The sequence below is a fragment of the Lepeophtheirus salmonis genome, chromosome 13 (genome assembly GCF_016086655.4).
Source record: "Lepeophtheirus salmonis chromosome 13, UVic_Lsal_1.4, whole genome shotgun sequence".
Taxonomy (NCBI): Eukaryota; Metazoa; Arthropoda; class Copepoda; order Siphonostomatoida; family Caligidae; genus Lepeophtheirus; species Lepeophtheirus salmonis.
This window is the reverse complement of record NC_052143.2, coordinates 47,129,138-47,273,316: the sequence shown is the minus strand read 5'-3', so window position 1 is coordinate 47,273,316 and position 144,179 is coordinate 47,129,138. Positions and strand designations below refer to the sequence as shown.

General features: G+C 31.5%; 6 protein-coding genes and 1 long non-coding RNA gene across 10 annotated transcripts; 3 read left to right on the top strand and 4 right to left on the bottom strand.

The window, feature by feature from the left end:
• Nucleotides 1–13,191: 13,191 nt before the first annotated feature.
• wake (wide awake) lies at nt 13,192–16,859 on the top strand. The gene has a single exon (XM_040722953.2). It carries the CDS (start codon nt 13,320–13,322, stop codon nt 16,536–16,538), a length of 3,219 nt encoding a protein of 1,072 aa, XP_040578887.1. The 5' UTR covers nt 13,192–13,319; the 3' UTR covers nt 16,539–16,859.
• On the bottom strand, nt 16,728–17,817 carry LOC121127551 (prefoldin subunit 3). The gene is made up of 2 exons (XM_040722962.2): nt 17,607–17,817; nt 16,728–17,479 (listed from the first exon to the last, which is right to left on the bottom strand). The coding sequence occupies exons 1-2, from the start codon at nt 17,730–17,732 to the stop codon at nt 17,054–17,056; spliced, it is 552 nt and encodes a 183-aa protein (XP_040578896.1). The 5' UTR covers nt 17,733–17,817; the 3' UTR covers nt 16,728–17,053.
• Nucleotides 17,818–18,902: 1,085 nt separating this feature from the next.
• LOC121127550 (uncharacterized) lies at nt 18,903–19,924 on the top strand. Its single transcript, XM_040722961.2, has 4 exons — nt 18,903–19,039; nt 19,108–19,292; nt 19,354–19,486; nt 19,546–19,924. Exons 1-4 carry the CDS (start codon nt 19,016–19,018, stop codon nt 19,837–19,839), a joined length of 636 nt encoding a protein of 211 aa, XP_040578895.1. The 5' UTR covers nt 18,903–19,015; the 3' UTR covers nt 19,840–19,924.
• Nucleotides 19,916–22,454, bottom strand: LOC121127549 (mitochondrial genome maintenance exonuclease 1). Its single transcript, XM_040722958.2, has 3 exons — nt 22,202–22,454; nt 21,419–22,134; nt 19,916–20,806 (listed from the first exon to the last, which is right to left on the bottom strand). Exons 2-3 carry the CDS (start codon nt 21,773–21,775, stop codon nt 20,069–20,071), a joined length of 1,095 nt encoding a protein of 364 aa, XP_040578892.1. The 5' UTR covers nt 21,776–22,134; nt 22,202–22,454; the 3' UTR covers nt 19,916–20,068.
• A 1,372-nt stretch (nt 22,455–23,826) lies between these two features.
• Nucleotides 23,827–27,153, top strand: LOC121127548 (uncharacterized). Of its 2 annotated transcripts, none has more exons than XM_040722956.2 (2): nt 23,827–24,425; nt 24,926–27,153. In XM_040722956.2, exons 1-2 carry the CDS (start codon nt 24,091–24,093, stop codon nt 26,979–26,981), a joined length of 2,391 nt encoding a protein of 796 aa, XP_040578890.1. In that variant the 5' UTR covers nt 23,827–24,090; the 3' UTR covers nt 26,982–27,153. The 2 variants fall into 2 exon arrangements, with proteins under 2 accessions (XP_040578890.1, XP_040578891.1); XM_040722957.2 differs by having other exon boundaries at nt 23,827–24,857.
• Nucleotides 27,154–34,831: 7,678 nt separating this feature from the next.
• On the bottom strand, nt 34,832–112,423 carry Gfrl (Glial cell line-derived neurotrophic family receptor-like). 3 transcript variants are annotated; one of them, XM_040722955.2, is made up of 15 exons: nt 111,983–112,423; nt 80,431–80,710; nt 51,074–51,202; nt 40,758–40,928; nt 40,100–40,247; nt 39,855–39,985; nt 39,439–39,642; nt 38,875–39,112; nt 38,453–38,799; nt 38,052–38,390; nt 37,141–37,205; nt 36,872–37,079; nt 36,647–36,801; nt 35,585–35,710; nt 34,832–35,530 (listed from the first exon to the last, which is right to left on the bottom strand). In XM_040722955.2, the coding sequence occupies exons 2-15, from the start codon at nt 80,468–80,470 to the stop codon at nt 35,198–35,200; spliced, it is 2,634 nt and encodes an 877-aa protein (XP_040578889.1). In that variant the 5' UTR covers nt 80,471–80,710; nt 111,983–112,423; the 3' UTR covers nt 34,832–35,197. The 3 variants fall into 3 exon arrangements, with proteins under 3 accessions (XP_040578889.1, XP_071748954.1, XP_040578888.1); XM_071892853.1 differs by lacking the exon at nt 111,983–112,423 and adding an exon at nt 82,038–84,898; XM_040722954.2 differs by lacking the exons at nt 80,431–80,710; nt 111,983–112,423 and adding an exon at nt 58,168–62,593.
• Nucleotides 112,424–129,241: 16,818 nt separating this feature from the next.
• Nucleotides 129,242–130,623, bottom strand: LOC121128668 (uncharacterized). Its single transcript, XR_005868240.2, has 3 exons — nt 130,553–130,623; nt 129,981–130,073; nt 129,242–129,756 (listed from the first exon to the last, which is right to left on the bottom strand). It is a non-coding gene; the product is annotated as an uncharacterized lncRNA (long non-coding RNA).
• Between the last annotated feature and the right edge of the window lie 13,556 nt (nt 130,624–144,179).

Here is a 144,179-nt window from a genome sequence, read left to right as displayed (position 1 = left end):
ATTTTAATTTTGTTTCCAAAAGTTTAATATTTGAAATATTTTCCCAAAAAATTAAATTTATTCTAAATAGCTGTGGATTTCTCATTTTTTTTTAAATTTTAATATTAGAATTATTTTTAAAAAAATAAAATTTTTTGTGAACACTGAATTTTTGAATTTTTTTCCAAAAAAAAAGTTTTGTTAATAGCTATGGATTTTTTAAATAATTTTTCAAAAAAATGTAATATTTGAAATTTCATTTTTCAAATTTTTAACATTTGAAATTTCATTTTTCAAATTTTTAACATTTGAAATTTCATTTTTCAAATTTCTCACACAAAAATTGAACATTTGAAATTTCAGTTTTGAAATTTTTCTCAAAAAAGATTTAATTTTTGGCATTTCAGTTTTGAAATTTTTCTCAAAAAAATTGTATTTTTCGAAAAAAAATTCCAAAACAATTAATTTTTGAAATTTTTTGTGAATACCTATGGATTTGTTTTCTTTCAAAAAATTCTTAGCCAAGCCCCCAAAAATATATAATCCTGCGGACCCCTCTGCCATAATTCCATTCGGAATCTTAGAACAAATTTGCATTCATCAACATATATATATTTTTAGTCCAACAAATGAGATTCTGCAGAAATTAACTTCCCTCCATCTTTTGTTTAGATCAATATGCTAATGAAGTTTATTTCTACAAAAACACATGTATGTATGTATGCATAGATAAGCATCTTTGGAACATGTATGTATTTATTTTCAATGAATCCGACATTTTAATTGTTTATTTATATACATAAGTGCCCTATCAACACACAAATAAGCATAAATGAGACTAAATTACCTTTGTATTCTTCAACTAATTAGTATCATCTATTTTTATTGATAGTCTACATTGATTAATTCTTTAAAAGCACCGCAAATTGTAATTAAAGATTGTTTGGCTCAGAGCCGTGACTAATGTTGTGTCGTTCCTTAATTATTCGGTCATGTCCATTCTTAGATAAAATGTCTGATAAAATTAAAAGGACACGTTTAGCGTATTTAGGAATAATATAACAATAGTCATTGACAAATTTTTTTAATTTTTTTAATTTCAATAGTTTACTCCATTATATAACCGAATAATTAATCCTTCACAGTCTTTTATATTTTTATATTATAGGTTCGAACTTAACTATTCGTTTTTGCGGTTGAAGCATTCCTTAATTTATATACATGGAGTTTCTAACATTTCTTCAAGCATTTACTAAGATAATGACTATGAGTAAGGAATCACTAGTCAATTAGTCCTTTCAAAATAGTCTCTGATCGATGATATGGGACTCCCTTGTCTTTATAAATACAATTACTTCTTTATTTCCTCAATTTCTCCTTCTTTTTCTTCTTTAGATACATAGCCAAAAGATCTAATAGTAATTGAATAAAGTTAAAGTTCGAATCTATCTTAAAAAAGCATAGAAAGGCGGGAAATTTGTCGTCCAGCAAAATATCCAAGGGGGAAATTACCCGAGGCGAAAATGTCCAGGGCAAAATTACCGGTCACGAATTAACTAAATTGCAAGTACATGTAAATTACTTAAATGCCTAATAAAATTAAGTAATTTACTTGTACTTAAAATTTCAATTAAGTACTTATACTCGACTTAAGTATATTTTGACTGAAGGGGCTGTAGTACCCTCGCCCCCCAAAAAAAAAAAAAGCAAAAATTAAGAATTTTTGCTTTTAACTAGAAAATTTATTACAAATAATTGAATTTTTGGTAAACAGTGATTGATTTTTGAAATTTTTTCCAATGAATATAATTTTTGGTAAACTGGTGTGGTTTTTGGTAATTTTTTTTTTTTTTTTTTTTCAATTCTAACCCCCCCCCCCCCAATATAATCCTTCGGACACCCCTGTAATTTCAGATATTTTTGTTGTCTCTATTTTTAATTTCATACAAGGTTAAAGGGTCATAGCTCATGTCATGGAGTCACTAAATGAATAAACATACATATGAGAGATAAATATTAAATGCAAAAAAAAAATATGAACAAACTCTTCTCAGCATTATAATTGTCGACACCTATCGTGCACACTAAGAAGAGTGAAACTTCGTTCAGCCACTATTTATAGTCGTATAATACCAAAATGAACTTGAGACCAAACATTCGAAAATGAAGTACATAACAATGTCAAGGTACTCATATCGTCCCCGAATACCTGGAGTTCTCAATTCCCATAGTTAGACTAAATACTTGATTTTGAAGTTCAAGTCGTCGGCCTCAGTATTAAAGTTCAAGTCGGACTAGGTCTCAAAGTTCAAATCGGACTTAGGACTAGTCCACGCCTCTGTTAACTATACAATCCCCAGAAAAATATACCATCGTCAACTAATGTTTATAGCAATTCGATGACGAGACTTAGACAAACGAAGCAATCTTATAGAAGTTTTGTCTTATTGAAACATTTTTTTTTTTACTTCCAGGAGAAATAAAGCAAGTCTAAATGCTACCAAGACGGATCGAAATTTAATAAACGAAATGTGACAAAAAATGACCAAATCATTACTGCAGCCAAGCATATGACTAACAGTGTTATCTCTCTTAAAACGGACATTCCTCATAGACTACTTGGATAAATACACCTATATTTCATGTACCTTCATACATACGTGAGCTGGGAGAGTTACAGTTCTACCTACCTATAGTACATAGATAGGTACGTGGATTTGTAACATGTCAAAAACCGAATGAATTTTTCAATAATTTTTAAACAGTCCATTTGTCATTTTGTCTGAAAAAAAATAATTGCAAGCTAATTATTTTTAATATACATACTTAGGAAGGATCTTAAAGAATGAAATATATCACTTTTAAATTATTAATTAATCCATTTGCAATATAAAAACACCGCTTTACCAAAGGAGGCGGTTCAGTTATACATACCTACAATGTGGACCGTAGACCAGAATTTAATCCTTTTCTAATCGTAGACAGATTTCTTGGTCTCCATTCAACAACTGATTTTGTCCTCTTACATGCCCTGCTCCAGAATTTTGGGGGAGCGACCGATAGAGATGAATTTTAGGACACTATTTTGGGAAAGAGGAATTCCTTTCAAAAAAACAATTTTTTGATATTCCTCGGTTATTTTATCTTTATTTTGTTTTTTGATTTTTCTTATTCGTTTCATTGTTTTTAACCTGATTTTTTTATATTTCGGTGAACCTTTTATTTTTTGTTTGTTTCTTAGTGTGAAAAATCTGAGTTGGGTGGTGTACTAAGCTTTTTGCTTTGGAGTCTGTATAGATGTTTAATTTTTTAGGAAATTAAGTTACGCCAGCTGGTCGAAAAAAAGGATAAATTATTTCAGTCCACTGAAACTCATAACCGTCTTAGATTAGTCTAGGATGACCAAAATTCAACAAAACTGTCTAGTGTCGTGTCACGCTTACAACAGGTGGCCGTTTGATTTTCGTCAAAGTTTAAATAATTTAAATAGAAATGTATCAAAGCGGTAGCTCAGTATATGTATTCAAGGCGTCCAGAAGATTGTATTTGAAAAAAAATCAAAAAATAATAATTTTTCGCAAAAAAAAATCAAAAATCAAATATTACATGTTTCCAAAAAAAAATCAAAAATCCATAGTTATTCACAGAAAGTTACATTTTTTGAAGAAAAAAAATCAAAAATTAAATTTCAAATAAAAAGTTCCAAAATGAAATTACAAATATTAAATTTTTTTTAAACAAATTTCAAAAATCCATACCTTTTCACAAGAAAATATATTTTTTTGGAAAAAAAATTCCAAAATTCATAGCTATTATCAAAAAGTTTTAGTTGCATAATTGGTCCGAATAAATCTTTAAAAAAAATGCCTATTTGTGCGTTAATTTTTTTTTGCTTAATCGTTTGAGTTTCACAAATACTATATGTAGCACAGACGACGTACCGCAGCTCTGACATTAGGGACATCACAGCCTTTTTTAAGCCTGACGGCCATTTAAGCCCGATTATACATATACCAGGTGATTTAAAAAAACTAGTTTTTAATCACCCAGTATATTTGTGTGAGGTATGTGTTCATATTACAAAAAGAACAACTCAGTGGGCGTCCACATAATTATATTATTATTTTATTTAGTTATTTTTTGGGGGAAAAAAAACAACAAAAATTAACATTTTTTGAACAAAAAGTTCAAAAATTCATAGCCATTCAAAAACAACTAATTTTTTTGGAACAAAATTTAAAAATTAAATTTCAAATATTGAAAAATTTCAAAAATTCATAGCTATTTACAGAAAATAAAGTTTTTTTCTTACATTTATCGCTATTGAAAAAAATTAGAAATATTAAATTTTTTGGGAAAAAACTCAAGTAAAAAGCAAAAATTCCTTAATTAGAGTGGAGCTCTACCAGCTAATTGGCGCAACCTGCTGTCGTAAAAAAAATTATTTATGATGAGAAATCCCTATTGGTAAACTCCTTTGGGTTTTTCACAATGATAGAACTGTAACATGCAGTCGTAGTTTTCATATTATGGCAACCAGCCAATATGTCCTGTCATTTTAATCAATCCTTCCATTTTGGGGCAATATTTAGAATCTTCAAAAAAAAGTTATTGAGTAAAAAATGATGAACTCACTGCATATTTAAGATTTAAAATCTACTTTGATATTTGTTAAAAGGTTTTCTTCAATAAATATTCAAAAAGTATTGAATGATTTATTTAAACTAATGAATTTGCTCTTCAAAAATAAAATATCCACTTTAGCTCGTGTCTATAAAAGATTATGTTATAATTTTTATTAGAATAATATAAAATATTCCACTATAGATCTATCAATAATAATTTAATTAATTTATTGGAGGAACAAGTGTTTTAATTTACCTTCATTAAAACTACATCCGTTTCCCATATCCCCAATTCAAGTGCTTTAAAGGAAGAAAGTAATGTAATTTTAAGTAATTTCTCGGATTAGATTAATTATATAGTTGGGAAAGGAAAAAAAAAGGACAATGATGAGGAAATAATTAATAAATATGGTTCTGGGAGGACTAGGCTTGAACATTTTTGTCTAGTACATATTTTCCTTGTACGTTTTCTCCCTGTAACACTTTCGCCATGTGACCCTTTGCCTTGACACGTTTTCTCCTTCTACTGTTTTGCCTTATGACGTTCTCACCCTGAAACCTTCTTGCCTTGGATAATAATAGAGGGAATGCTTGGATACTTGGCTCAATGAACCTTTTAAAGTCATAAAAATAATAAATTTAGCAAAATGGGCATGGTCACTTATATAAAATGATTTTTTTTAGTTAATTGCAGGTTTAGTTTATTGGCCTTTTTCTTGCAAATAAAGTAGGAGATTAGTTGAGACTTAGGATTTATTTAATGGTAAGGCCATATGCTTAAACTATTTAAGCACTTAATAAATAAGAAATTAATTATGAAGTATGTTGATATATTATATAAATATTAAATATATACGATATTCACAAATACATGTAGACTTTAATGGATGAGGTCTCCCATATTGATCTATAACTCTTGTATAATCGTTGATGTCAGTAGATATTTCAATATCTTTTCATGTCATTTTGGTGAAGAAATGGACTGCATATGAATGCCAATTATTCTTTCCAACGGAGCGTAGCAGTAGCATTTCGTGAATCCTTAACAATGCATTGAAACCTGCGTATCATAATTAAGGTTTGAATCATTCTGAATACAACGGTAAAAATTCCACAAACAAACATATGAAGAAATAGTATTCCTTCTATTATTATCCAAGGCAAAAACATCGTAGGGCATACCAGTACAAGGCGAAAACGTCTCAAGGGGTGTGCGTAATAGATGAATACGTACAAGGCAAAGATGTTCAAGGTGAATCCTCCTGACACGGCGAAAAATACCATTTTTGATGATAAATTCCTGTTGGTCAACTCAAATGAACTTTGTACAATTATAAAGCTATAATGTTTGTCGTAGTTGTTATTTTATATCAACATCACTTGTTATTTTAAGAAACTCGTCTATTTTGGGAACATTGATATCCTAAAAAATGAAGGATCGTCTGAATATATACATACAGGTCAAAATCAAAGACTGAATAAAACTTTAAACAAAGTAGCGAAACAAGGACCCACGTAATCAATAGCTGAAAAATGTATTGGTGCACAAAAACTTTTTTTGTACTCTAGAGGCACGAACACGCTATCTTAAAGATAGCCAATGAAAAATTAAAAGATGTTTTTTTAATTTAGTTTTTTATGTTAAAATTCTAAACTAAAAAGATCTACTATAAACTATAATTAAAATATAGGTAAATTTCTATTGTAAAACCTCATTGTTTACAACATTTTTATTTTTTTCTGTCCATTTGAAAATCCTTCTTGAAGATGAAACATTTAAATGACCATGTGAAAATACTGATTTTGGTAATTATAAAGCATTTTTTTTAAATGTTTGACACTGTGATTTATTTATTGTCATTGCCATTGAGGACTAGTTATGTTCCTTCTTCAACCATAATAAAGATTGAAGATACATACTAAGATTAACTCGCTAATCCACGTCGTGTTCCCTTTTTTTATACATATTTTATATACGATCAAAAAAAACTTTGAGACACGGATAATCAATCTAGTTTTTTGAAAAAATATCAACTAAATAGCAAAAAACAAACTTGCCCCTCCAGAGCCCAGGAATCTGGTCTGATCAGAACTAAACATAGCCTTACGTACGTAACATACAATTCCAAACATTTTTTATTTTAAGAATGTTTGGATAGGAGAGCAGCTTTGCTAAAGCCTAAAGTCTGTTTCTTTTTCCGTTTTTGAAATAAATGCGTTTTTATTATTGTTTTTCGTACATCACACAAAAGTTAATTATATTAATACAATGTAGAATAATTCAAAATATAATGGGAGACTAGAATAGATTAATCGAATAATGTCCTTGGTAAAATAACATTAGTTGAAGAGTAAAGATTCGTAGCATAGGAGTAGGAAACAAGGGGCGTATTCCGGAAAACTATAAATGTGCAGAACCTTTTTTTAATTTCTTTTAACTTTTTTTAGAAAATAAAATGAAATGCGGGGCTTTTTTTTTTATTGAGAAAAAAATAATAAATTAAGGGTATTTCTTATTTTATTGTTAGAATAACCATGTTTTAGACAAGGCAATACCTCAAGGAATGAAGAAGAAGACCAAGGGATCAATGATGGAGAGTTTTGATGAAAATTGAATGCTGAATTAAAAAAAAATATATGACAATATTTCATTGTTTGGGGGTTCTCATTTTTAATCGACTTTTTCTATAAAAAAAAGTCTTCATTGCTTTTTATATTTACCTCTGCCGACGGAGTTGAACAGATGTTATGTTTTTGACTCTGTTTGGCTGTTTATTTGTTAGTCGGCGGGATTACGGCAAAATTTACAGATATATTTTTATCAAACTTGGCACTAAGATTACATAGGGTTACAGTAAGAGACCATTAAATTTTGAGAGGTCAATGTTAAAGGTCAAGGTAACACAAAGCGTATAAAAATGCATAATCGACCATCACTATGGAACAAATTGAGATACATAACTCAATTTGATTTTAGGTGGAAGTTTTACACTCACAGAGTGGCTATTTAGTTCTTCTTAGTATATATATTTGCAAATTCTATGAGGAATGGGACCTGGGGTAAGTTATCGCCGTCTAAAAACGGCCCTTGGTGTTATTGAGAAGTGCGCCTTCTTTTATTTTTTTCTAATTTATAATTTTCACGACTAAAAATTACATCCTATGGTCTTAGTAAAGACCTCAATTTCGAGGTAAAACAAATATAGCTTATTATATATTATTTCCTCATATACAGGTGGTTGTACATATATTAGGATAATCGTAAATTAGTCATGAAAACAAATTTTCACCGACATTTCCGTGAATGAAAACCAGCAGAAAGTGATCGTTCAGATAATTCGAGCCGTATAATCCCATTGTGCTATTTCCAAGAGCGTTAAAGAAGATTCTAAAGACAGGAAGATTCAAAAATGTCTCTAGAAAGGACGCTAAAGGCTGTGATGTGTCAAGGTAAATGCCAAGAACTACCTAGAGAACGTTTTTGAAGCTTATGTCAATCATTTGGCCGAGCACAAGTTTGAGGAACAAGATTTGGAGCTTAAAGCAAGTTAAATCTCCCACACACACAAAACAACATCATGAAAGACTGGCTGAAAGAAATTTTTCCACGTATTTAAATCTTATGAACTACATCTTTGGGGTCCATTCTTTAGGCAAATGCATTTGCAAAGCCTCATAGGAATTTTGAGAGTCTTAAGGCTTTGCTGGTTAAAACATGGAGTCAAATAGGTCATGAAGTTATCCGTGCTACCGTCAAGGACTTTCGTAACCCATCAGACGCCAATTGTGAAGGCTGTAAATTGCCATTTTGAATGAAATTTCTATATGTTACAGGACATTAAAATTAAAATGATATGTACGAAGTTTAAATGTCCTAGTTTCAAAAATAAACTTGTCATTGAGGTTTTTCTGTATTACCCTAATGTAGGTTAGGACGTCACATAAAATCCGTCTTTTATTTCCGCTCAATTAACACACAACTTGGAGTTGTATTGGGATATCCCCACTTCCATTCATCAGTACATACCTCTATACTAATGCATTTGAAATCACTTAAACGTAACAATATGATCCGAGTAGGTAAATTAAAGAAATGCTACAAAAAATACAATAATAGAACTGTACAAAATATGTATAACTTATTAATATTGTAGGTAAGTGTTTGTTACCTTATTTCCTGGATCCATTTCCAATCGCAAAACTGTTATTTTTGTGTGTGTGTGTTTTATTCCAAAGGGGGAGCCATTTTAGGATATGTTTGTTTTAATTTCATACATACATACGTAGCATACAGATACTCACATAATCAATCAATTAATTATCAACGAATACTTAGTTGGAAAACCAAAGAAAAAATCACTTTAATGGTCAGTTACTCAAGGCTCAAGAGCCATTTACTAAAATACTTCAAAAAAAGATTTTTATGGGCGATGCTTGGTGTAGAAATTAAATTTTATAGCTGTTTAACATACATTAGACTGCCTACCTAGGTCCTACAGAAAAAAATATAATTTAGAATTAAAAAGAGCCCTACTCACAGAAAACTGGCCCAAGACTAGACTAAATCACTATAAATATAGAATGAAGGAAGGGCCGGAGGTTTTTAGTTTTTACCCACCAAAGGGATATTCGAGTTGACTTGTTATACTAAAATAAACCTACAATTGACGAGGGCTCAATTTCCACCTCTTGTTAAATTAATTTGAATTCAACGAATATACGTTTAAAACACTAATAAGGACCATTATGACGAGTAAAAATATCATGCTATGTACAAGGGAACAGGATTTTTTTTCGTACTTAAATGCAACTATATTTGAATTTAGTCTATTATGTAGAATTATATCAAAGGAATAGGTAAACTTAGACCTAAAGCGCAACAGAAAATGCAAATAATTAATTTCTTATCAAAATCATTTTATACATTTATCAATAGTTTGGACATAATTATGAGGCAATGGAGTTCTAGTGAACCTTAATTTGTTTAAAATCATCTTAACTTTAATGCTAATTCGAGTAGATCTGCCTGGTGTTGCTGGGTCATTAAGAAATTAAAATTTAATTTGAACTCTTCTCCTTTAATTAAAAGAAAAATTAAAGAATTATCCTCGTTGCATGTCGTTATGTATCTTTGCACACTTTAAAGAAAAAAAATATATATTATAAGGCTTAGAGAAGAAAATGATCAAGTTGAACTGTCGTTTGCTCAACTTTCATATTATTGTCGAAAATCCTTTGTCTTATTCTCTCTTCGTTTTCTTCTTCTCTAATCCTTCTAATCTCATATAAAAAAAGTGTGCAAAGATACAAACCAACACATGCAGCGAGAATCATTCCAAGAATTTTACATTCTTTATTTAAAAAAAAATGAAATACTCGTTTGTTATTCAAAAAATTCATTCTTACAAAAATGCTATTTCAAGAGTGCCATGTCCTTAAAGTCCAAAAAAGTTGGTAACAGAACCCTCACTTGAAGCGTTTGTTTGCAGGGGTGGGCTGTAAGGGCTTTACTCCCCCAAATTAACAAATTGTTTTTTTTTAACTATAATTTCTCTTCGTCATTTGGGAAATTATTGCAGCATAGTTATTTACAAAAAAATTAATTTAAAAAAAAAAAAAATTTTTGGGAATAACTACGGATTTTTTAATTTTCTGTGAGTAGCTATAGTTTTTTTTTTTTTTTAAATATTTGCAATTTTATTTTATAAATCTTTCTTTCCTAAAAATTTAATATTTCAAAAAAAAATTCTTTATTTTATTTATTTATTTGTAAATAGTTATAGATTTTTGAAAAAAAAATTGAATCTTTGGTTTAAAAAAAAATCCAAACCCTCCGTAACATATAATGCTGTGGACGCTCCTAGACTCTGTTTGATTTTTGAAATAGTGGTACATGTGTATACTGACATATGTGTCAATCTCTCTATTTTGCCTTAAAAAAATCATCGTTTTCTCTCGTGAATTTTAAGAAGTTAACGTTTTTTTATCTCCATAGGCTTTTTTTTTTTTTTTTTTTTTTTTTTTGTAACGTATAAGTCCATGTCAGATGATAGTATGATGAACTATTTTGATATACAGGCTTATAGAGGCTTGATTCTATTCACCTTTCGTACAATTAGTATACATTATGTAAAACAAAAATCCGAGAGATGTGAATCTATGGGTAAAATGTAAAATCATGTCTTCTAAGCTCGTAGCTTATACAATGTAGAACTTATATTTTGTATTTGATGACGAATTAGATAGAATTAGTTTGTAATATCATAGTTGTAGTCTATAATAATAACTATATGTAGGTATATATTTTTTTTTATGAAATTATTTGATAAAATTAAATTTGCATTTTTATATATAGATCGTTTTTGTGTGACGTCAAGAGTGTTCATGTCGGCCATTTTAGGGGCCTACACAGCCAAGTTGTAGAACAATGAAACTCTCTTTTTCATTAATATTAAGGAAAATAGTAAAATATTGAATTTTAAAAAGAGGCCACCAAATAAAATGACTTAAATATTTATGTCTATTAAAATGTTATCCCTCTATTGCTTAGCTTTATTATATATATGACCCTAATGCCCATTAAATATATGATTATATCATCGTTATACAATAAACACTAACAATTAGAGTAGAAAAGGTTCAATATTTTTCTCTAATAATTCTAATTTTCGTATACTTAACCGTTCAAAAAAAAAAGTACAAATTAAGCATTTTTAGGGATTTTCAGTACAAATTACTTTCGTTTAATTTAAATAACAGTGTTTATCATTAGAAACCAGTAGTATTCAATGCTGGTGTTAAGTCTTTGTTTATTATTCATAAAGCCTTTTGATGGCGTTTAATCAAGATTTATTGGTAATTTGTTCATTTTATGTAGTAAAAATATCCACTTTGAGCCCCCAAGATGACGTCTCCTTCAATTATGATGCAATTTATGAGGTCGGTGAAAACGTTCTATAGGTAATTAAGGTGTCTACCCATATCATGAAAAATATCCTAAACTTTAACTGATTTATTTACTCTTCAACGATCAAATACTTGCATACACGATCATTTAAATTGACCATAGCGAATCATACAACACTTTGCTTACTCCTGAAAATCGTGGTTAATGAGTTATTTTTTAGCAACTTGTTGGTCGCAATTCTTTTTAGATATTATTATTATATATGTACATATTTTATGTTTTTGCAGCAACAAAAGGCGCTTGAAAATATATAATTATAAACCAACTCTAGCATTTGCACTAAATAACATACGTGAGCATATTTTTACAACAGTTTAGTACAATATTAGCATGTTTATAACACAGAAAAGTGTTTTGTTTTTGTTTTACTTTTGCGTGATAAATCCATCATGCAATTCACAAAGTAATAAATAATATATCAAACATATTTTCGTGTATTTAAATGCTTTAGTGAGATGATTTATATGCATTTTTCATTGAATTTAGTATACATTTTTGATTACTGATGAACTATATACAAGGAATAATAAAGGAGTTGTCATTGAAATATAAACCTAATCGACATTGTATTTATTAATACAATTTCTAACAAGATATTATAAAGGAGATTTCATACTCTTTATGAGCCACCAAGGAACGTTTTCTCGATCCCAAACAAACCATACTTTCTTAGGAATCATAAAACGATTCGCAATGATTGATCATTTTTTGTTAAAGTGGATTTATAATGGACCGTTTAAAACCATTTATAAGATGGAGTCAATCATTCCATTCATTTGAACATCCAATAAAACCCTCTAATAAATCACCATGATCCGGTTATGATGCTACTGATTATTTATACAAAAGATTTATGATGCAAATGCTCCTTTTCCGTGAAATAATTGATTCATCATCTTCAATATATAGTCAGATCCCTTCATTTTGCTTCAATCTATAATAATTAATCTATATCTGCCTATAGAACTCGTTTTATTTTTAGTATATTAGTAATAAATTATTTTGTTGCAAACAGTTATTTAAAAGAGGGATCGGAGATTGATTCCAGAATTAAAAGGACACGAGGAGAGTATACAGAATTCATTTCATTATTATGGTACATCAGCATGGACATGTACTCTTAAATAATAGTATGGAATGAATGATATGCAGTGTACAATTATGTACAAAGGTCAAAGATTCCCGGAAGTTTTAATGCCGGTTGAGGTGACATTTTGATCCATCCTTTGATTTATTTATTTTTTCAGCGAGAGATATCACGATTAGGTATCATATTGACTGTACGGAGTTTTTTGAAAGAGACGACTTTTATTGGCTTCTCTTCCAGAGATTTTTTTTTGTCGAAGGATTAAAAAGTTGATGGGATGTGTGTTATTAAAATATTATGATTTTAAGAAATGCGTCAAGCTGCGTTGAGTTCTATATTTTGCGCACTCCTCTTCCTTTAACATCTTTGAAAAAGTTTGTAATTTACAGAAATATAAATATGTACTTATACATATATATTTAATATTGGTACATCACTGTACTTGTTGAATAAAAAAACGAATTCCTTGGGTATGTGAAGAAACACACACACGGACGGTACAGGTAGATGTAGGGTAAGGGGGCGTCCGCTTCTACCTGAACCAAAATAGCAATTTTGTGAAAGAAGAAAAAATATATACACACATTTAGTAGAAGTAGTATATTACTGTATCCTACACCCTCAAGTACGGTTCTTTTTTCCCTTTACCATGTAGTAAAGGATGCTGACAACCTCAACAACCACTACCAACAACAACAACACCCCAACTACAGATCCAGCAACGACAAACATGAAAAAAGAGCCCTGGATTCATTTCCAGGCACTCTGTAACGCCGTGGAACACGAAAAAAATGAAAAGCTCAAAACACTTATTGAGTCCCTTCCAGATAATGCAGATTTGGATGAAACAAATCGAGATGGATTTACTCCTTTGGATTTGGCCTTCCTCACCAACAACTCTAATGTTTGGTCCATTCTCTTAGAAAAAGGTGCATCTGAAGGGAAAGGATTTTCGAATCCTGTTGCTTTGACCTCGCATCTCTCCGCTCTTATTGCTGAAAGTCAAAAGCAAGTGGATAAATTTGGACAATTGATTGGCTCAGCAGCCGCAGGAAACACATCGGGTACTCCTCCTCACCATCCTCATCTGAGTAGTGCTCAACTCAAGGAATGTGAAAAGCAGCAAGTACTTTGGACTAAGCGTTTAGTTGCTCTAAAAAAAATGAAAATAAATTCAGAGTCCCTCGGAACTCCACACCCTCCTGCTTCTCTTCAGGTATCAGCAATCGCTGAGGATGCTCTGGAAATCAAACTCAGCCCACCTCCTAATCCATATACAAAGTACAAAGTTCAATTAGGCTCATCCGCCTCTTTTCGTCGGATACGTAAGGAAGTTGTTGTGTCTGAAAAACTGGGTAGGGGTCCCTATCGTGTTGTTATACAAGATCTAAGGCCTGGAACTCGGTATTATATAAGAGCTGCGTTTGGAAATCTTTTGGGGTACGGGCCATACTCTGCTTCTAGACCTGTCTATGTTATTCCTTCAAGTTGGCGAACGGGTACACCAGAATTAGACTCTCAGGCTGATTCAATAGCATTAGTCAAAACTTGCTCTCATATCATTGACCTGGTTGATGGGGAAAAAAAGGACATGTCCGGAGAAAAGAAGTCATCCAGTAAAAAAACGAATGGCCTCTTATCTCAATTTTTTTCCAACAATACCTCGACTCAACATTCATCGTCAGAACATAATTCCTTCAGTGATATTCATTATAAATTTCAAAAATCTTTAACTCGAAAACTATACCTCGGAATTGTTATATTTTGTGAAGACAAGATTCTCATGACATCTGAGGAAGTACTTCCTATTTTAGAGGTTGACGACGATGTATTTCGTTGTCAACAAGAGTTCCATTGGTTTGGAAGGCTCTCTCATGTTTGGGAAGATTTACCTAACCTAAAATCGAAATTTAACAATCGAAACGAAACAGATCGCTCAAAGTTTAAATTGATATCTGCAGCTCTTGCAATGCAATCATCACTTAATATTACTGACTTGGGACTTCCCTACTATAAACCCTTCAAGAATCATTATGACGGCTCAGTTGTTTTTACAGTTGTAAACCGTGTTAAATCCACTAAAGGATTCCCTCCTGGACTGAAGTGGATGGCTTTGTCAAAAACTCAGAGACGATATTCCGTCGATTTAGAAGAGGATGGAAGAAAACGTAAATCCATAGAAAAACTTCGCTCTTCCATACATCAGCAAGTTCTTTTTCATCAAGTTTCTAGTATTCCTTTAGAAAACGGACTATATCTCGTCTATGTTCAATGTCGTAGTTCCTTAGATGATGTTGATGTAATTGTCTCAAATGCAAGTCCAAGCGTACTTCCTTACTATAAGATACGTGACAATCCTCATGTTACCAAAGAAGAATGGGATTGGATTCGATATCTGGGTGAACGGTCTGATGCTTCTATTTCTCCAACTACAAATTTTCTAACTGGAGAAGGAGAAGAGGGCTCTGAACTCAGAAAAAACAAAGTCATCTTTACACCGAATGAATATCAGTACAATTTTGGATTATCCATACTTGAAGCTTGTGATAGACTTTTTACCTACCTAGAAGTTGTAAATGATGAAAGAAGACCTCGCCACAGAATTTATGACTCTAAAGTGGTTGAAATATCATCTGGCGTATCTCTAATACTTGTTCTACCTCCACCGGATTCAATTTGTGCATTATCCACACCAACAATTGCGGAAACTAATAATAACATAAATAAGTCTGTAGCCTGTATCAATTTAGACAGAAATGATTTACTCTCCGTTCCCTTAAGAATATTTGAATTACTCCACATGTCCACTTACAAGAAGGAAATTCTGGGCATTCAATCTAAATCTGCCCTACTACTTGAAGGTGAAATGGGATTTGCCAAACGCGCCCTAAGAGAGGCATTTAGCTCAGAAGAAACAGAGAGAGCCAAAAATAGGTTGGAAGAACTCAATTCGATCTCTAAAAAATATGAAGATTCCTGGAAGAAAACACGTTGGATTGTCGACATAATTTCTGAAGCAAGGAATAAATCCTTCGGTTGTGGCTTAAAGTATCGGGAACTCATTGAATGGTATACGGAAAATCCTTCAGTTCCTCTTGAAGATTTTGGTGACATCAGTGAGGATGAAGACCTTATGATTCATAATTATAATTTCAACAATAATAATCACAAATTAAATAGAACTCCAACTGTGAGTTCGGACCCTACTATGGATGCCTCAAGAAAGTTTAAAGTGGGTGATATCAATGATGGTAAAGTACTCAATTTTCCGGAAGTTCGTCTACCCTATCAGATACCTCCACCCCCTGGAAGTTCTCAAAGTACCCCTGGCCAAAGTGGACTTTTCCCCATTGACGGAAGCAATCAACATAGTATTCATCCTAACCATCAGCACCTAAGGCCTCATCTTGCCGCAGTATCTCATTCTAGTTTAAGTTCCCCCGAAATGGAGGACGAATTCGACGAAGGTTCACCCCGGTTATCCTCATCAAGTGAGCATTTAGATCGAAAGAGTTCCTCCTTACTTCTGCCCAATATTCTCCAAGTGTATGCAGCTTATGACACCGGCCTGGCTTCAGGTACTTCAGTTAAAATTCAAATGACTTCACAAACAACAACTAGGGAAGTTATAGACCTCGTAGTGCGACAACTTAACATGGCCGTACTCCTCAAAGGAAAAGAAGGGCCGGTCTATGACACAGATTCCCTAAATAACTTTTGTCTCGTTGCTGTTATAGGATCAAGGGAAAGGTGCCTCCGAGACGATTTTCATCCTCTCAAGCTGCAGAATCCATGGAAAAAAGGGAGACTCTTTATAAGAATGAAAAATGATTTATTAGCAGCTATTGAACACATTTCTAGACATAGTACTATGCTATAAGACTTAAAAGTTATATCTATTAATTGTTGACCACAAAAAAAGTCACATTTGTATTGTTGTTTCTGTTGAACTATGTTTTTTTACAAACCAAAACCAATATCTGCTGTATCTGTACTATATGTATTACCATGTTATTCAATAGTCATAAAAGTTACTATAAATTAATGTATTAAATGACTTTTCGATGCGTAGAGTAATCGTGTAGTTATTAAGCCAAAACATGACAAGATGAATATATATTTATATATAAACCATAACAATATTGATTTAAATAAATAAATATATACTTATATATCAATGAAAATAAATGTGTCAAGTTAATGGATATTTAATTAATTGCAGATCTAGTATCATATTAATCGGTAGTAGTATTATATTTATTGTTTGAGTGAGAGAGAGAGGAAGAATTTAGAGGCTATGCTTGGTGATACAGTTATGATGAAGGCGATTAAATTACTCAACGAATGACAAAAAGGAGATCTTGCATAAAAAGGGGACAAATGAGGCGGAACTCTCTACTTCTTCTGTTCTTGTCGCCTTTTGACATCCCAGTTGTAGAGTCGAGCAATTGTGACTTCCGTAATCGTCATTTGATCACGAAGAAAATCTAAATCAAACGAAATCTCTTTAAGAGTTTTCTCAGCAGACATTTTATTCTTTTTGAGCAAAGACTCCGCATCATCTAAAGTATACTCCAACATAACGTTGGCTCCTAACCAAAGACAAACTTTCTCAGTGGGAGGAATGCGAGCTTTTGCATAGACTTGATCCGAAAAAAGGAACCTCGTCTCAGTTTCTTCCTTGGACTCATTCTTGGCCCGTAATTCCTTAATGAGCACTAAAGAACTAGCGATATCCGGAATTTGACTCTTAAGACGCTTTCTTCTAGTCACCAAATTGGATTCCATGAACTTGTACTTGCGCAAATTCTCATCAAGGACCTGCAGAATAAAGTCGGTACATTATGAGGCACGAGGAAGCTATCAGAACGTCACTGAGTCACGTGATTTACATCTCTCATCAATGATTAACAATGTAGAAATATGACGTCATCTTTAACAGACTCACCTCTAACTTAGCTTCCGCTGAGGATTCGCCCTTCATATGCGTATTAACATCCTCCAAAAACTCTGCTGAAGGGATTCCGGAGAAGCTAGTTTTACCGTCCACTGGAACAAGGTCTAAAGTTGCCATTTCATGCGAGATATTCCTCTTGAACAAGAACGGGGCGAGTAAAAATAAACAAACCTTTTTCCTTTTTCTTTTTTTAGATGGAATATGAAGGTAATAAATAAGATGTTGCCAACTGAAGGTTTGACTCCCACTCGGTACTCGGAAACCATTCGTTTTCGAGCTTCTTTTATATAATGGTTAATGAATGCACTAGCCTTTATTTAATTCAATGCATTTTGTGGATACAAATTTGAAACATGAATAAAGCGATCAAAATCAATTAATTATAATAAGATCATATATTGAGTTCGAATCTATTCAAGGCAATGCAATAATTTTCATGTTTTTGTTCATTCACATTACAGATTGTTCTAGAAAAATGTAATATTCTCATTATTCCTTCACAAATCTAAGGAATTAGGATATGAAGTCCATATGATGGACCTTGATACAAAATTACATATAAAACAAGATTATGTTAAGATATGTTAAATATCTTATGTAATATGAAGGCTTGGAGATTGATTCGAAAAATGAACGGCATTCATTTTCTTATTGTTTCTAAGGGGTCATTTTATGACTATTTTTTTTTACAGAGATTACTCCAATTTCATATTTGCTGCGGAAGGAAAACTGAAAAAGCGACCACATATTACATGTGACCTCTTAAACCAGGTTTCCATATTTATAACAATTATAAATTTGAAAATACATATGACCGCTTAGTGCGGGACACACTTTATACGGGTGGGCGTTATACCAGGTTTGATTTATATTTTTTCTTAGGAAATACCTATAACAAGAGTTAAATTATGGGAGAAAAATAATACTATACATATAATTGACAAGTTTCGAATTTACTAGATTTCTTGCCATTTGTTTGTTCATTTTCTAAAAAGTTTCCGTTTGTAGTTCACTTTTCCCTCGTTCATTTGGAACTAAGGAAAAAAACATGAAAAACGAGGGGAACATTAATTGTTACCGTTCCCACAATTTTATCTTTTTCATGTTTATTTTTCCAGAATTCAAAATGAACAAATGAACGGAAAAAAGTTAATGACAAACGGTAACTTTTCAGAAAATAAACGGGAAAAGGGTGAGCGGGTTCAAGCATGAATATATATGTAATAGCTATCAGCACAACTATGCCTCATATTTAAATGTTACATCGTAAACAATTTTATTTTAATATGAAAAAGTAGCTGTATTGATTAAATATAAGAAACTTTGTTTTGTTAATCTATACTTATTCTATATAATTCTATTTACATTTCAATTCTATAAATTTAAAACCATTAATCTTTATGGCAATAAACGTTCAATACAAGGTATTCAATGATATTATTCAACCTATTTTTATGTAATACACCCATTAAAACTAACTAGTGCTTCCAAGGATTTAGGTTCAACAATAAGCACTCTAGAGCTACATCGAGCAATTCAAGATGGGAAAAAAGATATAGTTGAGGATCTCATTCTTCATAAGAGAGTTTCTTTGGAGATAAAAAATGATTATGGACTGAGTCCATTGCATGTTGCATGTACAGTCAAGGATTTTGAAACCATTAAATTGCTATTAAAGTAAAATAAAATTTATCTTTCAACATATTCTACAGTATCATTCTCGTATTAATTATTCCAGAATGGGAGTCGACATAAATGGACGATCCTCACATGAAAAAACACCGCTTCATTTGACTGCATTCTCTGGAGATGTTCAAATATTCAATTACCTAATAAAATTTGGAGCAAATATTAAAGCACAAGACTCACAGGTAGATAATACAAAAAATATTAAATCACATTTTAACAACTTATGTCACAATTAATATAGGGAGTTAACGTACTTCATGAAGCAGTTCTCGGAGGAGGCCTGGAGGTGATCGACTACATAATGAAGCACAAACCGAACCTTACTAAAAAACAAGACAAACATGGTCAAAGTCCTATCCACTTGGCTGCGTTCATCAATTTGGAACAAGATGGTATAAAATTACTTTTAAAAACAGACCAAGATCTTCATTTAGAAGATATTAATGGTCACACACCCCTTCAAATGTCGGAAATTTACTCTGACTGGTCTAATATTGATTTAAGCTTGAAAAAAACTAACATGTTTGGAAAATAATCAATCAGTTGTAATCTAGATAATACTAAATACTTCTGTAAATAGTGATATTATTATAAATGATATAAAAGGGGTATTTAATTAACTGAATTTATTCATACATTGCACATATATTGTCGGATGTTGAATCAATCAAATCAGGGTCAAATATATATATTTTTTTCAATGTTATATATAAATCTAGAATATTCACCATAATAATGATGATATTATTTGAATAATGTGTATTTTAAGAAATCATCTTGCGGTGAATGTGTAAACGGATCTTCCACTCTCTCCAGTAGTACTCTAATGCGTTGTTGGACATCTTTAAAATATTAGCAGGAGTTCCATCATTATATGCAATCACAATTAATCCAGAATGAGGCTTAACAGTATAGTTGGAATCATAGTTAATAGCACCGAAATAAGCAGCGACTTGAACCGGATTATCAAATGTTTTTTGAAGTGTATCTTTTTTCTTATCAGATGTTTTCCAATCCACAACAACATACTCTCCAGTTGGATTGAAACGACCAAAAAAGTCAATTATCCCCATGTAGTTTTCTAAGCTGTGATAAACAGCACTCTCTAGAGCAATTGGAGAGTCAAATTGTCCAATAACATGCTGTACACTTTGAATTTGATTAACTACAATGGGATCTTCAGTGCCTTGAAAAGGTATCTCACCTTCCAAATTTCTGACCCCCCGAAAATGTTCATAAATTAAAGTATGAAAACGGGATCCTCGCTGTAGAAGGGCAGTTTTGTATTTTGAAAATCCTGCAATACCTAGTTCTTGTATCATTTTTTGCTCCCAAAAGAATAGTGCAGTTCTTTTATCGGCTGACATGCTCGAATCCAGGATCTTTGTCACGCTTGGGGATCCTAATTTTCTTCTACATTTAATAACATCTTTGTCGTAGTTGCTTGGAGGAAAGTCTTTTTTATAATTATATAGCGTAGCATTATCTCCTTCCAAAACTCCCTGCAAAAATCAATAAATGAAGTCAATTAACTCGTATCAAACTCGAATGACAAGTAAACATGTAAATTAACTTGTCAAAAATAAAAGTCGGCATCTTAAATTTAGGATTTTTTAAACTTAATATGCTAAATACACAATCTAAATATGAAGTATGAGTTAAGCTACTTCTTTCTAGTTTTTGACATTGTACTCGTGAAAATTTCAATTAATATTAATCTAATAATCGAAATAATATGAAAATACGTTCATTGTTGGTATAATAAGCACATTCAATTGCTCATAGGTTCGACAAAAAAAGATTGTAGAGACCATTTTTCGTCACTCAATATTGAGTATATAACCTATCCATCATAAATAAAAATTGTGAAAGAAAAAGTATTTTCACGTATTCTGCTTCTTATTCATTCAATCACTCCAGAACAACTGTTAAACTTCTATATAAATGGAAATTAAGATGCCTACTTCCTTTGACATGTCCAAATAAATATTTGTATGAAGTTCTTTAGTTGGAGTGAACAAATTACAAAATCTCGTTATTTTAAAATAATGCAAATTTCGAATTGGTGAGTACAATAAGACTATACAGCATTGAATGATATACAAATATATTACGTTTGACTCTGTACTAGACAACTCTATTGATGAATTATTATCTTTGTCTTGAATAACGGGTCCAAATGTATCATCCCATAATGTTTGACTACTTGTTGAACATGTTTGAAGTTCAGTATAATATTTTTCAGAATTGGGTTTTTCCATTGTTTTAGCTATTCTTGTTTTAGATTTAACTCTTCGTGCAGGCCCATAAAGTAATTTGTTTGTGACATTATTATAATAATTCGACGAGTTTTTCCAGTTACACCACAAACCAGGACTCGAATTGAAATTTCGAGATTGATGGCTAAAGAGTGAGAGGAGATTCATTTTATTGATGGCATGTTTTTTGAACATGTTTCTTAAAGTATTCATTCAGTGTTTCGTCCTTTGTGTGAATGGAGGCACCCAGTGAAATGATCTGAGCTTCTAGTTTGGAAACGTCCCTTGATAAAGAGTCTGTACTAATGTTCTCAACAGCCTTCCCATAAATTTCCACATCCGAGGAGAGGAGGTCTTCTGAAGGATTCCCTGATGGCCTCCAAGAACACTGGTAGTCGGCCTTTTCAATCAAGGCGTCCAAACTTTGAAGACTCTTAATCAATCCGCACTCTTCCACATCGGATTCCACGGACTGTCGAATATCTTTTTCGAGCCTGCTAAGTGATTTAAGCTGAAGTGACTCCAAAAGAAACTCGTCACATCCCTCCAGTGGCAGTTTCACTTCCTTCAAACTACAAAACAGACAGACATTAGACATAAAACAAGATCAAACAAAATTAGCAGAAAATAATTCTATACTTGAGCTTGGGTTTCAGATCCGATATAAAGGATTGAATGGCCTCGTTGAATAGAACTTCACGACTTTTTTGACTACCCGACTCCATGGACGAGGTATCTCGAGGAAGATCCTTAAAAGCCAAATAAGGAAACTAAATATTTGAAAGGCGCGCAAATTTATTTGTTCTCAGACACTAGCACATGGAACACTGAGGAAAATATGTCAAAATGAATAAATATGTAACTATATCTATTATTAGCGTGCACTTATGTTGACGGTAGTGCAAAAATATCTTTCTTCCAAAGTTACTGCAGTAAATTGAAACTTTAACAGCTCATATTTTATCAATTTTCTACAACAATCTATTTTTTTTTAAATATAAAGTTTAAAGATTAATCAATGATCATTTCAATTATATAGCTGAATATGTTTTTAACTTAATTCAACTTTATAATGAGGCCCATGGACCATGTATAATAATATACACCTCAATACCGAAGAAGCTACGTAACAACAGTATCCTAATTTTAGAAAAGTATTCGGAGTTGAATAATTTTTTTAAATACATTTACTTGTTAAATTTAGACTATTTGCTTAAGACATACAATTTGTAAGAAAATATAGAGGATAATTTCGATTCAATTTGATTGAAATCAGAGTTTAAAAGATGACATTGATACATGTTTTCATTAAAAAATTGATTAAATTAAGTATATATAGTACAAATTCAATATGTTTGAAATGATGATTGTTTAATTATTAAAATTTATAGTTAAAAAATTAAAAAAACACGAAAAATGGGCAAGATATGAGCTGCTAAAGATAATTTTACGGCATTTACTTTATAAATATTATAAACTTTTTTGCACTACCGTCAAAAAAAAGAAAAAAAAGAGCGCCATCTATATTCATTTCAGTGTTACTTGTAATGTATAAACAGTTAACATGTTCCATTTAGGTGCGAGGGTACCATTATTCCATGTATTCTATTTAAAATATTCCACACATTGTATGCTCATATATTTGAAATAAGGTGATATATTAAAATATCAGTATTTATTACATTTAATGTTCAATCAATGGAGGATATTTGTTAATTAATATTAATAAATACTGAATAATAAAAAACAGTTAGGATTAGATAGGTTGCGCGATGAGGTTGAATATATCCCTTTTTTAGTTAGACAGTTTTCAATAGTGAGCTAAAAAAGCGGCTAAATTGAAATGTAACAGCTAGAAGAAGAAAAATGCGTAGTTGTTCTATCTCTGTTTGTAACATAGAAATATAATTTATATTAATAATATGCACAGTCGGCTGCTTTAAATCATACAATTAAAAGTCAATTCATGATCGAAAATTTATGAACAAACTGATTCGAAAATACAGCGTATACACTGTTTATATCAAAAAGCGAGTTGCGTGTAAGAAGAAAATTATTAAACTTAATTAAAAAAGGGTTTTTATTCCTATTTTGGGGGTATTTGGGTCCCCAAAAAAGCCGACATCAACATTGCTGACGTCACGTATAAGTTTCTTCATGTGAGAAAATTCTTTTATGCGCAGAGCTTGAGTCAAAATAAGCGCACGCCAAAAAAAGATATCGTTGATCGCGCTAGTGTTCGGTGAATGAAATAGCTAGTATTTAGTTGAGAGGAGTGGCGATAGAGGGAGGAGTGGATCTGCGGCAGCATCAGCTATCGTAGTGTTAGCGTCTTCTCATCTCGAATTAGCGGAGTTAGTAAAGGAAGACAGAAAGATGGAGAGAGAGAAAGAGTAGTAAGGAAATGTTGAAATGAATGAAGATTGTGGCTGTAGCCTGATGTGGGGTCTGTGGAGTTGTAGTTGGTTGTTTATGATTATTATTGTTATTGATGTGTCAACTCTGAGGTCATTTCTGTGCGAAGAGAGATGAATCCGGGGGATGACTATGCTGGAGCAGTGTCCCGCCTTGTGCTGGGTCGTATTTGCCTTACGTTGGGCTGGCATGGCATTCACAAGATTCCGCTGGACATAATGACGGACATGCTGAAGCTGTACATTCAGAAGTTGGGGAAGGAGTCCCTGCGAATCGCTGAGCTACGGAGCCGATCCCATGTGAATCTCTCGGATGTGGAATGCACAATTAAAAAGAATTGGGGTAGTAATGGCGGCGGCGGGAGCGAGGGATGGGGACCTGAGGATTGCCCCAACTTCTTGGAGGACTATCTCGCAGTGGACTTCAATGCGGGATCCTCTCCTCTTCGGTGCTGCATCCATCATTTACATTATTTCTCATTTACCTCTTTCTTCTACTTTCTTTCATCGGGAACACATATTCATTTAAGGTCTCAAGACCTCCTCTTTGAGCCCATTTAGATCCAAAATGCATTTAGAGTTTTTTATATTAGTAGTGGAATATCTCGAGTAAAAAGGGGAATCATGCAATATCCTACTTCTGTAACGTCTAATTCAAGCCTTTTTCTTTGGGTTGTAGCGAGGAAAGGCTCAAAATGATTAGCTATGTAACTAATCAAATATTATAAGTAGTTGAAACTCTGCGACAGTAATGGGGTCTAATAGTAAGTTATGTAGACGTTTTGGTATTTAGGATTTGTGTTGTTGCAGCAACAATGGATATAAATGGGCTGATATGTATATGCAAAGTAAATCTAAATGAGTCCCTTTCGAAAAACAATGTAATTTAAAAATAAAAAAAACCAAGAAATTTGAGAAATAATAGCTAATTTGCCTTTTTTCATTTAAGTGTTCCACTGTTTCCTAAACCAGCAGAGACTGACCTTAACTTTCTCAAACCCGGATCAAGAGAAGTCCTTCGTCGGGCGGTTTATATTAATGACTATTTCCCACCTATGTATCCTGAAGAAGAAGAGGGTGATGAAGCAGGAGATATTTTAATTGATCCTGCCACAGATACCCAATCACCAGAATCTTCTCATCATGGAAGAGATTTGAGAGAAATTTCAAGTGTCATCATGACGTCTGCTGGGTTTATATCACCCGCCCGTCAAGGGAAACTCCCTGACGCTCGTCACCCACCACCGCCTCCGGTTATTCAGCAAGAAAAAGAAGTGATTAAATCAGAGCCTGCACCTGTCAAAACCCCTGAGCCTCCACCCGTGATTAAAAAAGAAAAGATCCATTCTGATGTGAGCAACTCTAAGAAGTTAGCTATATTCCAAAAGAGAACTAAGCCTAAGCCACCTGAAGAGCCGCTTAAACCCCCTCCCCCACCTCCAGCGCATGTACCTCCACCACCCATTCCGGCGGTTACAGTAAAGACTGAGCCTCTTCTTACTCCTAAAAAAGAGGATCACATAGATGAAGTCATGAATTCCGTTATCGAGAAGGGAATAGCGGAGTCCAAGTCTTTATCAAAAAAGAAACGCAAGCGACAGAGTGCACATATATTTGAAGAAAAACCTCTTTTTTCCTCGCCTTCGTCTACTAAAAGCGTACAATCCTCTCCTGCTCCGTCAACGACTCCGACCAAAGCTAAGAAGGCGAAAAATATGGTCACTGCACCATTGACTGTGCTACCTGAACCTCCTAAGACTTCCCTCAAACCCCCTCCTCCTAAATTACCCTCCCCACCACCATCGCCTCCTACACCAATTGTGAAGCCTCCACCTCCCACACTATTACCTCCACCTCCCCCAATAATCGCCTCCTCTAATCCAGTCTTATTCCCAGAAACTCCTCCCTCAAAGCCTTCTAAAAAGAAAGACTCTCAACCCAAATTGGTTCTACCTCCCCCAGATCTTTTGCAAATGGCAAAGCACGAAGATCGTCCATTCAGCAATTCTCTTATTCCTAGAGGTCAGCTCTATGGGTTTGGACCACCTGTGCCAGAGGTGAAGGAGAAAAAGAAGGACAAGGAAAAGAAAAAGCACAAGAAAGAAAAGAACAAGGACAAGGACGAGAAGAAAGAAAAAAAGAAGAATAAAAAGGATAAGGAAAAGAAATTGCTCCTGGAAAGCAGTTCGAACCTTCTCATGCCCGATAAAGTCATACCCTCACATCACCCTCCCAAAACAGCAACAGACTCATCTTCCGCTTCCTCAAACTCATCACACCCAAAAATCAAAATTAAGGAGATTAAACATGAAAAAAACATTCCATCATCATCTTCTTCACTATCATCATCTGTTGCTGCTGCACCCCCATCTTCCTCTTCTCTTCGCCTTTCTCCCATTCCTCCGTCGATAAAAGAAAGCATTAGCAGTGTGGGTGTTAATAGTAGTAGTAAATCATCTTCAAAGTCGTCCTTATCTACTGTTAAGCCTCCTAAATTGATATTAAAACCGCCTAAAGACAACTATGACATATCCTCGTCAAGTTCAGCGACGACGACGACGACGGCTTCGAAAAAACCTAAATTAGATAAAAAAGACTTTATGACCACATCCTCCTCTTCTTTAAGTGGTGTTGCGGCTGGTGTTGGGAGTCTCCCCTCCTCCAAAGCTGAGAAAAAGGCCAAGAAAAGTACAAAGATACCCAAAGAGGAAATCAACTTAACACCCATTCCTGATGCAACAACAAGTAGTAGCATTGGTATGATAACTACGCAGACGGTTGGACACTATGTGGATGCTGAAGGTAATCAGATTTGGATTTGCCCTGCTTGTGGAAAACAGGATGATGGCTCTCCGATGATTGGATGTGATAAATGTGATGATTGGTATCATTGGGCCTGCGTTGGCATTTCAGCTGAGCCTGCTGAAAATCAGGATTGGTTCTGTACGCGCTGTATGGCCAAAAAGACTAACTTTTTAGATAAAAAGGGGAAAAAGAAATACTGATTCATTAGCAACCTCATCATGGTCCAACCAACACCATCCCCCCCCCCCTCTCTCTCTCTTTCACCTTAATAACACTGCTATTATCGTTGATCTTATCTAAATAACACATTTATTTATTACACTATTTAAATTCTATTCAATATATTCATTCGTGATGTGTATTTCAGTAGAATTCATTCATTGTTGTCTTCATTCAAACATGAGTCACTTGATAGTGATGAGCTAACATTCATCAAACATTTGTAATATTTTGCATTTCAAATAATATAATTTGTACATATACACCCAATTTGCAAGGGTCCTTGTGCTTTGAAAGTTAACATTTAACATGTCGCTATCCATACTGGGGTTGAACTTTAGGGTTCCACTGCATACGTAAACACTATACCTATAGTTGAATTAAACTAGTTTAATTCTTTTAAAATTGCCAATTAGACCTGAAAAGTTGGTTCACTGATCAGAGCAGAAATTCCCCATTTGCTCCTTTTTTGCTATTACAAGGGACATACCATTAAAAAATCGGGACTTTTTGCTCCAACCAATAAACCGACCTATGAGATCATTGACAGTGTAAATGTACTTTGCTACAAAAAATTATAACTAAGAAATAAGTAGTACGTAGTCGATAAAATTGCACCTTATTTTGCTCTTGGATTGAGATTGTATGGCCAGGATTGTTTTTATTTCGTCAATCATGAAAATGATTTTATCATCAGAAATTTTTGCTTTTATGTTCTACATTGTGCTTCTTGAAAATTAATCTTTTTAAACATCTAACACATGAGCTGAAAAGTCCCAGGATTAATGAAGAAAAAACACTTTTCAGCAATTGCTTGGCTTGAACGATATTTTTTCCTATACAATTAAAAATCGAAATTTTTTAATCCATTATTTTGGAAATAACAAAAGTAGCGTCACACTGAGCACAATAACTCAGAAACTTGGGACCAATAGAACAGATGCCCATTAAATTTCGACAGGTGTCTTTTAAAGGTTGGCACACACCAATGTAACTAAAATGTTAAAGTAACATTGGGTACACACTGAAAAGGAGGTAAAAGGACCATCTATTAGTGAAGCCCGGGCCATTTCAACCCATGGGTTACATGATTCACTGTAATTTTTCGCCTTGGAGAATCTTAGTAAAGTATGAAATAATCACATATAGCTTGTTGATACATGTTTCAGATTAAAAAATATTGTAAGTACAAAAAAATAAAGTTATTTTATTGAGGATTTGTGTTTTGAAAAAATATTAAACTATCATCGAGGTTAATTGTGCTCTGTAGGGCACAAAAGCAAAAATTTCGAGCTATAAAGAGTATTTTTATTTTTCTCATGGTAAAAGTAATTAGGAAAGCACTCTCTCAATTCAAGAGCAAACATTTGTTGACAAGTTTAATTCAATTTGTGTCCTTCTGATTGATTTTTATATCAAATTCAGACACTCATTCAGATTACTTCATCATGTTAAGTTACTAATTCATGTTATGACGTTCATGCCTAAAAATTAGCTACCTACACTTGCCAATAAAAAAAAAGTGTGTTTCTTAAATCAAATAAGTTATTTGTATGCACTGAATCCAAAGATTCGTTTTTTACCTATTGGCTGAGAAATAGAGAACAAGTATTATTTTTTTAAAGAATACTTTTCAACTCTATAATCCATATCTACTTTGAACCGTGCTTATAGTGGACTAAATAATTATGTTTAGTCACTTTCAAGCAATAATCTGCGAATATTATTGTGATCTCTGGTACTACTTTTCAAGGGTTGAAAAATATTAATAAATATTTCACCATATTCGTCACTAATGGACTCACATTTTGCTAAAAAAATCACCCTCGCACAATTTTTGCTGTCATATTTGTTGTACCTATTTTGTGTAAAAAACAAATGGTTGTTGTCCAAAAATTGGAAATTATGTTCACAAAAAAGGAAATAAAATTGTCAAAGTTTTGATTATTCAACGTCAGATCCCATTTTTTTAAATTAAAATGTCAGAAATAAATGAAATTGATATTATCAAAATATTTTTTTGGGGGAAAGCGGCATTCAACTTTTTTTTTGCATATGAAAAATAGTCCAATTTTATGGTCTTCCCTTCAAAAGAAAAATCATAGTCACGGTCCTATAGGTAACACATGGGCTGAAAAGTTCTTAACTTCACACATTGATGGTTCTATTTTTTTATTTTTTATCAATTAACCCCATTTTCAGTTAGTACTACCTTCAAAAGACAGTTGTTAAAGTATCATGACAATCTGTCCTTTAGTTTGTGAGTCATTAACGCTAATTTTGTTATTTCTACACTGTTTCTTCATGGGGGAAAAATACTGTTCAAACTAAGCCATGTCTTGAAAACTATTATGGAGACTCTGCTCCATAAAGTGAATAAAAAAAATACTAATAATTTAAAAAAAAAGTCAACTATGAACTTACCGAAATGTGCTTTCTTTGTTAAATCCGGGACTTTTCAGCTCATGTGTTACTCTACTACTAATCTGAATGTGTTCCTAGTAGTTAACGCTCCAGTCAGGTGGACATATTCCAAGTTACAATTTTGATGAAAATCTTATGAACAATGAGATGTTACTGTTAGATACTTGAATCCCTAACCATATTTGTCTATAGCTGTAAAACAACTATCATGGAATGAAATTTTTTGTGTAGGTGCAGGAGTACAATTTTATTTGGTTTAATGAGGAGTGCACATTGAAAATTTTTATACTCAAGATTTAATTAATTAATAGTCTCCTTTGATACATTTAGTGAGGGTATTTTGTATAAATAAACCAGTATTTGGTGTATCCATCCCGGAAGCCCAGTATAACATCTACAATCTTATTGGTTTAGTTCAGGCTTGTGGACGGAACGCAAGATTGAACGTGCATTCAATAAACTGATTTTTTTTAAACGATGAACGCTAAAAATGAGGTTTTATAATTACCTCATCCTTCTAATAACTTTGGAATCTTTTGTTTTTTTTAAAAAAAAACTTGAGAAAACTCTCTTTTTTTATAGATTTGCTTTTATAATTTAAATTATTGATCTTTAGTGGGAATTTTGTACATGTGGAAGGATAATGATAATAATTTAAAAAAATAAATAATAACAGCCAAAGAACCTGTGTTACAATATATATTTATATAAAAAATTAACCTCTCTTAAAAAGTACATAATTATTATTTATGTCCCTTTTAGGCAGTACTCAATGAAAAACATTATCATCCTCTGAATTATTTCAAGAGTACTTTAAAGCCAAAGATAAAAAAGTATTAAAGGTTTAAAGTACTTCATATTGAGTGGATATTTGAGTTCGATATTATGTTTAACTTTACGGGCTGCAATGTAGGTTACAAGGTTAATAGCAGTGTTGCCATGCTAGCTGATTTTTGACGTTTCTAGCTGGAAAAAATATCATTTAGCTGATGGCTGGAAATCTTAGCCGATTTTTGTCTGATTTTGGGTCTATAGAAAATTAAATGAAGACCATTAGTTCATATTAACTGTATATTTCATTCAGTACAATTGGCTGTTTTGCACGTACGTTTTGATACATTGCCCAGAAATCTAGAATTTCTGGTTAGCGAACCCTATAACTGATTTGCTAGATCTTCCTCAAGACAGCAGGCTTAGGTGAATTTATTTAAACTAATAAATGATGGACATCGACTTCTGAAAATTGTACAAGATAGCCAGACAAGATGGTTATCAATACCTTCTGCTGTACAAAGAGTTTGTGACCATTGAATGGCGCTACAACTCATTTTAATTATATCAAATCAACCAAAAGGTATTACACATCGGAAATACTCCACTTCTATACAGTGATGAATATAATCACGGTTATTTATTATTTTTGAAATCTGTGCTGAATGATGTCTAAAGATCCAACAAATGATTTTTGAGTTCAATGATAGTGATCCATTTAGATTGCTTGAAAACTTAACTCTTTTGGTTGGAAATTTGGTAAATAAAGTGATACTTCCTACCAATGAAGCATCGGGTTAATCCTTACACCTATAATCAGAAAAAATACATATTTCTTAAATTGTACTTAGGATATGAAGCTGAAAATTTTCTCTCTAATATGACCCATCACTTCTAGGAGGATCGAAATAATAACCTCAGAGATCAACTTTCTCAATTTTTGATGAAGCTTGTTAAAGTACTTAGAAATAGGCTTCCCAACATTGTGAAATTATTAAAAACAATATTAATGTTGAGTGTTGGAAACACCTATAAAATGTGCCTAGCCATTAAGAATATCTATTAAAATGACGGATCTTATTTGGAAGCAAATATTTTTTTCAACCACTTTATATCATATTTTTATCAGTTTCTATATTATTAAAGATAAATGTGTCTGTTTGTCGAAGCTTAATTACTCTGGGCAATGCCAGGTACTCCCTCTAGTAATATATAACTATGCTATAAAAAATACAACTAAATCAACAGTTTTTAAAACAATTTATTATTATAAAAAATATTTTCAACCTTACAATCATTTTTTGAATATAATGTATGCTTTTTTTGTCATTCATAATTTATTATGACGTCATAATAATAATAGATATAATATTAATAATAATCAGGGGCAACTTTCAGAAATCATTTTTCATTTGTAACATAATTTTTCCCTTTTTTTTTGTGTATGATACATGTGTTTTAGTTTCTTCAAATATATATTAATAAATACAAAGATGATGTAATAAAATAATAATAATGATTAATAATAAGTGTTATAACGTGAAAAACAAAGAAAAAAATAAATATATTTATATATATATATAATGAATAATAAGTCACTATTAAACAACAACAAATTGATCTACAAATAGTTTTTCAAGATGGTTTTTTTATATTAAAAAAAGCTTATTACGCAAAAAAACTGTATTGATTAAAAAAAAAAAAAAGAGTATAATTAATTATTATTTGCGAGGAGAGAAAACACCTTTTTTATGTATATAATATTTTTGGCAATGAAATCATAAGTAGTATATATTGTGTATATTGCAAAAGCCCTTCTTTTGAGGTTGTTGAAATGTCATTTTAAAAGTTGTCAACGAGGGAGGACAACAACTTTCATTATAGTAAAAAGATGGAGAAAATATAGAGAGAGTTAATTATTAGAAAATTATCCAAGTAAAAAGTGTTGTAATACGGGGTACTACAACATACAACAATTCTGTATGGAAAAAAAAAATGAAGAGAAAGCATATTTTTGACTCTTTTAGGGTCAAAAATGTCATTGAGTGCGATAAAGCTTTTACTTAGCAATTGAAGGTTCATCTTTCGTCCTAATTATTTTTTTGTAATAGTAATATGGGGTTTTCCGAGTACAGGTGATGAGTTATGTTGTAATACCCCATAGCATGTATAGATTGTCAACTTTAATAACAAAAAAAAAGGATTTTTTGAAGCAGCAATTGTATGTATAGAGTGGGGACTCAAAACTTGCAGAATCATTTCATTACCATTTTATTCACGTTATTTTTAATTAGAAGGTTTATTTAGGATTCCAAACCTGTGAGAGCTGAAACAAGAATAAACAAGTTTGGCTTGTGTCCCATGTCAGTTACAAAAAGGCTAGAGAGACAGTTGCTGTCACCAGTCAGACTGCCTACAAGATCAAGAAGTTGATATCAGCAAAAAAATACCAAAACTTCTGCAGCCACAATATTGGCGAGTTCTGACTTGCCTGCATGTGGCTCTCTTCCAGCTCTGACCTGAACCCTCTGGACTTTGCCGTTTCGAGTGTCCAGGACAAGAATATCTTCTGTTTCTCTCATCCAAATTTGGATTCGTTCCAACTTGCCATCATGACAGCGTAGTACGTCATGGATATGCCCTTTTTCGTCAAAATATACCAATCTGTTAAGGCTGGCATTGCTTGTCGAGAAGGACAACATATGTAATACAAAAAATAGTATTTAAATATGACACAAATGGGGTTTGAGTTGTCTTATTTTGATTCCATAAAAACCACGTTTTTCGAAATTTAGTCATGCTAATGCAAGTTTCGATTCCCCTCTCTGATGCAACAAAGGAAGCTGTCTCGGTTTACATCATATAACGATGACGTCTGTTGGAGTAGTTATATAACAAATTATTATTTTGATTCTTTGCAAATATATTATAATTATTAAGTACACTGATAATAATAAAAAAAAGAAGAGTTTTCCTGCCTGAGAAAGATCTTAAAAAGTTAATTTTTTGGGTATAAATGTGTACATACTTGTTTGTCTAACCAGAGACAACAGAAGAAAAGACAGAGCTTTCAGTGTATAAAATGATGAATACAAACATTTTTGTAGCAAATTAAATTGATTCTTTCATATTAAAAAAGAGAGAGGGAAACAAAGTATGCATGAAGTAACAATTAAGTTCAACTATTGACCATTTTCTTATAGTTATTATTAATAAACTTTCTTAAAGGATAATATTTATTATATAATTATTCTGATTCATGAAGCAAAGCTTCAATCGTTGTTATATCCTTGAGGGGAGTAAAAGGGATTTTGGTTGTTTGGTTGGCAGGGCCGGTTTTAACGTAAGTGGAGACCTTTTTGGAAAATTGGATTTGATGAAAAAAAAAAAAAGTAATATAGAATGTCAATTATTCACTTAAAATGCAGGGTTCTTTCTTTTTTTTCAAATGACCTTTTTTTGGGTCAAACATCCATTTGGCAACGTATGACGAATGTTTGTCAGAAATGGAGTTGACGAATTGATTTGGAAGACAAATACATTCGTCTTCCGTAATGAAAGAAGGCAAATATGGACGATTATATTTGTCAGAATAAAACACAATTTAAAAATCGATGGGAACCCAGGGGAAGGAAGAAAATGCAGTTGTGTTTATGACGTCAATGTCCGTTCGTACTGGGGGAAAGCCACTTAAAAATCTTCAATAACAAACATGTTAATATTTTATGTCTTTGTTTTGTACAAGTTATAATTTGTATAAGCAAATGTACAAGTTGCAACCAAAAAATGAGATGAATAAATTATTTGCAGTACTTTGGATGTGGATCATCCAATAGTTGAATATTCTGTGGCACACTGTAAAGATCACATGCACACAGTTATATTACTCATAAATATATAATAAACATGTAATTTTAATGGATCAAAATGAAATGAGAGTATCAAATATTAATTAGTGGTAATTATAATGACCAGTGTTGTAATTAAATAATTCCTTTTAAGACGAAGAAATATTAATCTGTACAACTTGCTTATACAAGTGTAACTTATACAATATCTCATCTTGAACATAATATATATATATACATTTATTTGTATTTTGTATCAATTAGCTTTTACATCTTAAGAATTTGGCCTCCCTTTTCGTTTTATGGCCTTCTATTAAGAACAAAAATAAATGTTTTACTTCTGGGTATATATGTATATAGTTTAATTTTAAAGGAAATTCATCTCACACAGGGCCTCCAAAACCGGCCATGGAGGTGTTTAGGAAAAGAGTCATAGGCAAGAAAGGGACCTCAACAAGGACTATTAGCTATTCATCTTCTTTTTTATAATAAACTTGTAAAGTGAAACAAACAAATTGAAAACATGGAAAAACTAACAATTAATATTAATTAACTAATTAATATAATAGGATTCAGCTAATAATATTCAACTCTCATAAAAATAATTTTTTTTTTGTTCTAAGTATATGATCTACATAATATGTAAAGGGTTTCCAAAAAGGAGGCTCAAAAAAACTTGATAACAATTCATACACAGAACATATGATGACTTTTATCACAATTTAGAATATTAATATTGTGTATAGACCTACCTAAATAGGTAGGTCTATATACTATTTTCAATTGCATTTATGAAAAAAACAAAACAAGTCGTCATTAATCAGACGCGGATGCAAGTTTGATGAGAAGAAGAAACATTATTTTTTGGAAGTTTTACACTAATAATAATTAATTATTATACTTATGTATGCAGTTTAGGCGATTTTGTTCAGAAATATTTTGTAAATATATTATGTAACTGGAGGGTTTAAATATAAATATATATTTAGATATATGTATGTATTTATGTAGTAGTAGAAAGGGCATTATTACTCAATGAAGGAGTGAGTCAAAAAAAGAGATCCACTCCGCCATTTTAATACTCCCTCGGAAGAAAAAAAAAAGACAAAAAAGAATGAAGAAAGGAAAGGAACAAAATGATTTGGAATCAAGTTTCATGGTATGAAACACGCAAAAATCATAGATATCTTTGATGTGGTGTCATGAGAGGGAAAAAAGACTATACATTGTGTGAGGAATGGGTTTAGTAGTTGAAGGTTGATTAGGTGTATGAACAGAACGAGAGCAATGTTACTGAACACAAGGCTGCTTTTGATTCCGCTGCCTCGAAGAAAAGAGGAATTAGCGTTATTACTAACGGGAAGATCAGGGATATCCGCTTCTGCAGATGCCACTTTTATCATGGAGAGTATGACGTGGCTTCGCATGTCTGCGTCGTTATTGTTAATCTTATAGCTAATGGCCTCAAGGGCCTCGAAACATTCCTCCTGTAAAGAAAAGAGTAAATGTAATGTATGTATAATCGAATGATGACTGATTACCTTTTCTCGATGCAAAATTTCGGCAGTGAGATTTTTTTTTTCGCGATTATCTTCAAATTCATCCATGACTGCTTGAAGGACTAAATTTTCCACGGAATGCTTTTGAAGAATCATTCTACATTCACTCTGAAAATGATTAATACTTTTGTTAGTTATATATAGGCAACTATACATGCATGCATGATTATGGTTGACATTTTTGTGAGGAAAAGGAAAAACAAAATTCAGTTAGTGGTACATTACTAAAATTAATGATTAAAAATATACCCATATCCATTTAACGTGAATCATAGTCTTCTAGAGAAAGTTTCAGCAATCTAGAAGCTGCCAATTTGGATTTTGATTGAGAAAAATAAGTGTGACGGACAGATGAACGAATTAACATATTGTTTCTGCTGTCGCTTTACAAAAGTGGTATCCCTAATCAGAGGTCTATAAAATATGTCCATTGAAAGTAAGAGCAACTTTTCTAGTTGGTTATTAAAGCAGTTTTATTTTTATTTTCCTAGCTGTGATAATTATTCTTTAATTCTTAAAGAGAGAACATCCAAGTATAAAGTAATAATGAGTTCGTGTACTCATGAAATACGGAGAGTAACAATAAGGGATAAGTCCTTGGTGTACAAGGAGTGTGATTTGTATTTATTTCCTTCCTCTCAAGGCTCCTGGCAGGTGATCTAATATGGTGAATATTGACAGCTAAGCTGCTCTCCTCCCTAACATTCTCCAAATTGTCAGTGTGACCAACTTCATTTTTGGTTTCTTTTATTTTTACATATCTGGAGGCCATGTTTTAACCATCGTTGTCCCTAGTCATGCTATTTTTAATCGAGGTCGTGTGAATGGGTTAAACTAATTTAGTTTCATGTTGTCTTTGTTTCAATATTATTTCAACTGTTTCGTCGCCTTTTTTCTTAGAGACTATATCTTACATATGAAAAAATATTACTAAAAACTCTTTGCACATCAACTACAAATTGTTTTCCCTTTGTTGCAATCTTATAATCCTGCATCTATTAAGTATTTCCTTCACCTTTCATTTTGTATATTTTTTTACATCACCTTATTACTATTGACATTATGATACGATACCAATCCTTGGATTGCTCCAATGGCATCAGTAGCTCCAGAGCCCGTAATCTTTTTCAAAATGGACTCATCCTTACTACTGAAACCCATAAACAAATATACTCCACGAGGAAGAACCAATTCCACTTCTGCAAAAGAACGGAAAAACAATGTTAGATAGTTTCTAAGTTTATACGTAACCAATGACACGATATGTACCTTTTGGTGGTTTTGAGCAAACAAATGACCCAGAGTAACATAGACATTGTCCTCTATATGCTTGATAGAATGGAGAGGCATGGCTATAAAAAGCAACTCCCGTGTTACAAGCGTCACGTTTAATGCAGTCTAGAACCTTGCACAGGAGTTCTTCCCCTTCACTACATTCACATAACTCAGAGCATTCGGGATCATCAAACTTGTACAACTAAAAATAATATTGTTTTAATTAGGAACACCTCAGAAAAGCTTAGCGATGTGTGACTAACTCTTTTTTTATAGCCTTCTCTTATGTACTTGACCGGCTGTCCTGGGCGCTCCAGCAAACAAAACTCTGAAACAAAAGGTGTAATGTGTGTATATATATATAATAGAGTTTATGTGTATCTCTTTTATACGTGAGGGTGCCTTTTTTTTTGTCTAATATAAGGGGACTTATTCTATACGCAACACTCCAATTTTTTTTTTTTTTTCAGCTCGATGATATTAGATAAGGGTTTGAGTTATAAATCAAAAAGTGACTGACGTCTCAAAAAAAACTATCCGAATAAGGACATTTTCTAAAAAAAATTCAAAATCTAAAAGGTTATGGTCAAAAAAAGATATCAGTGAAAGTTGCACAGTCTTTTAGGTGCAAAAAAAAAAAATAGATTTTCAAAGGAATATTGGATTTGTTGATGAAATAAAGTTTGTTGAAATTTCATTGGAAATTTGTTCGCAAATAAGTTTGATACATAAAAATTGAAAATTTAAATGAAATATCTGTCCTTTTCTGAACAATTTTTGTCATCAAACGTCAATTTTTAATTTTTATAAGAAATGCTACAAAACGATCCATTTTGCAAATACAATTTTATATTTATTATAATATTTTATTATATTATAGAAAATTATAATATTTTCAATTTTCGAAATATTTTATTACATATTTGCAAAAAGAACCAGTTATCGAGGGTTATTTTTTCAACGACATTATTCTCCTCCATAACTTTTTTGGTTTTACATGTACGAAAAAAATATTGGTAAGGGTGTTTTCCTCTTTACCATGCCAATAAATGTGTGTGTGCTAAATAGTTTTTTGCATTTTAATTTGCAGTTTTATAGTTGACAATTTCTTGACAAACATAAAAGATAGATTTCTCATATAATATAAAGGCGATATTTTGGAATAATTTCATACTTGGAGGTAATGTAGTTGTAGTTGTCGTGGTGGTAGTTACTCTATAGATTGTTTTCCTTGTAGTGTAGCGACGTGGCCATGGAGGTGTAGGATAAACAGGCGGAGAGGTTGGTTGCATGGGGGTAGGGGTAATGATTCCGCTAGTGGATTGATAGTCAAGATCAAAGAAGTCAGAATAGGGTGAACTTGTTGTTGCACGGAATTCCGGAGTATTAAAATAGGACACTGTTGTGTAATATGGAATGGCTGTTCGATCAAAGATGGTGGAGGAAGAAACCATATTGTGATCACTTCCATCAAGAGACTCGGCAAATTTATGAAAGTTCTTCTGGGCTTCAACTATCAAAATAAGAAAATATTTATAAATGGCATATACAAATCAATTTAGTTTGTAAATTTACCAACACAGGGGTTAACCCAGAGCAATCGATGCCAACCGATACATTCGTACAACTCTCGAAAATCTGCTGTACCCTCGCAATTACAATTTGTTCGTAGTTCTGTACCAAGGATGTTTATCATTGCTCTACGACAAGCATTTGGAGGACCAGCACATGCACGTGTAGGTCCATCTACAGAACAGGCCTGATCATAGCGCTCTAATCGTTTTGAACAGTCTGTATTACTTTGACAAGCCCGAGTGACTTCATGACAAGCTGGTTGCTTTTCAGAGGTAGGGGTTTGGGCACATGTTGGATGAAGGATAGCTTGTGCTCGAAGACAATGTTCATCTGTGTTGGGAGTGTTTCTGGGAAGTGAATTAGGATGTTAGATGATACAACAAAAAACAGCAAGGGATGTTGAATCTTAGTCAATGACTTACTTGCAGAGACAAAAGGCTACGTCAAGTTTGAATTTCCTGGGGATATTTTTATAAAATCTTTGAATCGCAAGCATACATTCATTTTTATCACAGGTTAAGGTTGAATCGCAGGATCGTTTTAATTTATCCAAATACCGATTACAAATATTATTTTGTTCGCAGGAATTCAAGGCCAAGTGGCATGTTGACTGTAACTGTTGAACCTTAATATCGGAGTCTGCACTACCATCTTGAGGACCTACGTATAAACGATTGTTCAAATAAAGATGGGAAACCGAGTAAGTATGAATATCCTACATTCATATACAAATAGCTACCCAACAATATCTAATACATTAGATTTGAGATGTTAATCGTTATGTTTGAGTTAGTTTATGGTTATAATCAATACATGTATACGATATATATGTATGTATGTATGTATATATATGTATACAAAAGAGACATTTTTAAATATGTACCATCTGGGAAATTGATCAATTCCTTACTCTCAAAAGGAGCAATTGATGAATATAAATTAAAGATAATTAAGCATACAAATCCTTCCTCCTGGAATTTCCTTACCATAAATTGGATTATTCTCTTGTGAGTAGACAGGAGTCGAAAGCGACCCCTCTTCCACATGTTGGTGACTTATGGTTTGAAAGCTAACACCAGTTGTGGGTGAAGTCTCAGGAAGTGCGATTCTATGTGTTGTATACGGTCTGTTACTGTACCAAAAACTCCAAAACTCGATAAGTTCTATACTATTTGTAAAAGATCGTACATCTGGAAAAAATATGGGGTAAATTGTACCTATAACTATTATTATTAAAATGAAAGAAAGCAGAATTAAAAAAAATAGACAAATGTACGGCACACGTAATTGGGGGAAATATAGTTGAATCTATGAAAAATGAACTTGTGGGATATTATATAACCATGTATGTGAGAGACGTGATATTGGGGGATTTGATCTAAATTTGGAATATAATGACTACCTATACAAGTATTGTTATTAACAGCGTTGAAGATTTCATCACATCGAACTTTTTGATGGAAGTTATTGGGACAAATGCATCCAAACATTGGGGATAGATGAAGCTTTGACCAGGCACTTTGGCAGCTATTCCTGGAAATTAAGGATACATGATCATATATTGAGCAATCAAATATTTATTGGACTTCACATCTATATAATATTATAAAATGCAAATAAATAAATAGATCCCCAACTTCTTCTTACCAAGATTTCATTGTACATTTTGAGTTTGAATCCATGGTGCAAGACTCTTGGAAATCATTAAATATATGAATACACGGCTTACTATGTTGACAGACATTGTAGGCATGTGTACAGGTAGGCAAAGCGTCTATGGGGTATGGATCTTCTTCTATATAAAAAGATATGGAGAATTAATTTACAATATATCAATCAATATGTAAGTTAGGGTCCACCATATATAAGTACATGAGTTCAATTCCGCAATTAATTATAATTACTGATATTTAAAAAATATTTAGTCTGCTAAAATATGAAATTTTCTATAAAAAACCAAAAAGTCTATTGAGTATGATTGCACCTGATAACAAATACAAAGTACTTTTTATGTGAGTAAAAATCCTCCAAAAAAATTACGACGATAAAATTTTATTCATCATAAATTATTTTAAATAATGTATGCCAGACAAGATACTTGTAAAATTTAATCTTAGCCTTGTATTTACTTGCGTTTTAAACCCTGTCCTTATAATACTGTAAAATTTAAATAATCGGAACTTAACCCTCAATAATTAGTTAATCAGTATCAGCCACAAAAAAAAGTCATATAGGTCGGACCATTTGCGCAACATGTATCTAGCCCTATGCTCTTTGCACCAGTACATGCATTTATTTTACTTACCTTTAGTTTTGACTACACCACAGGGGTGATAGAAGAGAAATCTTCTGAACAAATTGCATTTTTGGTCAAGATGAGGGTCCTCGCAAAGACACGTCGGCGAAAAGAAAGGAAACCCTTGGAGAGTACGAATGGCTGCTTGACATTTCGTTACTGTTACGGTAGAACAAGCAACTGAAATAAGAAAGAGGATAAAATCGATATTAACATACCATATACATGTATGTACATAGATAAATGTCATACTTCAAAATGGTATTTAAATAAAATAAAATTATTTAGAGTGGTCCCGATAAATTGGGAAATCTTTAAAGGCTTATAACCAAGGAACTAGATTATTATTTGAAAACTAAATTTAATGACATTCAATTATTTATAATTAAATCCGCCTCTCTTGATAAATTTGGCCACATGGTTCTGGAAGCTTTGGCAGGCCCAGGCTACTTCGTACAGATCCAGCCTTGCCATTATACGGATAATGGACTTCTTTAGGGCCTCAATGGACGAGTGATACTTAGTACAAGCCTCATGTTCGACTCTTCTTCAGAAATATAAATTACATGGGCTCAGGTCTGGGCTATTTACAGGCCAAAATTAGGTCTCCAAAAGTGAGGACATTTTGTGGCGAAGACATTGCACACTTTTTTGGCATTGTGGGCCGGTGTATTTTCTTGTTGGAAGGTTTAATTTCTCCCTTGAGATACTTCATCCCTCTAGGGAATGCAAATTAAAAGTGCAAAACCAGTACAATGAAAAATCTGGATCCGCAATAAGTCGACCGGTCCTGCCAATGCTTTCGACGCCGTGTGGCCGATGTTATCAAGCGAGGTATATATCATTATAAATAATTGAATGTTCTTGAATGTAGCTTTCAAATGATAAATATGTTGTTCGTTCATTATAAGCCTTTAAAGCTTTTTGGAATTTATTTGGACCACCTTGTATATGATATATGAAATATGTTTCATAAATAAATATAATAATTAATCGTTACAGATGTGTTACGTCATATATATAAAAAAATCATGAAAAGATTAAAATTATTTATGAGTAAAATAAAAGTGGACATTTGAACTTTATCACATGTCACAGAATACTTATATTTTTGTAATTTTTATTAAAATAGTCAAAAACTACATCATTAGTATTTTGATCATCCATGGACTATTCAATTATTGCATGATTTTCATCACTGAATTTATTCATTTAAAATTAATCGTTTCATTTTGTGGTTACAACTTGTATAAAAATACAACTCGTACACAAGATATAGCCAATACTTCATAGACATGATTGATTCAATTATAGGCTTACTATTCAAATTTGTGGGATGAGTAAAGATACCTTAAGAACTTTAGCTATACACCTTTATTTGATTGAAGATGATGCATCTACTGACCCCGATATGATCCCTTTCAAATATAATTATCAATTTATCATTCTATTATTGTATCCATCCGTTTTGAATACTTAAAGTGCATCCCATCCAACAGGTTCATTAGAATTATTTGTACGAAGAAATGTAGGATAATTTATCGAAGAATCCAAATGCTTACAACCTACATCTTCCAACTTGTATACACCAATCTTACAATCTTATAACCCCTTAGTTAATTACAGCATCAGATATTTTAATTACCAACTACTAATGGATGCTATCATTTTTTTTAAACTTACGAGTTTACGTACATTTAAAATAATGTGTCATATAATACTTTAATCCATTAATTAATTACTTTTTTGATTTTCACTCATTTTGTACAAATGAATTAAAGCCAAAAATGATTTTATCTTTAAGCGTAGAATTCAAAACTGGTATTAGTTTTTCTCTCAATCATCTGAATTCTGAAAAATCTGGGATTATAGTAATTTGGGACTATTATCGTTCAAAATCATATGTTATCCTTAAAACAATCCCCAAATTAAAGTTAGGATTAATAAAACTTATGTAAAAGTGTTTTTATTGACTCTGTATGTTATTCTAATTCGATATATTTCCATTTTTAGGCTGAAAATTGATGAAAAACGAGACTCTTCTTTAGATCCATATTACTTATTCATAATATATAGTGATGAGGAATATCATAGCTTATATTATAGAAAATATTCAATGTATAACCAAACAAAATCTATTAAAAAAATATGTATCTCCAAGGATTTTTGTTCTATTTTGTATTTTTTAAATGATCCTATTTTGCAATATAAAGATGTCTACTCATTGTCAATGGATCGCTTTAATGTAAACATATATTGTAACATAAAGATATTGATCATAGCGATGATTGATGTATTAAATGATTATAATTTGAAGGAATCAAAACCATTAACAGATGAAATCTAACTAATGAATTGCCCTGAATAAATATTGATATAGAGTATACAAACAAGACCACAGTGGTAATATGTAATATATTTTTCTATACTCAAATATAAGTTCAATAGATGTCTCAAAATCAATATATATATATATATATACACTCCCCAGTGTTATTCAATAGGGCATTTTATCATTATAAGAATAAAAATGAGAACATAATTTTTTATTTGTCAAATTATTCTCTGTTTGAACAAAAATAAATTTAATGTTCTAATTACATTGTCAAACTTCAAAGTACTTTTTCAAAAAATCTAATAAAATTCAAATCCTTAAAACTTTTGAGGAAGTAATCTATTCTAAGGGGAAGGCTTAAAATTTGTTGGAACCTTTATTATTGGTAGGCCATTTTTTTTTGACGTAATTACTCTGCATGTACTTATACTTATTATGTAAGTAACGCTTAAAAAAGAAAGAGTAAATATCCTTTAAATCCATGTGTAACCAGATGCGATTATACTACCAGTATACCGAACAACAACATTGTCATTAACAAAACAAGGTTTATGAAAAAAAAAAAAGATTATGGATGCATCTATAGTTTTTTATTTAAAAGAAATTGCAAGTTAGCATAATATTTAAAATAACTACAAAGAAATAGGTGTTATAACTATTTCTTTGTTTAAACTGTTATGATAATTTTTGTACATATCAGGCTCAAATATTGTTTGATCTAAAGTACTCGCGTACTGTGTAGGTAAATTTGTATTATCAAAGATCCAGGATCTGAACAGGCTTCGGGTGTTGGAACTTTTACGGATCTTAAAATATGTATATCTGATGGATTTTTCGGATCTTTAAAAACTTATAGGTACAATACTTAATCTAATTTAAAAAAAATATGCTATCTATCTATAACGAACGTAGCATTTCTATTTATCTTGAAACGTACTTGGAGCGACATCTATGTACAAAAACAGGGGCGTCTGCAGTGGTGGGCTGGAGGGGCGGTTACCCTCTCCCCTCAATAAAGGAATTGTTTTTTTTTATTAGAAAATTTAATTTAATTTTTCAAATATTGTTTCGAAAAAATTTAATTTTCAGTAAATAACTATCTATGGGTTTTGGAAATTTAATATTTGAAATTGTTTGTCAATTTTTTTTTATTTTTGTCGATAAGTGTCGATTTTCTTCATTTTTTTCAAAAAAATGTAATCCTTAAAAACAATTTTACAAAATATTTTATTTTTTGTAGATAGCTGTGAATTTTGATTTTTTTAAATTTTAATTAAATCAAATTTTGATTTTTTTGTTAATAGCCATAGGTTTTTGAATTGTTTTGAGACTAACTATGTATTGTTGAAATTTTTTTCCAAAAAACTTTAATGTTTATATTTTTTTTTTTGAAAAAATTCATTTTTTTTTTATTTTTTTCCTCAAAAAATTCGAAAAACCAAGGTTATTCCAACAATAGTAATAACAACAGCTAATTATTATGTTTTAACATTAATTTATTTATTGTTTCAGCATCAGCCAGCTGTAAAAATGTAATCCTAATCGCGATTTTATTTAGTTGTGAACTTCGTGTAAAATGTTCACTGAATTCGAGATACGTATCCGTCTAATTTTGGTTGCAGATATTTGTCCAGAAGTTGGGCACCCAAAATTTACTCGAATCTTTAGATCTAAAGATCTAAGAAAATCTGGATCTGTTCTATCTTTAAAACATGAGCTATTTAAAGGACATAAAAAATACTGAATAATCAGGGAAAATGTAGTATTCAAGGAATGACAACGCAAGGGGAAAATTGGAGGGGTTTGTTACAAGTTACTTACATTGTTATAACCTAATAATAAAAGAGCCTCTTACTTTTGTGTTTATGGAGTTTATGTTTAGGATGAGAAAGCAAGTTACTCATATATAAAAATATAGAAAGAAAAGTAGAAAAAGAAGCAAGAATAAATATGGGTCAAGATCAAATGAAGCATTTTTGTATTTTATGAAGAAGTAGCGGAAAATGGTAATAATTATAATTAGATTTTAAAGTCAAAATGGGGGGATATTCGGTGTGCTCTTTTATTAGACAACCTTTTCAAATATTATGTGTTTAAGGGAGTGGTAACTAGTTTTGTGTCAGTCCTTATTTATTCAGTCCAGTCCATACATAGGACGGGCCCTATCAGTCCTTGGGACCGGCCCTTAAGACTATAAGTACTAGAACTAGGGGCGTTTTTGGGGGTCGGCCGGAGGAGATGTACCCCCCCTAATTTTTTTGCTTTTTACTAGAAAATTTAATATTTAAATATTTTTTTTTTTCACAAAATTTAATAATTAAAATTAAATTAATTTTTTCAAATTTTTTCCGAAAAAAATTAATTTTTTCAAATTTTTTTCGAAAAAAATTAATTTTCTCTCAATAACTATAGATTTAAGAAAAATGTTCTAAATTTTCAAATTTGTTTGAATAAAAAAATGATACAATCTCTAACTTAATAAGTTTTAAGACATATTTGTAGGACTGAACTGAACAGGACTGCAGTTTTCAGTCTTTGATAAAGACTGACATAACAGTGTTGCAACAGACTCCCTCGAGCCAACATGAATAAATACAAACACATATCATTAGTGTAAATATGAGGATGATGATTACTATTGACGTAATGAATTGCGCAACAACCCTTAATGGATTATTTATGCTGTATTTGTAAGTACATACATAATTATACTCTGTACGTTGTTTTACTTTGTAATGTCTGAAGAACAGATACACCAAATATTAAAAAAAAAAAAAAAAAAAAAAACATTTCCAGAACTGATTCCATATTATTACAATGGCATTAAAGATCCCTAATGGAGTTTATGCACGTCATGTCATAATTATGAAAGTTGTTCATCTTGGGAAAAGGTCACGTCGTTAATACTTTTAATATATCTTGCAGCCTGTTTTCATACCATAATGGTGTTATTTTTTTAATTTTTAAGCTATAGACGTCACGTCCGATTTGTTGATCTTGGCCATTTTGAAAGCCTCAACATCCAAGTTTTATAAGAATAAAAACTATTTGTTTCATTAATTTTAAGAAAAATATATAAGAATATTAATTTAGTATTACCATCCGTAATGTTCTAAAATGGCGAAAATTTATAAAAAGTGAAGTGACTCTTTTTTTTATTTACAAAAATATCATTTTCAGGCAAAACTTTATTTGTTTTTTTTTTTACAAATTTTTGCCATTTTAGGGCCCTAAAGGCCAATTAAGAGAACAATTAAAACCCTTTATTCATTAGTATTAAGGAAAATAGTGAACTATTGGATGTCAAAACGGGACCAACAAATAAAAAAATCTATCCCTCCATTGCCCAAGGTTAATAGAAAGGCAAGGTTATACCATAATGCGTTTACAACTGACGTTTGACTTCCACCACCCTTTCAATATTGACGTCATAGTAGATGAGTGGTTGCATGTTTTGTCGAAATCTGTTTTTCTTCCCCAACAGTCGGTATGATACATTAAATTGAAAATTTTAGCGATAGCGACGTCATAGACTATAAGTAGTTGCGCGTTTTTTCAAAATCTGTCTGTCTTGCCCAACAGTCAGCACAATACATCCGATTAAAAATTATAGCAAGCCCGATTACATGATGGCCTAACCTTGTATTTCTATTGACCTTGATATTGCCTAGTTTTACCGTAATATGTATTCAAAATAGGTTATTACATCGTAATGCAGTAGTATTTCTATATTGTAGATAAAAGTCAACCATTAAAATAGAAAGAATAAGATATTTTTCTCTAATTATCATATTTTTCTCCTCCTTTATCGATAAATAATAATCATAATAATTGTACAGATTTAAATTTTTTTGAAGGATTTTCAGTACATATTAATTTGAATATATTCAAATGACACTTTTTATCACTGACATAAAGTAGTATTCCATGTAAATGTGATACCTTTTTTTTATTAATAATGCTCATCAAGATGTATTGGAAATGTGTTCATTTTATTTATTTAAAGTATCAACTTTAAGTCTCTAAAATGGCGTTTTTTTCAATTACAATCCAATTTATGATATAAGTGAAAATACTCCATTTGTTCTTCTTAGCAGGGATGGGGATTCTCTGAAATTTCAGTGCGAGTCTGAGTCCTAAATATGGCAAGTAACAGACTGTAATTGTAATCTGCCTATCAACCTTGATGAACACTACGACAAAAAGGTTAAAAAAAAACACGCTTTCATACTCTGCAAAGTGGTCCACATACTAAAGTATACGAGTTATGGAAACTTAAGTAATATAGTTATGATTTTGATAAAAAAGGCAAGTAATAATTATCTTCAAAACTTAAGATTTTCGTTCCAATTATGTATACATACAAATAAAGAAGGAAGGACTCGGAACTTGCACTAAATTTATTTATCTTTTGGTACATATACTATTATTATTCCCATCTCAACCATAAAAATCTAGAAAACTCTAAGGGAAGCTCAGGCGCACCCGCTACAAATGGAGTTGAAGAACTGAAAAATTACATCAATGGCATAATATATGTATGTTCAAAAGGCCATTTGTAATATTTAAGAACAAACAAACATGCATTTATTAGATTCAAATAGTCAAATGTATACATATACCTAAAAAGAGGCATGTGAATGGCTTGATAGGGGAATTAAATAATATCTTACAAAATGCTATTTATTAATTTCACAAACCTGATTTTTTTTTATAGGCATATGTTTGACTATTTAAATCTAATAAATACATTTCTTTCTATGAAAATAAGAAAAATGGTCGATAAATGGTATTTTGAACTTGTGTTACGTCATTCCAATAATTTCTCAGTTCTTTTTCCCCATTTTGAGTGAGCGTGCTTGAGTCTTCACTTACAGGTTTCTAGTATTACATGTCTGAACATAGGACACATACAAGTCCACGAGTCCATGATTCTGAGTCGAGTCTATTTAATCGAGTCTTTGGGGGAATATTATATAACTGAGATATCTTTCCAAACGCCAACTATATAAACAGGAAGAAACTAATCTCTTTTCTAATACCAAGGTCAATTACATTTAAATAAATAATTTTTTAGAAATATTAGTTTTTAAAAAAGAAGCTGTCTAATAAATTGAGGTTCGTTATAAAATGTCATTAAAGTTCAGAGCAAACAAATTAAGGAAGTTATGACTTTATTTGGGATCTAGAATGAGGTTAGAAGATTGGATTAAGCTTTCTTATGGTCTGTTTTTTGAAAGTTTGTCCATTTTGTTCAATATCTATTTCTACAATAACCATACCTCTAATATGGCGTCTCTTTTGGTTTATTATAGCAACAATCTTATAATTAATTTATTAAATAGCACACATACTTTTGCAAGTTTAAATAAATTATGATCAAAATATGAATTCGCATATTGTACAATAATGTACATGGATGTAAAAAGCTACAAACTATATATAAATATTATATATCCTCAAATGAAGATTGTTCGGAGGTCCCATCAACCCATCTGAAAATGCAATGTAGATTTGGAATTGTAATTCGATTTGCAAATAGGTCAATATGATACTCAAGCATACATATGCTTGCATTCAAACCATTGTTTATAATAGCAATAATTTATACTACTCATAATATAATTATAGATCTATGATCATACTCATAAAAAAAGTATTTTTAAAACAAAGTCATGAAGGAAATAAATGCAATAATTATATAATTAGAATTAATATTCATGATGAGGGCTTTGGCTTAGCATAAGGACCTTTCCCCCTCTATGAATTTAACCTTCTTTTGTTGGACATATTTTTGATCTTTATTTAAAAAATAGATATTTATTCAAATAGGATTTTTCTTGCATTTTCTTGAGTCATGTTTGTGTATTCCATGAGAGGAATATTGATGTATGTATGTGCAAAAATGGGCAAAAAGTGAGTGACTCGATATAATGATAAAATATGTCATATACAAGTTGATTTATGTAGTTATATATGTATTGTAAAGAGGATTTTACAATCTTACAAACTTTTGAAAAGTAGTTTGTTGATATCTATTAGTATTGGGTCTAAACTGGTCTTACTGGTCTAAAACCGTTATGATTTTTAGTAGACTGAACTAATTGTGTTCTTTAAAGAAGTTTGGCATAGACCGAAATTATCACATGTGTGTTTCAAAATGGTAAAAATATACCTACAATAATGTCAACTGAAGTGAAATGGGTTTCATAAATCATATTTGTACAATCAAGAAATCAGGAGAGAGCAGAAAATCGGGCCATAGATTGAGACCGAAAACAAATTGTTCTGTATATTAGGACTGGAATAAATTAAACCACAATTTTAATACAATTAAATTTTGGTCTACGGTCTGAGTTCGCAGTTTGGATAGAAATATCCCTCAGAATCGATCGAAAAATTACTCAAGACAAAAAAAAATGTCGGGGACCGAGGCTCAAAACTAACATGCATCCACATATTTGCTGGCTTGTTTCTACACAAAGCAAAATTTTTTGTTCTTTTTATATTTTATCCCTCAAATGCTACGTAGGCTGCTATATATATTTCTGGCTGAATAATGAAAATTCGAATATTTATCATCAAAAATGGTTTTATTGTTTTTCAAAGTATTCTCCAGCATGATTATAGACTTTTGAATGCGCTCAAACCAATTGCCGAAGCTCTTTTTCCACTCCGATTGAGACACCTCCAAAAATGGTTTTTTAATACTTAAACAGCATCTTCTGGCGAAAAAAATCGTTGACCACGCATTTTTTTCTTGATATGCGGGAATAAAAACGAATCATAGGTGACAAGTCAGGGCTGTACGGGGGATGAACCATCAATTCGACGTTTTGTCTGGTCAAAAAGGCTCTGGTTTGAGGCGATGTGTGAGAGCTCGAATTATCATGGTGAACAATGATTCGTCTTCTCTCGTTAGTTTTTCAAATTTCTCCGAAGACTTTAGGCAAACAAATTGTGATATACCACTCAAAATTGACCTTTCTACGATGTTCTAGTGGAACAGCCGCCATATGATCGGGTTTCCCAAGAAACAGGCGACCATTTCCTTCGAAATGCTTATTCACCGAACAACTTTCGTTGGATTTGGCTCGTCCTCGAAGACCAACACTGTCGATTGTTGTTTTGTTTCGGGATCATACGCATAGATGCATGATTCGCCACATGTGACGATCTTATCAACGTCTTTGGAAGCACCGCGAGTGTATTTTTTCGACATTTCTTTACCCAAATCGGCACGAGCCTTCTTTTGAGCGATTGCCAAATTATGTGGGATCCAACCGGAACAACCCTTTTTACGGACAGGTGTACATGCAATATCGAATGTATGCTGCTGGAAGAAATACCCAAAGGTACCTCTATCTCACGGTATGTCACATTGCATTATCACTTCACGCACGGTATCAATGTTCTCTGGCACAACAGCCGTATTTGGTCCACCTTCACCGAATTCCTCTTAGAGTGAGCGTCGGCCACGATTGAATTCAATAAACCTGTTTTTCACAGTGCTATGGGATGGTGCTTCATCGCCGTACAAAGATTTCAGTTCATCAATGCTCTCTTGTCGTGATAATTAACGTCGAAAGTTGAGAAAAAGGATCGCACGAAAATGTTCACGACTTAATTCCATTTTTTTGCCAAATTAATTTTTTCAAGTCACTGTAAACAGCACAAATGATAGCTGTATGTCAAAACATTGACAAAAAATGTCAAACTTACCAAAGGAAATATCGAATTGAACCTGGCAACACTTAATGTGGCCTAGGCCAGAAATATATATAGCAGTCTACGTAATAATTGAATACTCAGAATAACAAAATAAATAAGTGACGTCCAGGACTTTTCTGCTTATGTGTTATCTATATATAATCAATCCTAATTAAAACCGGCACTGGCTCTGAAGAAACACCCCTTCTCTAGTAAATCCACATTACCAATTACCCGGAATGTATACTATTAGTATTAATAATAATATAATATGTCTTACCTAATTCGATACCACAAACTTTGGGGATGATTTCGAGTATTTGAGAACATGCAGAGTCTTCTGAACACAATTGTCGTGCTAACAGGCAATTTAGGGATCCTGATGTAGGCTTGACTGTAAAGACTATACCTACAAAGTAAAGTTAAAATAAAATAAATGTAAGGTCTAAATTAATATATACATTTTGTTGTAATATTCCTTATTATCTATCTTTTTTAGGTAGGATGATATTAAGGATAAAAAAAAACATAGAGAGAGGAGTAGGAAGATTTATGATGACTTCAAATGAGAAGGCTCTTTAAGACTTGTAAGAAAAAAGGGGGGATATATTATCTATAAATATGTATAATGTATATATACATACATTTAACATGAACTCGTATTAAACTTAAAGACCTTCAAGTCTTGCTCTTTATTAATAAGTTGGATTGACCTGTTTCTTTAAAATATAGGACGGTATGATAGAGAGATCAGAGACAAAGTCTTAATATTTAAAGTGGAGTCTCAAGCATTTTTTCTTCACAAGTTCAGTTCAAGTCCTCCCCCCAAGTGGTGTGCTCACCTTTGTATAAAATAACATATGTGAAAACAAACTTATCTTTGAAAGCTCGAGACTAGTATTGTGTATGATGTCCTTATTTAGGACTGAGGACTGCACTCCTGTTTCGTTCAGTCTCAGTCTGCTCTAGTTCAAAAGTTTAGGAGTTTCTAGTTTAGGAAGTAGTGCATATGTAACATTCAAGCATAAATTAGTAAAACCAGACTAACATTTGGAAATGAATAGACCATTCAGTAATTTACTATTGTGGAATGAAATCGTCGAGTCTTAAGTTTTTCTAATATGGACTCAATTTTAAGTCGAGTTGTAAGTCTCTTTGCTATAATATAACATATGTAAAAAAAAATTATCTGGAAAGGCTCGAGATTAAAAGAAAGAAAAACTCTTATTTAACAAAACTTAAATTTAATTACTTTGGTTTTAATCTGTTAGAAAATGAGGATAACGGGGGCTTAATGCCAAATTGTCGTAACTCAATAATTTACTTTATAGAATTAAGCATGGAAACTCGTTTCTTTCAGTATGAATAATGGTGTTTCCCAAATTTTTTAATAAAATTAATCTTATTTTTTAAATCTATATCTTTTTTGTATATATATATAAGAAAGATTGTATTTGTGTAGATGTCCTTTATACATTTCCACACCATTGTACCTAGGAGGCTGAAATTTTGCATGGGTCCCTCTTTTGAGCTGGGACAAGCTACCACGGGGTGTCAATTTTTGGGGAGGTTATATAAGGGGTGCTTATTCTATACCCAAAACCCCTTTTTTGCAGCTCAAGAAGACTAAATAGGGGGTTGAGTTATTTATCATTAAGTGATTGCTGTTTCAAAAACAACTATACCAATTACTACGTTTTCTAAGTTGATTAAAAATCAAAAAAAGTTATGGGCTAAAAAAAGAAATCGGTGAAAATTGCAATTTCGTTTATTTCAGGTGAAAAAAAAAAATGAACTTCCAATGGAATATGGGATTAATAAAAGGAATAAAGTTTGTAGAAATTTGTCTGAAGATTCGTTTGCATATAAATTTGCCAAATAAAAAGTGATGTTTAACTGAAATATCTGTCTTTTTCTGAATATTTTTTGATTTTTTATCTAATTTTTCTGCCATTTTTCACCAAATGTCAATTTTAAGTTTTTTAAGAAAAATGTCACAAGATGATGGGGGAGGGGGGGAGTTGCTGCGATGATGAGCCTTTGTAGATTGCCTTACTAAACCGGATAGTTTGTAGACTTCAAGAGAATTAGAATTATCAGGATCTTTTCGACAACAACGAAACATTCATATTATTATTAGTAGTATATAAAAATACTTTCTGATTTTTTTTTCAATTAATTTGACCATTTTCAATGTGATTTCCCTCTCCTTCCTTAGCCGAGCAACACCGGGTAATCCTTAGATAGTAAAATCATCAGTCTCAATTTCTCTGTTTTTTAATATTAACATTAAATATTAGAGATCTAGGATGAAATATAAGTAATAACCTATATAATTGTAATTTTAAAGTTGCAACAGTTTGTTCTTCAACCCTCGATATGAACCATTGTAAAACAAAGCTAAGATTTAGTGAAATATAAACCAATGCTAATTAGCTAGTCTATTATTGTGTAGTCAAATCGAGTCATAAGTTTTTCCAAATATGTACTCGAGTCCAAATTTTGTTGCAATTCCCGATTCCTTACCTTTGACATAAAATAAAAATTGTAAAAACAATATCATGTGTGAAGGCTGAAGGCTAAATCGAAAAGAGAGATCTTACTTTGAAATTTTTTATATTTAGTTGCCTTGTTCTTGATCTGTTAGAATCAAAGTATATGTAATATAGAAAAACAAAACTAAAATTTTGTGAAAAATAACCAATGCTAATTCAGTAGTCTATTATTGTACGATCAAATCGAGTCCAAGTTTAGTCTTGAGTCTCTAACTTTGCTATAACATAACAATTGTAAAAATAATTTTATCTGTGAAACCTCAAAAAAAAAAAAAAAAAAAAAAAAAAAATCCAGCTTTTTAGAAAATTAATTTAGTTGCTTTGATAGTGATTTATTAAAATAAAGCTTATGTAACGTTAACATTCAAAGGTAACATAGCCAAACAAAACTAAGATTTTGAGAAGAATAGACCAATGCTGAATCATGAATCTACTATTGCGTGGTCAAGTAAAGTCGAAAGTCTTTCAAATATGGACTCGAGTCCAAGTCGAGTAGCAGACCTGGAGTTCTTACCTCTGGTACAATATAGCATATGTAAAATTATTTTATTTTTGAAGGCTCGAGAACGAATAAAAGGGATCTTGCTTTTTAAAACTTAATTTAGTTGCTTTGAACAGAGCAATTGTAACATTCAATGAAGAATATCATAGCCCAAACCAGACTAAGGCTTAGAAAAGAATGTGTTCTAAATCTGACAACGAAACCAAAACGGATCTCGAACTTTACATCACTAACATGTATGTATATGTATATTTTTGAGCACATGTTTTGACAAGAAATCTAATTTGAATAGAAATCTAATGTTCGTTGTTTCACCCCTGTTCTTGACATTTTTTATGATTTAAAAAAGATACTTTTTTCCTTAAAACAAAAGAAACTGACCATGCATGAAACATACCATAGAAAAAAAAGTTGAATAATTTAATAAGAATATATATATATTTTTATAAAAAAAAAAAAAATATAAGACCTCATAGACAAAACGAGAAGAAAATGAAAGCAAAAATATGTTTCAAAATCGTAAAAAATAGAAAATAATTTAAAATTAGGACATGATCATTATTATTATTAAAAAGGACTTGGACTTTTATTTATTAAAAGTTTCTTTTTGAAGTTCATCAATTAAGGCAATTGTTTCATTAGCATAAATACAGGGTAATCTTAAATTTATACTTGTCTCTAGATCGTGGAAGGTTCGTGATAATAGACTCAGCCTTCATAATGAACCGGTTAATCTCTTTAAGTCATGAAAACAGTATTTTCACAGCATGACCCTGATAGAGAACCGAGGGAAAGTGATCATTCAGTTAATTCAAGAGGGAAAATTCCATGGCGTTGGTATATAAAATAAAAGAAACAGGAAATGAACATGGTAACCCTAAAAATTTGAAGAATTTTTAGAAGGAGAGCAGCTTAGCTGTCAGGAACATTTAATTAATCGACTACAATAAGTCATTAGAGTAAGGAAATAAAGGAAGAGTGGCCTCAGAAATACCCGATTTTTTACCGTATGGGTTAATCCTTGTGGTTCATTATTGAGGTAAACACATGTGGGCAATTCTACACAAATGTAACATCCGTAATATTGGTAATGCTGGATATTTTGCCCCTTCTCTCAAAATATTTTATATTCAAGCGTATCTTTATCGCAATAACTGTAACAAAAATATTTATTTATTTTTTGTAATACAAATCAATGCCTTTTCAATATGATGCTTAGTTTCCAAATTTATCTCTAAATGTGTACCATCCATAAACCTGGAATTACCCATGTGAGAAGCCTCATAAGAATTTTTTGAGCCTGAAAGTTTCGCTGGTTAAGGAATGGGACAAAATCGGTCATAAAAATGTCTGTGCCGCCGTTAAGTGCAACATTGAAGGCTGGGATGGTTTGGCCATTTTGAATGAAATTTGTATATGTTAAAGGAAATTTAATTAAAATTTTATATACGAAGTTTATAAGTCGTAACTTCAATAAACTTGCTATAACGTTTTTCTGGATTACCCTAATTTCCATACTACCTGTACACTTACTAATTCAATAATTAATGAAGTTTGAGTAATTGTAATTAATTCATATTTCAATTTATTAAAGCATAAGTAATTAGCTACAAAACGAAACAAACCTGAGCTCTCTATCTTATGTACAAGTCGAGAAAATGACACTTTAATGTGATCGGCGAATTTCCATTCGCGTACTCCCAGCAGTTGGGTTTCTCCAAGACCACCTTCTACGCCGTCAGCAAGTCCCAAAAGTTGGAGAAGGGCTCTGCCAAAAAGACCAATCTGGACCCGCAGGAGTTAAAGAAAACACCAGACTGCCCAGAGTACTGTCAAAAAAGTGAGTGGAACGGCCACTTTTGACACCAGCAACGAAATAAACCCATCTTCTTCGTTCCCATACTCTTTTCAATGAGTTTTTGAGTTCTTTTGAACTCTTTTTTGACACTTTTAGCCCCCAACAGCTCTGATGTCAACCTGTTCTACTACAGCTTTTCGGTGCATATGGAGACGAAGGCCTGCAGTGTCTGTCATCCAAATACTGAAGGCCACAAAAAGCAGTGTCCACCAGCACTGGGACGCCATGACAGAGGACTAAATCTGTACCGTGTGCCAGGCCTTCCGGTACCGCCTGGAAGCCATGATTGCCACTAAGGGCGGCTACTTTAACGATTGTGAGAGCTGAGACACACAACTATTTATAGTATTAATTTTGTGTAAAGCCTATTGTTAATTAAAAAATTATATCTTGCTGAAGTTTAAAATTAAAAGTGTTCAGATTTTAATGGACCACTCGGTATATATATATATATATATATGTAACTCCCTACTATATTTTGAATCTTTACCCTTACCGTATACACATTTATATGTTATATATTTTACTTGTTTTGAAGCACTAATTAACTAAAATTAATGCTATGCAGACCTTTTGACCTTGTGTGTACCTACCCTGAACAACACTCTAAAGATATGTTTGTTTGCTGTTATTATTGCTGAGTATATAGAGTGATAAAAGTACACACTCCTGAATGACAAACTATTCAATGCAACACCTTGGAATTGTATGCCCTGGAGCATTGCCTAAATTTCTGTGAGAACTGCATGATGTACAAATTATGGTGCATATCCTATAAGGCGTCAGTTCTCAAATTGGCTACTGAGGCGTTTTGATACATGGAAAACATATTTTACAATGGTAATTTACTGAAAAAAGATGGAGAACCACTGATATAAAGAATAAACTCTCCTGTTGTGGGGGTGAATACAAGTATTCACCTCCACAAACATTTATTCGCTTCAAAATACATGACATGGACAAATTTAATCGTATTAGGTGGTTTCTCACCCGTTTTTTAGTAATGCACACCTTGCAAAATATTTCTTCAGCTATGTCACCACTAACTAACGCAATATATTTTTATCTTAAAGGATGTACCACTAGTAAAATATTTTTCAAAACTTCAAGTTGCGCAGGAGATACGCGTACCCCCGCTTGAGAACCACTGATATATGGAACATACTGTCTTATTTTTGGGCTGTATACTTAGTTTTTTCTCCCCACTAACTTTTTTTTTCGGTTCAAAATACATCACATAGCAAAAATTAGCTCAAGTTGAAGTGATAGTTGTTATTGAACAAAAAGGCGGAATATTATCTTTGATAAAACAGGGAAACAACTGGAAATAATTGACCAAATCTTAAATATTTTACAAACAAACTGTAAAATACAATTTCTTACTAATATACTAAAAATATAAATAGTGCACATTTTGAATAGCAGCATCATATATAGAAAAAAATAAGACATTAATAGACAGCTAATACATGGGATGAAAAGTCCGGGGCTTAACAAAGAAAATATGCTTTTTTTCGTTCAAAATTGGTTTTTTTAAATTATTATTATTTATTCACTTATTGGAACCGTCTCCCGATACAACTTTTCCAGCCATTGCTTAGCTTGAACAGTATTTTTTCCTATCAAGGAGCAGTGGAAAATCAAGACACAAAATTGTTGTTAATCTATTGTTTTGCAATAAACAAAAGTAGCGTCACACTTAGAACTGTGACTCACAAACCAATAAAATGTATTGCCATAAAATTTTGACAGCTGTCTCTTGAAACTTAGTACTCACTAAAAATGAGGCGAATAAAAAAAAATAGCATCATCTATGTCTGAACCCCGGGACTTTCCAACCCATGCGTTAAGTATGGAGGCTTTTTATTCAAACTTCTGGTATCCCAGATGGTAAGTAATAATTTGGAGACTTAATTCGTCTTAAACATGATCTTTCAACCATACAATCATATATCATTTTTTTTTTTTTTGTTATGATGTTTCTAGATATCTTACAGTGTACTTCCAGAGGAAATTTTTGAGTAGTTTAGTAATGTAAATGAAAGATAGCTCCTTAAAAGGTACAAATGTCATCTTAATTCATTCGTTCACTAAAAAACTGACTCCAGCTTTTTTTTGTGTTAATGTTCCAAAAGTACATATAATATGGTATATACTATATGTAGAGATGTGAACGTTGCTGGAATCCAGGCGAGCGTACACATCCTACCTGATGGAATATACTACAAATATGAAACCGTGAAAGACCGTGATATATCTGCCTACAGATATTCCCGGAGTACACTTTGCCTCCTGAGAACAATCAAATTTTCAAAATGGTGAGAAATAATGATTAAAAGAAGACATCTTTTGCAGATCTACAATTTTTAAATATAACACTGGCCGGGATTCCTGCATTTTACATGTATATATACATAATTAATTGAATATCTATGTTGATGTAAATGGTCCGTCATTACCTTTATCAGGATCTTTTTTTGGAGGTTTGGTTGTTGTAGTAGGAATACGGGTAATGGCGGTGCTGGTTCTCGTTGTCGTTGTAGGACCTCTAGATACTAGAGAAGTCGTCGTTGTTCTGAGAGGTTTTATCTGTTTTTTGTTATTCTGTTTTTTTTCTGTTTCCTGTTTTTTGCGAATATTATTTCGTAGAGTAATAATATTATCAGGTATTTCCGGGGGGTATTCCGGATAAAGCGTAGGCTCGGGATAGTCTTTATCAGATGGAGATTTTGAAGTAAAAAATTCCGACGGATTTGGTGTCAAAAAGGGGTATATGGGCTCGCAACAATCCCTTTCTGGAGATTCGCTGGTCCTTATGGTTGAAGGGTAGGAGAGACAAAGCAATAGGAAGTAATTGAAGAACAACACGTACTTGCAGGTGGGTTCCTGCCATGGTTCACCAAGCCTCATTACAATGGCTGCAGCTAAAAAATTCAGGCCTCAAAAACCGGAGGCTCATGACAAAATACTTTTCAACAATGGATTTTGTTTAAAAAATGTAATGACAGTCAGTATTGTATAAAAGGACAATAAAAAAGTAATTATAATTGTAGATTATATTAATTATATATCCTATGACGTTGATGAATCTATGATTAAGTGATTGATTGATTGAGGATGATGAGTTCCGAGGAAGGGATTTGTAGAAATATGACTGGATATTAATCAAGGAGTCAATCCAGTCAGCAATAAACAAAAACAAAAATCCGAGTTAAAGTCTCACTTATAAAAAATTGAATTAATTATATTATTATTTTAGGTAGGTATGAGATGTATTTCTTGACGTTGGAAAAATCACGTTATCTATTTCCGTCAAACTCGAAAATCAACGCACTAATATAGAAGTTTTTTTTCCAACACCCCCTGTGGCAGATATTATCCAGAGCCGACACTGTGGCGAAGGACTTATTCAGTAATTTCTTCTTATCGCGAAGAATGAACCTGTACAATTTGTTATATAATAGTTGACCGATTCCGAAGAACAGAGTCCCTAACGTACAAGAAGAAGCCCAAACCAATAATAAGAATGAAAGAAATAGAAGAAGAAGGTGCGAGTAGAAGAGAGAAGTGAAATGAATCATGTTTCAAAGTCGTCCTCAAATCTTTTTCGTTTCAAGTAAGTATGACAAATCCCGGCTCTTCTTTGCATCAACGAGGAATAACAAATCTCCGAAAATTTGAGTCGGATTACCATTTCATATTTTTTTGACTCACTTAAATAACACTTATATCTTCCATATAGCTATAAGAACATAGGAGGGAGAGAGAGAGAGATTGAGTGAAGAAGGACTCGAGTCGTACATAAGACGACCCACACGAGGAAAGTATCTTCTTGATAAACACTTGCAATATTAATATAAATCTGTTAAAAAGTGATATCTTTATTTTTTCTAAATAATACAACAATGAAAAAAAATAAGAGGAAAAAAGAAATAGAAAAGGAAAAAGAGAAAAAAAAGCAGAAGGAGCCACAACAACCACTACCACCAGTGACCTTACGAGATTTTCTTCTTTTTTTTTGTTTCTGCGGATGCGCAGAATGGACGACTTTCCCTTCTTTTCTTTTCCTCTCTCCTCTATGAATCTCTCCCTTTCTCCCCCCTCTCTCCTCTTCTCTTCTAGATATAGATTTTATTAGAATAATTTACAAATGAATTTGTAAAGCCTTCTAAGTAGTAATGTCTCCAATAATGATTTGATCTTTTGCATATGGATCTCTTCCATAGCCCCCTCCCACACTTATCAGGATGACGACACGAGTAACATCCTTCTGAGAAGTAAATGCAATATAAATATCGTAATGAAGAAGTCCATGAAATAATAATATCTTATAGTACCAAAAAGCAAAGCAAAAAAAAAAAAAGATAAAAACCCTCAGCGCTTTCTACAAAAATAAATAAATATAGCAAACAAAAATAGGATAAAGAATTCACAAAAGGTGACATGTTATGTAATGGAAATACTTTTTGAGTCAAGAACATTTTGCACCGAGGGAAACTGAGTTACTTACTGCTCCCATACAAATCTCCTGTCAGTTTAAAGAACAATTTGCCACAGAAGCAGGGGATCTAGAGTACTTTTAGAAAGTCGTCCTGGATACGTATTGACTTAGTATCCATTTTTAGGGATCTCAAATAACAAGGATTAACGGTCAGGAATCTACCTTTAAAATAATTGTAGAAGGAATAAAAAGATATAAAAAAAAATTACAAAATAAGCAAATCCTACAATTGTATTTTGCATATTCATTGGCTGGCTTTAAATAATAAATACATAGATATTGCAACATGGAGAGGGCAAATCTAATTTAATATACAATGTTCATAATATTACATATTTGTATTTATATTTGTAAATACAAACCCTTTCTTGGGCTAATTTATTCCTTAAATGCATATTGCGAGGAAGGAAACACATCCTTCCCAAGGCTGCTCAAAAAGCACTTAGAGAGTGCGAGCGAGCGAGCGAGAGGGGGACAAGAAAGAAAGCAATTAAGCACACACATAATTCAGCTATACTACTACTTGTAGTAGTATACGCAAGTCAGAATACTAATTTTTACAAATATTTGAGGTTGAGGGATTGAGATATCAATTCTTCCGTTGTCTCTGAACGATATAAAATTTAATATTTCTAAGACGTTAAGACCCTATTACTTATTTTATTTCGAATTATTTTATTCAGGCATTAAATAAGACCAGGATTATACAAAAAAATTATTCCCTTTTTTTAATTCTTATTCAATATCCGTTCTCCATTTTTCAATTTTTACAATAATTTGTTTTATGATTTTTAACAAGGAATCGATCTTATTTTATGGAAAAAAATCAACTTATGGGCGAAAAAAACAAACTTGCCCTCCAGAGCATATTTACAAAAAACCATAATATTATATTATAGTATATAGGTAGTGTTGTGCAGGTTCTTATTTAGGAGCGAGGACCGGCGTCCAGTCTAGTTTAGTCGAGTCTCACATGTTGGTCGCCAAAGAAGATAGAATATATCTTTTATGACGTCATAGAGGGGATTTTCCTGTTCTTAATTACTCAGTTACATATAGAACAAATTATATAACTTACTAAAAATATAAGATGTTCGTTTTATATTGCATAATAATGGAAAGATAGCAAATATCTTCTTAATATATCTCTTATTTGCTCTAATAAACCATGGATATGTTTAGAATACTATCCACGGACCAACAGTTCTAAGGACTGACAGGACCGTTCCAAAGACAGTATAAGGACCAACACAGTCCTAATAGTAGATGTTGGACAAATAAATCATGTATTTTTCCAATAGATGGTTTTAGTAATGGGTATCTTGCGTTGTATAATTCACATGATTGTTTGACTCAGGTTTGCTTGAGCATGCGTCAAATATGGACACCAACAGAGAGAAAATACCCATATTTTCGATTTTTCTTCGATAAAAGGTAAATTGCTAGCCAGGCGGGCCAAAAAAAAACTAAAGCTAATGTTTCTTATATTGTAAGAGCCAATTACGAGGTACTTAAGTTTCGTTCTAGTAATTTTAAGGCAGCACGCTCTGGACAGCCAATTGTCGAATATGTGGATAAAATAATGGTAATTATCGAATCCCACTGTCATCTAAGCACTGTTTTAATCTCCAAGGAGATAAACCTTAATGAAAAAATCATAACATAATAAAAATTCCCTAAAAATGGACTTATTTTTACCGCTCTTGATACGTAGGGCATAACAAATAAATCTGAAGCTATTGATCTATCTACAAGATACCTAAAATAAATAGAAAAAGGTAATTTTTTAAAATATATTCAAAAAACAAAAAATTAACAGACGATACAATCATTGAGAATATATATAAATCGATAAAACCTCCGATTGCTGCAATAGCAGCCTTGATTCGGCTCCTAAACGTGCAGGCCCTATAAACTAGAGTCTTTTCTAAATTCTGGGATGATGGAGTCGATCAGGGACTTATTGGTTGTGTGAGGAACTCTGTTTACCTTTGACTCAGACAAAGTATACCATTGGATTTAGGTTAGGAGACCAAATATTTTTTTACACACAATTGTAGCAGTGCTTCTGGTGTAAATCTTGTATCGTATTGGAGGTTTGGCAGGGAGCAGTGTCCTGTTTTCAGACCCTTGGACTGTTACCTCCTTGATCCAGGGAGTTAATATCTAGATTGTTGTTCTCAGAAATGATCACAACCGTGCATATACGTTTTGACTCTTAATATGGAATAGTTTTGAAATCTTCGGTCTCTATGGAGATCTTATGGCTGCTAAGGGAAACATTTGCATATACATATATTTCACCACAAAAAGATAATAAACAATTTTGTCCTAATATATACTGGAAAAATATTGAAATTCTGAGCATTAGATTTTGTTGTTTCACCCTGTACAAAGACTTACAGACGATATATTTAGTGATAGAGATCACAATTATAACTATAGTGCTCTTTGCACTCTATTACGTTTGAATTTTTCAAAACAGGGAGAAATAATGAAAAAGACCACTAATAGGTTATACGCATATAGTTTTTTTAAAATTATCCTCACGCGGATTTTGACAATTTTCAACATCCCTACTAATATTACTCCCTTAAATGTTTACTATATAACTAATTAAAAAAAAATATATTAAAATTTCTTTATACATATATTTTTTTCCAGATATATAATATTCTAATAATCCTAACCCATTACGTAAAAAATGGGGAATTATCAAAAGGAGGAATATCCATAATACATTACAAGCACGTCCCCCTCTTGTGGAAGAGTGGCCTGTTTTTCAATACTATGGCCATCATTAAATTTTAGCACATTACAGAATTACAAAAGTATATTTTTTGGAAAAAACTTCTTCTACGACTGCTCGAGGATCCTGGGAGTTTGTACCATCCTAGAGTAAAAAATTAAAGATGAATAAGGGGTGGGGTGTATGTGACCATACAGGACTGGATGATCGCTACCTCAAGTCAACATATAAGCTTGATTTTTTAATTACATGTGTTTTGAGCATAGTGTATGCTATTCGATGTAAAGGAGGATTTTTTTCTATATGCTTCGAAACTTTTATTCAACGGAGTATAACTTTTTTGATGAGGTTTGACAACAAGGGGTCCGAGAAAATTTAATGTTTTATGTAATTACAGGTTTTTTTAAAATTGAATAACACCTACGACATAATAATTAATTTTAATTTTGTTGGAACAATTTTAAAAATTTTATGGAGCCTCGAATCGTTTAAATATATAATTTATATGAATATATAAAATATTATCAAAATGTATTATTATTTAAGACCTGAATAAAAAACACTTTAAAAAAACAAAACTTTAAACTTTGCTATCTTGGCAATTCTGACATGAAAAGTGTTTATGAAAGTGTGCTTCTCAGATTCAACTGACAAAACTGTATAAGAAAAAATAAATTAATTTTAGGAAATAAATTGTAAAATATATTATCCGGATTTAAAATCTCAACACTTCATATTTACGACAAGGAAATATACAGCTGAAAACAAAATAGACGGGGTATTTTTGTGTTAATGAGGTAAGGCCGTACTCAAGGCGTATTGTAAGTTTCAGGGTGAGCAGACATAGTAGAAAAATAATCTGTAGGCCCTTTTTTATTTCCATTTTGAAAATTTGAATTTGATTTTTTAAATAAAATAAATTTTGAACCTTATTAAGGAGGAATTGCCATTTTTTGTTATATTGCTCATTTTGTATATACTTTGGTATATATATATATTTTATTTTTTAGGAATGAGTTTCAATTGAGGAACACACTAACTAATCTAAAAATCCAGGAATAAAAACAAACACTTATTTCATTTAATTGAAAGTTCTAAGGTCTCTTTTATCGGATGAATTGGAGCATTAAGTTCAAATTGAATGTAAAATATATCATATTTATATAGCAATTTTAAAGTATATTTTGTAGTATGTTCATAGAATAAACATGAAAGACATACTCATAAAAGGTACATTTTTGGGGCACGCACAGGAAAACAAGAACAACAAAAACCTTCTATCTATTAACTTTCTTTTCAAAAAATCTGCATTAATTTTTTCCCTTAGAATAAAAGAAAGTATGTATAAATATCTACTGTCAAACAAATGAAAATATGTACCCTTGGAACACATTTTATATTCGTTTAGATCCTTTGAAAAGTCGTACAACTTTTTATTCAAAATATAGCAATCCATAAGCAAACCCATAACAACAAGTTCCGTCTGTTTTACCCCTACTCTATAGTAAAAAATTACGCTGAAAGGAATTTTGGTTCTAGGGCAATTGGTTGAAAACATTTCTGCCGAGCTTCAAGTTCGAGCTTATCCCTTAAATAGAGGTGGATTCCATTTTTACTTGAATTCGAAAAATACTCGAGTAAGACGAATTAATAATTTTTTTTTTTTTTTCAAATTACTAGAACTCGTCCAAAATATGTTTTGAAAAACTTGACATAATTTTGAGCTCGAATCACGAAAACTTGAAAGCTTTATATATCATTCGAGTAATCAAGTACGTAGTTATTTCCTTTCGATATCAAAGAATATTTAATATTTCCTGCGAAATACCAATTTATAAAGAACTATTTCAAATAAAGGATACTGATGATGCCAAATTGACAAATATTTTTTATGTAAGTATGTGAATTTTAACAGAGTCTTTTTGATTTTTATAAGTTCTAAATATGACAAATAGTTTTCTTTAGAAGACACAAAAAAACTTTTGTTGTAAATGTTCCTATAATTTGTTAGATAGAGTTATACTGATTAAGTATTAGTAAAAATTATATTATTATAATGACTCCATTAAATATATTTCATCCCCAGAAGCGAGCGAGTATCAAATCTACCCACATTGAGTTCATGATGATAATTTCTCCCGAGCGCTTTGTACATAGAGCTAGTCGTTCAATTTTTTAAAACTGATTTTATGGGAAGAAGGATTAATCATTTATATTTTTTAAAAGGAAAATTGAATTGAATTTTTTCAAAACACATGATATTAATTTTTTTAGACATACGGAATTTTCATAGTTTTGGGGCCACTGCTGCCGGCATACTAAAAATGAAACCAAAAAGGATATGGAAATCCTGACAATTTGACGAATTTTTTGGAGGATAGCAGCTTAGCTGTCATAACGTTACATTAGATTAGCAACAAACAGCTGTTGGAGAACAAGGAAGAAAATAAACTCATATACCTCTCCGTATCTATCAAAAACATAGGTAGGAATTACTCCAATGTCGGTAAGACAAATTAAAATTCTGAATTCAACATAGATTTACACTTACAGCTCCCCAACAAATCATCAATTTTGAACTTAGTTTGCGTAAGTGTACGTCTCGTTCATTCCTAGAGAAGGAAATATATTTTATGTATATATAGTTCAAAGAAGATTCCTAGGTCAGAGGGAGCAAATATACTACTATAATGTTTAGTTATACTTAATCAGTGGAACCAAATGAAAAATAACAGCATCAATGCTACTTTGCGCCATTCATGTGGGCACGTACTTTATACTGGGATGCTCTCTCTTTAAGAATTAACGAATATTCTTTTAGATATGGCAAATACAAGACACACTCATCGTGTAATGGCAACAACAACAAAAAATACAAAAGAGAAAGGTCTTATTTTTTACTACTCTGTTTATTTATTTGTCTATTTTACAGAATGATAAACAAAGAGTTTGGTGAGTTATGGTGGAACATATAATACGGCTTTCTAATTTGTAATTCAGAGTTTTTTCGCAAAAAACTCATGATTTAAAATGCGTTACTACGAGTATATTATTTACAAATCTGTACATATTTAAAACATCTTTGTCATGACTCTATTAATAAGCAACTTCAATGCACAATAGTAGGTACTACGTTGATATAAGACCTGAAGGCGCTTTTGGAGAAGATCCAAGGATAGATTCAGTATTGATATATCAGTCTCATAAATAAGTCTTTTTAGAAACATGATTCAGATATCAGATGAAAGGATGATGAAAAGACAACAAGACTCTTTTTTATTCAATGTTAAGGCACATAGGCAAAACTTACCTAGGGGATAAACATTAGAATCGTGTCAAGGCTTGATTTATGTTTTAAAATAATATTGCTTCTTAACTTTATTTTTGTTTCATAAAGACATTTATAGTATGTTTGGGTTTTTTGTCTTTTAAATCCCAGTTCAATATATGTAAACTCATTTGCAAGGCAGTAAACCATTTAAATACTAATAATGATATTAGAAGGGATTTATATACATAGTAAATATATTCACATACATATATTGTCCATTTCTGCAGATAATAAGCAAACCCTATCATAAAGATACAAAATTACTGCTTTTTTTTTGCACATTAGTTATACCGTTTAAGTCAATAAAAATATAATAGATTATAAAAGTTGTCTAAATATTCATAGTTGAAATTAGTATGATATTCCGGTATTCTAAAGAAAGAAACCGAAAACTATCGAGATCACCAAGAAAATTATATGAATATTGTGGAGAAAAGCAGAATAGCTCACTTGACGTTTTATCAGATTAGCCGAGAGAAGCTAAAAGATGAGGGAAATAAACAAAAATCCCACTTCGTACATACCGGGTGTCCCGAAAGTCTTGACCGGTACCTTCGATGGTTTTTTTCGAGGTTTCAGAGACTTTTTACGTAAACGCTGTGTAAATAAAAGTTAAAGACCGTTTTCAGATTAACAAGTTTTGTTTCAATAACCTTTCGAAATTCATAATTGTTTTTGAGATGGAGGCTAAAAGACATGAAGTAGCTGCTCTGCTTCGTGCAGGAATCAGTCACAAGGAGATCTCTGAGGCCACCAGCATGTCCGCCAGCACCATTGGCAGGATCAAGAGGAGGTTGGACCTCCTCGAAGTAGGAGACCTGTCTTAAAGGCCACCAAGGCCACTAAGAAGAAGATCAGGGCCCAGATCAAGATAAACCCTCTTCTGAGCATCAGAACAATTGCCAGGAAGAATAACATGGGTAAGACTACTGCTGCCAACATTGTCAAGGACATTGGGGGCAAGTCCTTGGTCCGCACCACCCGTCCCATGTTGTCCATGGCCAATATGGAGGCCAGATACATCCCATGCAAGAAGATTTTGAACAACATGAAAAGCAATGGGGACAGAATTCTCATTTTTTCCGATGATAAAACTTTTACAGTGGATCCAGTCTTCAACCGCAAAAATGATCGCTATATTAGCCGTAATGGTTATGTGGGATCTGAGAAATATGTGTCCATGACCAAGCACCCAGCCAGCATCATAATGCTTAGAGTTGTTGGCTCAGATGGTAAAGCCATGCCTCCACTCTTCTTCCGACAGGGCTACAGGCTCACCTCGGAGGACTACATCAAGGTGCTCAAGACCAAGGTGGTCCCATGGATCAGGAAGGAGTATCCTGGCAAGAGGGTGTGTTTCCAGCAGGATGGGGCACCTGCACACACAGCCAAGACCACCCAGAAGTGGTAAAAGGAGAATGTGGAATTCTGGCCTAAGGACTTCTGGCCCCTCCTCCCCCGACCTGAACCCCTTGGATTTCAGCATCTGGGCGCACATTGAGAGGCAGGCTTGCAAAAAATGCCACAGCAGTACCAAAGCTCTCAAGGCCAGTATCACCAAGGCCTGGACCAAGATGGACCCCACCTATATCAAGAATACCTGCTCCCCCTTCCGTCCCCGTGTTATGGCTGTTATGGAAGCTAAAGGCCAAATTGTTAAAAACATATTATAGATTATAACCAAGCAAAGTTTTTTTATTAAAAACATTTCTCTGTATCTCTACTTTTAGTCCTTGTAGATCTTAATGAAGTTGGAAGTTAGAAATCAGTCAGGACTTTCCGGACACCCGGTATAGCAAGGCCAGATAGGTTGGAATTACTTCGATATCGATTTTCAATACTACTCCGAGACCATCAAGGACCTATATTTATGAGTCTGCAACAAATCCTCTGAGTTACTCTTTATCTTTCACGCACAAGTGATTACTTTATATTTATATGTCATCTCTTTAAGAATAAAATAATTATGATAATATCTTTGAGAAATTAAGAACAGTTTTTTGGGTTGCAACTTAAAAAAAAATGATCCCCCTTCCATTAGAATTTTATATTTTCATTCATGGTTATAACTCTATAGACCAACCATAATATCGAAGTAAGATGATAAGACAACCAATAAAATGACGATCCATATATTCAAATTATATGAAATACCGGTATGTTAAAAAAATAAAATCCAAGAATTAACGTGACCACACTGAGAAATTGAAGAATGTTTGGGAGAAGAGCAGCTTAGCTGTCATGACGTTTCATTAAATTAGTTACGAGCAGCTATGAGATTAAGAAAATAAAGACAAACCCCACTCCTTATCTAGTAAGGTTAGAGGTAGTAACTACTCTGATAACGATCCTTAACTGCACTCCGAGTCTAATAAGGACTTAGACTTATAACTCCACGTCAAATTATCAATGTTAATCTTCGTATTTCATATACCAGTGATTACTTTATACTTATTGTTTTCTCTTTATTGAAAAATAATAATGTTATGCTTTGCAAAATGAAAAACCCTTTTTCGTGATGTCACATTTTTTTATCTCTAGAAATGGTGCAATATTATCCATATGCAACTATCTATGTACATTAAGGTGTCCTATAAAATCAAAAGTAATTTTTCAAAAATACATACAAGAAATATTTTTTTCTATGTCATCTCAGCTTCTTAAATATGAGAAAAGGGGGAAAAACATTCCTCTAAGACAACGACAACAGGTGCCAACGAGAGTTCTAAGTCAATTTGATGACTTGATTGTAGGATGGACCGGAAAATTTACAATCAAATAAAGATTACATAAAACGTCGTATCAGAAAAGCATTCTAACTCGTTTGACCATAAGAAAATAGATGTATGTAATTTTTTTGAACACGTATTTACAATTTCATTGATATCTAATGTATACTACAATAAAATAACGTCAACTCTTCGTTCCTTCAATCTAAAATAATGTTCCATCAATACTACGAGATACAATTTGAGTATTAAGTGAGTCGAATTAATTTGATTGAATTGAGTAAAAAGTCTGCTCTATTGCAAAAAATCTTGCTAATTTTGGTGAAAAAGTCTTAAGAAGTAACATTTATTCAACTTCAGGGCCATCTAGTGAGTAAAAATAATCTTTCTATGTTTGAATGAAAATATATCATATTGAAATATATATTTCTGATCTAAATGATATCAACGTAGTGATATTAAAGAAATATCACAGGAGTTTTGAATGTAGAATCGAATGTGTATACAGGGTGCACTGTTTATAGTGTTCACTGATTTATATCATATCCTTATTTTTTATCTACGAATTAACAATTTATTCATATATATGAAATATTGCAGGCGTTTATCAGCTAGCGTCGAGTGTTTGTATCTAAAGCTCAGCCACGTAGCACTAAGCGACTAAAGTACTCTCTAGCACACCAGTCATGATTTCATATTAATTTTTCTTAAGCTATTATGAATATTCTTTCATTCTTGAGGAAAGAACATCTATCATCTATGAATTGAGTAATTAAGTATTTGTATGCTCATGAAAAATGGTGAGTAACACTGATTATTTCTTGGTTAGCGATTTTCTACATTTTTAGGCAAAGTTTGTCTGTTCAACGAAGGATAATATCACCGGGTAATCCCGGATACTGCTGCATGTATATTAATATTTACATTGAGCAAAAAATTAAGTAATTTTTGGAAAAAAGATATTTAAATGTTACTAATAATTTTTTAATTAGGAATTGCAAAATCTATAAACCATAAGGTGTCATGTGTGAAGGCGCTTTGTCGATTACTATTTAATAGTGAACGTTGTGAGTGAATTTTTGAAAATGAAGAAAATTCTTCATAATGAAATATCCTACTTTTATTGGTAAGATTTCAGACTAAGAACCAACGCACATAGAGGTCAATAGAAACATTATTTAGTGAGCTACGTCTCTTCATTTCAAAAATTATTTATATTTTAAATTTTTATATGGACAATCTTTTTTTTGGTATATTATAATTTGGTTTAAATAGTATTACTAATATTAAGTATGCCCCTAATATTACCAAATAATTTAAATATTTCTTGAGGCAAATGGGCTGGAGTAGAGCATCTATGTATTTGAATGGCTTAACAAAAATTGCCGTTTTTGTTAAGGAATTTATGAATTTCTCGTGTTTTTAAGAGACATTCTAATTACGTATAATATGATAGTGGTTGTCTTTTCTTCTTTCTGTGGTATGAATAGAATGGCATTTTTTCTGCTTTTATTATCTGTATTCACATAAAATACATTGTTTAAACATTGTTTTTATCATTTATAGTCGTTCTTACATTATATTCACTTGTATGACAATTTACTCGCATATTACAAGAGTGAACATTTAATTTGATGCTAAATATTTTTTTTATGTACATATAAATGCTTTCATAAATATTTTTGTATTATTTACATCTTTACATTTAAAACTTAAATTCATTTGTGAGAGTAAGAGAAAACGAGTAAAGATTCTTATTCAAAATACAAAATTCTCATTTTTGAGTCTGCAGCGAAAATTTGCTTTTCATTCAATTAATAATTATTGACTTTATGAAAAGATGACAACAATAAAGAACATTTTTGGGGAGTTTTTGGGGCTATCAAATAAGATCCTTTAATTTTTCTGAACTTTTTTCTATTTTTAAACAAAGATAACTCGAGCTATAAGCAGGATACATAACATTATACAAATATTTAACATTTGGCTTTGAAATATGTTCACATTATTTATACCTATCTTCAACATCAAGCAAAACAAACCAAAAACAATTGGCTTTTTTCTAAAGGCCATGAGTCCAACCGAGAAAAAATTAGGCCATATTTGGAATCAGAAGATCAAAGACTTCTAAGTTGAGCATATGCTGTTATTGTACCATTTTTGCTGTTGAACAATGTAATTAGCCGTTGGATTTGCATTTTCTGAGCTTAAAATTCACTCGACTTGGACTTGAAGGCTAAGACTCGAGACTTGACTTGAAATCTATATTATACTGGACTTCAGACCATTAAAAAAATAATCTAGTCGTTATAATTTTCTAAGAGGCACATACAAAGGACTTTTCAAGGCATATACAATTTTTATGTTAGCGAGGTAATGCGTGCTCAGTTCTCACATTGAAAAAAGAATAATCCGAGAAATCAAAAGGAAATACAAAGGAACAACTTTTAAGCAAAATATTTCAGGGGTGTCCGCAGGGGGTGGGTTGGAAGGCCTACCTCCAAAATTAAGGAATTTTTGTTTTTTACTAGAAAAAGTAATATTTGAAAAAAAAAATCAAAAGATTTAATATTTGAAATTTAATTTTGTATAAATAGTTGTGGATTTTGAAATTTTTTTCCAAAAATTTAATTTTGATTGTTTTTTTTTCCAAAGAAATCCAAAAAATCATTCCCCGCCCCCAAATATAATCATGTGGACGCCCTTGGAGTTAATTAGATGTCTAAACAGTAATTAAAAATTTCTTAATATACGAATAAATCCTAAACAAGACATTCTCTAAATAAGCAAGGAATTGCATATAATCAATTTGAATGTGATTGGAGATTGGGGGTAGATTAATAGAAATCTATAAAACCATTATTATAAATCTCCGGTATATGATATCCCAGAAAGAAGATTTGTAAAGACACTAACATATATCCCTTATTATCTTATTTTATTCCTTTCTACGGAATATTTGATAAATAGAGACACATAACCTCGAGAAATTTTTGTCTCAAAAAATGTACAATCATATTAGCAGTTTGTTTTAATACATTGTTGGCTAAAAAAAGGGTACTGTTGATTTTCTACAAGAATATTAATACATAACTGAGGGATAGGAAAATAGTTGGAGTCCCAGTGAGCATAAAATCATGCTTAAGAAGGTGTCATAAATAGAGTTGTGAGAAATGTTGTTGTTAGAGTTTAGTTTTAAGAAATAAACACCGGTATTTGTACTTTAATTTATTTATCAGTATTGTCCATTATTTATTGTGAATAAAAAGTATCTTACAGAACGACACAGTGGAGCCAAATATTTATTGTAGACAGACTCATTCAAAAAAGGTTGCAACCCTATTAATAAAAAAATATGATAACCCTCATGACACTATCTTATATTTGAAGCATAAACAGTTAAATTATAACCCTTGTTTATTTTTATCCTACATTACTTCCCTGGGATGTTTATTTACCATACAGACGGAAATATCCTTATAATATCTTGTTGATATTATATTTGTGCTCGATTTTAAATGCTAAAGAAATTCCCAAACAATTAGATTTGAAGGCAATAGTTAACAATATTGCTTGTGGTGCTTTTGTTCTTGATTTTAGTGATGCCAATATTTTCTATATTTATTCGACAATGATGGAGACACTTGAATTTTTCGACAGGAATTAAGACCTCCTCTACTTTAATCTTATATTTTTCCGATGATTTTTCTGGATACAATATTGCATAGATGGTTAATGTTGGCTACATGAAATTTCGTCAAATGATAGTTGAAACATTTTACTAGGCTTGCAAACTAATAACAAAATTTAAAAAAAAATCATTTGTCTTAGATAATGCCAGAGAATAATATAGTGACACCATCTGCCGTATTATAAAAACACATATTTCACAAAGGACATTGTAGTGGAATAACGGGAAAAAATATTCTCTTGAACTCAATGTGCGTAGGTTCGCGTCTCGATTGTTTCTAGAGAAGGAAAAATACTTAATGTATGTGGACTTCAAAGACAATTTATAGGTCAGATGGAGTAATTGTAATAAATACTATAATCTTTACTCATCCTTAATCAATGCAACTAAATGCAATGGCCATTTAAAAGAACATTAAAAATAAAATAAAAAAAATGTATGCCAAAGTTACTATTTCAATCTTGAACTTTATAGAAAAAACTTTCCTCTCCTCGAAAAAAAAAAAAAAAAAAATACTTGAAGCGGCCTCTGTGTTGTTAGTTCTACTTATTCTTATAAAAAAAATATACTTTTTTTTGTTCCTTAATCAAGCCATGCCTTAATATTATTGAAAAATAATTGAAGAGGGTTCAAACAAACAATTACATTATATTCATATTTAGGTACTTAAAATACATAAATATTAGTGTTGAGACTCGGTCCAAGACTAAATTCGGTCTTCATATTTTTTCTAAATCCATTTGGACCGATTTTTCGGTCCAAATGGATCTATGGGTCAATTTTCTCCCCTATCCCCCTGATTTATGAGTTGTATAAATATGTCACGTATTTAACTACTACATACATGACAATGCTCACAATTTGGCAATGTATATGACGTTATCAACATTTCATCTATAGAATCTTTTTATACCAAATTTTGAAAAAGAGACCTATTGGGACAGATTTTTACTTTGGAACCAATCTACCCCAAATTTTTCTTTGAAATATAATAATACTTAATTTATTATATTTCTACTGTATCCAATTTGTGGGGATGGTACTTCCTTAGTTTCAGAAATATTACCAAATTCTGGAACTATTTATTGAGGCTTCAAAGAAAAGAAGGGGCATGCCCTAATCTTACTCACCTCTTAACTCATGGGGTGAAAAGTTTGATCAAAATTGGCTGAGTCCTCATAAAACTTTTCAAACCATTACTTAGATTGAATAGTATTTTTTAGCATCAAGAAGTAGTTTAAAATTTAAACAATAATTTGTTTCTGAGTCATTGTTACAATAAAATAACAAAAGTAGCGTCACACTTAGTACAATAACTCACAAACTAAAGAAACAGCTGTCTTTTGGTTGCGTGCACTAACGAAAAATGAGGTGAACTAAAAAAAAAAACCGTCATCTATGTTTGAAACCTGGGAATTTTCAGACACTGTGTTATGTATCAACTATTAAAGAGCAAATAAAGTTTGAGATTGTTTAAATATTCATTTTAATGTTGGGGGTAGCTACTCACTTTAGGATTTGAAGGGAAGATGGGAGGATTTAAAAAAAATAAATTATGTTCCATGTATTTCGATATTATGATTGGATTGGTCAAAAAGATTTTAAACTTTTTTTGTCTGCCAAAAATCTATTTATTGTTATATAGCCTAGTCCCTAGTATATAATAATTAACAATAAATTGTTAAATATTATTTAGTTAAGTATTCACATCTGGTATTACTAATAAATTATTCATAACCTTTTTAAAGAGAAGTTGCTTTTATTTGATAATAGAAACTTACATTCTATAATCCATCTGGAACAAAATTGATTGTAAAATATAGTCCTTTTAAAATTCTGTAGTCGTTAGCAATGTAAAGCCTGGCTGAAAGAATAGTTCCGTAATCATGATAAATTATTTTTAAGGAGATGATACTATATAAATACAAGGTATTCAAGTATTATTGACTGTAGAGGTTGCAAAATATCTACTCTGCTTGGCAGACATATAAGTCTAAATAAACTGATAAATACAGTTTGCAGCCATTATATGCAGTTTGATAACAAAATTTGAGTGCATGCGGAGGTAAGACATTGTTTGTTGTTTTGGCGGCTAGACAGAAGTGTTTGGCGTTAGTTAAATAATGAGAGTGACAAAAAGAGCATTTATCCCATAATTGTGGAAAAAGTCAGAGTGTTCTTGTTGCGATCCACACCGGACGAGACAATGTTGAGATTAAAAATTCTTAAATCTGGACTGAATCTTTGTCTGGAGAGTCGGGAAGGAACTGGATGAGTCTGGAGGTTAGAGCAAGACTTTACTCCATGCCACACTGTAAAGAAAACGTTGATCTCGTTGTCCATTTTTTTTTTTATTACTTGGTTTGGCTTTTTTGTCTGGGACACAATTGAGACAAACACCAACAGATTCTCCTGCAACACATCATTGAGCTGATGCCCAGGATACGAAACGAATTCTGAAATCTGCCGAGGAGACTGTAATTAAGACCTGCTCCTGTTTTCAAGGTCGAGTCGAGGCCGTTATTGACGCCATAGGTCAATATAATAAAAACAATATATTTTTTTATTCCGCTTTCATTTGACATTGTTTGTTATTAAAATCGGATGACTATTTGATGAGAAAATCAATTTAAACAAAAAATAATGTTGGTGGATAAATAGAGGTTGCACTCAGTAAATGGGACCCTTAAAAAATAAATAGACTCCATATTATCTTAACTGCCTACTAGATTGATTTCATTCCAATAATGAAGTCGGTTCCTACGAGATGTAGGGATTTGAACGCGAGACTTGCAATACGACTTGGACTCCAGTCCATATTTTGAAAATATGCAAATCAACTTGATCGCTCAACCAAAAACTCGAGATTAAACTGAGAGCCCAAAGCTAAGATTCGGTACTGGACAATAAATTTAAAGTTATTTCAATTTTTTTACTGGGTATAAAGTACTCTTTCAATTTGATTTTAGTTTCTAAGGACTTACACTGTACTCGATGAAAATATTTACGGACTTGGACATGTAAGAAAGGACTTGAGACTCGAGTTGGAATTGCATTATAAGGACTTTCCTCCAACTTTGGTCTCTATTTGCCTCAACCACTGTGTGTGTAGAATGTGTAAACACTTTATCTTCCTTATCAAATCAGTTGAAAAACTTTTCTTCCGATTTAGGATGAACCCTTTTTCTTTTCAAAAGTTATTTACCTTTGGAAACTTTTATTTTTCTATAAACTCTTCAATCTCCCTTGTGATTTATTACTTATTATTGTGTAAAAAATATATCAACATTAAACAACATTTCCCATGAAATGTGAACTTTTAATTAGTTTTTTTTTAAATATTAATAATTCGGTTAATTTGTAGAAACTTCTTGGAACACCTCTTCACGTACTCTTTATGAAGTAAGCTGATGGTTGGTAAATAGGACCACCTTTCTATAAAACCTGGGATTATAGTTCAGCGTTTCATTCGAAGCCAAGAGAGGGAGCTGCAATCCAATAGAAGAATTTCATGAGAGAGTCATCTCCATCCAAAATTTCCAACAATTAATAGTGGTCTTAAACAGTTCTTGTGGTTGCATCAACAGTCTATTGTTAAATTTGTGTCCAGTGAATCCTGCAAAACTATTCTTTAACTTTGACGCCTAGAAGTCGTAACTTAGCCACAGCCTCTGAAACCTACTCAAATTTAACATTTTCAAGGTTGCTCAACCCATTCCACAATCCAGTCAGTCTACTGGTGAAGCAATGATCGTTAAGATAACGACTATAGATGTACAAAATTGACATTCTTGGTAAGTGCTATAGATATGTAAATTGGAAAACTTCATATGAGCGAGAACACAAGGAACTTTGGAGTTAATTCAAAGAAAAACTTTAACCCAAGTGGCGAAACGAATACCACGTTATCAATATTTGTGCAAATATAGTTGGCTAAGAGAAATAAAATATAAACGCTGGTATTTTAAAATTCAGTAGTTACGTGTGAGTGTTCTCATGAAAAACTGAGAATAACACCAACGATTTTGTGGGAGGTTCTCTCCTATATTATTTAGTCGCAGCTTAATTACTTTGGGTACAACCATTACTTATCATGTTTTAGTTACTTAGTTAGACCTTGCTTCAAGACAAATAAAGATTCTCTGATCTGACATCTAGTTGAGCAATGAACCTCCACACCACTAAATAAATAATAGTCTCTTTGTAGATGACGTTACTGGCTTATTATCATACAATATCATATCATGGAAGAAAGTTTGAAAGATTGTTTTGTGAAGTTTTATTAATTTGAGTGCATTGAGTTAAAACTCCCACTTTTCCCAAGTAAATAGAAATATTTATGCTGTAGAAATCACAGAAGACCTTTTTCCTTGTACTAATTCATATCTCATAGGATTACATAATAATTACTCAAACTCTTTATACAATATCTATATGAATATCAAAACAAAGTCCTTCTTTAAGATAATTTAATTAAATAAATAAATGTTTTTTCACTATAATTAAGGTTCGAAGAGAAAGACATACACTTGTTATTCCTTTATTTTTGTACCAAGTACAGTTATTGTGCCTAACGTATATGTCATAGTGAAATTTTTGGTGTATATCCCCCCCTTTCCTTAGAACAAGCAAATATTGGCGTTTCCTCGCTAACACAATAATATACGCTGTATTTTGCTGTCAGCTATCAATTTTTCTGGTTTTTTTTTTCTACTAACCATGTTCTGAACATTAATTTGTTGAATTAGAATGATCTCTTTTTAGCCTGTGAAAAATTATTGATTAATAATGAGAAGAATTGACTAACTACCAACTGATTTTGGGCCTTTTTTGGGGGCCTACTTTTCAGACGAAAGTTTGCATGATACATGAAGCCATGATGTTTTCTATCTAAGTTTATACTAAAGACTGTTTATTTTATTCAGATCATATGTACATTATATAAACACGCTGAGTCTGTCTTGTAGGATTGACTCGCTACATGCAGTAAAAGTAATGACGTGACAGATTTGATAAGAAGGCACTAATCTCTTCCTTAAAATTCCGGTTGATTTTATAAACAGGTATAAGGTTTGTAAACAATAATCAATATTATATCCGTCTTGATCGTCTCCGTTAAGGGGTCTTATTTTCGATCCACGAATCTGTTGAGGCTAAAGCTGACCTTGCAAGCATTATATATGGATTACTGTACTTTAGTTATAATAGAACCTTTTTAAAATTGTAGAGGAGATGCCATCACAAGCCACTCCGCCATAGACACGGAAACGTTGAAGTAATCTTCCATACGCCTTCTAACTAACTTTATTATATCTTCTGTCAAATAACAGTCATAAAATAGGTGGGAATGTCTCCAAGGCCAAGCCACAGAATGTACACTTCCTATCTTCTACCTTAGGTTTTTAACTTGTTTCCTTGTAAGGGTCACGTTGACATTCCAAACAAATATGAGGCATCCATGTTTTAATAAAGGTAAATGATTTATTAATACTACAAAAATTTAAAGTTATACTGTTCTGAGGGCCGCAGTCTTGACGACCCTTGTTTCTATTTAATCCCTCTTCCATTTTATAACTATAGAGCCTTTTCATGTGATGTCAGCAGGATTGATGTTGGCCATTTTGGGGGCTTAAACAACACAGTTTTATGTAAATTAAAAACCTATTTTTCATTAATGTTATATATAGTGTACATACATTGAATATCAAAATGGGAGCAAAAAATAAACGGACTTAAAACTTACGCTTTATAAAATTTTTATCCCTACAATGGCTAATTGTATATTATATCAGACTCCAACATGAATTAAAAATATGTTATTTTCTTAATGGTTGAATAAGATCTTTTTCTCTCATTGTTCTACTTTGTTCGTGCCTAATTGATCAAAAAAATTATAATTATTAATATACAAATCTAGCCATATTATGGGGATTTTCAGAACATATTACTTTGATTAAATTCCAATACCACTATTTATCATTGGCATCAAGTAATATTCAATTCAGGTGTTAAGTTTTTATTTATTATTAAAGCCATTGGATGAAGTTTCGTCCAGATTTATTGAAAGGTGTATATTTTATGTTATAAAATTATCAAGCATTGCTCGAGTAATTGAGCGACGGCTAAAAGACAACCTTTGCTTTAATAATATAGAAGATAACTCCCAAGGAATCTGTAGTGTTACTCTACATTTTTCATGAGCACACTCACACGTAACTACTGAATACTTATATCAATTAATATGGGTTCTCTCCTCAAGAATGAAAGAATAATGGCAAAAGTTTGAGAAAATTATAGAATATAATAGAATGACTGTTGAGTCTTTAGTCTCTAGAGCGCTCCCTATAAAGAAATTAATATTATTTACATAACAGATTTTATATTTGATTCAAATCTTACTATATACTCTAAATACATATGAATTATGATATACATCAGAGAGCAATAACAAAAAAAATTGAAACAGTGATCTTTGTATACATGTACACGCCTGCAATATTTCATTAATATGACTATATTGTTATTCCTAAGATCAAAAGTAGGTATATGATATAGATTAGGGATCGCTCTACACAGTCCAACCTGTATAAAACAATCGATGCAATATGCACACACCTGAAATAGTTCATTCATAGGACTAAATTATTATTTCTTAGATCGGAATATGCTTACGATATACCTCAGAAATTCATGACATGATAATACACATATTTTTCATAACTATATATATTTTTTTAATGACGCATAAAAAGTATGAATTAATACTGAAACCTTTGAGCGCTAAATGAGTGAGGGGTCAGGGGGTGGGGTCCATCCAAAATATATTTATCTACGTTCATTTGTATTGTCAAGGCACAACTTTTGCCATGGTTAAATCTTTCCTATCTCAATGTTTGTATTGGATACATAGAGTATTCCCGGCCATGGTTTATGTAATTAATGTAATATTTACTCCATGGACATTTTTTTTAAAATATGGGTTGAAAGTAAAAAAGTAACAAAATCCATGGGGATCATTCAATGAAAAGGATTCAATGAATATCAGCAGAATATCTTCATTATAATGATTGATATAACAAACACAACAAAGTTTACCCTGAATGCCTCAATCTTTGCATGTATCTATAGAATACAATCCCTTTCATATACGTCTACTCAATGCACATTTATGACTAAAGATACAATAATGATGATAATAAAGCAAATGAATAGAGGCAGAGAGTGTTATTCAATGTTCATATGTAAAGAGTTTCTTCTTATGATTAGTACGCGATTAATGTACGTACTGACTTCTAGTAACGTATTTATAGGTGATGTGCTGCGAGCTGAATTTTGCTACTCGAATATTTCCAAGCTTCTAAAAAACACACTAGAGGAATTACGAGCTACACTCATGTCTCCTTACTCTCATGGGCTTTAAACTTTCAATTTTTGCCTAACCAATCACTTTGGTGTGATAAATACAAAAAATTATTGATGAAGGGAGAGCAGTGTAAGGGCTTTTTGACCCTTTGAGTTATAAGTATACATAAAATTCTTTTTTTCCCCAATGTGACTCTAACTCATTCAAATAAATATTTAGCATTTCATAATTGTTATTATCTTTAAAAATAGCTCTAAATCAGAATTTTATAGAAAAAAGGGAATTTAATAAATGTAGGTTTAGCAAGTGGGCGAAAATGCAGGGTATCATTAATTAATCTAATAATATCCTCACTTACCGAGTAAGAGTCGAAGGATGAGAGCAAGATTTTTCTTCATGATTTTGAAAGCCTGAAAGTTTCTTGTTTAAATTATTAATATTATAATGAATCTTTGTCCATATTTTGTTGAATAGTATATAATTGGCATTTGGTTGAAGTTGCTTTTTATTAAAGGACCACTCCGAGTTTCTTAGAAGTATCATTGAGTGGTATGGTTGAAGTTGTAGGACAAGCCAGATTGAGTCAATGAGGTATAGTTTTGACGATAATGTGAGAAATGTGATAAGGTGAGAAGGATCTGCAATGATAAATATTTTTGTTTTGAAAATTATATTGCCAAAAAGAATAGGTATAATGAATGTATACTTGTTGGATAATTTATTTCGTGTATAATTGGAACATGTCCAGGGGCGTCCGCAGGATTATATATATATATTTTTTTTTTTGGGGGGAAGGCTTGGTTCTTGGAATATTTTTTTTCAAATATTAAATATTTTCAAAAAATCTTTCAAAAATTTGTAACTATTAACAAAAAATTTGAAAAATCTATAGCTATTCTCAAAAAGTTATTTTTTTTTGGAAGAAAAATTTAAAAACCTAAAGTCAAAAATTAAATTTCTAATGTAAAATTTTTCAAAAAAAAAATTCAAATATTAGATTTTTTTGAGATAAATTTCAAAAATCCATAGTTATTACAGAAAATTTAATTTATTCAGAAAAAAAATTGAGAAATTAAATTTTCTGGCAAAAAGAAAAAATTCCTGAATTTTTTTTTTTTTTTTGTCATTTTCTGGGAAACAAGATTTTAAATGTCGGGATCCCTCATAGATTTTAATTGAATACTATGAAATGTAAACACTTCTGTTTATATTTTATGCGGAAATAATATATTTTATGCTAGTCTTTATTCTCATAACCACAATATTAAAAAAAAAACCAATAGTAAGTTATGAAAAGGATAATTTTTGATTGTAGTCAACTCAACAATCATTAGAATCCATAATAAAAATATGACATACATGTAATTTTGGTCAATAGTTTTATTTTTTGGTCATCTGGAGGTTTATATTTTAATTTCCCATCAATTTCTTGAATTATTACACAAGATAATGGTAAAAACGAAGTCTTTTGTTCATTTGGTCAATTTTATGCTTTAATGGCTATTGGAGCTTTAGAGCTTATTGTGAGAGCCGGCCACATGTTTACAGTAGACTAATTAGACACACGGGTTTATTTTACCGTTGAGACTATAGTTATTGTGATTCCGACATGAATTAAAGTGTTTAAGAACTTAGTATGGCAGAAAGAATTTTATACACTCCCCCAAATTATTGAGGGAGTATAATTATTTCTATTTACAGTAAGGGGTTTAAAATGGATTTTTTGAAGTTAATTCAGCCCCTTTTTTCTGGCCCAAACTAGGAATTCCTATTTGTTTCAGATCTCACAAACTCCACCCTTTTAACTTTTTAATCGAAAATGGAAATATTATTCTCAAGATAGTAATATTGAAAGTTTGTCTAAAGATCTCAAAAATGTAATTCGATGCTTTCTTGAACAATAGAGGTCTATAATTCTTTTTAGTCCTTGATGTCGACTTTAAACTTTTTCTACAAGTAACCTACCACATATAGTAGAGGTGGATTGAATTTTTAAAAATATTTATCACATTAATAGTTTTTAGGTCGATTAATGCGTTTTCATTGTCCTATCTCGGAAGAGATATGAGAGAGCTCATAGGCAAGGTACCCCACGTGGATTGCAACTTCAAAAACGGTATAATCTAGAATTTCACAGATGGATCGAAGAGCGAACGATGTGTGAATTCAGTATTTGTAATCACTAAAGGTGATCAAGTAGTGAGGGAAGCCTTCATAACCCTCAATCCTCAGAAACACTGTTTTCCATGCCGAGATCTCTGCCCATTACATAGACCAATCGCAGAAACTTTGTTCAAACCTTGACTATTGCCGTCAAGGCGTTGCTATGCTCCCAGGAGTTAGACTTGGGAGGTGGAAGCATCTTCGAAAGGAAAACTGAACTCCTTGGTTCGGTTTATCACATTGTTTCCTACTCCGACACAATCACTTCATGCACTATGAAATTAGCCCACTATGTCGTGAGTGTGGTTTAACAGATGAAGAACCACTTCATCAGGTATATGAATGTCCTAAATTTATAATTGAGTGTATAAAGCTTCTGGACAATTTTCTACCATTTCATGAACATTCTGCCTCCAGTCTTTCCGGTTTCTTAATGAATTCTAATGTCATGCTCTAGCTGAACAATGCACAATACCTAGAACACGTTCAGGATGGACTGAAGTAGGAGACCTAGCCGGCAAACTATTGTGAGTGCACCACAAGTGAAAGTTATGTTTACATGTGCCCGACCTGATTGTATGTTTTTATATGATGTGTAGCAATAAATATTTAAAGTTAAATTAATCTAGGATTTCGTTTTTAAGGGGTTAGAGTTGTCCTAGTTCAAGATTTTTAACTTTAGGAACTCCCAGAATTCCTTTCTAGCAGATATATGTTTTTAATGTCATTGTCTCTTCAAAGACGTCTTCTTCTCCACGTCATCACTTAAACTTTCTTCTGCTTTGTCAAGTTCCGTGTTAAGAGAAGTGACATTTGGTTTTAAGGTTATCCCCATGTAGACGCCCTTGAATGTAGCTAGATCATCCCATGATATACCATTGCAGGTATTTGCTTTATTGACTTGGGTTATTGACAGGATTTACAAGGTAATTTCGTCTCATATAGATGTTTGGCTCCCTGACATATTCGGCGTACTTTACCTTTGGCATTTACTATTGAAATATTCCTTTCTATCTATCTTTCGAGTATCTAACATTTCTTCAAGCATTTACTAAGATCATGCATGACCATGAGTAAGGAATGACTAGTCAGTTAGTCCTTTCCAAAGAGTCTCATGATCCATGATATGGGACTCCTTTGTCCTTATAAATACAATTACTTCTTTATTTCCTCAATATTTTCCAAATTTATTCTTCTTTAGATCTATAGCTGAGATACAACAGTAAAGACTAAATTTAAAGTTCGAACCGATAATTAAAAACATGAAAAGGGTAAAATATATGTCATGACACAAAATTACCGATGGCAAAAACATTCACGTCAAAATTATCCGTCATAGTCACATTTCATACAATATACTGTTTCAAAACCCACTGTCATATTTCCATTACGGAACTCTTATGCTGATATGGAACAGTTTACTAATGATATATCTGACGCATAAGTTAATTTTGGGATTGATTTCATGTACTATTTAATCAGTTCCATAGTTAATTTAATGTGATATTATGAAATGAATAAATGAATGATTTCCCGTAGGTGTAAAGCACCGATAAGTCCTGGGAAAACGGGATCACGGAAGATATATCCTAATGTTTATACACCCTGTCTCCATGTTACCTATTGCTGCTGTCCAGAATCTGGAAAATGTACTTTATATCAACTTTAATAGAAATACAAGGTTATACCATAGCGCTTTTCCGAATGATGTTTGACTTCCATCAGTCTTATTAATCCTGACGTCAAAGAGTATGTACTGCTACTATTAATCATATAATTTCTAGTATTATATGTTGTTACATATCGTTATTATACTCTATGATATCAAAATCGATCTGTCCATACTGTACATCAAATTGAAAATTCTAGCAAGCCCGATAACATGGTGCCCTAGCCTTATAATTCTATTGACCTTGATTCATATGCATTTTTGTAAAATTATATTACTTTATATGACATATGGGCTCAAAAGTCCCGGGCTTAACAAAGAAGAGACGTTTTTAAAATTATTATTCTTTATTTTTTTATCACGCATTTGCTTAGCTTGAACTCTATTTTTTCCATCAAAAAGAAGTGCAAAAAGAAAACTCAAAAACTGTTTTTGAACCATTGTTTTGGAATGAACAAAATTAATGTCAGACATAGTACAATATCTCACACACTAAAGAACAGCTGTCTTTAAAGTTTGACAGCTGTCTTATGAATGTTGGTACTAAATGAAAATAATGTGAATTTAAAAAAAATAGCGCCATCCTTGTGGAAAGGCAGGCACTTTTCATCCCATGAGTTAGGGATGTAAAAATTATCTAAATCCTCATGAATGTAAATTAAGAAGACAAGTATATGTCGGTAACCTTGAAACACGCTATAATATCTGCTGACAGAGATCACAAGTGATGCTAATGCTAATACGTGTGGTAACTCGCCCTATTATTATTATTTTATACCTGAGGAGTGAACTTCCTTTTCTACTACATACAAACCATCATTTGTACACACAAACCCAGATTGAACATTCGCCTGTGCTTATAAATGACGTAAAGTACTCCTGAAAAGTTGTTAAGGAGTTATAATTGCAAGTCATTTTTGGACTCAATGTATAATTCAAGAACGACATCTGAGTATTTCTTCCCCTCTGTTTCTGTATATTTTCCTTCTACCCCTCCCCTTGTCACACAGATGCTTGTAGCTGATTTAATTAAACGTCGTGGCAGTTAAGCTCTCCTACAAAACATTCTTCAAATTGTCAGGTTTTACGATATTGATTTTCGTTTTTTTTTCTTCTTTTTAACATGCCCAAAAGACAACCTTTAGCAGCACATTCATCATTATTCTTTCATTCTTGAGGAGATAAAATGCGTATGATCCTGGACTCGAAGTAGAATTGAGGAACGAAAACCGAGTAATCCCTACCTTTATCCTTGGTAGATACGGTGTAGGGTTTTTGTTTATTTCCTTCTTCTGATAATAGCTCCTCTAAGCTAATTTAATGAAACGTCATGTTAGCTTAGCTACTCTCTCACAAAATATTTTTTAAATTGTCAGGATTACAACGTCATTTTTTTTCAACTTTTTTTTTTTACATACCAGTGGATAGTATTATTTTCATAAATCTATAGATGCACCTAAATATGACCATCAATAAATACTTTACGCATAATATATACTACATCTTAACTGAAAATTATGGGGGTGAAGGGAGGGGCCAGGTATTTATGTCAAGTGAAATATGTATGGATGTGCATTAAAGATAATTGTAAAGAGGGTGATTAAAGGACTACGTTTTTACTTAATCCAATCATTCTTTTTTCAACATAATTATACACAGAAATATCCATTTAAAGGAAAGTATATCCATCTCTCAAAATTGTTGCGTAAAGTCAAGACAACCTTTAACTCCTTGCCAAGGACATACATCACAGCTAGCTTTTTCAATAAACACAGATGTATGTAGTTTTTCTGTTGTTTTCGTAAATTTTCATAAGTTGACACATGTATTATTTAGAGTAGCTGACTACGTATTATGAAATTCTAAAAGACATAAAATAGGGTATGTATATTTATATTAATCAAGGGGCTTTGTTTAAAATTCGTGTTATTTCATAGTCTGTCATTGATAAGATTGTATATTTATGTATATAACTATTAAGAACTATTATCTAAATAATAATTAACATTTGGCAACAACAGAAATACAAAAGACTAGCTACCATATTTTTTTTTCAAATTTTTCCTTTCCCCTATGACGGTCGAGGTTCAAAGTGGATAAAAATGGTAGTCTTGCATATCACGGCTTTTCTTTCGAAATAAACAAAGATGTAGTGTATTTTCCTTTCAGCTGTTTTCATTTATTGTCATAAGTTGACTTGTATGATTTAAAGCAGCTGATTCAACGTATTATGAACTCAATAAGGTATTACATAGAGTCAAATGAGGTTACCTGCTAATTTTTCGTTAGTCTGCCAAATACTAATAAAATATTTACAATACTTAGGATGAGGATAATGCATTAATTGAATATTTTTTCGAAGATCAATATATTTGTGGTCTAATTTTTGATTATTTAATTTAAGTTTACTAAAATATAAATATTTGGTAGCCTACAGTTTTATTACTTATAAACATATAATAACCATGCAATTTTCATTGATCAAAATGCAATGATAGCGTCAATTAATAGTTGGAAGCTCGAATGACCAACGATGTAATTAAATAATGCATTTTAAGATGAAGAAGTTACAACTTGTACAATTGCTTATACAACTTGTAAAATGTACATAATTAGTAACCTGTATGCAACATATAACACACGGACTAAAAATTCACACAAAGATGGTGCAATTTTTTTAGAATCCACTTCATTTTCAGTCAGTACCACTGGTCATCCCTTTCAGCAGATATTATATTGTCTATCAAAGTTAACAACATAATCTTGTATTTTGATTTACACTCTCGGAGATTTAAATAATTTTGACATCCCTAACACATAGGTTGAGAAGTTCATGCAATACATGGCGTTATTTTTAATTCACGTCATTCTCAATTAGTACCAAACTTCAAAACGAGAGCACTCCAAATTACATGAAAATCTGTTCTTTAGTTTGTGAAATTGTGCTATGTTTAAAGCTACTATTGTCATTTCCAAAACAATTGATGAAAACCAATCTTTGTGTTTTCATTTTACACTGCTTTTTGATGTGAAAAAATATCCTTCAAGCTAAGTAATGGCTTGAAAAGTGTTATAGTAACTTAAATTCATACACTATAAATTCTGTACCATTTTGGTATGGTATATTCTTATTATCAAGCCGAGGAAACCCATATATATTAAAAAGCTGTATGTATAATAAGGGTTAAATGAATATTTACTATAATATCTATGTGTGTGAGCATTTGAAATTTCTTTTAAAAATGGAACTCTGCCAAATCCATTCTTAAATTTAAAATAGACTATGGAATCTTTTTAATTAGTTTATATAATATACAACTATACACCTATGGTATACATATTATCAATCAATATGTAGATGACAATTTGTATATTGTTGAAAATCCACATGTACTACATATCCAATAACTATTTTTCTTAAAAAAAAGGCAATAATATATTGAGAAGTTTTTGTCTATATATTTAGGCATACATCGTTTTATTCTACTCCAACTATCGGGATTTCTTTATTATCGATGTCTTTATAAATAATATGTATTTTATTCTTTTTTTTAATAAGCAAACTATCGATTTTATTTCTTATTGAATTTTTGTCAATTTTCGTAGGGAGTGACTCTCAATGAAATAAGAAGGAGTTTGCTGTTATTTTGATTAAATAATATGTATTAATGTGGATCGGGCATTCGAAACCTATTTGTAAAGATATCCCTCCCGAATGTATTGCTGTTATGGCCAAGATCAAAGTGATTACAAAAATGTTATAATAATATTTACCCCCTGATCTCCATCTCTCAACTTCTTTGTCATGTATGAGGTGTATAAAATATGTCTTGGAGGCATGTAAAAGTAAAAGTAACGGAAGATGAGCGTCGTTATCTTTACAATTTGAGGAATATTTGAGAAGATATCAAAGCAGTGAAAATAACCACATGTTCCACTCTATATCTTGTATAAGCTGTCATGACGTTTTATAAGATCAGCTGCAAGGAACCGTGGGAGAAAGGATATTAACATAAATTACTTTCATTCAATAGCAAGGATATATAGGCTAGAATTACTCCAATTTCGATCCTCAATTCTAATCCGAGTCTATCAAGGACTTGCACATACTCGCATAACTCCCGAGCAAACCTTCATTGTTACTCTTCTTCAGAACATGCGCAGGTTTTTACTTTATACTTAGATGCTCTGTCTTCAAAAATTAAATAATAATGATTATTACATTCAAAAGTAAAAAATTCTGTTCAAATTGCCAACTACAATAATAAACTACATAATTTATACAGTTCTGGCTATAACTCCACACCAAATCATTAATATTACTCTCTGTCTTTCATTAGGCCACGTTATACATAGATGTTCCTATTTCAAGAATCAAATTATAATGACAACAGCAAAAAAATAAAAAAACCTTATTCAAATTGCCAACGAGCAAAAGTCGTTTCCGCTTTTTAAGAAATATTTTATACTCCTCTATAATACATAATATAATTCGATTGTCCCATTTTTGTGTTGATGTATTTTTTCTACGGCTCAAATACATGTTTAGCCAGATACAATCAAAAACTGACTTTAGCAAAGCTATAGGTATCTTGTACGATCCCAAATATGATTTATATATGAGTCAAAAATTGTACTTTTGGCCACTTTTTTAGTACTTCGTACTTAAAATACACACTGTGCAGATTATTTTGATTAAATTTAAGGGGGTACAAGATGGGCCCAATGATTTGCGAATTCCCTGTTTTATCAATGGCCAAGAGAAGTAATAAAATACATTTTCAATGTAGATGACTAGCTTTTGAACAAAATGGAGAAAAAATCTTCCAAATAGTATAATTTTTCATAAAATTGTTGATGGTTTATTAAGCCAAATAAGATATGTATTAAAAACATTCCACATATCTTGTAAAAATATTCATCTTTCATTATAATGCAATATAATAGGGAAATATTATATTTGTACTTAGTTGTATAGTTTACTCTATTTCATTGAATAATTATAAAAGGAAAAAAACCCTAACTGACGTCATTTGGGATATATTTCATCTTCTTAGAAGGACTGACAAATCACTCCCAAAATTACATCAGAGGTCTCTAACTTTGTCAAAGCCAGTCATTTGATTTTCCCCGGAAGAAAAGGTCTTTCTGCCGGGAAATATATCTCTAACCCGAAAAGAGAAGAGTCTATGTAATATATCCTGGTTAATATCACGAATATACCTCATATGTAGGTAAATATTTGTTTATTCAGGGTGACATTTACATGGACTGTTGCCAGGATTTCTTCACACCTAAATATGTACATAGTAATTATTCTAAAATAGGGTTGCAAATAAGGATATGCACTGACATAGTGAGTGACCTAGAAGTTTGAATATGCAATTAGGTATGTCAAATAGCCCGGAGTTTCAAATTTATGAAAACAAAAAATATAATTAATTAATCAAATTTTCACTCCTTCATACTTAGAATAATATCAACTCTTGCTTCTTTCAATCAGAAAGAATATTCCATTAAGGGAATAGGGGCATTTCATTATGTTACCATGAGATACAATTGGACTGAACTGAGTGACACATCTATTTTTTGCAAAAAATATTGCTAATTGTCATAAAAAAGTGCTTAAAAAGTAACATTGATACAATTTAAGAGGTTAGGAAAAAATAATATTTATTTTTGTTTGTATGTTTGAATGAAATATATCATATTCATATTTTTGATCTAAAAAATAATCATGTATTCATTTTAATGATATCTCGTAGGGGTTTTGCATGTATCATCGATTTTGTATACGGGGTGTACAATATATAGTGCCCCCTGATGTATATCATACGTATATTATTATGATTCTTTTATTCTTGAAGAGAGAATTTGTATAAGGTAACTATGTGTGCGTGTTTCTTTAGAGTTATTAGTTATATTCTACATTTTTCGGCCAAAGTTTTTCTGTTTGAACGACGTCAAATAACTCTGGGGAAGGCTGGTTCTACCATTAACAATTAATATATTAATTTTTGACTGCTTGATCCCCTCATCCACATCAAACTTCACTTATGTTTAACTTATTTTATTGACATTTAAAATCGTCCGTTGAGATTATGTAAGTATCTTAAAACACACATTGCCTCTCTAAATACGAAATTTACACTCTATTTTGTTGAGAGCTGTGGATGTGTCTGCTTCTCTTCTCTTTATTAGTGTTTTGGACGTTGATTGGTTGAATTGGAATTAGAAGTTGCTGTTAAGTTTTGAACAATTATGGAATAATAATTTCATAGTTAGACTAGTTGGCTAACTACCAGCTGATTTTTGGTCTTTTTTGTTACTTTTGGGAGGAAAGATTGCGAGATATACTAAAGGTAACCATGTGAATATGATAAATATATCAGTATAGGAGTAATTATCTCTACTTAACGCATAAATATATGTTCATAGTCTTCAAGAGACAATTTTTCAAAAGTAGTTCTTTATGTTTGTTGTTTTTTGTGACTAAAATGATGACTTATCCTTCATTTGAATTGGCAGGTATTCAAACTCTAAGACATACTATAAATGTATATGTTTGCGTCTACAATTGCTTCAAATTAGCTATTATGAGGGTTAGAAATAAAAAATATTCCGTATAAATGGGTCCTGAACCCCATTCTATGAGTTTGTTACAATTGTTTATTCTTTTATTTTGTTAGGAAATTGTATATATTTATGAATATGTACAGAGAGAAAAAAAATATGTTGATCCTCATAGAAATAAATAAATGACGTCATTAGAGAAAGTTTCCTTAACTTTTTTTATTTAGTTTACGCACAATTAAGACAGTATATTTTATGAGAATTTAAAAAGATGTCACTTTAAATATTGTTCTTTGAAGTCACTTTTCGATTCAATAAACATACATAAGATCAACTCAAGGATTTATATTCGCTGGGCTGTACAGTGTGTCCCAGAAAATTGTGAATAAAAATTTGGAAAGGATTCTTTGACTTAAAAGACAGCGGATTTCCTAAAATTGTAGGTTCAAAAGGGCTTCAAAATTGTCGCAGACGTATACCTGGAGGTCATGGAGACAGTAGTGTTTCCGTAGTTGAAGGCCAACTACGCCAAGGACAATTATGTTTTCCAGGAAAACTTCACCATCTGCCATAACGTCAAAAAAAAAAAAAAAAACTCAAACGTGAAGACAACTTGGCGAACTTCTGACCTTGATCATTTGGGGCCTCCGTTCTCGCTGAGACCCCTCGAGATTACATGAATATGAATACATTGCTATTTATAATGTGAAAATATGAATAATATGATATACATCACGTAGCAATATATTCAAAGCACCCTGTATACACACTCGATGCTACATACAAAACATCTGCGAGATTTTATAAATATGTCTACGTTGTTTTTTCTTAGATCAAGGGTGGGCCACTTTGAGATGTAAAGGTTTACAAATATATAAAGTAGAACAAATAGATAAGAAGTTTCATTCTCTTACTAATTGTACTTTTTGAGAATATTGATAAAGTTGAGCTTTGGAAAATTTGTTTCGGATTGTTTCTATACTTTGTACATACTTATATATTTTTATACATAAATACAACTTTTTTTTGTTCAGACATGGATTTAGTATCCTTCTCAAAAAATAAATGCAAGGAAGTAATATAAAGTTCATTGCAAAAAGGATATTATTACATATATTTATTTGATAACTATTCAATGTATGCACATATTGCAATAACTAACGACTGAACATTCTACCTTTGATTTAGAATGACTTCATAAAAACCGCAGAGTTGAGTCCTAACTTCTTTTATTCATTTATATACATAGTTACTATTTGTAGTTGCTGGCATTGCCCGGAGTAATTAGGCTTCGTCTAAAAAAGAAATTTTACTTAGATATTATAGAAGAATTACCTGTGTAATTACACAGGTAATCAATCCTCAGTGTTATTCTCTGTTTTTCATGAGCACACTCAGACGTAGCTATTCAAAAATTAGTTGTTCTCTCCTCAATAATAAAAAAAAACAGTTATGAAAACAAAATGACGTTTATGTCTGATGAGCTAGTGAGTACTTTAGTCTCTAGTACGCTACATGGCTAAGCTTTATATACATGCACTAAATAATACATTTAAAAAAAACTACATTAAAATGACTCCATTGTTATTTCAGACATCAAAAATGATTATCCATGCTTATTATTGCAGCATTTATTAAAGATTCATACAGATAAATTTTGATTTATTAACATAGATACACAAATGGATTCAGACTAATGAGCTTAGCTATTTTCTGGAAGTTATTCAATTAGAAAATATGAATCGGTGAGCACAATTAGGAAGGGATCAAATGCTTATTTCTTATCATTTAATATTGATAGATCGAAATGAAAGGATGTTATTAGAGTTGGATTGGTCCTGGGACTACATTCCTAATCAGTCTTTTTTTTTCTCCCCGTTCCAGTTTTTTTCTAATCAGTCCTAAGGATAAGTCGGCTTTTCAGTCCTAGCTATCTTTTTATTAAAGCTATGTTATGCTTAAAACTTATAATAATCAAGTATTACACGACCTTTAATAATGGAAGAACCCGTTACTTCCAACCGTTACGTTCAATGATAGTTTCCAAAAAAAGATCCTTAAGGGTGTACCGATAAAGGGAGTATTTGGTAGAATTTCTAGCTTATTCAGTGAAACTTGAGAAAGAGTCCTTGGATTGACCCAGTATGTTTTTGTAAGATAAATGATATTTAAAGTGATACATAACTTCAATATAGACTGATGAACGAGCAGATTTATTTTGAGAACGACGGGGTTGAAAATACACTTTCTGACCTGAGTCCTGCGAGCTAAATGTCAACTTGTACATTATTAGTACATTCATAAGAGAGCACGGGGTTGGTTGTCACATGTTATAACCTTATGGCGAGTTACCACATCTATCGTGCGTGTACACGTATACGTGTATTCATATGTTAATATTAACTATGGTTTAGTGTTGCATCAGTAAACAGGACTCCATTCCTCATCAGTTTTTTTTCTTCCTATTCAGTCTTTTTTTCTCATTGGTCCGTTATTTTTAACCATTAATCACGGCGTTACATCGTTAACACAAAAATATCCTATTTATTTTGTTGTCAGCTGTCGAAATACAAATGTATAAGTGCAGTTTTAATAAAATATTACTAAGCAATATTATAATACGTAATAAAAAAAAGCTATTGCGGCTCTTAGGACCCTCAAGAGAGCTAAAAAGTACAACTTTGGGATTAGTTCCTTTCACAAGGACCACCTTTTGAAGGAGGGCGTGACACTTGGAGGCTTGAGTCGATTTTGGTCCAAAGAGATATGGCCCCTTCCTCACCAGAATCGAACCCTCTGTACTTTTCGATATGAGTCAGTTTGGAGAAGGAAACCAACAGGACCTCCCACACACATATGTGGACTCAATGAAGTCCTCCATAGTGGTTGCATGGGGCAACTTGTCAGAGGAGTTTGTCATCAACTCCTGTATGACCTTCGGGTGACCTGTAAAGGTTGTGATTGATAATGAAGGTGGCCATATTCATTGGAAAAAGGTTTTGCAAAAACTTTGTCAAGATGTTTTGCAAACATTATTTTTTTGCCTATTATTACAAATATAAAAGTATGAATGTATTTCAAAATCCATCTCTCGTGTCCACATTTTCCTGCCTACCATGTTTGTAATTCATATTAAAATTTTTGGAGAAATACTATGACAATGATTGTCTGGGAGTTCTTAAAAGGTAAATAGGAGTTTGTGTAATTGACTTATTTGGCTAATCACAAAATGATTTCCTGCTTTTTTTCAGTTTCTTTTTGAGGACATGCCATCAATCCTAAGGACCAATTAGTCCATCCTTCAGCCCTGCCTATTTTTTTATTTTCTTCACTCCTGGCTAGAATTGAAGAAAATAAAAACAAAGATAAGAATGAATGATAGGTTGAATGTAAAATACTATAGTTTCTTACGCTTCAGTCATACACCTCTTAAATTTAAACTTCAGGTATTTCGTCTCGTTAAAAGAGGTTATGTATGATAAAACTTCAACTCCTGAGATGTTAGTAACCACGTCTTCCCCTGTTGTAGTTACTATAAAAGACCGATAAGGATCAGTCCCAGGAAAAGTGTTTTGTCAGTTCTTACTTATTAGGTCCAGTCCATGTACCCGTAAAATGAAATAAAGTTGAGTTATGCCATCAAGGACCAAAGTAAATAAGTTTTAGTACTAATATACAGGATAGAACTATACTGTACTGAAAATGTACTAGAAGGGCCTCCAGACTTTACTCCTTAATAAGGACCACCAACATAACACTACCCAGAACTGACCAAATTAATCATGACTAGACAGATAGAACTGTATTTTTTAAAGCGATCCAACACTCATCAATGTATATAAATGTATCTTAAAATGGCGTGTGTTATAACCAGCTAGATAAGGCGTAATGAGACGTCTCAAATAAATCTCATCTTGTATACATACATATAAGTTGACATGTCTCAAAAGACAATAAAAAATATAATGAGATTCTAAATCAATCAGTAGGTCTTTGCTTGTTTGTTGTTACCAACACCTACCCACATACGTATCCATCTTGAAGAAAAATAAATCATCGATATACATTCATGTTTATATATGCATGTATATTTACTTTCTTTTTCTTGTATTAATGTGATTAAACATACTTTTATATCATCTCCATTTGACCTAAGTTAATTACATCTTTTGTTAAAATAAATATAGTTTTTCACTTATAGATAAATAGAGAGGGAAAAACACGGCTCACTATCCAAAACAACTTCAAAACATAAGGTAATTAATGGGATGCCCAAGAATATATTGTCATTCTCTTTGACAAGTTAGGTAGACTATGAAAAACATAATTACCGTATGCGTAAGTAAATTGTACTGCGCCAATAATTGCTCCATATAACTATTATTATTTGCAATCGATGTTGGGGTTATTTAACAGAAATTGTTTCAAAGTTGATCATCTTTTATACGCTGTATTGTTCTATGCCATACGTCAATAAACAACGACAATGAAGCAACGGATTGTAAATCTTCACCACGCCCAATGCTCCGTAAAGGAGGTTGTGCAAATTTTTAATTACTCTGTTGAGCTTGTTCGTAAGGTCAGAATGCTAATTAACAGAGAAGAATGCCTCTCCAGGAAGATAGGAAGTGGAGTAAACAACAAGATGGTCACTGAAGAGGCAGGACCTTTAAAATTGAAGTGCAAGGGATACCGGGAGATGACGAAAGAAGGTGTGAAGCCCTGGTTGGATGCAAACTACCAAAAAGGGATTACTGTTCGCAACAGGACTCAGCACCTGGTTATAATTCTTTGCAACTCAAGCCTGGTGCAAAGAAAACCTCACCGAGTACTGGCCTCCAAACTAATGCCCCCTCATCACCGTACTATGAACTTTGTTGAGAACAAGACCTGCAATATCATTAATTCACAAAAAGCCTCCATTGAGAAGAATTTAGCTGATATGCCCAATGACTAGGTCATCAAGGTGTTCAAGGCCTTCAGGATCATACCGGAAGCCATGGTGGCTGCAGAAGTAGGACATTTTGAGAAAGAATTGTTAATATTATAAGGTATAGGTATAATAACAAAATAATCCTGAGCCTACGTACCTTTTTCCCTGAGAAATTGATTTGAATCTTAATATTAAAAACGGTGTATTTTGCTTATGCACACTGTACAATGTGCATAAACAAAAATAGACCATGCATTGAAACTTAAATAAACTTAAAGGACATCATAGAGGAGTGTGCAGGATTACAAAAAGTGTGTTTAATTAGAAAAATAAATTCAAATTCTTGGAGTTAAAATGTATAGATAAAAATAGAACAAATGACTTCAAAGTCGAGTAGAAGAACCCAAATAGATATCTCATTAAAGCCAGAACCTCTAGAAGTCAACGAAAGTCTTATAGAATTCAAACTGGAGAAAGGAGTTCTGGAGATTTTATTCTTCGGGTTTAATATCCAAATTACCGTTGGATGAGCAGCAAGAATATCTAGATAACTGTCTTTCTTCCTCTTGTCGGGGTAATCCTGAAAAGTTCTTAGATATGGGCGACATAAAAATTATAAATGCTTGTTTAGATAATGGACATTACCAAGAAAAATTATGACGTCCTGAATCGGACAATTGACTTAAATAAATGTATTCCATCGAAGGAGGAAAATTTTGCTCCATTTTTTAACCGGGCAAAAGCACTAGTACAGAAAGGAGAGCTCCAAAATGTCACTATTGGTGACTTTTTGGGTTTGTCTTGCAGTAAGGCTACAAGACAAGAACCTTCAAAAATAAATACTTAAATTGAAGAAACCTACTCTACAGGATATCCGTGAGAAGTGTTTGCCATAGGAAAGTGCTGATATCAAACACTCAAACCCATATCAACTCGTCACAGGTGAATAATTATAAAAATATATTTTAACGTCAGTGCAAATATGACAAAGATGGGAAGATCAGAGACATAGACAAAATGAGCACCCAGCTAAAATTACAGATTGTTTTTTTATGCAATAAATATGACATTTTGGATCACAGTGCTTAAAGTGGGGTAACATGTTCGAATTCGAAATCATATGAAGGGAAATTGGGATGCTATTGGGGTTATCAACTGTATTCGTGAAAATCATAATTTATATATTGTCACGGGTGAAAGTGGACGGATTTTTTTGAGAAATCGGAATTTACTCAAGCTCAAATACTGAATAAAGGGGAGTTGTTATGGATAGTCATCAAAATTATTTTGGAGCCATTTGAGACTTTTTTTCTAGGTGTGGCAGGGAGCCAAGTCCTGCTTCTACATGTAAGGCCTCCCATTGACAATGATGTCAATCCAGGGCTTCACCTAGTACGCCCAGGTGGGTATCAGTTAGGATACTGAGGCCTTGGAGGAACACATGAGGAGTAATGACGTGGCCTTTGGAGCTAACCACCTCAAACAACAAGATGTGGACTGGGAACTTCGTGCGCATGACCTTGAGAGGCCTCAAATTATCTCCTAACCTTACTAACAAACGTCTCACTGAGTCCCAGAGTTCACCCAATTGTAATATGTTAGCTGGGAAAATGAAATAGGAAAATAGTTAATTGATTCCATTTTTCCGAGCTGGTGCAAGTTTGAGCAAGTTATCTAACAAAAATAAAATCAGCTTCCTTAGTGACCAGGTTTGCCTAAGAGAGCGTGCCAAAGTGGTGGAATAGATAGCTTGCGCACCCTGTATGTATTTTTCCCAAAAACTTTTTCTTATCTTCAACTAAGTATAATACATAATTTTTGAAACATCACTCAGAGAATGATATATAAGCTAAGTATCAATGTAGGTCACTCCTTGTGAAATAAATAACTTTCTTATCCCGAATCCCTCCCCCCCCCTTTTTTTGTATCTATAATTAAAGAGTATTGGCATAAAGTATCAAAAAAATCAATAGAGATGTTTTTTATACATAAGATATATATAATATATTAGGGGGGTTTGTTTTTCAACTTTTTTCAAAATTTAATCACGACTGGTTCGAATAAAAATAACCCATGTAAAATTGTATTTTCATACGATGAATCTCTAGGTTCAAGTTAAAAAAAATCCTCATATTTCTTTACTTTATCAATAAAGATTCAAGTAAAGCATTGATATTATGATAGACATAATTCCAGCATATATGAAATATAAAAAAAGCTACTCTATGGAGCAAAAACAGAGAATAAAATGAGAAAATTTTGATCCTTTCTTTCTAAAAATGTAAAGAAATGATGTTCGTTATACACAAATCATCTAATTTTCCTAATTTTTTTACTTTTTAAACAATTTTTATAAGTTTAAAAAATGTCTTTCAAAATTATCTAATGCAAATTAACTAAAATGTATTTTCAGTATCTATATTCACTAAGTAAAGTATTTCTGTTTTTTTCATAATTTGATCTAGATGTGGGACTTCAAAATGACCTTGAAGGACAATACTATTTTGCATAGATAATTTTCATACCATATGACAACTTTAACAAACGAGCTGTAATCGAAATTCGAAAAAGGTTACAAAACAAACCGCCTTAATATATACATATATTGTTTTATTTTTATAAAATATGTCAAATTGACAGAAGCAAGACCAAAATAAATAAGAATAAAACCTCCAATCTTTAATAAAACTTGTAGCAAATCAGAATCAAATGGAGAAGGTCTGTCCCTGCCATTGACATAACATTCGAAATTGAACATGTACGGACATACAATATATATATTGAGCTGAGTAGGATTTATTATTTTTTTTTATATAAATCACTCAATTACGAGTAAAATACGTTAAATTGTCAGATGTTATGCAAAAGTAATAAATGACCCTTCAGAACCAAAAATCACTGTTTTTTATTATTGCAAAACAAAAACCGTCAACCTTCTAATACATAGTAATAACATAATAACAGCTACATATGTACACCAATTTGTGTTTTTGTCATTTAATTAAGAATGGGTTCAACAACAGAACCTCTACTACGTATCTTCATTAGGGATGTGATGGTTAAACAAACTTCGACCTCATACAAATCCTGAAGAAATGCACTGTGACAATTTCTTGGGTTTTATTTTATAGCACAGATGGTAATAATTTGGAAAATATCAAAGCTTTTAGTGCAGAAACCTTTACATTATACATCTTCCATTGAACCTGCTAAGGTAATCAAACACAAGGGTTGATTTTGGTTATATTTTTTTGAACCCAATAGATATGGGTAATTTAACTTCAGAGCCAGATATGTTAATTTGCCGTTAAGTATTTTGAAGCTACACCTAAAGTCTAAATATCAAATTACCTTCAGAAGTACTTAATAATGCTATTTGATGCAGCTAAGTTACTAATGAGTGAATACCCTAGTTGAAAATAGTATGATTTCCCAGTTTGCTAAAAATGAAAAGAAACCGAAAATGAGAAATCTTAGTGTCATAATGTTTCATTAGATCGTCTACAAGCGGCTGTGAGAGAAAGAAAATATACACAAATTCCAATCCGTATATAGAAAGGACAATTCAACTATAATTACTTCAATGCTGATCCTCCATTCTACTACGAATCAAACAAAAACTTAGACAAATAACTCCTTAATAAATCATTGGATTACTAGTTGTCTTTCACACACGTGTGAGTAGTGATTACTTTATAGTTGTATGTAGCTTTAGCCTTAAAAACTATCAACACCGTTATATAATTACATAAAATAATAAGTTTATTACTAATACATATGATTTTTTAAATCCCCCCAAAAAAAAAGCTAGCCAGACCACAGTATATTTTTTCTCTCTTCAATAATATATATGACTAACAACTTTGGAAAATTTAAACCAAAAAAACTTATATTCGTGTAAAAACTACAAAAGCCGCTTCCTCTTCCATTATCATACTATTTTCATCCATGGACGGATGAACATAGGTGCCAAAATAAAGAGGTGGTGGCATTATCCCACCCACTTTTGAAAGACAAAACAATGAAAAGTGCAGTGATATTGTGTGACTATTAACATATGTATTACGTCATTTTTATGAAACTTTCCCCACATTTAGATTGGTTCCAGTAACTTAATGATGAGTATGAGAGCAGCTAGTATGGTAGCTGAACTAAATAACACAAAAATGTAAACTGTATTTGATTTTAATTTCTCAATTATCTCTTTATTAGTTTTTTGAACGTTGGTGGGAGTGAGTTTGAGAAAAATCTTATTAAGCTGTGAACAATTACCTACAATAGTAATGATTTAACAGCAAGGAAGAATGGTCTAGCTACCAACTGATTTTGGAACTTGTTTTTATCTTTCTTTTGGGGATACATAATAAAAGTTATGAAGGGGAAGCAGACGATTCATAATTAGCAGAGCCGTAATTGTAAGTATTTCTTACTGAATTTTCAATACAGATAAAATATTCAAAGGGAGTAAAAACGAGAGGCCTCCCGTGAATAAAGATCGAACCCCTCTTTTTAAATTGTATCCCATTGACATGTTTGTCTTCATTTTGAAAGTAATATGCTCCGGGGTCGATGTCCATGTAATACTCAGACTCATCTCTATAATTTACATATTATGTAGAAGGAACAAAATTTGTTTTTGGGTAGGCAATGATTTGCCCTTTACGGTTACTGCAATATTTTTTTATCCACGTCACCCTTTGCTACTTTCTATAATGACTTTCACTTTCACTTTCTTAAGTAAAAACAAAATAAAATAAAAAACAGTGATGATCATAAGATAAATAATTCATATGAATTCTTCCTAAAAACCTTCTTAGGTCTCTTGATAATTATCTTCATGACACGTTCAATTTTTTTTTTTTTTTTTTTTTTTTTTGGTTGGAAAACTTAAGTCATCAAATATGAAGTGAAATCGGGTTATTATGAAAACTAAAAAAAAAAAATTATGACTCATTTGTCTTAATTTGGTAACTTCTTTATTATGAAAATTTTATTATGCATTAAGATGAGCCAATAATTAGGCTTCAAAAATATTTAAAAATCTATTTTCTCCCTGGATTTCTATGCCAAATATTTAGATTTCGAAATTATATATATATATAATCTCAATGGCCAAATATTGCAATGTTTGTCAAATTCAGTAGCCATATACTTTTATGATTCTGTATATAGAGGTATAAAATATTATGTCAATTTAATTACCCATTATTTTTAATTATTATGTTAAAACAAGAATAAAGCACATTATTTCAATCCCATGTCTCTAAATTTAAAAATGTCGAAACTAAAACAAAAAGGGCGTCGTGTGTGCGACCTTTGTCAGTGCCAAGAAGGCTGCACAGATCGTTGAAATCTCTATCTGGACTGCCTACAATATCTAGAACTCGATTACTGCTCTATATATAAGAAGATTTTAAAAGACCTCCTTGATGCTTTCACTATGCACCAAAATTCAGGTCATGTAAAGCCCGATGGCTAAAACACTCATTAATTATTGAAATTTAGGCAATCACACCCGAAAATTATCTTTCAAATTGTCAATTAGTGAAGGTTTTGATTATAAACCTTTTATTTCAAATCACATTTTTAGATGCAGGATAAGTTAAACATTAAAGAAAAATAAGTCGATGCAAATAAGGGGAAATGTTTTCGATTTTTTTGAAAAAAAAATTGCAAATTTAAATACTATACTTTTTCGAAAATAATTTCAAATATTATATTTTTTGAAAAGAATCTAGAATATTTAATTTTTTAAGAATTCATAGCAACACTCAATAAATTAAATTTTCCGAAAAAAAGTTTCGCAAATCTACAGTGGTTCAAAAAAAAAAAAAAAAAAAAAAAAATTCAAGAATTAAATTTTTAATGATGATTTTATCATTATAATCATTATTTGCAGAATGGATATTTCACCAAAGGCCCATATGGGACATTTGCCTGAAAATGAATTTTATTCTATTGATTTATATGATTGAATATTTGAATTCAATTTAAATTGATAGTATGATAAATAGTTATTATTCATTTGCTATATATGTCATATATGTAAATTTATGAAGGTCCTTTTGTTGATTTTTTTATATTAATGATCATTTTATCAACACAATATTTTATGCATATGGTTCGAATGTGGTTCAAATCTTTACCGTTGTAGTACTTTAAATAAATTAAATAATAAACAAAGACGAACGCACTTTGAATGCAAATTATAATGGATCTAAATATTCAAATAGAAATGCAGAAAAAAAAAACCCAAAAAATAAAATAAAAAGCAGAAAAAGGCCAAAAATGTAAATGTAGGCTCTTACTCTACTGAATAATACTCTCCCTCAGGTGGTCCCCTGTAAGTCTATTCCTATTATCGGTTAGAAGATCCTCGAAAATATGAAATGCTCTTTCATATTCCACGGCGTAATAGAGAGCTTCAACTGCGCCGCAATGACGCAGTTGAAGCTCTCTATGATGTTGGGATTATCCTTCACGCCAGACACATTCTCACCAGAGAGCACTAAACCACTAATACTCATATTCTCAATTGCTAGGTTTTTCTTGAGAATCTCAGCTTGTGGGGAAACAGACTTCCTTAGTTATAAACAAGGTCTGGAAAAGAGGCAATCTTTCCTCGAGCGGAGAGAAGCTTTCCTTTAGGACCTTGAAGTTTTACTTTATTAAGGCGCATTTTTGGCAAGAAAAGCATGCTCAAAAAGCTTCTTGTACTACTGGATAGCCCTGCTCTTGTTGTCAGTTATTTGCTGAATAAAGTCCTTGGTGCTCAAGTTGCAATGCAGGTATTTTGTCTATGGTACATAGGTCCATAGCCCGGCCGAGCTACTTAATGAGAGGACATGAAAGTTTAAAATAAAATAATTAGGCCTTTCTATCAATTAATTATTATGTCTTTGAAACTTCTCCTGAATCAAACCGTATATTAACACAAATTAAATATATTTCAAAATTTTATGCAGTCATAAAATTATATCATTTGGGAAAGGGTAAAAGAAGAATTCTCACCTACCTTTGATGTAAATGGCTTAAAAATGTATAATAAAATAAATATAATTATGATATTTTCCTAGCACTAATACTCCTTTTTAATGCAGAAATTATTTTTCTCCCCATAAATCATATCATAGGAAGCTCATACAGGTGTGTGCGTCTAAAACTGAACACTCCTTTAAATTCTAGGCGTTTTTCCTTGTCTACAGGCTTGAAGGCTTGACAAGGGGTTCTCTTGTTGACCTTAAGGACAAGATCTTTCTTAACTAGCCAGTCCATGGTCCTTCTGCTGACGTTTAACTCCCTAGAGAGGCCGCTGACGGTGACCTTGCCTCTCTTGTCCTCTACAGACTTTTTCACGGGAGCAACCATTTCGTCCGACCTTCGAGGCCTTGACTTAGAGCTTGTGTTCGCCGCAGGAGTCACATTGGCTACAAAGCTGTAAACGATGGTGCGGCTGCAGTTCAGAACCTTGGCAATTTCGGTGGGAATTTTTCCCCGCGTGGAAAGTTCCAAAATTCGTCTCTCCATATTATCGACTGTTGTTTCACTGATGCTGTTGAGATTTTGCTGGTGTTTTGTTTATTACTAGTCAAGACCCTTGCCTCGAAGTATAAACCGGTTTCAACTCAATAAAATCACGAATATGAGCATGGCGTAAAATTTAAAGGAGTGTTCAGTTTTAGACGCGCACACCTGTATTAACAATAGTCTTAATTCAGTAATATTTGATGTCTCACTCCCACCTTCTCCTCGCACTCTTGCAAAAATCCTATCTCAGAATTAATTCCTTATCAATTTTTAGACTTCCTTTCGTTCTTTGTCTGACAGAAAGGTATCGTGAGATTAAGTAAAGATCACTATATGTGTGGGGGATTGAAATATGAGAATGGAGCAAGGAGTCAAAACTCTCGTTAGAGCAGAGTGTATTTTTTTTTTTTTGTAAACTTTGCCTTCTATAAGGTTTAAGTTCAATAACAGATTTATAATGAGATACAATAAAAATATAAATTTACTCAATTTTATATTTATTATCTTTAAAGCGTTACTAACCCTCATAGAGACGTTTACTCAATTTTTCCACATTTTGCAGCAATAATCTTTTTTTGTATTTAGTGTAATAGTATTCCATTGGTTCACCAATGTGCTTCAATGACTTAATATTTGGAGATCTATATGATAGAGTTTTTCTTCAAATAATGACCAAAGCGAAAAATCTAAGGGTTTTATAGCTGGTCTTAAAGCAGGCCAGCATTTTGCATTAATACATTTTTTCAATTTATTTTTAATTCAAGTATGGATTAATCCTGAGTTTATCTAGAAATATCTTTTGAACCCAAAGCAACATAGCCAATTCTAATATCACTTAATTGCCTCTTTGGTATTTTAATTGATTTTGATCCCTTGTGGCATGGAAATAAGACATTCCATCCTGACATATAGTAGCCTACACCATAATTATTGTAGGTTTCTAACGCCATTAGCGGATTCTTGCTACTTTAGGTATTTAAACAATTTTTTTTTCCAATCACACAGTCTTGTTCGGAAAGAAATGTGGCTTGGATGGTGAAATATTTAAAAGAATCTTGCTTTTCTTCATTTTTTTTCCTTTTGTGTTTGTAGTTTAGTTATGATTTTATCATTTGAGAATTTGACTTCTCTTTCTTGTAAATATGAATGATAGGTTGACGCATGGCTCCCGTTCTTCATTAACATTTTATACGTGAAATGACAATTTTCAATTTTTTTTTAGACGAGAGGTTTCTAAAAGGTAACAGAAGTACCATATACACTTTAATTACATATAAAGCACAATATCCATTTGTAAATAAAGTATTTTACAAGACTTACTTTATAGCCCTGTATTTGCATGATCCTATACTCGTATATATTTATACAAAAGAATGAACTTTTAGAATATACATGTGAATAGTATTTAAAGAAATGCCGTTAAATTATCATAATAATGACTTCATAATTAATAAAGAAGAAATCCTATTTATATTATGTATGTAGTTACCTCTACCTATATTATACATAAGTATGTTCATATAACATAATATATAAGACATTTGCCAAAAAATACTTATTCGATATCACGCAGTGATGTTATCAAAGTATACATAGCTGCACATAAATAAATTCTATCATAATAACTAAAGTTGCATGATACATATGAATCACAATGAATTTCTTAGGTTCATTGCTTAATATATAGATTACGAAGTAAATAGTTTGGTAATATAATACGAAGTTGCGTATATTCGATTTCATTTCTTTTGTTGCACAATGTATAATAAATTTAATCATGTATAATATCCGATCTGTTTTTTGGTGGGTCATTTAATTTGTAATTGGTAATTAAGATGTAATTTTTCTTTTCCTTTTGTCATTATGATTTAACTCCTGAGTAGTGAACCCAAGTTGCGACTTGTATAAGAAAATTGTAAAAGTTTCAATTGAAAATGCATTATTTTAATGACGATTGGTAAAACTAATTACAACCTATTAAATGATTCCTTCATTTCATTTTGATATTTTAATATTACACATTTATTATTTAATAGAAGTAGTACTTGATATTGGCAAGATTAAATAGGCGTCGGCTACAAGACAAATTTTGCCTTAATGATCTAGAAGATAACTCCCTCACATATGCTCATTATTACTCAATGTTTTTTATGAGCACACTCACACGTAGATTTTCAATAAAAAATTAATATTTTAAAGAATAATAATGAAGTAAGAGTTTTAGAAAAAAATTAATATGATATGATGAACCAAGTAGTACCATTATAGCGCTCACTGGTTTTTTCTTTACCTACACACGCTTGTTGCTAAACCTAATTACATTTCACATTCAGTGTTTATTTATTCCATATAACACAAATATTTCTCCACGTATACACCCTCAATTCAACATTTAAAACGACTGGGATATTTCATTGATACGACTGCATTTTTATTTTTGAAATAAAAACAATTTATATTATATACTCAGGGAGCACTATATGCATTGCATCCTGAATATACACTCGATGTTACGTGCAAAACACTCGCAATATTTCATGAATACTGTTTTCTAACATCAGAAATGCCAAATTTGCATTCAAAATTTCATACAGATAAACTTTGGTTTATTCATATAGATTTAAAGTAATATAACTGTGGACATTTGAACTTTATAAAGTAGAACAAAATACTTAATTTTAAAAGTTTTTCTTAAATTAATCCAAAATGACAGCATTAATATATCGATCAATGCATTTTCTCCTCTATAGATAATTTCTTGACACGTAGAAAATAGGTGACGATCAAATCATAGAAAAAAAAAAATATATTATCATACAAAAGTCTGATTTGCTAAATTAATTTTTTTTATTATTAAGAATGGGGTATTTTTAGAGATAAAGTACTATTTCAAACTCCACAATTTTATAAATTATAATTTTTGCTGAAAATTGATAGTATTTTGGGTATGTTAAAAAAATCAGTTAAGACGAGGGGAGAAGGAAATAAGAAAAAAACATAGACAAGAATAAACTTTCACATCAATTCTCAATTCTACTCTGAGTCCAACAAGGACACATAACTCTGCAGTATAATTGAATGTAGTAGAAAATAAGTCCACTTAACGGGAATTAAATTATAATGACAACTGCATAGGAAAAGAAAATACACTCTTCAGTTTCTCATCTCCGAAAAGATGACTATCTCGATTATTATTTTAATTTTTTCTACTATAGATATATTAAAAAACTTATTAAACATTCGTTTGTGCTCATAAAAGACTGAGAGTCATCGTGAAGATTTGTTGTGAAGCTACAATTGTAAGTCCTTCTGAGCCTCAAATAAATTGAGGATCGACATTGGAGTAATTATTGCCTTTGTCCTCGTTTATTTCCTTTTTCCCTCCTTTTTCGTCATAGCTGATTGTAGCTAATTAAATAAAACATTATGACGGCTAAGCTGGTCTCTTCCAAATAATTTTTCTAATTGTCAGGCTTACCATATTGATTAGCCCTTCTTTTATTTTTAACATCCCTAAAATATTTAGATTGTCATCAAGACATGTTAACAACTACGAAGGACCACCTAGGGAAGTACTAGTTTTAGGATTTTAAAAGAAATAACAAAAGTATTTATTTTTCTTATGGGCTACACAACTAATAGCTAAAGAAGGGATCTGTATATAAAAAAACTGAGTATACAGATTAGTAAAGGAAAAACGGTTGATGCGTGTGCGCTTTCTTCTTTTTTGTTCATTACTTAATCAGTCATGAACATCTCCCTCTAAAAGTAGAATTATCGCCTATCTTTGATGTAAATTGATGAAAAATCCATAATAAAATAAAATAAATATGAATTTAAATATTCCCTCAAAACATTTTTCAAATTGATATATTTATTGATTTTTTTTTTTACATACGCAAAATGCTTCCGATTAACATCTCTACATGTTAATAACTAAAAAGAACAACCTAGGGAAGTACTTGCCTTGGACTTTAAAGGAAGTAAAAAGGTATTTTGTTATTTCCACTATTTAAATTAATCTATTACTCATGGTATGCAAAATTCCCAACAAAAACCATCTTAAATCAGAAAATTTGTTAAAATTAATATAAGCTCTTTCTTTAACATAATGTTTATTGTGATGTTCTTTCAAGACAGACAATAAATCAATCGATATTTTTATGGCAATTTTAAACACTTGGACACTATTTTGCAACTTTTTATTGGACTTTAAATTATATGTATTATATATCATTAAAGAATAGAATTTGCAGAATAGAAGTATAATAAATGGCTTTGGAATGACTTATATTAAATTGCATTAAGGCCATAAAAGGAATACTTACAAGGGACTATATGAGTGTCTAGCTAGAGTAGGGAATTGTGTTTCTTAATGAATAAATATGTATAATTATTGTGTCAATTCATTTAAGTATTACGGTAAGCATTTTTTAAAGTGGGGAAAGGAAAGGGCTTATATCCATGACCATGTGGCCCATTCCATGTTATAGTTTTTTGTTATATTTTTCAATTTAATATTTCCCCATTAAAATGAGCTTATTACTAATAATAAAGTCAGAACAATGTCTTAGCTAGTTACTGAGATCCTATTTTCTGAGAATAGCAATTTTTTCAATATTTAAAAAAAATGAGTCAAAGTTAAAATTTGAATACAATAATGGTACCGCAATCAGTTTTAATTGCTTATAGCAGATAAAGTTTGTTATTTTTTTTAATTGATTTTTTTTAAAAAATTATAATTGACTCAATTTTTTTCGCCTTTGAAGTCAGTCCAAACCTCAAGTATCCTTTTTTGTTAATATTTACAAAAAATGGAGTTAAATTTGAACAAATAGCTATAAAAAAGTGTATTTTTTTGAAAATTATGACATCAATTTTTTTTAGAGAAAAGTATCTTTTTTGTTATTGTGATAACTATAAAAAGTATGCAAAAGTGGTTGTACAGTGCCCCCTTGGCCTCTATGGTTCCACCACCACTGAGTCCAACAAACATAATACAGTCAAACCCAGTCTAGCAGATACCACGGCACTAAGCAGTGACATCCAGTTATTGAATATAAAATCCATTTCTCAGTTTCTCTTCCCTGACTGCTTAATGCGGCTTTAACTCTATTTTTTTTTCAGTCGCACTTAGCAACATTTTTAGCCTTTTTCTTAATTGTGATGTAATCCATTTTTGTGGGCCTCCATCTTGGTTTCTCAGATTTTCAATGAGAAAAAGTCATACTAATTCATGGTTAATTTTGCTATTTATTTTACAAAATTCCCTATGACAACGACATATGTTTCAATTATTTGCAAAAAGAAAAAAGAGATATATTTTATGGGGCATTAACAGCTAATTATGTACTATCTCTTTTCGCACTTCATTTTAAAATAAAAACTGTTGTCCATTGCGTGGGTATGACTACAAATACAGCTATTTTCGTGCCATCATAAAAAAAAATGAGTGACAGTTTGTATATTATTATTTTTGCAAAACTGAATTTATAAAATCATCGTGTATTGTAAGTATAGCAAAAATAATTTTCTAAGGCTTCCTCAAAATAGATGTCTGGCCTCATAAACATCTCAAAAACAATTATTTGACAGAGAACATAAAAAGAGTATAAATTATTTTTCACTTTTGTCAAAATATTGGTAGTATTATTTCTTTTTCATATCTTTTTCTATCGGAGTATAAACATTTTCTAAATGAGAAAAGAGCATTGTAGCGTGACATCATTATTCTAAAAGTCAGCCATCTTGGTAAAAAAAAAAAAATTGATATAAAAACCTTGTTCCTGTAAAAATAATAAGACATGAACAAACTAAAAAAATCATCTACTATCCGCAAGGTGGTGGTCTGACAGTCTGTAGCTTGATGACGTAACATAAATTTTTCACAGTGCCCTGTATTTGATTAACATACACCTATATATAATATGAAATTATATTATTATTCTAGGAACTGTATAATTTTGCTCCAAGGTGGCACCACCACCCTCTGTCACTTTGTTTATCAACTTACATAAGTAAACAACTCTCAGCCCCTTAAATAAGTTTACTTTTTTATTATTTTTTAAAGGTTTTGGATGAACTTTTCTTTAATTTTTTTGTCTATTATTTTTCTTTATTTTACTTAACAACTAGATGTATTCAAAACTAGATCACCAAATTTGGCGTCCCTTTTGGTCAATTATTCAATCTCTGTCGACAATCAAAATGCTTTATTCAGACTGACCACACAAATTGCTTCCTTATTGAAGGTAACACTATTTTGAAGGCTCACAGTAGATATTTATCTATATTAATAAAGTATATTGTGTATGCCTGTTTGAAAAATAGTCAAAGGATCCCCCCTCTATATAGTGACACCTGATGTATCTCATAAAAATATTTTAATCTAAAAATAACAATGTAGTTCTACAAGTAAACTATTTCAGGGGTGTGCATATAGCATCAATACAAGGTTTACTGTATATAGTGATCCCTGATGTATATCATATACATATTTTTGATATTAAAAAAAACAACAAAAATGAATCAACTCTCCCAGGGAAAACTGGTTCGTTTGATTTTGTTAGTTAGAGCTCAAGAAAATACAGTATTCATACGTCATCCCATCCTATATTTTTTTTTCAAACACTTATTATTATTCCTTCATTCTTGAGGAATGAACACGTAATATGAAGTAATATAAGTATTGAAAGGATAAGTGTGAATGTGCTCAAGAGAAATATAAATTAACCCCAAGGATTTGTTTTGATTTATCTTCTATATTAGGGAAAATTTGGCCTAATTACTCCGGGCAATGCTGGGTACTCCCGCTAGTAATATATAAAATTGACAATTTTGCAAATAACTTTGAAAAACTTCATCCAATGGAATCAAAAATAATACAAAAGTCAGCCTATGGATGGAGTACTACTTGATAGTAATGATAATTAGTAATATTTGAATGAAATTAAGATGTACGAAACTGAAAATCCCAATAGAATGGTTCGATGTTTTACAATTTTTTTTTTTTTTTTTTTGATCGATTTGGGATTAGAAGAGTAGGATAATTAAGGAAAAATGTTTTATTCTTTCCATTGTATCAATTAATTTATTGGCTACACAATGGAAATATCTAATAATATACCTTCAATTATGTAATAACATTTATATTAGAGTCTTCTTGGACGAGACAGTTAAAAAATATATGTTTGAAAGACAATAAAGATTTAAGTCCTATTCTTTGTACGTTGATATTAAAATAAATATATTTTTAAAAATTCATCTATCATATATCAAATAATATTATGGTATGAGTTCGCCATTTTTCTTAATATTAATGCAAAAAGGTTCTATACCTTATATAACTTAGCTGGCGTCAAGGACCAACAAAGACGACGGCACGTCAAACACATTATAGAAGATATAGACATACATCATTGCTATAAACCTCCTGTAATTTAGGTTACAGTTAAATTTGAACGAATCCTTTTTAAACTTTGAAGGCTCGACTAACATATTTTGATGCACTGCGTTATAATTGTTTTATATTTATTCAAAGAAAATTTATATATTTTCAAAATAAAACTGTATTTCTCAAAAAAATCTAAGAGGTTTCGTGGAAACAAAAGTTAATTATTTATGAGAAATTTTAAAAAACACGTTGGTGATAGACGTCATTCCAAACTTTCCTTATTTTATAAGTATTTTTCTATAAAGAGTCAACTTTTCATTATGATATATTTTTTGATTTTAAAAATTATATATCGAGAACATTTCGACATAATTAGGGGTGTACACAAGCCTCAAAACTGAAGGATTTAAAAAAAAAATTCACTAGTATTATATACACAGAGGAGAAAATAAGTACTAAAAAACCCCAAAAATAGTCAGTATGACTTAAATCTCTTTCCTTTGTACTAACAAGATGCAATTTATAGCTTATATATATATATAATTATATATCTTAAGGTCGCATCACATGATTAAGAGGATTTTAATTAATAAAAACATAAAATGAATCATTTTGTAGTAAGTAAGTTTTTGACTAATGATTATTTATAAGGGGAAAAAATGAAATTTTGCTCATGGATCACTCAACCTTTCACATAAATGCGTTATACAATATAAAACCTTATGGTAATAAACTTTGCCGTTGCTTAAGACCCAATCAACCTCAAAAAACATAAAGATATACAAAATCAAAAAGCACACAATAGTGCAAAAACAAAACAGGTTATAGCTCAGATATATTTTGCAAACCTCAGAGCATTTCATTCAATCTTGAGTCTACAAATGCAAAAACCTTATGGATCAAAACAAAAATAATGTACATAACATATTTTTCCAAAAGGAAACATCATAATTAGTTGATAATAAAAGGAAAAGGAATACAACTTCACAAAACCTCTCTTAAAAATGTATTCTGGTGGCGGTGAAATTGTGCCTTAGACACCTAAAGTTCCGGAGCAACTGGTTGTACTTATATTTATGTATGAGGTTTTTGTAGCTATGAGTACATAGAGTCAACATAAATTAAAAACAGGAGCTCCCATAAAATTAGGTTTTGAATAATTAATTTGAATGTACCCATGATTCCCCTTCCCTCAACACACGCACACCCAGTTTACCTTTTCCTTTTCTATCCATAAGAATAAACGGAATGGTTTAATGACATTCTATGGCAGATTAAAGGGTAAGAGACTCTGTTGGTGCATGTGTAGGACCCTACTATTTGTTTGTATGTATCTAGGAACAATATACATACTAAATTATTAATTCTGGCATACTTATTATTCTAATAACAATGAAAGAAAACTCAATTACAAAGGTCAAAGCCGCCCTCAAAATAGGAGTAATTATTTGAATATAGTTTGATCATTTAACAATAATTATTAACAATTGTTTATTAAGTCAAATCCCCTCTTTTTTTTCCCCACTCTTCTGTATTCACGAGACACTCCCATTATTCTAAGAATCAGCTGCTTCAAATTGCTCAATCAACAGTTTGGAGCCATGCAATATTAAAGAAAAGACAAAAGGATGAAGAAAGGAAAAATAACTTACATTAAAAATGCATCGTCAAATATAGCTGATTCATCCTAGTGGTAAAATTTCGTAACTAATTCTGGTGATTTACTTTCAAATGTATAATCTATATATTGTTTTTATTTGGTTTTTCCTTGATACAAGTTATAACAGATTAAAAGAAATGTTGTAGATATACATAATGAACGAGTGAGGAGAGAATGATGCTCTCTCGTCCTTTGATCCGTAACAACTGCAAGAATCTATAGTCAAGTACTAGCACATATATGTACGGTATTATGCTAAAGTCTTGGGAGGCGATGATTAAAAAGAAAAAGAAGGAAATAACAAAAAAAAAATGTATTTAAAAAAACTGGGAAAAGCTTCTTTTTTTTTTGGTATGTAAAAGTATCTTGACAACGAGAGGAGAAACGTCGGGGACGATATGTTGTTTCTGTAGAAGTGTAACAAAGTAAATTCTATCGTTCCTATAGAGTATACATATATGTATCTACGTACGTAGCAGCGTGCGCTCAAAAAGAATAAGATTTTTCGAAAGAGGGGCAAAGAGGCGTAATGTCCATCCCCCCTCCCTCCCTCCCCCTCCTTACCCCACTTTCTATTAGCATGGAGGAGAAGAGAGCTCTTCTTTTTTTTTGTCATTCATTCTGCCATTGTTGTACGCGTATGTCTATATCAATTTATCTCATTATTAATAAAATAAATTGAAAGGATTTGATGCTGAAGAGGAGGATATTGTCTAATTTCGTCAAATGAGAGATTTTGAGAGAATTTACATATGTACGTAATTATCCTTTTCCTTAATCCACCCTTCTTCGGTAGAGGAAACCTAAATAAATTCTTTTTTGAAAGTCATCTATGATTTGACATACATAATCTTGTACTCTAACTAACTATTAGATATCCCAATTATTTCGTATAGTGTTTGATTACATACAAGTGAATGGCTTGGGTTTTGGAGCTTTTTTTTTTTTTTTTGCTTTAAAGATAAATAAGGATTTGTACAAAATAATTTCTTTCTAAGATTGATCAATTGCATTCTTGAGTTTATGAGCATTAAATTGCCTGTAATTAATTTTTTTGTTAATTACGGACTCCGTTTATGCATTTTATTCTCTTATTTACATCAAGAGGAAGGGAGAATGTTTTTAATTTGGCGCAATATATGCATATATGTTAATAGTTGTTATCTTCAATGATCTTCTGAGCAAACCATTAAAACCAATTGTTTTATGGAATGGGACTCAAAACTTTCTGTAGCATTATATTACGATTTATCACTGTTATTTTTAATTACAAGGTTTTTTTACGCAACCAAACGACTGTTACAAGAAAAATAAACATTTTTTGAGTTTACACCGTATCTATAAGTGTAAAATGTCTGAGAAACACCAAAAAAGGCAACTCGGATGCGAGAAAACTACAGAGACCGTTGGCATCCAAACTGGATACTTCTGAACTGGTCATCTGATCCTCCTCCAGTCTCAACTTCAAACAAGTTTACTTTGCAGTTTAGGTCATTTAGGCAAAAACGTCTTATGCCATTCTCATCCAAAATTGGATTCGCTGCCATCATTAGACCGTGGTACGCCATGGTTGGACATGACCTTTATCGTCATGAGCTCTCAAACTGTTCTCTCCCGTGTCATTGCTTATGAAGGAGAGCATATTGCATAAAAAATATAGCTAAATATAGTATTTAAGCATATCACAAGTTGGTTTTGAGTTGTCGTATGTTGATTGCATAAATATCAAGTTATGATTTATTCATGCTACTGTATATTCTGTAAATTTACCCACTGATAAAGATGGTCTATGATGGAGATTGGCTAGTTCACTCCATGACCTTAATCTGCTTCTTTTTGAGCCACTCTCTCGTTGCTATGTACGTATGATTTGAATCATTGTCGTGCTAGAAAACCCATTTTACGAACCATTTTCAAGGCACTGCCCAGAAGGAAGGATGTTTTCGTCCCAAAGTTACCGTAGTATGATCTCCGATCATCCTGCCTTTTATATTTTGAAGTCGTTCATTCCTTAACATCGAAACAACCATGAAAAAAATAATGTTTCCACCGTCATGTTTGACGGTAGGGATGGTGTTCTTAAGGTTATACCCTACTGTTAAAATAAACCTACCATTCAAATTATGACCTTTTATTTTTGTTGTCAGTAGATAAACTTACAAAATTGGCTAAAGATCAATTATTCATTTTCTTCACTGCATACGTTTAGGCAGTTTTTTTATTTTTTTGCATTGTTTGACTTAAGCACATGGCATTACATTTGTACTGTATTTATTTGCCAATGGTAACTTTTTCTGTTTCTCCCCCTCCCCCCCAAATCAGTATTCTGAGTGATGATTGGATGAATTTGAATTATCATTTGATATGTTGTAATAAACAATCCCCAACAATTATTGGATATCTATAGATATAAAGAATTGGCTAAATATCAACAACTGATTTTTTTTTTGTTTCTTTTCGGAGTAAAAGTTGCCTCATGTAATAAAGGGAACGATATTAATTTGTGGGCATTAATATCATTATTAAGCATCCGTTAATATTCCGGCCTTTGTTGCTTATGGTTTTAAGTAATAGTTGAAATATACAATGAAAATATGAAAATGTCATGATATTAAATAACAATTTTGAATGATTTTACCCTTCTCTATTATAGGAATAATGTTTGAACCAGGTTTGTGATAAATTTAACAAGATAGTCCAGGCAAGAAAGATCTTAGATCAAAAATTTAGTGCATCTAAACGTACTCAAGCTGGAAAAAAAAGTAAAAAACTGATGTGACTTTATTTCTTAACCGATTATTTTAAAATTTCCACAAAAATCAAAAATATAACATAAGTTTGATATTCAATTTATAAAATTTCCGTTAGCTTGGACAACATTTTCACAATATCCACGGAAACGTCTCACTGCTTTCATGACTGCCCCGCTCGGTAAAGTCCGGAATGACCTCCGTATCAAAACTCTAGGGATCTTGTGGTGCTGCGGGGACCTTTGAAGATAATTTTTTAGTGGAAACAAGTTCCAATGAACAAGTTGAGCCTTCAATTAAAGTCAAATGTTTTGATTTTGATTACTCTAGTCTTCTTAAGTCATACAAACATCCTTTTAGATATATTCATTATCAAGTATAGCTCAAATTACATAAACAAGACACTCATGAGTCATTTCACTCGTAAAGAGGATCGAGCTTGACTTTGGTTTTGTGTCATGTGAGACAAATTTATTATACATCCTGATAGAAATTCCCACTTTTCTGCAGATTCGACAGGTCAGAGTCATATACTTATGTGCTGACAATCCTGGTACAGTTTGAGTTGATTTATGTTGTTAATAAGTTGTTGTTTTTTTGTTTTTTTAGAAACAATTGGAAAAGTAAAAGCTGCCTATGGGTTTCTTTCCTAGATATTTTTTTTTCGTTCAAACATAAATCCTTATTCATTGTATGTTGTAAAAAAATTACCACTTTGGCTTTTGGTCTTTTAGAAAAAAAAATTCAGTAGCTTTTTATCCATCACGTAAAACAAATTTAATTATTAATAAATATATAATTTTTCCGTCTTTTAAATGACTCGAGAAATATATAGAAATAAGTAATTAATTTTATATAAAAATAAAATAGCAATGACTGTTCATGACGTCAATTGATGGTTGCTTATTTAGACAATGCATTTATAATGTCTTTTTTAATACACATTTGAGGATAAATAACCCGTCCTTTCAAAAATAACTATCCCATAATTAGTTGTGTGTTTCTTTTATTTACTTGAACCTTTTGATAGAAATGTTGAAGCACAGATTGACTATTATATTTCCAGAACTATCTAGTATCTACATCCTATATAAACTGTGTTACCATTCTTTATCTATATGTATAGTGACATTCGATTGCTTTTTCATCAAGAAAATGTCACGTTTACATGAATTCTTAATTATTTTAGCTAATACAGAAAATAGATCAGACATTAAATGTTAATTTACATTATATTCCTCGTAGTGTCATGATAAGGAGACTTCATTCTATTTTGTATTATGCACAATATACTAATGTATATTTTAAATCCATCATCACGTAATATCTAAAACACAAAAGGATATTAATACATTACATTATTTTTATTGGTTCTCAGAACCATTCTTCCAATGTTTTTGAAAAAGTAAAATTGTACACAATCAGTTAGGAGTTGTTGGCCTATTTTTTTCAATTATGAGATGATTCCTTATAAATTAGTAGGGCATTTCACATTGCTATACAACAGTTAATCTAAGTTTAACCAATCAAGGTTTAAAAAACATTTTTAATTGGCTGCTAATTGGTACAATGTGAATATTTACCCATTTTAGTGCGTAAAAACAAACATATCTACAGGTATACCATTTGATTTTTTTTTTTAATGACTACTTAAGTTGTAATCAAAGCCTTTACAGGACAGTTGGCACTTGGATCTTTCTATGACGTACAAGTCTAAAAACGTCATTGTCTGAAGGTCTTCCGTGTCAAGGTGAACCAAAATGGGGGGTGGTGGCTCTCTACGAACCCAAAAAGTACCATTCTTGATAAGGAAGTTAATGAAAAAGGGAACCATAAGTACAGTTCTATTTTTTTATGAACTCTTGACTCTCCAATCACTAGATCTGAATCCCAAGGCTTATAGCATCTTTTAGCTAGTAGAGCCCAGGCTCGGGGAATCCAACAACCAAATTTTGATGCCTTAATAGACTCTGTTTATGAGTAGTGGGTTGTTATCATGTCAGAAGTACTGCCATCCAATTTTGCCGCCATTTAGATAGTGATATTGCTTTTCATATTCAAGATTAATTATATCCTTAATATCATTGTTATAAATTATATGAATATGAATGCTGTGGATATGAAACGTATTTAAAATTAGACATAATTATTTAATTCATTTATTTTAGTCTCGAAACTTTTGTACAACCTAGTACATAATTGATACACGGGTTGAATTTTATCCAGTGTAGCCCACGTTTCAGACCACCCTCGTACATTATAGACGTAATTGACACGTTTGTATACGTAATAGGTATTTACATAAAATTAACAAAAATGTGAAAGCTACGCGGGCCAGACTTTCACTTTTTTTTTACATGGAAAAAAAATGCAAAAACTACGTCTTTTTTATTTTTTGTCTTCTCCTTTTTCGTATATTTTCTTCTTATTATTATTATTCACGCTATAATTTTTTTTAATGTGGATATAGTAAAAGAATCTGCAGTTACATAGAATCATATTCATATTTATTTATCCTGCGTTTATCTAAGCGTATATACTTGTATGTATAAGAGTCTTACAATTACAGGAAATACATATACAAGGTTCGGAAGCAAAACGTGGACTGAATGACTGATTTGAGAAAAATGTCAACAATTTTATTTTTTGCTAAATAATTTTGAAATTTTTTGAATAACCCTTTGAGACACGACCATTGTGAACATTTCCACTCAATATGGTCGCCCTCAGCAGCAATCACAGCCTCCACACGGCGGCGGAAAGCATTGCAAGAGTTGATGATGAACTTATCGGACAAGTTGTTCCACTCCTTCACAACCTTTAGGGAGTCCACGTTCGGATGAGATGTCTGGTTAGTCTCCCTCTCCAAGCTGCCTCACACAGAAAAGTACAACGGGTTCAAACCCGGCGAAGATGATGGCCATATGTCCTTTGGCCAAAAATCAGTCATGTAATCGGTGCAGAACTTCTGGCATTTGGCCGATGTGTGTGACCATCTTGGGTCCACATATAGTTTTCCTCTAGGGAGGTGGCCTTAAGACATGGCAGTATGGGGAACCTCAGTACCTTGTAGTTGGCCGCCTGGCCGATTTTCTCCCCAGCCTTAAAAAAGAAAGTGCCGTCCGACGCCACTACCCCCAGGACCATTTTTCGGGCTGGATGTTTTGTACGGAACACCCCCCTTGACCTCCTCTAGTGATCCCCCAAGCCAACAGTCGTTCCAACAGTTGTAGACCTGGTCCACAGTGAAAATCGTCTCGTCAGAATTTTTTTTTACTGTGGATCCATTTGCCTTGATCAACGCACGAAATTTCTTGCGCCTCTGCAGTCTCCTTTTCTTAAGAGTGTCCGTCAACAGGTGGCGTGGTGTCCTTGTGTAACAGGAAAATCCCAAGTCCTCCTTCACAGCCCTCTTTTTTAGGTTTTATTCGATTATTTGAATCTCATTCATTAGTGGTTTTTTATAAATAAAAATATGATAAATGGCCTAATGAACATATCTTATGGCATTGTAGTAATTTCTCAGTTCTTCTAACCCATTTGTAGCAGATCCCTTGAGCCTTCGTTTACAGGTTTCTAGTATTATATTATTTTACTTACATTATACAGGGTGCGTCAACATAACTTCCTTTTTTATAATGCGTGGGAAATTAGACCGTTGAAGTAATTGCCGAGTAGGCATGGTTTCATTATAAAGGTGAGGTTCTAAAGTTTTCTTGGAAATAAATTTCCTTGCTATCATACATTGGAGTAGTGTGGAGTTTTAGTTTGTTTGCTGTCGAAAAAAAAAATATATTGCTAAAAAAATGGTTTGTCAAAAAAGTCTTACGTGTTTATTTGTGGAATTTTTGAAAATCCGTGACTTACTTCAATTTCTAATACATAAAAGACGATTTTTTCAATTCATTTTCATAATTTGTAATTTGCAAAAAAAAAAAAAAAAAAAAATTGAGGTCGATTAACTCCACAGATAACAATGATGGCGAGTTAAAACGGTTGTGATACTACCTAGTATCATGCAGAAATTTTAAATTAGTATGATTTGTTCTAATTGGGTAATTGAAGCTAGATTTATTCTGAAAATACCTCCATTGTTTAGACTTATGCGAAATCACCAACTTCTTAACATTTTATCAATTATGTATTCACAATTATGAAATCAGGTATGTTGTAAATTCAATTTTGCATCTTTTTGTATAAAATAACCAATCCTCGAAAACCTTTCAATAAAATGTAATAGAAAAAGAAACAAAAAAAAAAGCAAAAATAATTAGGTATTAAAATACCGTTGTTCGGTTTATTCAGTGTATGAAGAATAGGTTGAAGTTACCTATAGATATCATTTTTGAAACTGTGTAAAACATAACTTTAAATGTGTACAATCACTATTAAACAAAATTATTCATTTTTTGATTTATAAAACTTGTTGGCCTCTGCCTCAACTGCCCAAGGAGGTCATATTTATATAAATTTATTTTGAAAACCTTATATTTCCAAAAAAATTCTGACTTATTTAAAAAAAAAAGTACTAATATACATATGTATCTTCAAATAAAGTTAATAAAAAGGTCACAAAGGTCAAGGTCATCCAAATTCGCACTTTTTTGCTTATTTAAGCAAACGATATGTGTTGTTGCAAATCTTGGTAGGTGAAGGTGAGGTAAGTAGATACGCATTTTGATTTTTACATCCTCAAAAAGTTCAGAACCATCTATTTCAGCTAATATTTTGCAACCAGGTATGGTTATTGATAATTGATAATCATTGATAATACTCCTAATTTAAATAATAAATATTTGTTTTTATTCACATTTTGGTGGTGCTTTTGTGAGAATAGAACATGATACATTGCAAATTCTATTTTTGAATGGTCTTTATTGGGTTATAGGTAGTGAGCATAATATTTTAGGAGATACATCAGTTATTCTTGACAATTTGCCATTTATATTGAACTACAAGAATTTTCTTATCATTGACAAACATTTAAATTTGATCTTTAAATCTTGTCCGTTTTTCTATATCTTCTTATAAAATTTAATGAGAAGTTAAAATAGTGTCCCAATCAATATATTAGAAGTAAACAACTCTGAATTTTCTATAGTTATCTCATATTCAGTAATGTATCAATTTACCCAGGGCTAGTGACTTGCTCCACTATCCCCTACGTATCAGTTGAACTTCTTGGCTGTGATACGCTAAAGAACAGACAGATAGGTGGGAAGGTACAATTCATGTTACTACACTTATCGGGTTGTTTTTTTTCGAAACCTTAATAGGGAATTATTATAAGAATTTATAAAATAATGTTGATAGGATTTTTTTTCACCTAATTTTTTTTGCACAAAAACTGTTCTCTATACTAAATAGAACATATCAAAACAAAAAGATACATATTTTTTAAAAGTGTAATATTTCAAAATTTTAGGTCCGTTGAGATACCTTTAAATAGTTTTCAAAGTGAGCCAAGGATAACTATAGACTAAAATGAACATTTTGAAACCCTATAGACCTCCTATTTTGAATATTTAAAAAAAGAAGCTCCACTCTAAGGGACATAGACGATCGTACACAATGAATATACTAACTATAGGATAACAAAATCAATTGCCAGAAACGAAGAATACTTAAATATATATGGTATGTATGTACAAAAGAAGTTTAAAAAAAAAAAAATGTGATGAAGAATTATATTTAGGATTTTAAATCTTAAGCTTTTTTTGGTATGTAAAAAGGAATTTAGTAACTGATATTTTAAAGAATGTTTTGAAGGATAACATTTTCTTTAGATTACCTGGAAGTAGTTATCAGACATACTCGGTTATCAATCCTCATTTATGCTTTGAGTCCAAGAGGAGCTTACACTTATAAATACACAACAAAGACTCAGCGTTACTCTCCGTCAATCACATCACTCACACTTGTGACTGCACTGTACGATTAGATGTTCTCTCCTCAAACCAGAAGAATAAGAATAACATCTTCGGTAAATAAATAAAACTGTTCAGGTTACAAACAACTGCAAAACTCGGAGACTAAAAAATGCTTCAGATTTACAACCCAAAGGATGCTGTTACCATTAAAAAATAATTACGGTACAACAGAAATATGACTAATCATTTTAGAAAGCCCCTCTCCATGATTGAATGTCGCATATCTAATTGTATATAAATAATATGGATATTAAGGATTATCAGTTCATGAATATTATACATATGTTAGTATTTTAAAATTTTAACATAACACAAAAAACGATTTGAGTAAATGGAGATAAAAAAATTAATGAACTAGTTAACTGATGGAATTAAGAATTCACATGGGAGAACTATTAGAAATGAAGTTACATATTCAAATGTCATTAATACACATAAAAAATTGTTAAAAGAGCCTATAACTTTTTAGTCCCTTGTTATGATTCTCATAACTTGGGTTGAGATCCATTGGTGGTATACATTCACTCAGAGCATTAGTCCGATCCAGAAACCCTGAGCATGCTCCCCCTCTGTTACCAATTTTGTGATCATGCTCTCACCCATTTTTTAAAGCAACCAGCGCGCTCCCGCTCGATTAAAAATGAGCAGCACTCATTTATTCACTCGTATAGGAGAATTTAAGTTTCACGACTCCTTAGGATTGCAATTAAATTCCTAAAATTTATATACTCGTATAGTATTTATGTCAAAAAAAAGAAAGGAAATAATACAAGAATAAATAAAAGCTTAAAGATATAAAATTATATTTAAAGTTTCAAAAATCCATATAGTGATTAATCCAACGTTGAACTATGAAATATTTGATTGATTGACAAAAGTATTTGATGAGAAAACAACATTTGTGCTTGATTAGATCTTTAAATAAACAATTATCAAATTGATAGAATTTATATTACCAGATGCAAACCAAATAATATTAAGTGCTAATGGGAAGTGGTTCGCAAACAGGTTGTCTTGAGGTAAGTTTCTAGTGTACCGTATGACAACCACAACCCGACATTAGCTGGTTTGCCTCACCATAGCCAACCTCCTCTTCTTCCTAAGCATCCTGGATCATAAGGAAGTGGAAATCTGAAATCACTGCTCTTGCTTGGTCCGAAGTTATGCTTGTTTGTCTATTGATGAGTCTTTTCAAATATAAATAATCCATAATGTCGAATGATCATTCATTACGGCTATATTAGGGTTATTAGCACTTCTTCCATTCGAATAACTGCCGTGTTTGTTTATCCTTTAATTTATTGAAAGCATTACTACGGTAAAAGATTCAAACTACATGCTACTGTGTTGTATAATGTTCAATAACCAATATAATTAATTAGAAATATACTAATTAATTTACTTAAATGACATATATAGCATATGAACAACACCAATCGGCTAATTTATCATCTAATCTTTATAGATGGAATAAAAATATGCAATTCCATATATGTATCTATTAAATATCATTATTCGGACAAATGTTTCAATGATCCTTTGATGCAAATCCGTTTGGAAAATCGTCATTTGGCAAAATATCTTCGACGAATTGTCTGTTTGACAAAATGTTGTGGCCAACTGTACTAGAACTGATTATTCTATGTGTCTAGAATTCCATTATGCATGCTATGAGTCAAGGTTTCATCGAGACTATCGGCTTTTCCTTTGTCTTTTATAGAGGTGTGAAGTGATATAATGATTCAAAACATGCAATATTTCTTAATGAGTCATGAATTGATAGAGTCTTAACGACTTAAGTTTAAGTTAGTTTGAATATTATGACGTTTTAAGCTTTTATTTCAAATTGAAGCTGAATTTGTACAATCGTGTCTAGGAGTACATGATCATGATTCCAAGATACAAATATATTCTTTAGGGGTTATATTTTATCTCGTACTTATACTGATATTATGGTCATTCATAAGGGTAAGTAATTCATTATTATGTACCCGTTATTACTCGTAGGTTATTAGGATGTCGACGAACAGACACACTTTAATTTATTAATATAGGAAATAACTCCCCCATAAATCGTTTATGATACTCTACGTTTTTCAGAGGACACTTTTACCTAATAAATCAATATATAGATGTTAGCCCCTCATGAATGATATAATAGATGTATAACTTGAGAAAATAAAATACCCTGCTCAAATCGTCAACAAAGAACAAAGTCGCACAGCTTAAGATTTACATCTTTAAAAATATTTACTCCCTTTTTCTACATTTTTTTCTAAATGACACGCTGAGTCCACAAACGCCCGTTACTAAATGTAATATAAAGTCATCGTCTTTATTTTTTTTTTTATATATACACCTCTTTTCTTTTCCTTTTTAAAATGAAGATCTGAGCTATTGCAAAAGATATCCCTTATTAAAAATGAGTCTTCCTAGACAATCAAACAAACAGATAGTTAAACTTTGTTTTATTTATACATAGATTAGTTTTATATATCGGAAATATAAAATATTTTATTATTTTCAAAAAAAAAAAAAAAAAAAAAAATACAGTATCACCGCATAAGACTATAAATGGGTACCGTAGTATTTGTAACCATTTTACAGTTTTTCAATTTAATCTGCTTATTTTCTTCAAAATATATAATTGACCATGTGAAAATACTGATCTTAATCAAAAAAAAGAATTTTTTCAAATGTTTGACCTTGCTATTGTCGTTGCTAACTTGTCATGTTTCTTATTTAACTATAATGAAGATACATACTAAAAATAGCTACTTATTCCTCTCCTTCCTTAATTTAACTAATTTCTTTTTTTTATTTCATATTTAATATACGTTCTCCCTTTTTCCAATGTAGAATCATTCATTTTTTGGACCTTGTTTTTTCAAAAAAATAAACTTATTCGCATAGAAATAAACTTACCCTCCAGAGCCCAGGAATTTGGTCTAATCAGAATGAAACATAGCCCTAAAAACATAACTCAGAATTCGAAACAACTTTTATTTTATGTCCTAAGTTTGTATCTGGCATTGTTTTTGAATCTTTTTATCATTGTTTTTCAAGCAGGACGAATGGGAATCATTCACACACACAAATTATTTTAATACTATTTCGAATATTTATTATTTTCCTATATTTCAGAATATTTTCATTTGCAGTGAATATTGTTCCATTATTTGCATAATTCTTCTATATGGTTTTATAAACGAAACTTTCTAAAATAAATATATTTTTATTTTTAAAAATATATTGGCCCTTCCATCCCAACCCCTACAAAGGTCCCTGGGATTAGTTGCAAAGCATTTCTGTGTTAATATTTCTCCTGCACCAACTACTTAATTTTGCCTCAAAAATCCATATCAATAAGTAAATGTTACTAAAAGCAAAAAAAAAAATATATATCTATTTTTCCATCGAAAAAAAACTCCTAAAATCACTTATTGTGAAAAATTATTTGACATTTTTTTATACGCAATGTATAGTAACATTTATAATAACTATACTCACAGTTTCAATGACATCATTTGCAACTACATATAAACTTATACACTTAAAGACAAATTATAAACAGAGATGGAGGAGGATTGTAAATTTTTTTCAAATGAAGAATGTTTTATGTTGTCAGCTGTGAATAATATTGCTTCTTTTCTCCTAATTAGGGTTCTGAATGTTAATTGATTGAATGAGAATGGCTTTGGTTCAGCTGTGAACAACTATTAAATATTTATTTCATAATTGGGAAGAAAATGTCCGATTGCCAATTGATTTTAACCCTCGACTCTGTTTCTTTTCGTATGAAAGGTTGCAATAAATTTAACGACGTGTAAGTACTTTATTTTTTGAATATTCAAAATAATATATCATATCCTTAAGATCTCACAATGTTTTCTTTAGTTTATATATATTATTGGCTAAATTTGAACTAATTAGAAAAAAAGTTGAGGTAAAGTAACTCTAATGTATTTATTTTGTAAAACTTTTTTTCTTTTATTAAAATTTCTGACATATTTTATTAAATTTAGTTATGTATATATTTTTCTTAATAGAAGGTCACTACATCAAGGTCATCCAAATTTGCACGATTTTGCTTATTCAAGAAAAAAATATGTGTACTTGCACATATTGTGTTATGTATAAGCTGATTTTTTGGCTGTGATACGCTAAAGAACAGAGAAGATAGGTGGAAAACTACAATTCATGTCATTACGCTTATTCTTTTTTTCGAAACGTTGATACAGAATTCTCATAAATTTTTTTAAAAATATTGTTGATAGGAATTGTGTTTATCTACATATGTTAATTTACACAAAAGCCTGGTGGCTGTACTAAATAAATCATATCAAAACTAAAAAAATGTTTTTTTAATTGTAATATTTTCAAACTTTAAGGGCGTTGAGCTACCTCTAAATATTTTTCAAAATGCTTCAAAGTGAGCCAATGATATTTATAGACTAAAATGAACATTTTGAAACCCTATAGACCTCCTATTTTGAATATTTAAAAAAGAAGCTCCACCCTAAGGGACATAGACGATCGTATACAATAAATATACTAACTATAGGATAACAAAAGCAATTGACAGAAACGAAGAATACTTAAATGTATATGTATGTACAAAAGAAATTTGCCAAAAGATAATATTTATTTTTTGTACAAAAAGATTATATTTTATAAAAGGTGATTTGGTGATGAGGAAGGATATTTAGGTTTGTAAATCTTATGCATTTTTGTTATGTAAAAAAAAAACACAAAAATTAACATAGCAACTCTCACAATTTGAAAAATGTTTTGAAGAAGAACAACTTGGATGTCATGACATTTCATTAGATTAGCTGGAAGCAGTTGTCAGACATACTCCGTTTTCAATCTACATTTACACTTTGAGTCCAAGAGAAGCTTACACTTATAAATACAGAACAAAGACTACTCTCCGTAAATCATGAGCACTGACTCTCATCACCACACTTTATAATTAAATTTCTCTCTTCAGACTAAATAAATATTTTTTTGAATATTTTAACAAATTCTAGATTGTTAAGATCCAAAGTTAAAAATATGCGTGCAGCATAGGTAATGTGTTACGTTTTTTTGTTTTTTTTTTGTTTAAACGCAATTGCGAATACATATTCGCTTTGCACATTGTAGAAACAATGTAGGGATGTCATTTTAACAAAAAATATCTTAGAATAGAATGTAATATGTTAGCAATTTAAGGAATTTGTGAACAAAATGAAAATGTATGAAACAAAATATCCCATTGATTTACTGATAGCTGTTCTTCCTTGTTCCTCCAATGTAATAGTTGTCAAAGCATATAATTGATGTCAATGTACGTAGACAAACAATGCTATAATTTCATTCTTATATATGATTAAAAAAACACGCAACTTTAAAAAAAAGAAGTTATTTTAATTTGTAGAATGTGCATACAAATATTTAATGTAGAATGTTTATTCATGCGCAATGAATACCTCTTTAGATAGTGGAATGTCATTCCTTGAAAGAAGAAATATTTATGAATTTCTCAAATTGTGTTTTATTTATTACTAAAGGTTGTACCAGGCATTGCATGGATTAATTAGGTGTTGATAAACAAACAAACCATGTTGTATTCGTTTACAAAAAAAAAAAAAAAAAAAAAGCTCTTAAATAACTCTACAGTGATACTTTTCGTTTATCATGCGCACACTTAGGCGTAGTTACTAATTACTTAGATGTTCTCTTCTCAAAAATGAAATAATAATAATATCAGCGTGTGATGAGCCAGAGAGTACTTTAGTCTCGAAAAGGTTCTGTGACTGAGTTTTGCCTACGCACACTGGACACTGGATGGTATGGGTCTCTCAGAATTAATCGCATGAGGTATTTAAATACAGGGAACGGGGATCAAATTGTCGCCTACTTTAAACCTTGATAACTTGAAGACGACATTATGAAATAAAAAACCGGTTACCAAATAGGAAAGCTATTCTCGTCAGCTGACGATACGTAGTTCAGTTAGCATCATGCCCTCATCATATGAGGAGATAAAGAGCTATAAGTGGAACGAGGAGCTTTCGAGGTCCGCCGTAGTCATGGCATTGGTTAATAATGGAGGTAAAATCCCCAATTCAACGATTTCTTCAACCTTAGGAGGGAATTTACGGACTGTTCAGCGTATCCGTAAGAAGCTAGAGGCACCTGGGATGTTGATGCCACCATAAAGAGGGCACCCAAGGAGGAGGGCGCCGACAGGAAGGTCAGGGACACCGACTTTGTCGACAAGGTGAAGAAGATGGTTGAAGATGAGCCTACCAGGTCCATGAAGGCCGGAGACAGGCCCTGGGTGTGGCAACAGGACTCAGCACCCTGCCATGTGTCCAAAATCTCCATGCAGTGGTTACCCGAGAACTGTTATGACGTCGTAACCAAGGATTTGTGACCTCCTTACTCTCCCGACCTTAATCCTTTGGACTATTTTGTCTGGGGTTATGTCGAGAGCCATACCAACAGACATCCTCATTGCACCAAGGCCAGCGTGATGGACTCCATCAAGGAGGTATTCGGCAACATGGGCAATGAGATGGTCAGAAGAGTCAGAGGCCGTATTGAGGCCGTTATTGATGCCAACGGTGATTATATCAAATGAATGGCTACTCTATACCTATATGGTCGTCATAGTTTTGATTTTCAATAAGAAAGTTAAAAAATGTATATTTTGTGTTGTTTTTTTGTAGAAAAATATTTTGTCGACAATTTGATCCCCGCTCCCTTTACTTTCAATATTAATTTCATGAGCTCTAACTTTGATGCATTATAAAAATATCATCGTATTCCTTCATGATTGACTTTTTAATTTGCTCCATATCTTCATTCATTTTGTTATATAATAATGTTATTTGAATCGGATGGGGAAAATTTCACGTAATTCACTGAAGGTCTCTACAAAAATTTTCTTGATAAATATACTACAGTAACATGCTTATATATAATAACAGTTTCTTCTATTGGAATATTATTTAACATAAATGTGAGTCGTATTGTCCCAATAATTCTCAAATTCGACGCATCCACACCTGATCTTTACCATTGTTCCACAGTATTTTGATCCATAATCCCATACTCTTTGGATTATCAACAGCCACAACAGTTACTTCAGCCCAAGTATCCAGCACAGCTCCTTTCCTTTTAATTTTATTTGCCTGTACATTACTTCCAGAGGTACCATTCTATTACCTACGCTCTTCTATACACCACTTAGTATTATTCCATGGATTTGAAAAGCACTCTCTTTGATTTATAATTTTTTTTTAAATGACCTTTTATTTATTTCTACATTGATTACATTTCTTCCTATATGCAGGACATTTTTCTCTATTCCTATGATATTCTTTTCCACAATAAGAATACCTTTGAGAAAAAGTATTTACTCTGAGGACTCCCTTGAATGTCCATTTTTTGGAATCCCTCACGGGTATGCAACGAGTCCTCTTGTGTCTATGAAACTTAAAATAATTTATTTATACAGTTTGAGACATGAGACTTCATGTTATAACAAATCGTATAATATATATTTTATTTTTCTCCTTTTCCTTTTTCTCTCTCTTTTAGTTGGGCATACGAATATTTATAGACTTTTGTTATGAAATCAATTCAAAAATGAGTTTTATCCTTGAACTATTGCCGGGGCCTTATTTCCATTTGATAACGATATAGAACATTTTTGGAGAAGCTCATTTTTAAAAAATCAAAGTTCATACTTTCAGCTATACAATGGGACACTTTTAAACTTTTTGAATCTAATTCGTCTTGAAGCTATGTACCTCTAAATTAAAAGCACCTACTTTCCACTTTAAACAAAGATAATTCGAGTTAAAAGTATGATGCAGTCATTTTTAAAATGTATTTAAAAATTTTTAACATTCGGTTTTAAAATATATTAACATAATTTATGCCTATCTTCAACACTGAGGGCTTAAAATAGCTTTGAACCTTAAAAATAGCCGAAAATAACAAAAAATGTATGGCCTTTTTCTGAAGGCCACGAGGCTATGAGAAAAAAGGGCCATATTTGGAATCAGGGGATCAAATTGTACTAAGTTGAGCATATGCTGTTCTTGTGCATAAAAAAAGTGTGATTTTGTTGAATGTGTTATTATTATCTTATTTACAAAATTATATATTTTAAATCATTAACCAATTAGCAATCCATAAATCCCACTCTGTGTATAGTAAGGAAATAGGAAGAAATGATTCCGATTTCGATCCGCAATTCTACACTTTGTACAACAGGATCTTCCACTTATAAAAATCCCCAAGTCACAGTGTTACTCTCCTTCTTTTAAAATCACACCCTGCTACTTTATAATTACATGTGATATATCTTCAGGAATTAAAAAAAGTAATGATAGCATCTTTGGAAAAATAGAACTAAAATATTGTTCATATTACTAACTAAAAAAAAACTCACCACATGTCTAAATTCTTAAAATTTACATCTCTGTGGATGGCCTTTGGGTGCATGTGGTAATTTTTTATTTTAAAATATATAGTTTTAAATGCAATAAATTGAACAGTTGTACTAAAAATAACAGATGAAAAATTAGAATTAATTTATTTAAACGTTGTGAAATATTTTAATTTTGAGTTGTATATAAAATTCATAACAAATCAAATGAAATATAAGATTTTCTTTTTTTTTGCAAATAAAAGTCTTTGCATGATCATTTATCTGCAATTTTCTTTCATAAATGTAGAACCATGTATAAATCTTGTAGCAGTAGATATTATCGTATCTTGTGAATAAGTTATGCTACAATGGGTCTCATAGAAAATGATTTATTGTGATGACGAAGTTTTCTCGTCTCCTTATCCGTGGAACAGTCACTGGTCTATAAATTTATATACATATGTATTATATATACCACTCTAAACAATAAAGCTTTATGAGTCCTATAAACTTATAGATTAGCTTTATATTTATTTAATAACAATAGCAATTATATGACTCGGATATTTAACATACTAATTATGATACGTTCCTAATCCATGGATTTGTGAGAGGCTCTCGGGTTTCATAAGCCCATTTCGTATTGGTTGACTGCCTGCAAAAAAGGACATGAATTTATGTACATTTGGTATGTATACAATGCGGTATAGATTAGTATTATTGCACAAAACAGGGAAATTCTTAAAGTCTAATTTACATGTAGGTCACTTAACTTCTAAAATTCAAATGATCGAGAATCTTTGTCTCTAAAAAAGTGAGAATTTTTGTTAATTAAACTATGTAAAATATGCTCAACAAGTAATATATTTTTATTAAAACCTATATTGGGTCTGTTGAAATGTTCATAACGTTTTAGGCAAGGTTATGACATTAGTATTCTAGGATGCACATGGTATAGTATTCATCGATTGCCTGGAATAAACTCTTATTAATATGTTAGCCTAATATTTTTTTTAGAAAATCTATTAAATCTTTTATATACACATTATAAAAGTTGCAGCCAAGAAATTGAATATTGTTTTACCATTATATTTTCTGTGCATGAATTCATAACTTAAAATATGAGCTGGAGAAAATATATTTTATAGACCGTAGAGAATTGATTATTTCAAAATTTATAAACTATTTCCCACTATTTTCACAGACGGTGGAGGGGGAAATATGACACAAACGAGATATTACCTAGTAGGATATTTGAGTGTCTGGAGTTTATAAATATTCCAGAAGATGACGGAGGATTAATTGAAATATTTATAGTGTAATTTTGTTAAATATAATGTAATGATTGAAAATTGTCATTAAAGGATCAATATATTTCAGACAATGTAACAAAATGATTATAGTTTTTCTCCTTTATAACATTTAATAATTAAGTTTAATTATATTCTTACTTTAACTGAAAAATTGGCTCGTTTATGTTTCATATTAATTGATAACGTTATCTATTTATCACGAAATTATCCCACTAGCATAAAATATTTTGTTGTCAGCTGTAGAATTGTTTGTTTGCCACCTCCTAATCAGTATTCTGAATGTTTATTGGATGTATTCCAAATTATCCTTTTAAGCAAAGAACAATTCTCAACAATTATTAAAAAATAATTTCATATTTTGGAAAAACTGGCCTAATATCACATGATTTTGGGTACAATAAAAGTAATGATTAAGGTTTTTCATTTACTGGAAAATTGTTGTTGAGCAAGATCCCGTTAGATAATAATAAATACTGTTAAGTTTATTTTTTTAACTTTAAGCACAAATTAAACATTAAGCTAGTCTTACTCATATATTTTCATTTTCTTCAATTGATTATTCATTATCACTTAAAGACCAATTTTGGCAAAACTTTATATTAAGATTTGCGTATATTAACAGTAAGAGACTAACGAATTTTGAGATGTCTAGCTCAGACAAAACATTAAAAACTAATAATCGACGATAACTATGGAAAAAATTGAGATACATAACTCAAATAAGAGCCATTTTGTAGGAATAATACAGCACTTCTTATACAGCAAATTTTTTGAATGAGGTCGATCCATGGGAAGTAGAGAGGATTGTAATGTATATCACAACCTTTCATACGAAAAAATAACTGAAAAATGTTCCATACACGACTTGCTTTTTAAAATAAACAAAGTATTTTTCCTTCGGCTGTTTTCTTAAATTGACTTTTGCATGATTTAAAGTAGATGACTCTACGTATTAAAAATTTATAAAATATGATTTTGATAATAAATTATTTCAATCAAGGGCCATCTTTTATAAATCTTGTAATTTCATACTCATACATTGATTTTGAAAAAATTATCAATTCAAAGTATATATTAATCAATGACTATTCTCTAATTAACAATTAAAATTTGGCAACAAGAAATTAAATGAAAAATATGCTTTTCAAATTTTTCCATTTCTTTTGACAGTCAAAGTTGATAGTTGAAAAAAACAAAACTAATGATATTTGGCCAATTATTTCCTACTTTGAAATTGTTCTTTATTTAATCATAAGGAATTGCTCACAGCCTCACAATAAATATCTCAAGCTCATCCTATCAACGTTTAAAATACTAATGTGAAATGAGAAGTAGAAAAATTGACAATTTTAAAAAATACAGTGTAAATGAATATGTTAGTTGGATGACAATGTGAAGGAGAGAAAAAAATTCTTTCAAATTATTTGGAGGAAATGTTGAGAGATACAAACTATGAAGAAGATTTTAATGAGATCTTGGTGCATTTAAAAAAACAAACAAAACAATAATTATAAATTTGTGAAAAAGTGAAAAAAATAATGAAAAATAAAGAAAATATCTCATGATTCTACTTCGTACCTATGGTGGTGCATGTCAATTAGGTCGCTAATGTTAACTCTTATAAATTGAGGTGCTATTAAACAACTTTAAAGCTTGAAATGGAAGAGTGTATGTTTTTTGTTCTGCATGGCACGTCACTGTCACAGTAAAAAGGAGCTCAGAATGAGAAACACATATAAATGTCAGCAATGAAAATAAAGAAGAAGCTCTCAGACTCAAAACTACAGTGACGGTTAGAAAAAAAAATTCTGACCAAAGTCGATGTGGCCTCCTACAGCCCTGACTTGAATTTATTTTCCTTTACGTTCTGGACGTACTTAGAGTGAAGGTCCTGCACCATCAATCCTGTAAGACAGTCATTATCTTTATGCTTTCGGGGTTCAAAATTAACATACATTGATTACGTGAGCACCACTCTCGAGAAAGGTATCTAGCCATGGGATAATTCCCATTAAAGGGACAATACATATACCTTTCAACAAGATGACACTCCATCTAACACGTCCAATATGATGCAAAAATGGCGTGACAATCATTTTGCTAGCTTTTGGAGCAACAACTTTTAGCCTCTATCTAGTCCGTTTCTAAAACCGGAAGGATTTTGAAAATATTCTCCATTTTGGAGCATTCCCATGATTGCGGTCCGTGCTTACAGTTATGTCATACCTAACAGACTCAAGGTTGTAATGTTTACTAATGTACACAATTTTGGATAATTTTTTCCTTACCTATTGATATGATATCCATTAATATTCATTCAAAGCTTATGGTTTCTAATAAAAAGTAACATGCAATGATTTATTTTACAGATTTCAGGGACCATCCTGTATGTATATAGTAGCCATTCTTAATTGTATTTTCTTGGTATAATGAATAGTATCCTTTCTTGTCTATGATTGATGGATATGTTTATGTATAACTTTACAATAGATTGCTTTCATACATGCAGGTATTTCTATATGGTTACACATTTAAATATTGTTTTTAAGGGTGATAATGTATTCTTAATTAAATATTTCATTGCATTTATATTGTAGGTTATCAATATAAAGTTTATTTACTCTCATTGATAGCTGGATATGACATTGTTGGAGGATTTCAAAATTCCTTATAAATTTTCCCCATACTCCAATATGTATGTAACTATTTTTTTATTATTTACATCTCGTGGTAGGTTTGACCATAAAAATATCTTAGATTTTTCCATAAGAATTAAATATTTGCCTACTAAATATTTTGGATCTTTTTGCTTTATTGAAGGACACATATTTTCCTTTTGGTAAGAATTTTGTAAAATACACTGCAGTTTTTATTAATCCATAAAGATCAAGAGGACCATTGGTAATTCGTTCGTAAACATGGGGCAAGTAGATTTGTAACACTTTAGCATACAAATCTTTTAGAAATATAAAATAATTCTTCAAGTCGGAACTATCCTTAAAAATATAATCTACAAACCTTATATTATTAGAGTAGTTATGGCACTGGCGCTATCTTATTACATTAAAACGAATATTTCTATATTTTCTTGAAGGTGCGTTTCCCCATCTTATGTACATCTACAACACGTAATCTTGGAACAGACCAATGGGCCATTTATTTCCAATAACTTTGAAAATAAGAAATATATCTCCCTGGATGACCCAGGCAGAATGTTAGAAAAAGGAAGATTGTCATTAGACTTACAAACATACTTTACTTCAAAATATTACTAAAGATGAAGTACTAGTTTATTATATGATTGGATTTTAAATAGACTGAATCAGAGGTTAAAGTTCATATTCCTGACACTTTTGTCTAATTAAACTCCAAATTTACAATGTGGGGACCCAAAACTGTCTGTCAGTAGCATTTCATTACGATTATCCCTGTTATTTTTAATTATAATAGTTCATTACGCAAACAAACGACAGCTGAAACAAAAATAAACAAGCTTAGTTTTAATCGCATGTATCTAAGTGTAAAAATGTCTGAGCAACAACAAAAAAGACTACGCGTTTGCGATCTCCTCCGCGCCGGTGTCAATCCCAAGAAGGTTGCAGAGACCGTTAGCATCTTCATGCATACAACATCAAGTAGTCCATTACAGCCCAATATACCCAAGAAGAACAATAACTTCTGCAGCAACAATATGGCTGACTTTTGGCCTACCTCCATTTGGCCCTCTTCCAGCCCTGACCTCAACCCCTGGGACTTTACACAGTTTAGAGCATATTGGAGAATAATGTCTGCCACACCTCTCATCCAAATTTGGATTCGATCCAATCTGTCATCATGAGAGTGTGGTACGGGTACGCTCTTGACACGTCTTCATCGTCAAGAGCTGTCAATCTGTTCGCTGGCATGTCGAAGCTGGTATTGTTTGTGATGGAGGACATATAATTAGTTTCATACTATTAGTCAAGATATCAGTTGAAAATCTAACTGCCGAGAATAATTTGACATGATAGTCAAACATTGTTCCGGTTAATTTAAAAATCTACTGACGGTATGGAAATGTTCCTTAGCTTACAAACAACTCTGCCAAAAAGTACTAGACTCTCAAATAATTTATTATTTATGCAAGACAATAAACCCTTACAACAACACTAACAAAGATCACTATAAAAACTATAGTGCTCCTGCCCCCTAGTTTTTTTAAATTTTCAAACAGAGAGAAATAATTGATAATGGCATTAATACCAAGCAGGTGTCAGTCTTTATTTATTGGTTCAATCTTAGGATTGATCCTTAAGACCAATCTTTTTTCTCTCAATATTTTCCAAAGATATGGTCAATTATGCATTTCTACGTCTCATGTTACCTTGACCTTTAACTTTGACGCTGATCTCTCAAAATTTAATAGCCTCTTAGAGTGACCATATATAATCTTTGTACCAAGTATAATCAAAATAATTTCTAAATTTTGTCGTAATCCTTGTGACTAACAAAGAAACAGAGGCAAAATCCTTGGAAGCAAAGCATAAATCGAATTGATCTTAGGATCTTCTTAGGGAGGAATATTATATCTTACACCGATTTAAAAAAGCATTGGTCAAAAGTTCCTATTTTAATAAAGGGGGTTTATGAGTAATAAGTTAGAGAAATATGTATATCGTTTGAGGTAGTGACAAATAGGGGCAACTTAATTATTAACCCTGTATACTAGGAAACGGGAATCTATCTCCTATAGAATAATGATGTTTTCTATATAGATTTAGATGATTCCATCACGTTTTCAAAATTCAAAAAATCTCTAAAAATAAATGAGATATTTATAAAAACATCATTATATTTAATTTCTTTTATTAAAGTAATTAGACTTTAATGCTTTACAGATTTTGTGCGTGGATGTCTTCCCATGAATGTTTTATAAAATTTTAAATCAAAAAGTAAAGTTTGATAATCGTTTTCAAAGTATTATGTAAAAATTAGATGAACCAATTCAAACTGATTTATCGATACGAATCAAAGCCATAGCAATATTAATAATCATACTAAGACCCTTAGAATTAGTCAAATAATAAAATAAAACGATTTCCATTATTGTTAATGATTATGATTATGTCAAAGAAAGATCCAATTGAGATCATTATTACACTAATTCATTGTTCGTCCCCACAAAAAGAAAGCCCGTTTATTTCCAATTGAATTTGATAAAATGATCACCAATCATCCTTCTTTAACCAAAATGCGAAATAATAATTATTAATTGTTGTTTTAGTCAGGAAGGACGAAACCATAGAGAAATAAATAAGTAGAGGCGATTAAATGCACGAAAGATAGAACAAAAATATGAGCTGACAAAAGGGGGTTTTCTACCATTAGTCTCATTGTCAATTATTAGTGTGGTCTGAAAAGTTTCCGACTTCAACGTGAACATACCAGCACTTGTAAAACTAATCTAGTCACAGTTACCTAGCATCTGTTGACAGTTACTCACTAAAGTTTGTGCCATTTTGGACGCAGAGTTGTAATGTACCAGTCGTTTGAGTGAGTTGATATGATTATTTTTGTCAAAATGGACAAAATCCAGTATTGAGCTGTCATTGAATATTAGTTTTTGAACGGCAACACGCCGTCGCTAAATCAAAGATGAATTGGATGCTGTGTAGAATGACTTTGCACAATTATTTGCTACAGTGTAACTATGGGCAGCTAAATTTAAACGTGGGCATATGAGCCTTGGAGACGACGAACGTTCGGGACATCCAAAAACTGCAACTACCCATGAAAAAATTGCCAAATTTCATAAATGGTGCTAGAGGACTGCGGAATTAAAGTGAAAGGTTTTGGAAATGTCAAAAGAACGTGTTTGTTACATATTAAGACGACATTTATGAATGAGAAAGCTGTCCGCGCGTTGGTTGACGTGTTTGCTCACGTTAGACACAATACGTCTTCGAATGAACATTTTCAACTATCTGTTGGCGCAGTTTAGGTGCAATATATCCCATTTTTGCCGTGATTAATTACTGTAAATGACGCTTGGATGTACCTTGCTACAACCAAAAAAATACAATCCAAACAGTGGACTCCAACGGGGGAACCGGCTCCAAAAAAAAACAATACTGTTTTTTTCGGCTGGGAAAGTGATGACAACTTTTTTGGGATATTCATGGAGTTAATTTAATCGATTATCTTCAAAAGGAAAAACCATTACAGGATCATACCACGCATCATTACTTGGCAAGATGAAGGCGGATCATACCACGCATCATTACTTGTCAAGATGAAGGCAAAACTTGCGGAAAAACAGCCACATTTGCAGAAATAGAAAATCTTATTTCACCAAGACAACACATTATTTCACATGTCAGCATGACGAAAATCCAAGAATTACCGCTTGAAATGCTTGACCCGTCTTTTTACTCACCAGATCTAGTACCAAGCTTATTGGTATTTTTGTTCCCTCGAGTAAAAAATGTGATCTGAAGACAAATATTTTTGTTAAATTTGAACAATTATTTTGCTGAGAAAAACGCCGAGTACTATTTTGAGGGGTAAGAAAGATGTGAGCATCGCTCGGAGAAGTATGTAGAATTTCAATGAGACTGTTGACAAATTAAGAAAAAATCTGAAAAAATGTCCTGTATCTTTGTTGAGTCGGAAACTTTTCGGAACACCCTCTTCTAACTAGAGAAATCCTATTCAACTCTGATTGACTCTCACGATGCAATAAAAATTAAAAAAATCAACTTATATCCTTTAGCTGGTGTATAAATTATACTACAACTTTTTATCCAGAGAGAAAATAATACACAGTAATACCTTGACATGCAAGTTTAATTAGTTCTTTGAAGGAGTTCTTAAGTCAAGGCAATTTAACCCAAAAGAAATAACTAAAAAAAAGTTAAATTTGAAGTGGCTCTAGTGTCCCGCCGCTTACTCTTGATCAGCTTGTATCTTTATACAAATTCGTGAGTTGTGGGATATGCATCTCAATGTATTACACTGTATCTTTGTTTCTACCTATTGCCATAACTGACTCTACTTGCTGCATAGTGGCATAGTGAAGGTTTTAATCTACTACAATCGTAATATGCCGAACTGCCAAATTAAATCCCGTTGTCGTCTCTAGGTATATATTCTCTATGGTTGAAGCCGCTAGTAACCCGGTGGATGCAGGGGTAGAGGACATAGAGGGCTCCAGGGCCCCTTAACTTGGGGGTCTGCACTAAATACAATTTAAAACTAGAATTGCGTTAGAGCGCAAAACCTCCACCTAAAATCAAATTGAGTTATGTATCTCAATTTGTTCCAAAATTATCGTCGAATATGTATTTATACGTTTTATATTACCTTAAACTTTGACATTGACCTCTCAAAATTTAATGGCCTTTGACTGTTTCCATGTAAAATCTACACGCCAAGTTTGATCAAAATTGATTCGTAAATTTTTTGCGTTATATTTGTAATTAACAAACAAACAGAAAAACCTCCGTTCAATTTCAAAACTGAAAAAAAAATTCTTAAATATTAAGAAGACATTGGTTTGCAAAAAAAAAAAAAAAAAGTCCTTCAATGAAATATGCACCCAATTGTTAAAAAGGGCCATAAAACTAATCCCCTCGAAAGAATTTCTTTTTTTTTTAAATAATTTATAAAAAAATGTCCTGCAAATTTATATTTGTCCATGCCCCCTCACTCAAATATATAGTCCTGGACGGATGGGGATAAGGGCTCGTGGGTTTATTTTCTAAAACAAAAAATAAATAAATAAAAAAGATGAAATGTTTAAATAAGGCGTAAATTTGAACGTAGTAGAGTTAGATCTGTCAGCAAATTGAATTCTTTTTTCAGTGTCTCTTTTCGGTAGGTAAAAAATAAATCGACTTCAAACACCTTCCCGTCGTGGGTTTATTTGTTCTTTTCCTCTCTGAAAAAAAAAAAAGAACACATAAAGGAAAAAGACGAATAAGGAATTCCGTTCCAAGACCAATACAACTCAGGCTGGTAATATTTATGCAAGTCCTTGACTGAAACATGAAATCTATGTGGGTATATTTTATGCAAAGATTCAAGTTCTAGACTCTATACTTAAATCCTCTTTCATTTTTCCCTTGTGACTTTGAGCTATCAACCAATGGTATGAACTACAAATATTTGTTTTTAATTAATAAAGTGAGAAACGCCTTAGATTAGGAGATAGAAACCAGGCATTTGTAACTCAAACAATGTAAATTGATGTAACAAAGAATGGGATATTGATATCAGGTTATTTAGCTTCTTCTGACTTTTGACAATAATTATAATTGAACAGTATACAATTTACTTCTGAGAAGTAAGCTTTGTGTCAACATTGGGCCTCCAGCACGAATTATGCTCATAAATAAAGGTGTTCTTATATATAGTTTTTAGTCAATATGCAAACATATAAACTATAGTTAGGAAATAAACTTTCTAAGACCCATCTCACAACACCTCCTCGAAACTATTTTTTATTCAAAGTACCTTTTATAGAGAAATAAATACATTGAGACAATGAAGGGCTGTAGTAGATTAAAATCTTTAGTCTACAGCAAAAGAAATTTCAAAAATCTATAGGTATTCCCAATAATTTATTTTCTTTAGAAAAAAATTTCAAATATAAAACTTTTATCATTAAATTTCCAAAGTATATGATTTTTTTTTAAATTTTAACCATATATAGGTAGAATGTAATATGGTGTTATTGATAGTAAGCTAACTCAGAAATGAAATTTTGGATCTATAACTCCATCCAACGTTGAGTTTTGAGGCCTTAAATATTAAAAAAATAGTATTGTAATGAATATTGGATGAACGATATCTTGTAAATTAAAGCTTTGATAGGCAAGTGAAATGCCTCATTCAAAAGCTATTAGTTTGTTTATAAATACTGTTATAATTTGGTTTTAAAAAAAAAAGTGAACCTTATTCCTTGACCTTACATTTTTAAATTATGGTCATTGAATTTTTTTTTTTTACTTTAACTACCTATATAAAAGTAAAACAGTTATAGTTTTTTTTTAAGCTGTAGGGTGGAAACTTCATGGAGGAAGCAATAATGGTTTGATTTATAAAAGTTATAAATTCATTTATTTAGTTTTTAAAAAAAAGTTTCAGCAAACGTGAAAATCTAATAAATCTACAAAAAAAAATATTTTTAATCAAGTTATGATTTTTATAAATCATACCATTATGGCTTTGGTTTACGATGTATTGCTAATCAAATATTCATCAAAGTGATAATTTCTTCATCTTTAAGCCCTTAAAACTCAGAGTTGGATCGAGTTACAAACCCAAAATTTCCTTTCGGAGCTAGTCTACTATCAATAATAGAGTGTTTGGTATTTTCCCTTAAACTATTTTGCCTCAGGACATTTTGCTTTAAACCAAATCGCCTCGAGGCCATTTTGCCTTCTGTATATTTTGCCTTAATATATTTAATATAAATTGATGAGTTTTATGTTTTGTAATTATTTATTTTTTGAACAATTGATGATTTTTATAAATCTTATTGTTTATTTTTGTTTTAAATGGATATTTTCTTGATATAAATCAGAATATATAATTATTACTATAAAATGCATTAAGTGGTAGTTTTCTATTAAAATAATAATGAAATTATGTTCTTGCCTCATATTATGCTTGTTTGTCAATCCATGAGTATTTTCCTATATGAACCATCATGTCTAATAGTGATTGATAACGAAGAAGGGATTAGCAAATTCTTCCGTTCGAACCCTTGTCGTGTTTTTTTTCTTCTTATTATACTAATTTTATTACCTATTTTGTCTCTGGTTCGAACCAATTACATTGTGAGATTTCAACTGTAAATATGTATTAAAATTTAAAGCTATAATTCTATTATTATTTCAATAGATAACAACCAATTAGAAATGTATTATATAGCAATACTCAATACATATTTAAATTTAAAGGGAACATCAATTTAAACTAAAAATAAACACTAACGACATATAGACCTCATTTATTTATATATAAAGGCGAAATATCTTTAAGACGAAAATGGCTTTAGGAAAAATGTCTCGAGGAAAATTAGTTTCAGGTGAAAGTACCTAGAAAATTTTAGTCAAATCTGTTTCCTCTTTATAATGTCTCATGGAAATATCCATGCTAAATTTATTTTTTAACCTCCTTAATTATAAGGTCTCCCTGAAAGAAATTGGACTCCTTTGGATTTTTGGAGGGAAAATCAGATTGGTTTTTGTGTTTAATACAGAGAATGGGGGGATTTAAAAGAAGGGATTGAGCCCAATCCTTGATTTTCTCCTATTTGCGGACACACCCTTCTACTATACATATTATAAGACAATATTTAGTATTATCCACATATTTACATACATATTTAAGATATTCTTATCCATTGTATGAATGTATAATTGTATGCTCATAAAAATGCCATGAAATGTATTTTATTTGTGTATAATTAAATAACATACAAAATAAATTAATGGTATTAGAACATAAGCCACAAAGAGATTTAGTTGTTATTTAGTTTGAAATAAAACTAAATATATAAACATAGGGATTCAGTAGATCAGCATAAAATTATAAATGAATATGAATATTTATTGTATTTTATTTCCAGTAGTTTTCTCATCCCCATCAAGAGTTATTCCTTATATCCTCTTTACCAAAATAAATTTAGTTTAGTCTAATTATCCCTTCCAATCAATAAAGATGAAATACTATAACTTGGAATGACGTTGTCATTGCAAGTTGTAAAATAATTGAAGGGGTTCATTTTGTCAGATGTTTTATCTATTATCGATCATTACAATGCAGTCAAACGGGAGGTGAAGCGATGCTCACGTGGTTATTTTTTTCCACATTAAGTTGTCAATGAAAATACTATTTTGTCCGTAAGGAGTGCTCAAGTTGCCTTGAATAATAATACTCCATAATCAAATGTTAAATCCATTGTGGAATGGGCATGTTAAAAAAATCAAAACATGTTAACCCTAACAATTTGAAGAATATTTTATAATGCTGATGACGTTTCATTAGATCAGCTACAATGTCCTGTGACAAGGGAAAAAGGATATAAACTATGACATTTGCTAGTATTACTCCGATGTCGATTCCACATTCTACTCTGAGTCCAACGAGGAATTACAATTATATCTTCGCAACAAATCCTCACGAACGTTCAAACAGGTTTTGAATATAATTGAATCTATTTAGGAAAGGATGTTCACTACTTAGGAATTAAATAATAATGACAAATTCTAAGAACAATTATATCATTATTAATTATATTACCAGCTACAGTTTTGCAAGAGAGCAGCATAACTGTCATTACTAGGGACGATAATATTGGCTAAATTACAGTGTGTACATTTTTTTTCGAAAAAAACATCAGATTTACATGTATGTCTATAATATTCAAAGAAGGAAATTTTTTCTAAATCCTCATAAGTGTAAATCAAACAGATGTATAGTGTCCTTTCCTTGCTTAGTTGGAAATTCGTGTTTTAATCATGATTTTAGCACTATGAAGACCTTTGTAGACTCCAACCCCAAATTAAGAAATTTTTGCATTCTAGTAGAAAGGTTAAGATTTTTTTGAAAAAATTTAATTTTCTTGATATAACTTTGGATTTTTGAAAAAAATAAAAAAATTCAAATAATTTTATATGAAAAATTTAAATTTTGAAATTTTTTTCCCAAAAAAATGAATTTTTTGCGCACAACTTTTTTTGATAATTGAAATATTTCGAAGTACTGGTTAATCGATGATTTAGTTTGATTTTTGTACAGAACATTCGGATATATGGATTTGCAATCCAATAAATTAATATATTTTCATACAAATATTTTAGCAAATTTGTTTATTACATCATCAGAAAAATAAACACATTCATGAAGTGTAAGCTGATTTTGAGAGTAGGGTTTTTTATTGAAAGCTTTGATACTCAGAGTGTATCAAGACTTAATTCAAGTTCCAAAAAATGAACTCCTTGTTTCTTGATATTTTGGTTTTCTACAAGTTGTATATGATCTTTTGTAAAAAATTAATCTAAATGTAAGATAAACAATTAAGTACATCAATATTATGTTTTTATTCAAAGGACTTATCCCCCCCAAAAAAAAAAAAAAAAAAATTCTAACATATTTATTATTACTAATTAATTGAAGAACACTGATGAAGCTCAAGGATCGAAACCAATGTTAGATCATTACTATACCTACTAATGTTTCGTGAGTTTTATACATTTTTATAATTTATAGGAAAGGGTTGGATAATTTTTGTTGCTGGAGACTTGAACCACTGTTTCTTTCTCAGGAACCTTATAAAATTTTTTAATGAAACCATACATTTGCGGAGGGGCAATTATTTGACTCATAATTTAGAAAAAAAAAAGAGCGTTATTGCCTTTCTGAAGTATAATTTTTAATATCCCTGATTGAAAATAAATCTTAAGTCCCCTTGATAGACATACTCCAAAATACTTCCCACTTGTCTTATTGCTCTGTTAAGCGACACTATGAGGGTAGGTGAATTGTTTGTCAAGAAAAAAAGAGCTTGAGGTGAAGGCAGGAGCAAGACATATGGTATTACTGAATTTAGATCCATGTTTATATCCGCTGCCTATTACATGATTTTTGGGAAAGAAAATGAATTACTTCTATACATGGAAAAGAGAACCTTTTACAATTAAAATATTATTAGTGAATTTTTAATAGTTATATTTAAATTCATATATATATTTTTTAAAACAATTTACATCAAAGATAGGCAATAATTTGTAGAGTTCCCAACATCTCTATACTTAAATATTTTGTATCCATCAACCTAAAAGGGTTGACGGATGGGGAAGAAAAATACATTCAAGGTCTTGTTCTTTTTGAAATTTTAAAGAAGAATAATTGAACTGCGGTGGTAACAAGGGCCCAATCAGCCTATTCGGAAAGATGAGTGGAGAGGTATCATATTGGCTGCTTCCTCTCACTAATTTCTCTCAATGAAAATTCCTAATTCAGGATATGAGTCATGGAATATTGCAAGAGAAGATATCCGGTACCTCCTATTGACTCCGCGTAATCATAGAAATATTTAAAAAAGGTTTTTAGAAATTTTAACAAATATTTATCTTGATTGTTGATATGCTTGTTTACTATTTTTTTTTTTTTTTTTTTAAAGATTGGTTGTTAGAGTTGAAATTCTACACTAGAGCAACAATATAGAGTATAATTTTTATTTATGTATTTGTCGCACAATTGCTTCAGTATTTGTATGTTCTGGATAATATATAAACCTTAAAAAGAATGTTAAAAGAACATGTATATTTATTTTATTATGCATTTTAAATACAATTTACACCAAATATATTCAATAATGCTTACTTTAGAGGTAAAAGTTAACACCATAACGACCTATTAAATAATAAACAAAAAAAAAGCACAAGCAACAACCTTTTTTTCTTTTCTAATTTTAAAGATAGTTTTTTCATAACAAACACTAACTCTAACTATGAGCCTATTGTAGCTGCTTAACAATGCATTTTTCGCCATAAGTATTGGAATTGCCAATCAAATATGACAAGGATGAAATAGAGCATTATTGCCTGGTAACATGTTGAGGAAAATGTAATTTCCCATTTCCCGCATTTTTTTAAACTAAGTTCATTATTGATTACCCCGAATCTTACGATAAAGTGTTTAAAGGTGTAAGTATATACTACTAACGCTTTTCAGATAGACTTGCACTTCGCCAGTTCAGTCATGAATTATATTG

What these genes read in the sequence shown, in the direction of transcription:
- LOC121127550 (XM_040722961.2), top strand. Translation starts at nt 19,016, where the DNA reads ATGGCAATAAACGTTCAATACAAG. An exon ending in CAATAAACGTTCAATACAAG is followed by an intron (nt 19,040 to 19,107) that starts GTATTCAATGAT and finishes AGTGCTTCCAAG; the next exon opens with GATTTAGGTTCAACAATAAG. An exon ending in TTAAAGCACAAGACTCACAG is followed by an intron (nt 19,487 to 19,545) that starts GTAGATAATACA and finishes CAATTAATATAG; the next exon opens with GGAGTTAACGTACTTCATGA.
- LOC121127549 (XM_040722958.2), bottom strand. Translation starts at nt 21,775, where the DNA reads ATGAATACTTTAAGAAACATGTTCAAAAAACATGCCATCAATAAAATG. An exon ending in TGTCTAGTACAGAGTCAAAC is followed by an intron (nt 20,807 to 21,418) that starts GTAATATATTTG and finishes TGATTTTTGCAG; the next exon opens with GGAGTTTTGGAAGGAGATAA.
- LOC121127551 (XM_040722962.2), bottom strand. Translation starts at nt 17,732, where the DNA reads ATGGCAACTTTAGACCTTGTTCCAGTGGACGGTAAAACTAGCTTCTCC. An exon ending in CAGCGGAAGCTAAGTTAGAG is followed by an intron (nt 17,480 to 17,606) that starts GTGAGTCTGTTA and finishes TTTATTCTGCAG; the next exon opens with GTCCTTGATGAGAATTTGCG.
- LOC121127548 (XM_040722956.2), top strand. Translation starts at nt 24,091, where the DNA reads ATGAATCCGGGGGATGACTATGCTGGAGCAGTGTCCCGCCTTGTGCTG. An exon ending in GCGGGATCCTCTCCTCTTCG is followed by an intron (nt 24,426 to 24,925) that starts GTGCTGCATCCA and finishes TTTTCATTTAAG; the next exon opens with TGTTCCACTGTTTCCTAAAC.
- wake (XM_040722953.2), top strand. Translation starts at nt 13,320, where the DNA reads ATGCTGACAACCTCAACAACCACTACCAACAACAACAACACCCCAACT.
- Gfrl (XM_040722954.2), bottom strand. Translation starts at nt 58,618, where the DNA reads ATGAGGCTTGGTGAACCATGGCAGGAACCCACCTGCAAGTACGTGTTG. An exon ending in AGTTTGTGGTATCGAATTAG is followed by an intron (nt 40,929 to 51,073) that starts GTAAGACATATT and finishes TTCTTATTTCAG; the next exon opens with TTGCTTGTTCTACCGTAACA. An exon ending in TGGTGTAGTCAAAACTAAAG is followed by an intron (nt 40,248 to 40,757) that starts GTAAGTAAAATA and finishes CTTTTTATATAG; the next exon opens with AAGAAGATCCATACCCCATA.